Source organism: Prinia subflava, chromosome 2 (assembly GCF_021018805.1).
Source record: "Prinia subflava isolate CZ2003 ecotype Zambia chromosome 2, Cam_Psub_1.2, whole genome shotgun sequence".
NCBI lineage: Eukaryota > Metazoa > Chordata > Aves > Passeriformes > Cisticolidae > Prinia > Prinia subflava.
The window spans coordinates 53,266,147-53,378,086 of NC_086248.1; the positions used below are offsets into that span (position 1 = coordinate 53,266,147).

General features: G+C 41.0%; 2 protein-coding genes across 9 annotated transcripts; one reads left to right on the top strand and one right to left on the bottom strand.

Annotated features, from left to right (window-relative positions):
- The first annotated feature begins 20,551 nt into the window (after positions 1-20,551).
- On the top strand, positions 20,552-31,676 carry RNF146 (ring finger protein 146). Of its 7 annotated transcripts, XM_063389965.1 has the most exons (4): positions 21,027-21,236; positions 25,324-25,428; positions 26,184-26,340; positions 29,911-31,676. In XM_063389965.1, the coding sequence occupies exon 4, from the start codon at positions 29,912-29,914 to the stop codon at positions 30,968-30,970; it is 1,059 nt and encodes a 352-aa protein (XP_063246035.1). In that variant the 5' UTR covers positions 21,027-21,236; positions 25,324-25,428; positions 26,184-26,340; position 29,911; the 3' UTR covers positions 30,971-31,676. The 7 variants fall into 7 exon arrangements, with proteins under 7 accessions (XP_063246034.1, XP_063246036.1, XP_063246031.1 ...); XM_063389964.1 differs by lacking the exons at positions 21,027-21,236; positions 25,324-25,428 and adding an exon at positions 20,552-20,701; XM_063389961.1 differs by lacking the exons at positions 21,027-21,236; positions 25,324-25,428 and adding an exon at positions 20,574-20,907.
- A 4,618-nt stretch (positions 31,677-36,294) lies between these two features.
- On the bottom strand, positions 36,295-79,731 carry ECHDC1 (ethylmalonyl-CoA decarboxylase 1). Of its 2 annotated transcripts, none has more exons than XM_063389960.1 (6): positions 79,551-79,731; positions 70,808-71,023; positions 65,852-65,994; positions 60,984-61,036; positions 58,965-59,045; positions 36,295-36,984 (listed from the first exon to the last, which is right to left on the bottom strand). In XM_063389960.1, exons 2-6 carry the CDS (start codon positions 71,019-71,021, stop codon positions 36,579-36,581), a joined length of 897 nt encoding a protein of 298 aa, XP_063246030.1. In that variant the 5' UTR covers positions 71,022-71,023; positions 79,551-79,731; the 3' UTR covers positions 36,295-36,578. The 2 variants fall into 2 exon arrangements, with proteins under 2 accessions (XP_063246030.1, XP_063246029.1); XM_063389959.1 differs by lacking the exon at positions 79,551-79,731 and adding an exon at positions 78,978-79,465.
- Positions 79,732-111,940: the final 32,209 nt, after the last annotated feature.

Consider the following 111,940-nt stretch of genomic DNA (forward strand, 5'->3'; position numbering starts at 1 on the left):
GGTGTTGGTATTGCAACAGAAAGGGGAACCCAGTGCTTCAAATCCTCTCCTGCAGCTGCAGTCATTCATCTCTCTGCGGTGCTGGTGGGAAAACAAGGATGTTCAGCTTCTCGGAAAGAATTTACTGTTCAATGTACTTCCTGCAAGGATAGTTTTTGGCCAGATGAAGCATCCCTACTTGGATTCAGCAAACTAGGTCAGCAGCTGGACCACATGAATAGTTGCACTCAGGGAAGATTTGTCTGCAACTCTTAAAACTAACCAGTAAGATTGTGTATTTTCCCTGCCTTGATTAATATAGGAGCTAAATGACAAGGGGGTTAGATATGGAAGAATGAATTTTGATAGAAGCACAAACAAAATCTATAAAAATGAACAAGAGTGTTCAGAAAGGAATTCTAAAAAAAAAGGAAAAAGCAAAACTAGATGCTATTCTCAGAATGTCCCTAATCTCAGTTATTCTCTACTACAACACTTGGAGGAGTCAAAGGAATGCCATTTATCTGGCAAAGATAAACAGAAGACTGGAAAAGCTAGTAGTTCAAGTAGTTCAAGAATTACAGACTGAGGGAAAAGAAAGAGGAAGAAATGAAAAGAAGGTAATTTAGGATACAAATGTCAGCTCTGTTATACCTTGTCACAAAAACTTTTATTACAAATTCCCTCCTTACGCAACAGGCAGTGACAAGTCTGTCTAGCCAAGAGCAGAACTTAGAATGCTGTTACCTTTCAGCAAGGAATAAAAATGTAAACAGAATTTGGCCCATAGCAGTAATAATTTACAGCATTAGTACCTGAAAAAACATTCTACTTCTTTTCTGGAAATTAACAAGGAAGTTGCTGTCATGTTGCTTCCTCCCACACAGAAAAATGTTCAATAATTTGCTTATAGCCATGGTGAAGCACTAAGAAATATATCCAAGTCACTTGGGTAACTAAAATTTTCTCAAGTCCTAGCACAGAATGTAGACCACCCTGCTGGTAGGTGAGCTACCCAATTGGGACTTCCAAGAAACTGAAACAAAATATGGACTTTGTAGGCCAAGTGTATTGCAATAATGCCTTTTGCCCATCCAGTAATAAATGTGTAAAATTAGGAGTCAATGATCTTACATGCTAGTGAGAGCTAGTGAGAATTCAAAGGACCTTACTGGAGAAGATCTGATTAAGTAGTAGGGGTAGCTGTGACTCAACCTGTAACTTCTGAAACTTCTTCCCTGACAATTGCTTCCCATTTAAAATATATCTCAAAATCTTAAAAGTAGATTTTAAGTGATTCCCAGAGAATTATGAACAGCTTTTCTTAAAATGGGACCTAAATTGAATGGACATTAATTATAAGCCAAATTCATAGAGTGCTAATTATTAAAGAATATATCTGAAATAAAATACTAAAATGTCAGTTAAGGCCAGTAGATAAACACAAATCAAGTGCTATTTCTTGACACTTAAGCAGCTCAAGGAATTGTCATCAGTAACAAAGAGACAGAAAAAAGCAAACAACTGTTATGTCCCAGGCTTTAGATCTGTCTGATGAAGCTGTAGCTTGTTCTCTCACCTGAAGATCTGAATAAGGAAATCCAGTACTAAAGAGTTTAAGTGCTGAACCGCTGAACCCTTCACTGAATTTGTCCCAGCAGCTTTATTCGAGCCACCACAGCAGAGCTGTCAGGCTGACCAATGCACTAAATAAATGCCAGGTTTTGCTGTACCCTGTAGCAAAGTGGCAGCAGAAGAACCCATCAGCATAATGGGACCATCATAATCACCATCATCCCCCACAGTGAAAGTCCTGTGTCTCTACCAACAGTCTCTGGGTACTTGTGGTTGATGTGCTGACAGGAAAGCAGCACATGAATATTGTTATTAATTTGGAAGAATTCCTCTATAGCCCTCATGAGTCACTATAATTATTTTTTGTTTCTGTGGTTTCAGGCTCTGAAACTTGTTGAAGGCTGAACTTTCTGATGCAGCATGAATTTACTATGACACTTGTACTTAGTTGCTATGCATTGTTATTTGCAGAGACAGCACTGGGTTCAGTTCACATGGTTCACATGAAGTTGCACAAATTCAAACACAAACCTCTGCATAGAATGACATAACAGATGATCATGGGAGCTGCTCTTCAAAGCGACATTCTGCAGTCTTTCCTAAGTCCATCAGCAAGGGCTTGGTCACATTTTCAGGCTCAGATCTGCTACTTCACTGCTGTAATTTAGCACAAAGCTTACTCATTAAAGGCCTTGCGCTCTTAAAAGCAAGCTCATTCTTTAGCTACACATCCGCAAATAATTTTCTCATGTGGCCTCTTGTTAATGGGGGGTTGGATTTTTCCTAGTATTTTGCAATAATTTGGCATAACTTAAAGAGAAGTCGAATCAGCATATTTGTTCACCATTTTAATAATGCATCTGCCCCTTACATCTTCCTCTCCTAACTTTGCTGTGACACTCTTGGTGGGTTTAGGCCTGCCCTTTCAGATCTGGAATGCTAATCGCATTTAAAAAGCAAGAGTACCCATTGATTGATTTGACACATAAATTTCTGTGTTTTCATGTGCAAGGTCTCGTTGATAGTGTTCTATACAGTGTTTCAGAGTGCTAACAATGTCCATATAAAATAAAGTGAAACCAAACAGTCTTACTAGCAGACTCACCTGTAATCAAAGAATCTCAGCCTGGGGAAAGGAGGGTAGGGTAAGCAGTCTTCTCTTGGATGAAACTGGCAGCACAGCTTCTTCTGTAGTCACTACTGTGGAAGCAGAACAAATTCTGCAGGTACCACAAAAATATGAGCCAATGTAGCAAGGACAGGAGAGAATAAAGTTGTCAGCTGGTCTGCCACCTTTAAAATGGTGATGTGAACAAAATTAAACTAGTAACAGCAACTATATTTTCTTGTATAAAGGGAATAAAGCACTAGGATAAATGATCCCAGAATGAAACCAATGGGATTCAATTAATTTAGTTCTTGATGTGTGTATAGAAAGAAGCCAGAGATGAGACAAATTAATGCAGAGAAGGGAACAGAGTGCTGGTTGGCTGCAGATAAGCAAGAAGCTGAAAAACATGTTGTCACTATTATTTAATCTATGCATGAAGTAATCTCTACTCATTTATAGTCTACTCCAGTACACCTGTGTCTAAACAGATTAATAAAGTTCTACAGTTGTTCATGCAGACATTGTTCAGGGGGAGCCAGGACAGTAACTAATACCTTGCTCTAGAAAAACTCCAGTGTTTTCCCAGAGCATGATATTAAGGAACCTCTTTTGTCATTTTGAGGTAATTTTTGTGCACTGAGAAACAGGACTGCAGTTCCCTTCCTACCTTAGGCTATAGGACAAAATATCTGGTTTTATAAATGATTCAATCCTTACTATATCATCCATGTACCGTTTAAATACATAGCAGTTCATAAAGAAAGCTTCCAAGGAGAACGAAAATGTAGATAATATTTCTTATAGAAATCAACATAATCTGCTCAGGGCTGTGTTCCTTTTTCATAAGAAATGATGTATTGGTTTAGTCTGCTGTCAGAGTTGAACAATGGTAGAAACTGAAAAACATCTCACAGCAAAAGCACAATTCCAAATGGTAAAGGAGGTTATTTTTCACAGTGATGTTTTGTTCATAAAAGAAATCTCCAGTGAGTAAATTACAGCAGAATCTGTCCTGTAGCTACTCTAATAATTCTGTTCTGTGGAAACTAGGTTTACGGTTTCAGACAACAGGAGGGAACTAAAAATGAATAAACTATGTCCACAAGACACTGATGGATAACTGTGTATTCCTGCTAGTTATTGGAAAAGTAATATCCAAAGTAATAAATGAATGGTCATCCTTTTATCAGCCTTTTCCCCCCGCTGTTACTCCTAAACTAGCTGATAAAAAAACATCTGGTTTTGCAAACCAGAGACCAAATAATGATCAAGAATGTGTCAGTCTGTTTTTAAACCAGAGGGTTTCTTGAACAATGGCTGAAGAGCACAAGTCTGCCATGTTTGGTAATAATGTCTCCCATGTCAGAGGCCTATGTCCTGCTGTCACTCTGTTCTGTAATAATACCTGAGATACTACTGCTCTTCTAATGTGTCACTTCCATTGAAGAGTGACTTTGACCATTCACAGAGTGTGATGAGCTTCTATTTTTTCCAGATGCTTGTTACTTCTTTCTAAAACACTTTTCTACCCACCAGCCCCTGCCTTCTGTTCCATAGATGTGCCTTATGTAGGATAAGTAACCCAGTTCTGCCGAGAACAAGACTGTGTGGTTTGGATGTCTCATGTGCTTCTCTGTGTGACTGGAGTCAGGGATGAAAGGACTGGTAGAGACTGCATTTTGGATCAAACACCTCTAAAAGAGGGAGGATATTAGATGAGCCAAAATTATACTTTAAAACACCTTGAAAGCCTGTGGGAGATCATTCACACATTTTAGTCTCTTATAGTTATCTTTGAGATGAATCCCAAGGGTAGAGCCTGACCTCGTGGGCTACAGTTTTGGCTCATTTCGACACCTTTGGAATATATTGTGCTATTTCTGTATTATTCTCCTCACTACGGATGCTCAGCTCCCTTCCTAATGGGATTTGTAACAAATGAACAGTCTTCTTGAATGCTAATTAAGTTGTTTACATTATAGTTAATGAATAGTGAGGGCTGAGCCACCTGCTACTCTCCATCCTAACAAATCCTCTTTGGAATACCTTTTGGTGATAGCTTCCCAGACAATCTGGAGCGAGAGCACATATTCTACTCCTTACGAATCCTTTCACCTTGCTGGCATTATCTGAGCTCCAGTAGTGCATCAAATGATGTAATTAGCATCCCTCATCTGTGGTTTCTTTTCACAGCCTGTTTCCTACAACCTTACATTTGCTGTGCCAAATGCATTACTGAAGTCTAGACATATTGTACTTGCTGCTTAGAGGGAAAGAAAAAGAAAACCAAGTATCCTCGTGGCCATAGAAATCTTGCTTGAGATATCAAATTCTTGTTTTGCTTTATTTTCCTTTTTTGTACTAAAGGAAACACAAGGAAATTTCTTAAGAACATGCACCAAGAGACTTACATTTTCAAAATTAATCCCAGGGCAAAGAAAAGAATGATAATTAAAAGTAAGTATTAGAAAGTCAGCTGGGCACCTTAAGCTGAAATGCTGGTGCACCATTAGGGGGCCATCTCAATGTAAGATCTTAAGAATGAAGGTTTTAGAAAGACTTAGTTTTTATTCAGCTGAGACAGACTTGCTCAGGGATAAGTAAGAATTCTTTGCAATTTTCTCATGGGTCCTGCAGCATCCTAGGAGCAATTTCATACATTAGGAAATGCAGGTCCACTGCACTTTAGTGTCTGTCAGTGGGTGGTTAAGAAGCACAATATGCACATTGTACCTAGGCTGTAATTAAAGAGGTATAAGCTATTTTTCGATATAGAAAGCTTTGTCTTCTGACTACAAGAATAAATAATCCATCACTCAGGAATGCTGGATAGTCATAGTTTCAGGCCTATAAATCATACTTAGTATGTTTTGTGACCAGTTTTACTGAAACATTACTTCATAAAAAATCACAGTAGCAGCACCATGCATTGTATTATTTATTGCTACAAGGGGGAGCTGCAGAAGCATCCTCCTCATCGTTCAGCCATCTCCCCCTGTGGGAGAGCAATAACTGCCATGTTTTGAAGAACAGTTGACAATATCAAAAGGAATTTGGATGTTAATTTGAAAAGTGGACATTCTGTGCTTGCTATAAGGCAACAGGCAACGAAAAGTGCTAAGAGGATTACTTAGAGGATGCACTGACAGCACTGTGTATTGTTTTAAACAGCTTTTAAACTTTTAAAACTTTTTTACCTTGATTTTTTTAATACAGTGACATAGATCTGTAGTCACGGTGTTTTTGCACATGATTTGTGCAAGCAATAACAGTGACTTACAATTCTGTACAAAGTTGTCTGTATAAACACGTATTCTCTTGCACAAGCTCTGCTGAAGCTGGTCTGAAGGTGCCACAGTCTCTTGCCTCAGCTAAGCACAAGAACAAATCTCTCCGAAGGCTGTGGCCAAAGGCTGAGAAGGTTCCTGTAGAAAACCTGTGGGTTTCTGTAAAACAGCAAGATGAAAATCAAAGGGGAGGATACAGAGCACCACATGAAGGCAGGAGTATACAAATTCAGAGGGTAAGAAGAAAAGGCCCCTTAGGCAGCAGTGGTAATTCACAGCTGAATGTAAACAGTGTCATATCACAAAGAAAGTAAACATCATACTGGGACACACATGCAGAAATATAGCCTGTAATATATATGAAACAACACTTCTTTTCTACTCAGTATTGCCAGAAGTATCAGCTGAAGTACAATGTCCCCATAAGGTACCACAGTTGAAAAAAGAAGTGGTATAACTAGATATTGTTCAGGCAAAAGCACTGAGAATGATCAAAGCTTAAAAAATACAAGCTTCAGAAAAATGTTCCCAGATTTGCCTACCTACCTACGAAGCAGATAATAGTCATACAGCAGCACTGCCAAGGATGAGAGAGATATGGCCACAAATGGGAATCAGCTGAAGGAAACAGAAGTAAGTAATTACTTATCTGTACAAATTTCTCCCTTTCTGGATATACTAAACAATATAACTCACTGAGGGCATTTAGCAAAAGAGAAAACAAAACACAAGACTCCATCACTAAAACCAACATATCTCTTCCATCCCATCTTTAGCCAGTATCTAATTTTACCCTTTCTCAGGATGTGTGTGTTTGCATTCCTAGCTCCCTCATTCATTATTTTAGAAAAGAATAACACCTTTCCTACTCTTTTCCAAATAAAATTTACTCTCCTTGTTTCCCAGTGATTTAAAGAAACACTGGAGCATCCCAATTTGGAAGAAAAATGCAAAACATAAATGTTTTCATCTTCCTTAGAGAAACAAAACTTGTCCTATCATGCTGGAAAACTGGCAGTGAGCTGTCCTAGTGAATTTCCACCTTGATGGCCAGTTTCACCATAATTTGGGGAGGAAAATAAAAGTTTGTACAAAGCCAGCGTTCAACAGACAGATCCTGAGCTCCAGTCAGCAGACTTCCCAGACATCGAAATAGTCCTCCCACTCCAAGCATATCCTGAAAATGAGGATCCCATACAGGTATCCTCAGAAAGCAGAGCAAAGAGCTACCTAATGTAGCATTGATGTCTGTGTCTACCCAAGCAAATGATTTATTTCATGCTTATGCTGTAACATGCAAGTAAAACAAACACACGCAATGGGACAGGGAAAGTTCTGTACTCCAAATACCAGGATCCAGGACAGTGACATTCCACTGGACTAGTAGACAGCTGGGCTCACAGATGTGTCCCAGTTTGGAGCAACATCCGAGCAGAGAAGCGTTTCTACTATGTGACTGTTCCAATTGAGACCATGCATGCTAAGGCAACTAGGATCACATGGCCAGGAAGCAAAGGAACATCTACTAAAAGAAAACCTGTTCTGAGATCTCTTACATCGGCCTCAGTGGCTGAGCAGAGTTATATCTGCTCACCAGCGAAACTCAGATGTGCAGGGCAGAAAGTGATGTTGCTGCTGAACTGATCTGAGCACAAGGAAGGGTCTGTTTGAGGAAAGCAGTGGTTAAAGGAGTCCCTCCAAAGGCACTACAGGAGGCAGAAAAACAGAAGTGTAGAGGAATGAAGCTTCATGAACCACTGATGGGGTAGAAAATGTGGCCATAATATTAAGTCATTAAAACATATTTTACCTGGATCTTCTTAATTTCTAGCTCTGGATCATGTTTTTTCCTCAAAGTTTTCATTACAAAAAGAAAAAGCCTAGTCATCTGGCTTTTGTTTTGACCCTACACATGCAGGTATTCCAGACTGCACAGTTGGTTGCAGCCTTAAACCAGGAGATAGGATGTGAGTGGGTGAGTCACATTAAAACTATTCTCTTTCTTTTCTGACTCACTGCAGTTTTGTATTTCAAAATTTGAAGTCGCCTTTGCTCTGTCAGCCAGTTTAAATAACATAGCAAATTCTTTAGCTGCAATGTTCTCACTCATTTTCTACAGAAGTTTAGGCAATACTCAAGATCTACCTGGAGACTTTTTATTGACTTTTACTATTTGTCACTGTGTCCAGATGACCTGAATAATGTCTTCATTTTAAATTCAATGACTCATTAACAACACACATGAAACGTAAGGCTTATGAAGATCTTGGCCTTAACACCTGAAGTAATAAGGATGTGAACAAATACATACACACACGTCAGGATATTCTCAGCTGTAATTTAGAGAGCTTGTTTTGTGACACAAATCTTGAAACACCACCTTTGTCTTTTTTTACTCTATTTTCCACAATTCTATTAAGACAGAATGATCAAGACCAAGACTCCCAGCAATACCCAAAGGAAAGTGAAATGCAGCCCTGAAAAAGGGCATAAGAAGTGATTTCAGCCTATTTTTATTAGCTTTTAAAAAAAAAATCTGTGACCACTGTTTATAGTGAGAGGCCTCCTATATTCCTATATAATTTTCTGGTTTCCAGTAACTAACAGAGCCTAAGTTGCTTCCCAAGGTGTTTGAGGTACATCCTTATGAGACTTTGCCTTTCTTGGCAATGTCCTGCATAGCAGGTAGGTAATGAGAGAAGCATTTCAGTGACTCAGACCACGATGTGATGCCTCCATAACCAACAGAGAATCAGGCATGAAGCAATCTTCATGTGGGAAAAATCTGAACCACTGATTCAGGGGTTGCTAATTGGGGATCTGAGACTCAGAGGGGCCTAACACTATCATTTTCTTCATTCTTGTGTTGTGGACTCATAATAATAGGTTAATTATGGTTTTAATTTTGGAAATAGAGATCATTGTTCTTCAACACACAGGCCAGACATATAATGATTTCTTTGTTGCAAATCTGGCAGAACACAATACTTCTTGTTTATAACAGCAACTGGACAATTTATTTGTATGCAGGAGGTAGTTTGTTCCACTGGATACTCTTTAGCCCTTACTTTTCCATTGTTCAGAAATTACACAGTATACTACAGTTACAATTATACTACAATAAGCCTTCAATTATTGGGTAAACAAATTTAATCAAATAAGAGCATGGCTCATACATAGCTGCAATTACCTGTAAAGTTATGCATACTGGCAGACAACAGTACTGTCTTTCACTGCCTCATGAGAAATGACATACCTTAATTTAAATATGCTCAACTATCAGTGAGACTCCCATTGTTAAAGAATATTACAGTAATTATTCTATTATGGCATGACTCCACCTTACTACTCACAGATAGACAGTGGAAAGATGAAAACTTTGGTGCCCCTTGAATATGTTGTCTCTTTGCTGCCATTACACAGTGGGAATTTCTATGTATATCTCATATTTTTTAAAATATGAGATGAACACAAGTGCAAGCTCTTGGGATCCAATTCTTCATCATCTGCCATCAGGACAAAAAAGCCTTTGCAGCTTTGACCAGTGCAACAGCCCCTCTTTTGCTCACAGCTACCCTTAAAACCTTTGGCTTCTACCAACACATGGATGCTTGGTACAGGCAAGAATGATCCCCAGCAAGAAAGAGCAGCTTCCAGTGCCGGAGTCAGTGACCTGCCGGAGCACAACTCATTGGCCAAATCAGCTCTCTGCATGACCGCTCTGTTTCAGGGCTGAGGCAAAGGACAAGGTTCAAAATGAGATTATTATGATCAATTCTCACTGTTTCCATGGAGGTGTCTGCAAAGATTAAGTGTCTTAAATCCTATTTTTGTCAACATTAAATTGGTGAATACAGTAGTGGAGGCTGGAGGGGAATGCAGTTGTCCAAAGGTAGGTGTCCAGAGCCATTTTAAATTCCTTGTCAAGCACGTGCTGACTTCCAAACAGAACGTCAAAAAGGGCCCATCTCCTGTAAAGCTTGTGTCATATCCAAAATTATGCATGGCTGTCACCTGCCTTCTAAAGTCACTTTGGGGCAAACTGAGTTGATCCACTGGCTCTTCTGACTGTACTGCCCAGGAGCTCAGTGCAGATTCCTGAACATCTTGTGGATTACCATCTGAGATGCCCTGGGACAGCCTGCCTGGAGTTCAGATGCTACTGCAGACATGGGTATCCCAAAGGCTCTGTGTTTGATGTACCAGCCCCTCATGGGTGTCTCAGAAACTCTACAGCATCTCAAGAAGCCCAAGACACAGGTACATAGACACCTGAAGCTACCTACATTTCCACAAATTTAAATGGGTGGCAGATCTACAGACACTTAGAGAGAGAAGCTGAAGTATATTTTAAACTCATATTGAATCTCCCAGTATGACCTAGTTTTGACCTGCTTCTTTTGGTTTAAAGGTTTATACAAAGACAGATACGGGCACGCAGCTAAGAGCATCAGCTCTTAAGCTGTCATAACTGGACTGTTTGTCTATTCTAAACAAAGTTTACAATTTTAAATGAGTTTAAAATATGAGTCCTCCCTTCTTTGCCCTTTTCAGTCTACCATCACCCAAGGCTCCTCTCTAATTTGGGCTTTCATTTTTTCCTGAGAGATCTTGACTGCTACTGCATTTTAATTGGGTGATCAGTCAAAGAATGTTCCTTTATAAGTTCTTGTTCTGTGTAAAGCTGTAGGTTTTCTCCCAGTCTTATTTTAGTTACAAGAGCTTTCTATGCCATTATTGGAGATAATGAAAAAACAATGCCATAGAATCTGGGCTGCTGAAGAAGATTCAGCAGGTCTTCAGCTAACTGAAGAGGAACCATGAAAGATACTATGCGCCTCACTGAACAATGAAGCCTGATAATGTCAAAGACTAGAACTATAGAATCAGTAATCATATCACTGCTAACCTTTTCAGCAGAAATATCCAGCTTCAGCACATACCCAGCAATCCCTTACTGTCCACCACACCTGTCCAGATACCCTGAGTTCTGAATATTCCTCTGCAAATCTTGCAAAGCCTTCTGCTTCTCCTGCAGAGTTCTGTAATTTATCCCTCCTGCTGTTATTTTACAGCAAATTAGAAACTGAGGTGGGAGTAATGAGGTGTAGTAAGCTAGATGGTGCAAATAATTGCTCCATCAATGTAATTAGTTGATATCACATCAAGCTGAACCAAAACCACCAGCAAAAATTCACCTGAAACTACACAAAATATCAAAATATCTACTGTGCTGGGCCTAAGCATCACAGAAATTTGCCACACAACACAAAGCACAATGTATCCTCAAATGTATATGTGAGGATGCACATATTCATTAAAAACACATAGGTACCTTTCATACCATGGAAACTCAAATGAAAGTACAGATTCATTCATCATCTCCACTCAAACCAAGCATTATGCCTCCTGTAAAACGTACAGCCTCATCTTTGAAATCTATAGCATTGCAGAGTCTTTAATATAAATCACAATTAAGTTCATTCATTCATTCATTCATTCATATCTCGTCACCTTTTCTAGCCTTACTGCTCACTCTTTTAGCCATTACATTCTGCTTCAACTTTGTTTCACTATCCAACTGTGTTGGAATCTTGGATGAAATCACACAAATGAGTCTGTGGATGGTGTAAACCAGTGCCACTTCCCTGGAACTCAAGAAGTTAGTTATATCCTTTTACAACAGCAGTGAATTTAATTCAGGATCAGTGGAATAACATGGTTCCAGCATCCTGGTCAAAATGGGTAATGGGGGCAGCCTTGAGGCCCCAGGTAAATAAATGCCATAAATTCAGCCCTCATATAAATCCAGGAATTTATACTATTGGAAGATACAACCTACTCATCTTGCTGATCACATACTTGTGTACTTTAAAAGCTACACATTACTCATTGCTGATGTGAGTAGCTGAAAGTTTGATAACTGCACAGAATGGCACTGAGCTCTGCTGGCTGTGAGTGAGTCCCTGTGACACCAGGCAATGCGCACCTCAAGGCAGTGGTGCTCAGTGGTGCCACAAAATGGAGAAATGCAAAAGTGAGATTTTTCAGAGCTCATTTCAAAGTTACTGGAAATAGCATAGTCATTTCCTTTACCTGAATTTTAAAAAGCCTAACATAAATTCCCTGAAGAGAGAACAACAGGAAAAAGAAGTGATCATCATACAACTAAATGACTTAACTGAAATCAGTGAAAATAATTCTAGAGTTAAGTGCTACTCAGCAAGAAAAACAGCCAGAATTGAGCCCAAAGTGGCAACCCACTCAAAACCATGAAGAGTGGTGCACTGAGACTCTTCATCTGTTTCTAATATGAACCCCTCATGGGCTTTTATCAGCACTGCTGGAAGCCAAGAAGCAAAAACATTTTACTCCATTGCTCTTCCCCCCAGCTTTCAATGCTCTGCATAATTAGAATCCTTCTGGAAATGCAACTCATGTGAAGACCTCAAATGAAATAACAAAATGGCTGATCTATTTACCTTAGCCCTTTAACACACTCTTGAAAATTAATGATGCATTAATACATCAGAAGCTTTTCAGGATTATAAAGCAGACCCAAACCACAAACAAACTCCAAGCTAACATTACAGCTGTACCAAGAGACCTAATTCACAAAACAGGAAGCCCTGGAATAGCGCTTTTAAATTCCAGTGAGATCAGTAATTATGCACCAGTGCACACAAAGGCTCAGGTGAGTCATCTCCAGGGTAGCCCTACCACGAACTGAAGAAATGAATTTCATCTTGAGATTCTATCAACCAAAGAGAAGAAAAAATGCATCAAAGGAAAGCCAAGCAGTTATAAACTCAAGCATATAGAATGGATACAATAATTAATGGTATGCACAACAAATGATACTTAATTGCAGTTTGAAAACCTCTGGTTTACCCTGAGAGTCACTTACTGACACTTGGGAACCTGGAGAGGATTTTGGGGTCAGCAGAATACTACCACTTTGTAGTTTCCATCTTCAAAGGACTGTATCTAATGAATCCTGATAAGATCCCTGTGAAACAGGTCAGTATTATAGTTCATTTCATAGCTAGTTAAAATGACCACTCATCTGGCAAATTTGGGATCCCAAAGCTACTGGGATTGTTTTGTGAACTTTCCTTTCCTGCCTTCCACTTTCCTTCACCTGCTGTCTTCATTTGGGTTCAAAGAGAGAATATAGTGTTGCTGCAGCTAATTTTTGCCATCCCATGAAATCCACAGAACTGATATAAACTCAATCAGAACAACTAGGGCTGTTAGACCTAACCGAATGAGCAGGAAATGGCTGAAGTTAAGGGATTAAGCATACAGAAGGAAAGGGCTTTGCACTCTAGGCTGCAGAAAACACACCCCTCCTCTTTTGAGATTAAAAGTAATTTATCTTTTCTTGGACCACCTCTTCCTGATAAATGGGGCTATCAGGGCAGCCTGCTTATGCCATTTCTAAACCAGTCTGGCAGCAAATTAAACCAGAATGTAAATTTGTCACTCTCAGCCCCTCACAGAGGATCTACAGAGGGGTTAATTGCACTGTCATGTATTCAAACCATTCCTTTCTACAGGAGAAGGCATAAAACTTTCTGCATGTGCCCTGGGCCAACCCAAGCAGGTTGCAGGTAGCTGGCAGTTAAACACACACTGGTATTCATTTGGACAGTCCATCCAGACACATCTAATGAAACTACTTGCAAAATGTAAGGTGTGTAAGTACTGGTCTGGAGGCTATGTGGGCTATCAGAATTATTAAATTTTGACTGTATTATTTATTTTGCAAGCTATGCTGAATGTCTCTTTATCAGCTTATGGACACTATTCCCCCTTACTGAATTTGTTAATTAAACTCTAAGATATAACAAGCAGTACAACATTAATGCATGCATCAAATCCTCAATGAACTTCTGTCATCTCAGAGTTTCATGCCACTAAGAAATTTCTGTGCAATGCTGTCATACTGTCTCAAAACACTTTATTAAACAGATGCAAGAGTAAGTGATAGCATTTCTTCCATCTGCAACATCACCTTTGCATTATCTGTCTGTACAGCTCCTAGAGGAGCCGTAAATTATCAAAATTGCAATTAGAATAATTATTTAAGCATTGATTGAAATTACTTTCCTTCCAAGATTTTACCATAACAACTCCATCTTCTTCTTGTTCTTTATGGAGAAAAGTCTGATGAAGCCATAGAAAGAGACTCTCTCCTCGTTTGCAGCCTTGGTGCAGTGCTGGGGGATTCCACACCACACAATACAGCTCTGTTCCTCACTCCCTTCTGTCCAGAGGAACCTGCCACACACTGTGGAGAAGACCAACGGGAGCAAAGGCGCAGCAAGGTCAGGCTGCGAAGAACGGAGCCCTGCACTCTGGGTTCCTCTCCACAGCATTTCCTGCTGCTGGGAAATCTGGTGACACCATGAGAAATGGTTATGAAAGCTTCAGAGGATACTGCCCATCATAATGGGTCTCTCACCCAGAAAGCCACAGTCTAAGCATATGAGAGACCAAGGGAATGCAAAAAACACAAGCCATCAAATAGCAAAGCGCTGGACAACTTTCTTTCTGAAAACTGGACACTTTTCTTTTTCTAAAAAGCATTAGGAAATTTTTGGTTTCTATTTAACAGGAGAGATAAGATTTAACTCTGGAATTGTGTCTATAAATTTTGCTTATGACACCCTTTTCACACAAGTATAGCCCAGAGGACAGAGTCATCCAGTAAAATTTTAATCTTGAACTGATAATTTTCAAGTATGGTATCACGGACTACTACAGCAACTACATGGAAATAGCTCCATTTAAGCTGCTGAACTGTTAATCCAAATGGAACACCATAAAATGTTCTTGGTTCTTTTATAAAATTCCAGCAAACATTTGACACTAGCATATTTTAAATACATAATTACTACTGGAGATACTGTATTGATTCTGATAACGTAGCATTCAAAAATGTTACCTGAGAAAATAAAAATATGCCCTCTAGTGTAAAAGTAGGTCCTTGCATGGAAATTATATTGTTATAGCTAAAATTACAAACCTAAACTTCCATTGGTTCTGTCTCCATATGGACTTCTACACCTACTGAGTGCTCACCAGCAGGTAGCTCAGAGGATCTGATCCACAATGTTTGAAGACTTTGCTAACTTTCCAATAAAGCGTGGATGTTTTCAAGCATTTTAATGCAGAGTTCCCCTTTTCAAAAATGTAATTCTGAGTTTGAGGCCGAAGTACTGTGCAGTTTTCCGGAAAACATGAGCACAGAATCACTCTAAGTTTTGCCACTGCCTGCAAAAGAACCAGGGGTTTGGTACAACACAGAGCAGTTTTAGGTGTCAGGAACAGCTTTGCAGGCATTCCCTCTGTAAGCAAGGAGTCTGGTCAGTGCAACATCTGGATCAGGAGAGACTGCAGTACCTATACTCAATCAATTTTTTTTAAGAGTTCAGCTTCCCCACAGTTACCATATACCATCTAGTGATGCAAAAGGAAATTGCAGTTGCTCATTCACTATTTTTTAAAATGAAAAATGAAGATGACAACAACTTTTTTATGGTTTGCTTTCCTTACAATAAAATAAAATACAGTATGAGTGCACTACGTCCTCCTTGTGATTAACTGTTTTTCCGTATCTCAACAATCTTGTGACTCCAGCTAGTTTTCAAGATTTCATTTCTGAAGATGTATGATTATGCAAGAATTTCAGCTTCAATAAAGTTAAAATAAAGCCTGCCTTATGGCTACAGATGGATATTTTATGTACAGTTGTAAGTTCCTGTTAAGTCCTATAGATGTAAAACTTGGGGCCAAATTTAAAAGAAACCCAAAATCTAACCTTGTAAATTTTGTAAACATCATGATTTTGAAGATCCCAAACCACTTTTTTTTTTTTTTTAATTTTTTTTTAAATTATTTTTATTTTTTTCCTGAGTTTAGTTGCTCCCCTGTTGATGGGGAAGTTTTCAAAGAGAAAGAGATTCAAGTAATGATGAGACTAAGGCACAAGATTTGCTTTTGGGAAAAGAAGGTTTTAATCCTGCAAACTCTCCCCTGGAAAACTAAAAGATTTAAACACACTGTATTGTAATGCAATAACTGTTCTGTGGTGGGATTTTTCTGCTTGTCTGCATCACCATATGGATGACTTCAATTCCACAGTAACATATACTGTGATATGATTTTGACATCTGGGATAATGGAAAAAGTCAATGTTTACTTATTGGCAGAAGAAAATATTACCTTGTCTGCCAACTGGGGCAATAAAATAAATTTGTTTTGTATGCTGTGTGGAATTTTTTAATGCCACTAAATGAAAACAAAAGCATCAGGATCTCTCCTTGGAAGTTCACAGACAGAACGGGTACAGATACAGCAAAAGTAACAGATTGAGAGAATTGAGAAAAAGAACTTGCCCTGAGCTCCTCTTCTCCCACTCCTCCTCCTCAGCATCATTCAGCTTCCTGTTTTTAAAGCAAGATGGGATTGTTCTCATGACTAACCAGCACAATCCTTCCAAAGCTGTTAAATAACAGCATTTTTGGCAGAAGCTACTAAATATCTAGATTATGTAAGCAACATACAGATATTCCATGAAGTACAGTAGTTGCATTTCCATACACCAGTTCGGCCTTTAACTGACACTTTGTTCTGAATCTACAAATAGCAACTGGAAATCGGTTTAGCTACAGTGCAGCAGGACTGTAAATGCAGATTGCTGAAACAGGCATAAACCTCAGCAGTTTCTAGACAGTCAAAATGAAAAAACACTTTCAAATCCAAAGGGGCTTTGGACTTCCATCAATCAACTCACATTTCCTACATCATTGGCACAACTGCAATTGCATTTCAAGAGAGTTCAAGTGAATGTCATTTTGTCTCACTGACATCATCTTAAAACACTCGCAACACAAGGGATAAGCTTGTGTCTTGGACTGTGAGAAACTATAAATATCATTTGTAAAAAGAAATAATCCTGGAAAATTTGTGTATTTTAGTCTTTCATGACTGTACAACATTTCTTACTTCAAGGAAAATGGCACTGCAACATGAGGATCTCCTGCTTTAGGACAGCTTAGAGGAAAAGAAATGCAAGGAGTGATAAGCAACAGGGGGTTCAGAAAGGAATATGCCACTCAAGCAAAATCAAGATTGGTCCTTAGTACATTTACTCATTGTAGCTCAATTTTCAGCCTCTCTCTGGCTCCCTGCAAGGAACAGACAAATGCAATGCACTGCCAACTTTACACCTTCTCTGTCTTTACAGAGGGTTTGCTGAAGGCGCTGGAGTGTGGAATTGGATGATACCACACATCATCCACTCTATTGCCAACAGTGTTAACTTGCAGCAGTTTTGAGGTTCTCCACAACAACTTCCCAAGCTGCTTTGATATAAACTGACTCAAAACCACAGCAGAAGGAAACTGCTTTTCTCCCCTCCCATCTCAGCTGCACCAAGCACAGCAAGGATTGAGCTCTTGAGGAATATAGGACATTGGCACATCTGCAAAAGTTTATATGGTATCATATAGATTTGAAGAAGCAGAAAAATGCTTTATAAATAGAAACACTCACATATGGATTAATAGTTCTCCACCATCACAATGTCAGCAAAATATTAATGGTGGGACTGTAGACACTTAGCAGAGGAAGTGCTGTTTTTTAAGAATTAGTCTGGTGAATCTTTACTTTTAAACCACTGTATTAATTAATAATTTAGTGGCCAGCAAAAGACATAAATTTCACAGTGATGACACTGTAGACAACAATAAAAATACACAAGGAGAAACATAGCAACCAACAGAAATGTGAAGCAAGTAGATGTAGAAAAGGTACAATATCAGTGGCTTCAATTTTAACAGACAGGTACAAAGTAATAGGCATAAAGAAAGCCATCAGTGGAATGGATAGGTTGTGTCCATGCTAAAAACAGAAACACAAAAAAAAGATATTCAAATAATACCTGTTCTGACTGAAACAGGAGCTGGTAATAAGGATTGACAGCCATGTAGGGAACATCTTGTAAGGTATATTACTAGAACTGATCCCCTTATTGCAATCTATTCAACCAGATACCCCTTCATGCTCCTTATTCCCTTATTCTAGTAAGATGCAATGCATTTAATTCTTTGGTTACTATCTTTGGCACTGTCTGATATGCCTTTGATTGGCAAGCTTGCTCCATAACTCATGGAGTGTAAAATAAAATCTTTAATTCACAAGCACATTTTCTCAGTCCATTTGCAGCTGCAGTGAAACTCACACTCCTATCCATACACAGCCACAGACATCTTTTTCACTTAATAAAGTCTTCTCAAGGTGTTGCCTTTCTTACAAAGCTGCACACAGTCAGAGTAGCTTTGCCTGAACTCTTTAGATCCCTGAAGAGCACAAGCCTGCTTTCTTTTTTTAGGTCATATTCTAACAGAAATCGACAGGAATTTGGCCTCAATAGCTTCCACAGGATCAAGGTCTGGTTCAGTAAAGGATTAATGCTATTGTTGCTGAGCACACACTGCCAGTAAGAGATATTTCATTTTCCCTAACCTCTATTCTTTGACTCAGCCTCACACAGAAGTATGTAAAAAAAGCATGGGTTACCACGTAAATGCTTGTCCTTAAATGCTAACATGTCACATTTATTAAAATCAGTGCTAATTTTGGGTAGGCTTTTCTAGATTTTTAGAAAATAGTAAGTGATTTAACCAAATGCATTATTTTTGGTACTCCTGATTACAATTAGAATTTAGTATTTTCAGAGTTTTCATCTCTTATGTTTTCTGATGCTTGTGATTTCCATGGGTTTAAAAATCAAAAAGAGCAGCCAAACAGCAGCTTTAGTTCTAATATGCCCTTGGTTTGACAGTTTGCACCTTGAAACATTTAGTTTTTCATTTAGGTGCAATGAGTACCTGGGCACACAGCCCCTCTCCCCTATCTAAATACCATTCCAGCCTAAACGATGTGTGGATTATTGCTTCCTGTCCTGGTTCGTTAAAATATTAATACAGCAGGTGGCACAGGTCTCCTCCTCCTCAGCTACAGGAGCAGCTCAGCTTTGGGATAGTCTGACCCCCTGCAGACCTCTGGGTCTTGCTCGGGTCCATCTCCACCCATGGGTGCCCACCAAAGCAGCCAAACCTCCGCAGCCACCCAAGCACGGCCAGGCAATGCACAGCAGCATGAGGCACATGAGGCCTGACTGTCAAGCCACCTAAATTTTCAGGCAAAAAAAATGAGCTGCAGTTTCCCTGAGCTGCAGAATATGCTCCTGGAAAGGCAAGCAACTGTTTGTGCCTCCTGGTGAATCCATTATCTGGCTTCATCAGGGGGAACAAGGGCAACTCCAACCTGCCTTCACATTAACCAAGCATGACAGAGCTGTGCAAGTTCACCACCCGCAGAACTGCCACCAGGCACTTGAACAATGAATCCCAAGGAAGGGACTTTTTCTGGTCAGAAAGCTCTAGGGAATACACACACTGAGGTTCCCATCACTGCCAGACCTTTCATCTCTGGTGTATTTGGTTTGTGTGGCAAGGTTTTGGTAGTAGCAGGGGCTTGGGAAGGGGGCTACAGTGAGAAGCTCCCAGAAGGTTCCCATTTGTCTGATAGAGCCAATGCCAGAAAAGATGGAGCCACTGCTGGCCAAGGCTTGGCCTGTCAGTGACAGGTAGTGTCTGTGGGATAACAGATTTAAGGGGGAGAAAAAAAAACCCTGCACAACTTCAGTTGAAGAGTGGAATGAGGGTGAGAGCAACAACCCTATAGATCCCACGACCAATGCAGAAGGAGGAGGAGCTGCTCCAGGCATGGGAACAGAGATTCCCCTGCAGCCCCTGGTGCAGCCCCTGGTGAGGCAGCTGTGCCTCAGGGAGGTCCATGGGGGAGCAGAGATCCACCCCCAGCCCGTGCAGGACCCCGTGTCAGGGCAGGTGGGTGCCCACAGGAGGCTGTGAGCCCGTGGGAAGCCTGTGCTGGAACAGGCTCCTGGCAGGATCTGTGCTCCCATGGAGAGAGGAGCCCAGAGCAGAGCAGGGTTGCGGGCAGGACTTGTGACCTGTGGGGCACCCGCTGGAGCAGGCTGTTCCTGAAGGACTGTGCCCCAAAAATCAGGAGTGGCAAGCAAAAAATCAGCCTGGAAAGAAGGGAAGGAAAGGATGTTTTTAGATTTGGGTTTGTCATGATCCTGCTCTGATTTGACTGGTACCAAATTAATTTCTGCACGTTAAGATTCTTTTGCCCAGGCCGGCAATTGGTGAGTGATCTCGCCCCGTGCTGATCTCGATCCACGAGCCCCTCGTTATATTCCCCCTCCCCTGCCAAGCTGCGGAGGGAGCACCTGGGGCCCAGCCAGGGTCAGCCCGAGACGAGGCGGCATGACCCGGGCAGGGGGTCCGGGAAGGGGACCCCCAGCTGTGAAGCGGGACCCTCCCAAGCGCCTGGCAGGTTCCCCTGCAGGGCACCCGCCGGGGCCGCCGGGCACGGCCCCTTTCCCTCAGGGAGGGTACTGCCCGAGCCGCGCGCGGCCGCCATGACACCGCCGCGGGGCCGGGGCGGGGCCGCCCTGTGGCATCACGTGCGCGGCCCCGCCCCCACCGCGGCGGCGTCACAGTGGCGCGTTCGGCCGCCCCGGCCCGCGCGTGACGTCGGCGCGTCCCGCGGTCCCGGCGGCGGGGCCGGAGGGAGGGGCAGGTGGCGGGGGGCAGAGCGGAGCGGGGCCGAGCGGAGCTGAGCCGAGCGGCGCGGGCCGGCCCGGCGGGTGAGTCCCCGCGCCGCCGCGGGCGGGCCCGAGCCGGAGCGGTCGCGGGGAGACGGTGGAGGCGGTGGCATTGGCCACCAAAGGCCGCTCCGACAGCGCCCCCTGTGCGGCCGCCTGGGGCCGGAGCGGCGCCGCCTCCCCTCGCCCCTCCGCCGCCGGTGGTGTGCGGACCGAACTGGAGGGGTCGCCGCGGCCTCCTCGCGCGGGTGAGTGCCTTGGACTAGGGGTTGGCTGCGCTGGGCTGAGCCGAGCGAGGGGCAGGCGCCCGGCGGCAGAGCCCTGCCCGGTATTGTTTTGGCGTGGGGAGGGCGGGGGGTGTCGCCGCCGCCGCCCCGCCCGCGGGGTCACGTGCCGGGTGTCGGGGCCGCGGCGGCGCAGCCCGGCCGGGCGCCCTTCCCCAGGCACCCGCGGAGAGGCCGGGAGAGAGAGCCGGCACCTCCGGCGGAGCAGCCCGGTCTCTCCTGCCGGGCCAGGCCCCCTTCCGCGGAGCCGTGCCCCTGCAGGAGGCGGCGCCCCGACGCCGGTGCGGAGCGAGGTGCGCGCAGAGTGCCGGCCCGGGCCCGGACTTAGGCTGGACTCGATGGTCCCGGAGGTGTTTTCCAACCGAATTGATTCGGTGGTTCTGTGAGTCGAGGGTTTCGTTGTGCTGGGCAGTAAAATAGGTCAGGAGCATTAGCCGTGGCGGCGTCACGCGTGGCGGAATCCCGTGGCCGAGCGGGCGCAGCACTCTAAATCCCAGGGCGATGTGCAGCGCTTTAGTGTGTGCGGCTTCGCCCGTGCGGGTGCCCGCCCGGCCGGCGGCTGCCGCCCGCGGAGCGGAGCGGAGCACCCCGACAGAAGTAACGAAGTGTTCCTAATGGAAGCGCTTTTGTTTCTTTGTGCGTGCCGGCCTCGGCTCAAATGTTTGCATTGCATCCCTTGGGAATGTTGAAAGGGGACGTGAAATGTGAAAACGGGTCCCGCTTTTGGCGCGGTACATGTTACCGCCACTGAAAAATTGGTGTAAAATATTAACTAAATGCGAGGGGTTTGTACGAGCAAGACGATCGGAATGGTGAAATAGTTAAACTGAAACTGGGAGGGGGGGTTCATCTTAGTATAGCTTTTCAGTGATATGCCTGAGAAACGCCGTAGGTTTTGTCACTGGTGTGTAATATGTAGTTATATATTAGCAATTACAAGGAGGGGTATGGAGCAGAGCTTTATAACGTTTTGCTTCTGTCATGTTTGTAATGGTAAAAATCCAGTCCTTCTTGCTTTGTTAGCTGCTGCATCTGGACGGTGGGCTACTTAAAAATAGATTTTGAAGCATCTCTAAAAATGCGGTACCTAAAATTACAGTGTGTAATAGTATTGAAGACATGGTGAAACCTGAATCTTCATTTGGTAATTTTGAATGAATCTTAAATATTGAATATTTTTGCAAGAACTTGTTTTATAGTGTTGTGTGGTTAATACTGTAGTTGCTTTCCAAGTCTGTTGAAGAGCCAGCTGTTTAAATTGCTGTAATACAAAATCTGTAGTGAGTGAAAGAAAAAGTTTGTTCTTGTTTCCTTCAAAATATATTGCATCAATTTAGATGTAATTGAATTGTCATTTATTTAAAGAGCTGGAACTGCAGTATTTTTATAGTCTATTGAGCCTCTGGAAAAGTCCTCATATTGAAATTGATTTTTTTTCCTCTCTTCTGTGCATGTTAATCAAGTCTCTCTATATATATACACAGAGAGATGTCCCTGTACTTATTTGAGTTTCTGAAGCATTGGTAACTTAAGATGAACCAGTTTCTGCTTAATTTTTTGCACACTTTTGCTTTTGAGTGAAAAATTAACATTTTTCTTTGTTAAATAGATTGAAATAGGATATGTGCTCAAAATTCAAGATCAGTGCTTCACTTGTAGCATAGGGAACAACCTCATTTTCGATACATGTAGCATTTTAATACTGAAATGGCTGACTGTTCTGCACTTGACTATTCTTCAGTTCCAAGTGTGCATATAAATGTTGGGGGTTAACCAATATGCAGTAGCCAGTGATTAGGAATGACAGACAACTTGAAGCCTCATCACTATCATCAATTCCTGAGAATATTCTAAGTTTAAGAAACAGATACAAAAAAGTAAGCAAGCACAGGAAACAATGAGGTTATTTATCTGTTGTGCTATTCAGTGCCAGGGACAGTTTTAAACCTAAGACTCTGTACCTTGAGCTGGTATTGACAGTAGCAGACCGTCAGACCAGGAGAGTGATTTTTCCTAGTAAATAAAACAGCCACCTTCTTTCTTCCCACATTGTCTGGCTCATGGTTACTTGTGGGGAAGGGCAGAATTCATGGGATCTTCTTCCCCTCCTACCCCCCAGCTGAGTTACAAATTAGGGAGCTTGATGGAAAAAAAATCCAAGTATTTAATAACAGAAAAGCATTTAGTCTTGTGAATTAATACTGTAATTCTTCTGAGTTTTCAAGGGGGGAAATGATGAATTTGTGATTGCTGTTTTAAAATAATCTGTATGGAGTTGCAGTATTTCTAGACTTGTCATTTGAAGTAGAACTCATATAATAGTCTTTAGCTGGAGTTTGTTGAATTCACCAGTGTTGCACTTGTGTGTTTTTAAAAAGCTAAGATTTTACTAACAGAGGAAGCTTAAGACTGTAGGGAACTCTTCCATCAATATATAGGAGCTGGCTTACTAAATATGTATGCTTCTGGTTTGGTTGGGTTGGTTTTTTTGTTTGTTGTAATTGTTGGTGGTTTTTTCCCCAAAGGAATAAGGGTGGAAAAATTGTGCTGGACCTGATAATTCACCGGGTCTCATAATTTAACAGGCACACTTGACTGAACTAACAAGAAATGGTTTAATTCCATCTTGGCCTACTAAAAGCTTAACATTTTTCTTAAGGAGAACCTGAAGTCATTTTGAGAGATGGGTCTGGTAGGAAGTCCACCACTTCAAACTTTTAAAGCAGGGAAGAAGCGGACATAACTTCTCAATAAGCATCCTGAAACACTTTCAAGCAGACAAAGAGAACAGTTCTATGCTGGCTGAGCCTCAGTTTGGATGGGGATGGTCCTGATCAGTGACACTGTCCTTCTGTCTGTTGCATCTCTAAAGTTTCAACTTCAGTATGTGATAGGACGCAGGGGTTTAGGAAGGGATACCTACAGGTTGCAGATAGTGTGACTCCTCATACTACAGGAAAAAGTAAAATAATTGCTAAGTACAGAACACAGCCCTTACTCAGGTGACTTCAAAGGAGGAGTCTTCATCCAAGAAGGAGCACGTGTGTAACCACAAGTTTTTGTCAGTCCATCCAGTAGAATTTTCAAGACCGGCTTATTAAATAAGAAGCAATGTCATGAAATGTAGAGATTACATGATGTCAGTGTGTGAACTAGTTCTTTTCAAGAGCTTTGCAGCAGTTGTGAAGTTACCTTATCACAATCCTATAATTATGCCTTCCTTAGATTCTTCTAGATATAATTACATATCTTGAACATGTATGCATTTTTATTTCCTAGGAAATCTCTCAGAATTGACCCAGCCTTTTTCTGCCATCTTCACATAGCATTTGGTTTTATGATGTGCTACCTCTAGTAGTGGATTATGAGAGGCAGTAGATAAAAGACTTCAGATGATACCTATCGAAGTAACAGAAAGCCAGCTCCCAAGATGAAGGACTGAATACCACACCCAGAGCATCAAGCTTGTTGCAGCTGTCTCTTTGATCATAGAAAACATAGTATCTTGTCTCACTGGATTAGCAGAGCCACAATTTTTAACGCGATTGCTGTTCTTGGTTTCAGATTAATGTGTCAAGTAAAGAAAGCTGCTAGAACTGTAAGGGGAGAAAAGGTGTGGATAGGCTTGTTAATTTTTGCATTTTTCCTTCGGAGCTCATTCTAAAAATAGCTGTACAGAATGTTACATGGACCTAAGCTATAAAGAAAACAACATATTTGAGTAATGCTGCGTGCACTGAAGTCATCTGAACACTGATACTATTAATGACAAATGTTCGATCATTTGATGAAGGACTATAGCACAGAACACTATAATGCTCCATGTTCTTTCAGGGACTTATTACTTCATGACTTTACTCAACTCTTACGTGTCTGCTCTGCATTGTATTTATGCTAAAATGATTCTTTCCTTGAACAAATTGAAAACAAAGAGGTGACATTCTCAGGTCTGCTTCAAATCATTCCTATATATAATGTTTTGCAGCAACTGGAAACTGTAGTGCAAGATGTTTGAGAATCATCCAGAAAGCTATAGATCAGAAGGAAGAGGTGATTCTGTGGCTCATCAGTCTTTTTACAGAGGATTCACTGAAAGTGGTTCTCTTTGGTCAAGACTTTCCTGTTTAGGTTGTGAGAATGCAAGAGTGGCAGTTTCCCTTCCCTTTCTGAGTTTGCAATTCCTACTTCCCTGCTGTAGGAACTTTCTAGGTGTTTGTTAGGCACTTTGTGATTATTACATGTTTGTGAAATTACTTGGTTCAGATTCTGCTTGATGGCATACACCAAATATATTGCAACAGGCATTATCTGCTAGCCTGAAGAGGGGTCTATTACCTGTGAGGTGTGGAGGCTGAGTTGCATCCTTGTCCTCTTTTTTAGAGATCATATGCACTCTTTTCATTGTTAAACCCTGGAGCCCATCAGGACATTTTAAAGAAATAGAGGAAGGTCCTAATTAATTTTTGCCGTTGTTTGTTTACCTTGGTAAGTATCAAATGTAGGCCACAGAGTTTGTTTATTAGCTGGTAGGAGAACATACAAATGTAGATTTATAAAGAAGAAAGTGCAGAATGGTTCTGAGGTTCATTAAGTGGATGCAATGATCACTGTAAAAGAGGATGAGGATTCAAGGCTCTAAGCCTTGAAATATGAAGAGGCAAATTTCTGCTTAAAATATGGAGAAGACCTCGGGGAAATCAGTTGTTCATGTGCACTGCTTTTTCCTCAAGTATCTGATACTAGTCTGTCAGGACAGGCATGACACATGGCTAGATAGTCCTTTGGAATAGTATGGTACAGATAGTTTTATAAAAAGCTTTAGGAAGCCACTATAACTTTCTAAATTTACTATATATAAGGGATCATTTATTAGAGGTAAATTTGCATAAACATAACTTGCGCCCAACTTTGGTCTTGTTTCTCCTTTTGTGTTACTCCTTTTGTGAGGTCAGTGTATGGAAATGACCAATTAACTTAGTATAGTCAAAAATAATTGCCTTTTATAATGCTTAAAAAAACATGATTTGTTTAAGCCAGACATCAAAATAAAAACTGTGGATCAAAATTGATGGTTACAAAAAATGAAACAGAAGTCGAACGACAGTTTAATTGAAAGTAACATGCATCAAGTAAATAAAAGCATAGTAATTTCCTTTCTGTAACAGAACCATGGCATTGTACTTTGCTTGCTTGTGCCTCTGGACAAGATGGTAATGGTGGTATTATTTGCTTTCTGTTAGTTTGCAGAGAAGCTGAAACACTGTAGTGTACCACTGAGCAGGACAAGTCAGGAATGAGCCAGCCTTGGGAAGGAGGACCTGCCATCCTAGCTGGAGACATCTGAAGAGAGGACGTTTCAGTCTTGTGGCATGCTTCAGTAGAAATTATTCAGAAAAAGTAAGCTGTTGTTTTGTTAATCAACTTAAACATGTCAGCTCCTTGATAGACTCTAATTGCTTAGTAGCAGGTGGAATTTGACTGGAATTTGAAGTGGTTTTTTGTGAATTCACATTTTCTTCCATTAGAGTCCAAGAAGGCCTGGGGTCTTTCATGTAGTTGTTACTTATCACAATCTCTTCCATGCTTCATGTATTGATGAAGGCTCCATAGAACTTAACTGTGTTATTTAATATTAAAAGTAAAAAAATACAAGAGGGTGGATCTCGCAGATTTTGGACTGATTCTGTCTCAGTTGGTTTTAGGCTGGTTTTATCTTAAAATGCAAAGTTCAGCTTCTTATTGTTCCCTTATTTATACCTGAACTGAGGATCTAAATACTTAAAATAAAATTATTTTTAGAATTATTCCTTGAATTTAGTTAATTTTTAGTCAAGTAGTCAGTAGTATTATTTTTCCATGATGCCAGGAGTGTCTCAAAGGAAACCCAGTCCTCCAACAAATAGAGCTTTCTTATTTGATAAGAGTTCTGATATAAAGCCTATTTTGATTCGACCTTATTATAAAATATTACTTTTAATTTCAGGAAAAATACTGTGTGGTCAGTTTTGTTAAAATCGTAATACTATGAAGTTACAGTGGAAGTGCTTCCACAGCCATAATGTAGCAGAATAGCAGTCCGAGATGTTTGTCCTCAGTTCTGAAGGATTACCTCTTCAGTAAAAACCTATGTGTACGTCCTCCCATCAGCTTATAAACAAACTGAATTTTTTTAAATTAAAAAGGTAAATTAAAAAAAAAGATTAATTAGCATCATGATTTAAAAACAAAAAGTGAGACAGCATCAGTGTAGTTGATGTAAATCTTTGAGTGCATAATTGTCCTGCATTCTGAGCACATGCAACTGCAGTTGTGCTTATTGTATCAGGGTTTTATGTTCCTGGGTAGCACTTTCAGAGATAAGGGTTTGCTCCTCCAGCTCTATTCACTTTATAAGTAACATTTTCCTTAGAGTCATTAAAAATAAAATAGGAATTTCAAGAAAAAGCATTTACTCCTTTTCATATCCTGCATTATTATCTTGATCTAGTAAGGAATCAAAGATCCTTCAAATTAATGGATGACCTACTGAGCACAATTCAAATGTTACCATTTTTTGCTTTCAGTGAGCAGGTGAGAACTTTTAATTCTTCACTTAGTTTACCTCAGGGTAAACTCTCTTTAGTTTAGCTCACAGTATCACAATTTGGTTTGTCAAAATGCATTGCCTTTTTAATCCCTGCATTGCATTTTAATCACCTCCAAAATCTTAGTTATGATAGGTGACTTGTTTAGAAGTTACTTACCTACAGGGTGTTTTCATCTTTTCTTTGACTCTGAAAAGGGTAATTTTATAAAGGCTACTCAGGGAGAAGCATCCTTTTGTAAAATTATATCATGGAAGTAACAATCTCTTCTGTGCTTTTTGCACTGTACTGTCTCGTTGTGGGGGCACTTGAAAATTAAGATTCTTTACCTCAGCAGCCATGGTTAGCACAAAATAATTAATAAATGGATTTCTCTTTTAGCTCTTGTGTTGTGAAATGATAGTTGGGTTGTGTTTGTGGGTATTCTGAAATGTCAATAGACTTTCTTCTCCCCTTTTTCTAATAAGTTTCTTGGTATAAACCTCTACATTTGCTGTAAAAATCTGTTGCAAAATACAGGCTCAGAAGTGTGAGGCTTGAAAAAGCAACTTGTTCACAACATTGTTAGAATGGATCTCACAGATGTGTGCTGTGCAGTAAAATCACAGTTGCCAGCTGGTAGGTAATGCTGTGTCTATATCTGGCATGCTGATTTAAGAACTGTTATACAGATTGGTCATTAATCTCAGAAAAAGAAATTCAGATATGAAACTGAAACATAGGTGAATACAATTTTGTGCTACTTTAGGAAAACGTATTTGAGCTGTAGAGCTTTTAAAAGAATTATATGATAAAAAAAGGATTAAAGAGGTATTGGTCTTTCAAGAGGAAATTTTAGTGATAGAAGGGAACAGACTGCATAGAGAAAAACATTCTAAGTAAACAGCACATGACATATTATTGTAAAGATAAGTATAGATAATGGAGCACAATTTCTTTTTTAATCCCAGCATATATTTATAAAATTTTTTAAACAGTGGAAGCTTTTACAGTAATACTAGGCATTTTCTCTTGAGGTAACACATTTTGTTAGAAATGTGTATCCCATTAGAGCAGGCTGTCCAGGGAGCCTGTGCTATTTCCATCCTTGCAGGTTTCAAAAAGACTCAGATAGACAAAGCCACAGCTGGTCTAATCTAGTATTGGTGTTGGTGCCATGTGGAGCAGGAGACTGGACTAGGTGACCCCCCAAAGGTCCCTTTTGGCCCACATGCTTGTCGTAGTTTTGCATGAACTATTCCTAGCTGCCCGTACAACAAAGACTACTTTCATTGAAAGGCTATTTTGTTGAATATCAGTCTTGAAGTTTCTTGGGGATTTTAAATTTAAAAAGACACCTTTTTAGGCCCCATTCCCCAAAGCTCATTCTCCTCCCTCATTTGGTATCTGGTATTTGGTTTTGATTGTTACTAAATAAAAGGAAAATTACCATAAAACGACCATGAAAGATTGCCATGGCAAAAATGTAGTTGAGAAGGCATTTGCATATTTAGGCTAGAATTTTTCAACTACTTAAATCCTACATGATGCCAAAGTGATGCAGCTTTGCATTCCCCCCATTCTCTTAGAGTTACAAATTCATCTTTAATAACAGAAATAAGATATGGCCAGAGAAGGTAAAGGCAATGACTTCACAAGCCAGTCAAGTCAGAGTTGTGTGTCTTCTGCAATACTCTGCTGCTTCTGCTGGTCTGCAGCGATTCCTTTTGAGAGGCACTGGCACTTATCAGGGAGTTCATTTGATGTTTAAGAAAAAGGAATCCAATGTATCTTTTCAAAAGGCTGCCTCAGTTTTCAAATCTGGTTCTTTCTGCAGCCCTGGGGTTGTTCTGAGCTCTCTTTGAGGGTGGTATACTATCATGCATGGAAATTAAGAAACACAGTTGGGGAGTTCTTCAGCTGGGTGCTGCTGTCAGGCATATTTTTTATTGTGTAAACCTAGTCCAAGATACTGTTCAGGAAGTCCCTCAATCAAACAGATCTCTTTTCTGTAGTCTGAAGAGAGATTGTTTAAGTTCAATTTGCAGCCACATCGCCTCTTGAGGAAAGAACCATAATTTCTTTCCATTTCCTGAGGAGGCACTGAAGTAACTGGTTGGCTAAAGGTTCATTAATCAACTTTACTTCAGGGAATTAACAGAAGAAATTCCAAAATTTGTTTTCTAACTTGGTATATTAACATGTTAGTTAAACAGTTTAAAGGTTGGTGATCAGCAAAAGAAATCTTCCCAGTACTCAATGTAGTCTGTCACCTTAGGAAACAGTAACTTACCTTAATTTGAAGTAAACATCTCATTGTGTGGATGTTGAGGTGAAATGTGATGTGAGGTGCTAGTTTAAGTTGACATAATAAACTGATTTAAATTTCTTTGATCCTCTGCAGGATGGCTGGCTGTGGTGAAATAGATCATTCGATCAACATGCTTCCCACAAACAGGAAGACAAATGAGTCATGTACCAATGCAGCACCTTCCCTGCAAGTCCCTGAATGTGCTATCTGCCTGCAAACTTGTGTCCATCCAGTAAGTCTGCCCTGTAAACATGTTTTCTGCTATCTATGTGTTAAGGGAGCTTCTTGGCTTGGGAAACGATGTGCACTCTGCCGGCAGGAGATTCCTGAGGATTTTCTTGACAAGCCAACCTTATTGTCACCCGAAGAACTCAAGGCAGCGAGCAGAGGCAATGGAGAATATGCTTGGTACTATGAAGGTAGAAATGGCTGGTGGCAGTATGATGAACGTACCAGCAGAGAGCTGGAGGATGCCTTTTCCAAGGGTAAAAAGAGCACTGAAATGCTAATTGCTGGTTTTTTATACGTAGCAGACCTTGAAAATATGGTTCAGTATAGGAGAAATGAGCACGGACGTCGCAGAAAAATAAAACGGGACATAATAGATATACCAAAGAAGGGAGTGGCTGGGCTGAGGCTGGACTGTGACACCAACACTGTCAACCTGGCACGAGAAAGCTCCGCCGACGGTGCGGACAGCACACTGACTCCAGGGGCTGCAGCTGTGCAGCCTCTAGCAGCCATTTCTGTGAGGCCCCTACCAGCACTAGATGGTCAGCTCGGGAGCCCTTCAACTCCCTCACCTGATGCAAGCAATTCTCTAGAGAACTCTTTTGCCCACTTGCAAATAAATGGAGACAGTATGGCTGAAAGGAGTCACAGGGGAGAGGGAGAAGAAGACCACGAATCATCATCTTCTGGTAGGGTGCCAGCCCCCGACACCTCTGTTGAGGAGACCGAATCGGATGCCAGCAGCGACAGCGAGGATGTGTCTGCCCACCTTCAGCAACGCCCATCCTCTGCTCAGCAGAGACACTTGAATGCTGGTGCAAGCCAGGCAGGAGCAGATAGACCAGGGGCAGGGGGTGGGGTGGCAAACACAAGTGTAAGATCTAGAAGGCCAGATGGACAGTGCACAGTCACTGAAGTTTAAATCTAGAGCCATGCAAAAAAAAAAATACTCAGTTGTAATTTTCTGTAAATTTTCTGTCCGCATTGGCATTGCACTCAAACCTAGCAGCGTGTTTGGTGGGAGGGGTGAAGGGGAGAAAGCAGATTTGGCCTGTTTTAACTTAAGTCTCTTAACATGTCTCAGCTGGAATACTCTAACTATAAGAAACTGGGTTGTCCTGTAAATGGTTTGAAAGCTGTTTAGCAATGCCCAGTTTTCTTGAAAATGTCTTGTGTTTATTTTGTAGCATTTTCCCCTTGAAGATTCCCCTTTTTGGCCAATGTATAGCTACTGTACAACTTGAATTGTCTTCATTATCTGACTGTTGCGTTAAGTGTCTTACTACTTTCTGCATGGATTGATGTACGAAAAGAACTCTAAAGCTATGTGGAATCAGGCAAGGTTTTGGGTGTGAGCAGGATGCTTAATTTAATGTGAGAAAATAGATGTGAGTTTGGAGTTAAAATGTGTTTTTACTAGACAAGAGCACTCATTTACCTTCTTTCAATGGAAATGTAAAAATGCTTTTAACTTGTGTTGCAAATCCTTAACTTTACACTCTCCATGGCTTCTTCACTGGCTTTGCCATCTAGTCCTTGTAGTTTTTGTTTTTTGAGATCTTTCTTGATCTGTCTTGTTTTTGTTACAAAATTTATAATTTAATAAAACTACATTTTATCAGTAACAATCTCATATGTTTCCAGTTTAATTGAACTTCACTGTAGGAATTTCAGAGAAAAATATCATAAAACAGCTTTCTGTGTTTACCAAAAGTGAGGACCAGTTCTGAGTGGCATCCTGACGTTCTTGCATCCTTGACTGACAGTCTCTCAAACACAATGGTGTAGGAGTATCGTCTTTTACTGAAAAATCATGAGTTGCAAGCTGAATACTCACACAGACATCTGAAGAGCTGATTAACTCACTTCACTGTTGATGGCAGGCAGAAGTGTCACACATAGCTTTATTTTAACAGCAAAGATGTTGAAATAAAAGAGTGTAAGTTATCAAAGTTGACCCTATAACAAAGGACATGGATATTAAGGATTACAGTGCTGTTCATCTTTCATAGCAAAACTGGTGACAGCACAGAAAGGGTCATTTTGTGCTTGTATTAGCAGTATAGGAGCTGTATTTCTACTGACTTCTGAATGTTAGAAGCCAGATCTTGAGAAACACGGCTTGTCTTTTATCTCTCTGCCAGTTCTTTTCTTGCACATTTTTTCAGATTGAGAAACAACACCAGTTGATTCTGGACTGTCTTTAAAATAAAGCTAATTAAACTCCAATTGTTAGTACATCTCAGAATAGAATGGGACAATAGCTGAATACATAGGTACTACTGATCTTAAGACAAAGGCTGCTTTAAGCAAACAACCATTTGAAGGGAATGAAAAGGGCTGACTTTTAAAAACGTTAGATTTAAACTTCTATAATGTTCTTAGTGTAATGATGGATGACATGTCTGATCTTGGACAAAGCAGTGCCCCACCTCCTCTGCCTACAGGTGAGATCAGTGGGTCAGGAAAATGCAGACGAGATTGGGATGGGATAAGGAAGATTTCCTTCATTCTCAGCTAGGAATAGATGCTCTTGATCACAGATTTTTCACTATCATATTCCAGTCCCATAAGGAAATAATCCAATTACTTGGGCTTCAGGAAGGAAACTGGATGGAATGCTTTTTTCTCTTAGTTGCTAGCTGTCTTATTTCTCTGATTTGAGTTAGTATACAGTGGCTCTAACCAAAGTTTGCCTTTGTGCTGCAAAAGTCTTCACTAAGAACACTTCAGGTTTGTGCGCACACTTCATGTGAGAGTAAAGCAAGAAACAAAACAGAGGAACATAACTCACTATATGCTTAATTTTACAATTTGCAGCCCAAACTGTCAACAAATAATTCTATCAGTGATTATCCTTGGGGTTTTTGACCCTAGTAGAGTTCAGTTCAGCCCCTCACCCATGATGCTGCTTTTGGCTCCTGCTGGCTGACTGCAGCTGTGAAACACTAAAATTTGTTGAAGTCAGGCTGGTGAGAGCTTAATAGCCAACCATCAGAGTAGCACATGCACTCCCTAGATCAAGCTAGGGAAAAGTAGTAACTGATAATTCTCATCTTATATTTAAACCATTACTTTCAGTAGGAAATGTGTTCTCTGTCTATTTTAGCAAAACCACAGCCACACTGCATTATGTGGTTGACTGTAACTCCATGCACTAAGTGATTTTCAACTTGTACAGCATAGCCAGAGAAATGCACAGTGGAGCAAAAGGGAAAATGAAAAAGGAAATTTAAATACTATAAAATCTACAGCATCTCCTCATTTCCAGAACAGATAACCACAGATAAAAGAATCCTATTTCATGGCTAAAAAAATATAAATCAGATAGGGAACCAAGCATTCAGCAAGAACACCTTGCTTATCTAGATTGACCATCTGGTAAATATATTTCTGTCAGCATCAAATAAGATAGAAGTATTTGTACTGCTAAAAGTGATCTCCAGTATCCAACCTTTACAAGCTTGGTACAGGATTCACTCCCATTAAACCCTTGGGTTGTCCCAGTACACAGAGGAAAAATAAGACAGACATTTCACAATGTAATAGGAAACTTAGTTTGCTGAGGAGGAAGCTGGCAAATGAGCCCCTAGGAAGTACAAAAGCTGGCATGCTATTTAATTAGGAGACTGGGACTATCAATTTTGATGTTTCTAATTTATTTTGCGCATTTAGTGCTTGTTTGTTTTTAAGCCATTTCAGAAGGGGAAAAAAAACTGAGATGAAGCTTGACATCTTTAATAATTGTACAGAAAATACAAACATTTATCAACTACAAATACTTAAAAGTATTTGTCACTTTAAGATGATAAGAAATTATTCGTGAAAGAAAGCATTCAGCTTTCAAATGGGTAAAATGGGATTCCATTTCATCTCAGTCTGGAACTCTCATTCTAGCACTCATGGTAATTTAGCTAGGCTGGTTTTTGTATGAAGGACTCTTCTTACTTCTAGAAGAAAATAAACCAGCAAATATGGTATCAGATGACTCACAAAAACCTTGATCAAAACCTGTAATGATCTTCAGAATGTCCTGTACCTATGCTTGGTATATTTATGATACCAACAAAATGGGTTTCCATAACCTTCTCTGAAACTGTTCTGAGTGTGTCTTGGTATGTACTAGTTAATTATTTATCCTGTTTTCTTAAAAGCAAACATTGGCCTTTGATACAAATCAGAGAGGGTGGCTGGGGAAATACATTTGCTGAAATGAGAATTAAGCTCATTGTCTATAAATCAAAATGGAAAGAGATCCCCCACAGGTGTACTTACCATTCACTAACTGCCAGCATAGATCTGGTTCAAAATGGGAAAGAAACCAGATTCTGCCTTTGTCCTACAGTTTCTTCCCTATCATATTTCTATAATCCAGTACACAGAATACACTTAGAAGTGTAATACAGTAAAGAAAAAAAGATTCAAGGGTCTTACTCAGGTTCTAAGTAATTTTCACAGTAATTTTAAAAACAGTAACAGTATTAGTACTGGCACATTGATCCTTGCTAAAAGCAAAGACATAACCAGTTGCCCTTTGAAACATAAATTTTCTGACTCACAACAACTTTATGTGCTATTACTTCAAAAAGCTGGATGAATACAGACTGGAGTGTGCCTTGATGGTTCAGTGATGCTGCAGTCTGGAATCCCTCGCAAGTCTTAAGAAACTTCAGGAAAAGCAGAGCAGCTTCACTACTAAACAGTCAAGTGCTGCCTGATTATACTAAAGCTTTCACATTTGTGAAGTAACAGGTTTGAAGATCTTTAGGGCATGGGAAAGTATCCAGCTACACAGAAGTAACAAGTGGGCTACTGGATAAAAAGGAGCTGGGAGGAGAAAGGCACAAAAAACACACTACTTTCTTCTTCATGTTCTCATTTCTGTCTCTTCTCTAACCTGAAAGGAAAAATTGAACTTTATTTTGGGGGAAGAGAGATTCCAAATCTTCCATTAGTGTTTCAGATATTAAGGCAAAGGTGCAGGATCAACACAGTGGAGGCAAGCTCCTTATCTTCTCTGAGATGCCAACTCAAAACACATCCCTTTCCTCAGCATTCCCCTTGGCTGCTTCAGGCTATATTCATTGCTGTGAAAACCATACAGTAAAACATCCCCAGCAGATCACAGAAGCTCTCAAAACCTGCAGAATCTTAACAGGCAATCCATGCCTAATTCCCAGTATTGATTTGTCCCCAAGTCCTCAAACATACGTAGTTACCTCGCTGTCTAAAACTCAGGGCTCCTGCCACACTGTAGAAATTGTAACATGTATTTTCATCCAAGATACTGCTTTCTTTTCTTAAGGGAGCTTGTTCCATGACCTCAAGCTAGTTATGCCTGGTCAGAGCAAGAATGCATGGCAGTGGCACACAGCCCAGAGCTTCCTTCTTTACATGCCCCCACAGAGTGCTTAGGTCCTTGGCTCAGATCTCAGTCCCCGCTGGATTTAGAGACAAGTGCATCCTAACCAACAGTACAGGAAACTCTCAGTCACAGATATGTCTGTATGTTTCTGCTCTCACAGATGTTTATTTTTAAAGCAGGCATTCTGTGTCAGTTGCTAATTTCTAAAGGGAAAACTTTCCCCACTGAGTTATCCAATCACTTGCATAGTCCCTGGCATGAAGTGAAGACTGAGTTCCAAACCTTCTAGCCAGCCCAAATATACCCTACCAGTAAAAAATGCATTGAAGAAAGACATAGACATATCCACTCGCATCTTACCAGAATGCTGAAGTACATCACTGAGTCACCTAAGGACAAGCCATTTCAGGGCATGATGCATCATGGCCTTCCAAGATTTCAACTAGGTTCTGTGTAAAGAACCAGGGCAGCAGCTTTGCATAGGTATAGGATATGGGAATGTGCAGATGCATGTGTGGGTAGTTGATTCCTTGAGCAGTGAGAAGACACCAAAATACATTTAAAAACCTGAATCAGTGATAGTGAATGAGTGCTAGAAACTTCTCACTAACTCAAAGCTTCTCCTGTAAAAGCACCATTAAAATTGAAGGATACTTTCTCAGCAATTACACAAAGAGCTAACTAGAATGAAAAAAATAAAAACTATCATCCCACGAGTAATCATTTTTTCCAAGCTGTTTAAAGACACTGGTCTCATGCTGGGGAACTCATCTTTTGCAGCTTTAGATGCATCTGTTCCGTAAATTAATCAACCTCGGAACTTTCAAGTGATTGATTTTCATACTAGTTAAAAAAAAAAGCAAATGAAACACCAAATAACATAATCTTCATCCTCATTCCAAATGAATTATAGTCCTATTTTCAGTACAGTATTTACCTTTACATACTAATTTCACTAATCTCGATTCAGTGGGTGATTAGGACAGTAGAGAATCTCCCCGGGATTTCTCTGTGGTTGCACACCAAATATTCCTGCCTGACATAAATGGCAGGAATATTAATGCCATTTTAAATGGACAAGTCCTTAAACGATTCAGTTTAATGGCTGCTTTACTGAAAGCTTTGTTTGCAAAAAAGGTCAAGCCCATTTCCCACACATAAACCATCATTTATGTTTCGGTCTTCTAACCAATGCCTGCAAATTGGCAGGCCCACCCCATACAGTTCCAAAAATGTCCTTCTCTGTCCTTAGGGCAGCTTCCAGCGGGAGCTCTCTCCCTGCTGTCACCACCTTTTTCACAGCCCGAATCACAGCGGCCGGACCCTCTGTGTACTGTCCCAGCCAGGCCCGGGCCTCTGCCAAGGCTGCGCTTTGGTCTGAGGAGCGCAGCGTGTCCTGGGCGAGCCCCATGCTCAGCGCTCTCTCGGGGTCCACCCGCACAGCCCCGCCCAGCAGCTGCAGGGCTGCCCCGCTGCCCACCATCCGCACCAGCCGGGCAGCTCCTCCCCAGCCTGGCACCAGGCCCATGTGCTTGTGGACGAACCGAATTTCACTTCCAGGCGTCATCAACCTGTCAATGAAAAACACACAGAGGTCAATCCACGCACCGCCTTCTGTTTTCAGCTCCATGGCCCTTAATTTTCTATTTTCTCCTCTCCTCTGCTTCCAAAGGCTGATGCAACTTGACAGCGTGCTCATTACAGCTAGAGCTGGAGTATCTTAATTTTTACATCACATGGTGCCATAACTGCAGCTTTTGGCCCGTCTTAAAATTAGATACATATGCTGCTACAAGTAAAGATTCTTAGTGTTCATACCGATACCTCTAAGTCAGTTCTAAAAAGTGTTGAAAACACTGATCCGCAGGGGACATGTTACATTTATTCACAGTGCAGCATTGCCCTGCTAAGTCATGCCTAAACCAAGAGGGCATTGGGTAAATCGCACACAAACTAATGAACAAAACAATTCTCCAGAGGATGGATGTGGTCTTAAGTACTGACATAAACTGGGGAGGTTGTCAGCACCGTGGTGATTACAGCACGGGTGGGGGCTTTTTTATCCTGTATTTTAGAGATCCATGTGAGTTTGATTTCTAATTGCTCATTACAGAGAGACAAATCAGGATAGATGCTCAACTCATGGCTCACAACGCACAATAGAATTGCTTTCTATTTATGCTTGCAATGTGTAATAGAATTGCTCCCCTCGACAAGTAACATTCCTCTTTCCAAAGATGTCACATCTTTCTTTCTGTGCTGCTTTTCTACAGCTTCTCACCTCCTTTACCTAAGAACTCATCCTAGGAGCTAATTAAGCTATCTCCCCAGAGGAGCTCTGCTGCAGCAGATTGTTCTGTCTTCACACAGTGGTCACACTGACAAATGTTAGGATAGCGGAAAAAACCTCTAGAAATAGAACACAAACCTCTAGAAATAGAAACACATAGAAAAGAAACAGACCAGTACTTGCTCTTTCTCAAAGTGATGTTCAGCAGTGTGGTTGCTTGCTGCTGATTGTAAGGCAAAAGATGGGAATTACACTTGTGAAGTAATTTAGCTTCTACTTCAAGCACTAATTGGCTTTTTGAAGACAAATCTTCTAATACTGGGGCCTATACACAAGTCTGTTTCCTAGGCTTGCAGTTTTCCGTAGTGAAAATACCGACATGAGCAGCTTTGAAAGGGGAAATAAAAGGAAAATCTTTAAAAATGCAACTACTTCTAGGAACTCACTGTTCTCACATCTGATTAGTTATTGTTAATTGTAAGTGTTGCCTTATTCTTAACGAGAGCACTATCAGCATTCATGCCACACTGTACTGCATCAGAATTGAAGAGCTTACGCTTTATCCCAGATCCAGCACAATGCACAAAGCAACAGCTGACGGGCCAGATTGCATGAAAGCCTTTTTGTAGAGATAGCAGGGGAAGGTTGTGTGACAAAAGGAAGAAAGCAGAGCATTGCAGGGGAGGAAAGGCTTTAAGCTAACATTATCAAGTGCTTCCCAGACCCAGCAAATCCCAGGGAACTCAGGTCTCTTCTCTCAAAAGAATGATTCTGCAATATTCCAGAACTCTTTTACTGGCTCAGCTTACTCTGCAATTTGCTCATACCCAGTGTCTCACTGGAAAAGCAATAATGAAAACATTATTAAGGGTTTAATTCTAGCTGTGCCGAGTGAGGCACTAGAAAAGAAAGGGTCATAGACAGCCGGGCATCTGATGCTAAACAACCTGTAGGCAGTCTCACAGGACAGCCACCACAGGTCAGGGAGGCCACGCTGCACTTGTGTATTTGATCTGAGAGTGTTTCAGACAATGTTTAGTATGTGGCAAGGGCTCTGTTTCCCTGCAGAGTCTTCACCCTCCTCAGAGAAAATGGAACCAAACACAATGAAAGGAAAGTAAACCACTGGCAGCTTAACTCACAAGAGGGACTGCAAGGTTGCACCTTCCAGAACTTCACTGGGATTCGCCCCTTCCCACAATGCTCCTTTGAACAAGCTCCAAAGAAAATACTGAGATAAGTGGTAGTCATATTGCACTGCCTTCAGGCTTAAGAAAGGTATCTTTGGTTTTTCAGACTTTTCCACTATGAATCCTCTCCTGAAGTCACACCATTTCTTACAGAAACCACCCATCATACTCTCTATAAGATTTATCACTCATTTGCTGTCTCCATGCCCCAGGAAGCAATGGAGACCTGAGCTCATGTCTGAAGAAGTGGAACCAGCTGCCAAGCCAGCCTGGGATCAGCCTCTGAATACCACCAGCTGCAGCCTCGCATACATATTTCCCTTTTTATTGTATGAAAGAATTGAGTCTACCTTCTGAGACATGACAGATCTGATCTCCCATTAAAAGAATTTATGTAAGAAAAAGTACATCAAGCATTACTTAACATAAAGAGGCAGACAGGAAAAAACTGGAAAGACCAAAGTACTATTGCTGAGCTGCTTATACCTTATTCATCTAGTACTGGCCCTGCCTGAGACAGAGTAGTAGATGAACACAAAATTACCCCTGATTCCAACAGTATTTCTGTTCTTGTCTTTCATGGGTAAGGAATTAAAATCTGGGTCCCCTGTACCACAGGGGAAGGTCATATTGCTAGACTCCTACACATATGCCTTCCCTGCCTTAATAAAGAAAATCTGTTACATGACAGTACTGAAAAAATATTTATTCAATGTAATTAATGTACAAAATGACAGAAGACCTCATAGTAAGCAGGGGAACATCCTTCAGAAATGTGAAGGGTAGCAAAATCCTCACAATATAAATTGGAAATAAGAGGTTAAGGTAATATAAGCCTCAAAATGCAGCTGAAGCCTTGAGAACCTTTTATTTCTATGTTATGAACATTACAACCCCCCTAGGAAGAAAGCACAGTCACCATGGGCCACATCCAATTTTGTGTTAGTCATCTAAAGCAAACGAGCTACAGCAAATGTTCCTGCTGTACATTTTAAAATGTTCTCAGCTGCGCTAAATGTTACAAATCCTCCCCCTTTGATCTGAGGATTCTTCCATTCTGTGACATCTCATTGAACCCACAAACAACTGACTGTCACATTGCATCTCATCACATCACTGGCAATGCACGTGACAAGAAACCTTGTTTGTTATTAACATTGCAGCCTAACAAACCCCACCCTTATATGCAGTACACATGCTCCCCTATAAAGCAGCACTTGCTGTGAGCTAACAGCTATGCTTCCTTTTGCTTAAGTACTTCCCAGCTACCTGAAGCCAGAGCATATACCATAAAAGCTAAAAATGCAAACAAAAATATACTTTCTCAATTTTCATACCTGCTCATTATAAATACTAATGTTAATCAGCTTTTCCAATGGGTATAACCAGTTCCTTGGCAGAACAAAGATATATATTAAGATTTGTGCTGGCCCTTACCTCATAATTTCCTGGACTTTGAGGTTTGAATTATAGTCAGCATTTTGACAAGGCAAAGGCACTAATCAAGCTTACTAGGGAGGGACAGATACCACCCTCTATTTTATGCTTTTTAAAAGCTCCTACAACTATGCTTTTGAAAGCCATTATAGGGGGAAAAAAATCTAAAACATTATGTGTGTTGTCAGCAACCTGAATTTTGTTCCCGTTCCCTGTTTGACTCCCAGTGTCACATAAGGACACAGCTCCTGATTTCTGATCCTCTCCTTTTAGTTGGCGTGAGACTGGCACACCATGGAGGGAGGCAGCTGGCATCACACAGTGCTGCAGTACCTGGTTCCCAGCTATGGCTGTACCCAGACACGGCAGCCAGAACTGCAGGAGATGACTTTTATCTTCCCCACAAAAACTTTGGCATCCTGCTCTCAAACCACCAATATTAATATAAATGATAAACAGAGCTTACGTCTTTGGGTGACAGTAAGTTCCCTCACCAAATCCACTACCTTCTACAAATTTCAGTAACGCCTATCTGTGAGGTGACTGAAACAACACAAAGTGGAAACTTCTCCAAAGACAAGAGTCAAAGGCCTTGGGATACAATTAAAAGACATCCATGATTTTAGCAGGCTGTAAAGCAAGAGTTACAGAAATAATAATTAATCTTCAAGGAGAACTACATATTTTCAAGACAGAGATGCAGGACACCCGGATAGATAAAAAGCAATGTCTATGGTCAGCCACACACCCACTTGGGCACAGGGAGATGGGGAGTGTGGGTTATGGTCAGTTCATCACACGTTGTTTTGGCCTCTGCTCAGGGAGAAGAGTCCTTCCTCTGCTCCAGTGTGGGGCCTCTCACACAGAGACATTTCTCTGCAAACTTCTCCAGTGTGATTCACTCTTCCACAGCGTGCTGTCCTTCAAGAACAGCCTGTTCCAGTGTCGGTCCACAAGTCCTACCAGGAAATCTGCTCCAGTACGGGCTCCTCTCTCCACAGGTGTACAGCTCCCTGCAGGACCCTGCTCAAGCATGGGCCTCCCACAGGTTCACAGCCCTCTCTTGGGCATTCACCTGTTCTGGTGTGGGTCATCTCCAGGGGCTGCAGGTGGATCTTTGTATCTCCATGGTCCTCCATGGGCTGCAGGGGCACAGCTGCCTCACCATGGTCTGCAGGGAAATCTCAACTCTGGCGCCTGAAGCTCCTTCTGTCCTCGTCCTCCACTGACCTTGGTGTCTGCAGGGCTGTTACTCTGACATGTTCTCACCCTGCTCTTCTCTGGCCAGAATTACAACGGCACAGTACCTTTTCTCTCCTTTTCAGATGTGCTATCACAGAAGCATTATTATCATTCCTACTGGCTCAACCTTGGCCAGCAGCATGTCCATCTTGGAGCCAGCTGGCATTGGCTCTACCCAACATGGGGGAACCTTCTGGCAGCTTCTCACAGAAGTTATACCCACTGCTACCCCTGTACCTCCCCTGCTACCAAAACCTGGCCATACAAACCTGAAACACCACCCAAACCACAGTCACAACGATTGCAGGCACAGGAAAAGAGAGCTGTTAAAGAAAGGAAGTTTCTGGGAAAATGGTAACGGAAGGAAGGAAGGTTATCAAGAGTCAAATACTTGTTTTAACCAGCAAAGAACAGAAGAACAAAGTTGATGTACAATGCTGCCATATACCTTGCCCAACATGTATGCCTTTCTAACACACTCATCAATACAGCATCAGCTTAATTAACTCTTTTTAAATTAAGTAACAGCAGTGTTATGCTGACACATGGCCAAAAGAGCTTTTTAAAATACACACTGCTGGATAGTGCAAGTTCAAGAGTTTGTTGAGAGGTCAGGTATGACATTATCTGCAGATGGTGTTTATCATGCAAACTGAACTTCCTTTGCCAGGTCGACATGAAAATTTAATGACCTTGCTGGCAAGTGGACAAAAGCTCATGTGTTTCTGGTTTAGGATTTTGTTAACTTTTCTTGGTGAGTGCCACCAGGACAATTCGCAACAGCAGCAGCTCTCACAGGCATGCTGGACCTTAAGTGAGCAAGAAAACCAGTCCATTGTCCACTTCTTCCCCGTTTTCCAGTGGCAGCTTCTCAACACTAAAAATATAATCCCTGTCCCACCACTTCACAAGCAAACTGCACCTCATAATCTCGCTCCATTGTCCTCAGCATCACAGCCGACAGATAGAGCAGATCCCAGTATTGATGGTGAGTTCCTGAAGCAAGTGAATGGGACTCAGGCAGCAGAGTTACACAGGTACTATCTGTGATCTGATCTTACTTTTCTTGCTGAGGCATACAAAATCCAACAAAAATAAAGTGCTGCTCTTACACACAAAGTGCTGCTGAACATACGCGGTGATGGTATGTTTTTAGTCAACTAAACTGTTACAATACATTAAAACAAAGCAAGAGAGAGCTGCAATTGTTGAATTTGTAGCACCAGAGCAAGAAATAAAATACCTGTTCTTTTATCTGTTCAGCAAAAGCCTTGATTTTGGATTAAAAAGAAGTCCTTTATTTCAGGTTGGTTCAATGCACCACATAAATCAAGTAATCTTTTCTAGGCTGCATTCTAAGCTTCTTAAATAGGGACAAGAAAAGCAGCTTTAAAGTGAATGGCTGAAATGCAATAAATGTTCAGATAAGGCAGAAATGGATAGTTGGATGTGAAAGCAATTCCATAAGAGAGAAACATCACCTTTGCTGTAAACGCACCCAAATAATTCTGTAGCTTCAGCTCCTTGGCTTGGGCAAGGACACTAAGGGATCATGCCACAGGCAAGGGGCAGCTCTGAAAGCTGGACCATAAGGAGCAATTATCTGGGACTGCAAATGCTGTTAGCCTGAGGTTTGGGCAAAGATAATCTCTTAAGCAGTCAAGCACTGTGGAACTTCACACTACTTTGAACAGTTCATGTAGCACATACCAAGTGGTTTGGAATCCTCCAAGCTCACTGCCTGCTCCCCATTTTCTTTAGCATGGCATGTGGATTTGCAAGGTTTAACTTGTACCTCATGCTCAACCCACTTCCAGTATCTGTATTCTAAATCTCAGAGTCAGAAAGATATACCAGATATCATGCACTTTCCCACTAATATGTCTGATACCTGTTCTCCCCACCATGGAAAGACATATTAAAGCATGTGTGAGAAACTACAGAACTTCCTTAGCAATAAGATACAAATTCTTCAGGCAGAATGTTCCTTGGCAATTGCTGCAAAACTAATCCCTACCTTCTCCTGAATGTTTAACAACGAAAGTAATTCCTGAGTAAAACCTTGAAAACACAACCTGAATATGAACTACTGCCTTGATATTTTCACAAAGCCACAGAGAGCCTGAAATGACTAAAGGTAAGGCTGCAGTCTGTGCCTGCAGAGACCTGACCTGGAAACCTAAACACTAACAAGTTAATTACATGACAACATTGTGTTCTGGTAGTGACAATTTGTCTTGTGCAAGCCTTATTCAACATTCCAATACATAAGCCTTCCACAGTTATTACAGAAACTCATCTTAAAACAACAAATGTATGAACCAGTCATTTTTGCAGTAGAAATGAATTTTGAAGCAGCAAGGTACTGTGGGAAGAATATTCTGCAGAAGAAATATGCAGTACTATACCAAAATAATTTAGCCAGTCAGCGAAGTTGCTGATTAGCAGCTTCCAGTTCTTACTTCAGTTTTCATGACAGATGTTTTTAGAATTAGACCCTTAAGAATAAGATAGTCTCCTCTAAAAAGCAAACTGAGACTAATTAATCCCTCTCTGCCTATCCAGTGCAGTGTCTCGGCAGTCTTTTTCTCACTACATCATCAAACAACTACCTAGATACTCTGTAAGTAGATTATCTACACAAAATGGCTACAGATTTTTCTGAAAGCCATCTTACTACACCCTCTATCACCAAAAAACCCCACTCTAGTTCTCTAAAAATGTTAAGAAGTGGATTCATCCTGAGAAGATTTAGTCATCATTTCACTTATCTTTCAATCTCACTTGATTAATTGAATAGGCTTTAAAGAACTAAAAAGACACAGATTAAACATTTAATCAACAACTCTTTGCTAATTCTGTTTAGCAGATTTTTTGGACTGAAGCAATGCAGTGAACATTGGCAAGCCATAACTGTTATATGCTTTCCTAACACAGCTTGCTAGTATTAATTCCCTCTGTATCTCTCCCGTATCTTCTTTCTCACTGAGAGCTTCTCATGTTCCTGCCCTATGCAGAGAAATAATAAGGCAATTAGACATTGCTGCAGTTGCTACTTCAGACCCGTGACAGCACAAAGTGAGACTTCCAAAGTGAAAATACTGTAAAACAGATAAAAGTAAGGATTTGTGCTACATGCTTGAGGTGATGGTCTATGGCATAAAAGCAAATCCCCCCAAATGTTTGCTCTTTTTGAAAATCCTTTAGTCAGATATTTACTTGACACATGACTAAATGGTAACTACTACAGAACATGAAAATGAAGACAAAATAGTTTAAAGATAGTCTGGGGGAACTGCATGCCTTGTGCTTATCTTAGATACAGTTGCTAAAAGATGCTTTGCAATTCCAGGTTTCAATAGGCTAAAAGAAGACTGTGCACATTAATAATCTTACTGTTTATCATCTTTAATCTATAAACTTTTCTACAAGAAAGAAATGGAAAGAAGTAGGTCCAGCTCCTATTTTAACAAGGCCATCAGAAAGCCACCTCTTGCAAATCCTTTCAGTGATTTAAAAACACTCCACCAATTAAAATCACTAAACAGTATACCTTCTTTATTTGAGGTTTAAATAAATTAAAATTATACTCAAGAAGCAAAACAAAAGAAAAATATCCTACCAGGCCTCCCAAGCACAGAGTGTTCTAGTCACACTTTAAATCACAGTGTCAAAGGAGTAGGCTTGATGCCATCCTAAGAAATTTCACTAACACAAAAGCTTGCCATTCTCACAGCTCTTCTCAAATTGTTTTACAGAGACTATATGGACTTTTATTTATAGTTACTGAATTATTTTGTAATACTCTTAGTGGAACCATTTTAGCCCTACTCAACACAAAAGCTAAGAATCAAACTTTACACAAAGTAGCCGAGAAAAATCTTTCATGTCTCCCTAGCACATATTGCCTTTTCCCCCTATCTTTGCTGTCCTCCAGTCAGATTTTCCAATGCATTTTATGGAAGCCTAAGGATCAGGGTAAAAATCAGATCAAGTAAATAGACTCCTAATTACAGAAGTATTTTCTTAAATAAGAGTTAACATTCTTCTGAGTTGTCTGGGAAACCTGAGGGAACTTCCCCGAGGGGTGAAAAGGGACCTAAACAATGAGAATTGCATTCTTCAGAGGAAGCTTTTAAACAGTAATTTATAATATGACTATCATGGTTTCTCACATCACCCAGAATCAAGCGAAATACAGAAGAATGAATGACAAAGTCATATTTTCATCTAGAAGCCCAAAACATTTGGTTGATGCTAAAATTCTGAAAAGTGGAGTCCTGAATCTAAAAAATGGAATATTTAGCAAGCAACAAGGGTTAGAGGAAGAGTTGGAACACTGGGACATCAGTGCAGAAATTGCTAAATGGACATGAGCCATTTTAGGAGGAAGGTGGTCTCTAGGAATAAACAGGAACTTAAAGTGTGGATAACCACCACCTATTGCCCAAATATTGGGATATTCAATGTAAGAGGAGCCTCCAAAATCAACAAAGTCAACTCAAAGAGGCCGCAAGATTAATAATTCTAAAGTAAGCCATTCCAGGGAAGAAGCACAAAAATAACACTGTTACTAGAAAAAGATCCCTTGGATAACCAGAATTAAATTATAATAGGCAGACACAGAGAACTGCATGTTCCCCAAAAAAGAGCATCTCATCAGTTGCAAAGTCTGCACTGAGAAAAATCAAGAAAGGGCCTTTCAGCAGCATGAAGGAGCTCAGTAAGAGAGAAGACCTTCTGGGAGAGTGCCCTGGCAAGACCCAAATTAAAACTAGTCTAGACTTGATTGTCAGAACAACAAGAGAAGTGAAATAGGGTCTATTTCTTAAACACTTCCCTGATCTAAAGAGAGGGGCTGAAAAAGGGCCAGAAAGATCCTTAGTTTGAGAGAGGGATAATAAAAGGAAAGAAAGATGGGGAAAGACTGCTGCTAATACCTTGCAAGGGGAGTAGCACAGCCTCAATCAAGACAAGGTAGGTAAGGTCCCTGCCTAGGCTGGGTACGGGTATAAAGTCTCTAAAGATCTTACCACATCTTGATATCTAAATAAAGTAATGTATTTATACAAAAGCACATATCTGAAGGCACGAGAGTTCTGAGAGCGGCCTTATTCTACAACCAATTACAAACCTAGGCAAACAAAGTCTAAACAAGACAATAACTAAAGCATAGAAATCTTAACACACAGAGTTCTAATGAAACAGCAAACAAAGCACAGAATTCCTAACAAGCAGAACTAGTAAGACTATAAGTAAAGCACATATCTGACATTACAGCCTCTAGGTAAATCAGCCTCCCATCTGACACCAAGCAGGATTTTCCAACCATGAGGTCACAATAACAGAAAGGGAACACAAGATCACAGATCCCAGACAGGGGTCCCGGCCGCAGGGATCACAGTGGCAATGGAGGGGTCCCCAACTTGGCAAGAGTTCCCGAAAGCAGGGTCACAGGGACAAGGAAGGGTCCCGGGGTCCCAAACCCTTGCAGTTCCCGGTTTGTTGTGGTTGGGGGGGGAGGTGAATTCTTCTAGGGGGATGTGGGCAGTCTAATCAGTGATCAGCTTTTCTGCTGGCACCTGGGTTGGTCACTCGGAAGTTTGGACACGCCTCTGAGGACACAAAGAGTTAAAAGCAGGAGTCTGAGGGGCTCGGCCTCTTTTCAGATCCGGGTGTCAGCAGAGGGATGTCTCAGGTCTCCTTCCCCTGCCCGGCCACGAGGCTGGGTGGGGGAGGGGAAACACGTGGTCGGCTCAGGTAAGCCGGAGCCCCCCCGGGGGTGGGGAGAAGAGAAGGGACAGAACTGGAACTGAGCTGCCCTGTCTAAGATGGAGGGGTGGAAAACTGTGGAAGTGCCTTCTGTGTGTGCTCACCCTTCTCCTCCCCCCCCAAACTCCGGGAGAAGGTGCTCAGCCACGTGGGGGTTTGCGGATCCTGGGAGTGCCTCGCCTGCAGCACCCTGCTGAGAAGAAACTGTTAACCCTTGCTTGGCAGAAAGAAACTTTTCTTAGACATTGATTCTCATGACTGGTAGTTTTCGGAGAGAGGGAAGCGGCCTGGGACCGAGATGATAAAGCATGATTGGAAGGAACTCGATGGAAGAATGAGAGGAGTAGCCTTGGAGCTGGACTTTTCTTGCATAATGTCAGCCATAGACTGAACTTGAGTCTCTTTTGAACATAAACTGCATTTTTGGGTGGATGCAGCTGCCCCTTGCTTTTGCTACAGTGACTGGCACTTGAAGAATTGGAGCGAGCAGAGAAAAGAGGGGGAGGGTGAGGTGGTGCCCTCTGCCCTCAGGGCAGACCTGCTCTTGGAACCCCGGCCCCTGGGTGAAAAGGGGGAGAGCTCGGCATGCAGCATCCTTAAAAAAGCCCTGTATGTAGTTTTGGCCTATGAGACAGCGGTGAGAGCGCTGGACATAGGAAAAAGAGAGTGTCACCTTAGCAGACTTCTCCGGGCGGTGCTATAGGTGACATAGAAACACATAAGGGGTGGACCCGTGTTTTCTGAGGAACAGTCTGTGGTGCGAGAGAGACTCCTCTCTCCCTTGCTGAATTGAAGATTAGTTTGTTTTTGAGTGGTGATTGTTTGATCTAAAACCCAGGGGTTAGTCTGTGAAGAGTGATGGGTGGGGAGGTAGAAACTGGGAGAAGAAATGTTCTAAGAAGTTTTTATTTCTGTCTCTGTGTGTGTTTAAGAGTATTTCTGTCCCTGTTCTTATGTAATTAATAAAGTTTTGGTGGGGTTTTTTTTTGTTTCAAGATTTAAGCCTGCTCTGCTCTGTTCCTGATCACATCCCACAGAAGTTGTTAGAGAAAAAACATATATTCATGAGTGCACTAACATCTAGCCAGTGCTAACCCATGACACGGTTGCAGAGACATGAACCCTCGCAGACTCCCCAGCAGCCCCGAACAGAGTCCCGGGGCAAACGCCGCAGGGGAAAAGGGAAGGGACGGGATCGCAGGGGCCAGGAGAGATCCCTGGGGTCCCGAACCCTCGCAGGAGGAAGGGACGGGACCCCAGGGCCCAGATGCCAGGCTACCTTTAGATGATACCTTTAGAATCCCATTCGGCTCCCTGGCAAGGCTCCTTCCTCAGGCTGCAGGAGGTGGAGGTTGGATCGATAGATCGGATTGATCAATCAATCCCCCGACCAACTGACCCAGAGGCTTTTTATCCCAAATTGCAAAATGCATATTCATATCTTTTATCTACACACTAACCAATCTAGGTACAATTCTAAAGTTCATAAAACTACGAAAAACAGTATCAGAACCTACGCACATAACATATCTATTAACGCAAAACACTATCTTACTAGCATAAGGTTCTACCTTGTTGTACATAAAACTCATACTAAAAATTATAAACAGTACCCTACTCTATTTTTGTTATGTCTGTACTCTATCACTAGGCCTGAAGCTGTGTCCTTCTACACTGAACTAGGACTTAGGGCATGTAAAGCTTAAAGCTAAGGGTTAGATTTCTACTTTATGCATTTAAAGCTTTTATACATTCTAATTTTTCTAAAGGCTTTAATTCTATCTCTGTACTTTTCACTCTCTGTGGAGGATCCATGGAAACATGGACTCCGACAGGTCCCCCCAAAGTCTCCTGCCGGTGATGTCTGCTGTCACACCGGCTGCCCTCCACACAGATTTTCAATCTCATTCTGGACCAGAATCTCCCAGAAATCAGGTACAGATGGAGGCTCACACACCAGACCTTGATTAGGGAGTTTAAATCTCATTTTTTACCTCAGGGTTGACACTTTCTCACCCATGGCTTCACAGAAGCCAGAGAGAAAAAAGCATGCTATAAAAAGCTACATTTCTTCTAAAAGGGATAAATGAAGCTGGGTATTGGAAATTGCAGAAAGACATTTTCTGTAGCAGGAATGAAAAATTGATTTAGATGGCAGATCACAAGTCAAGAAATAAGGGCCCAAAAAAAGCATGACTGATTAAAACTCCAAGAGCAGTATTAAAAGAAGTAAGATGAGCCTTTTTATTTTGTTTTTCCCTTCCCAGTCATTTTTCAATAAACTGACAAGAAAGAAAATTATTTGGCCAAACCACAAAGTGAATCTGCCCCATTTTCCAGGACGATACTTCTTTAGGCTCCCATGCAATGCCCACAGGTTCCATCCCCACCACGGTGCTGGGGGTGGGCAGCACCAGGCAGGAGGGCTCGGTGGAGATGGGGATGGGGCTGCCCAGAGGGCGCATGCAGCCAGGCCGTGTGTGCTGCACACACACATTGCGTGGCCCCTTCTCATTCTGCCATGTGACATAAAAGCTGTGTGAGCCACACATCACTGCCTCATCCTATCTTATGCCTAAGCATCCAAGTGAGCTGAGTAGTTTCAGAAAACAGCCAAAAAAGAAAATTAAAAGGTCTTTCCTAGGTAAGAGAGACAAACATTTTACAATTATACAGTTAGCAATAAAGACTGTCCTGGCCACAGGTGCTGCCTTGGACCTGTTTAGCACCCTCTGTGCACATACTGGCGAGGAGCAGCATGGTTTTACAAAGGCTTATTGAACACACACAGCTCAGATCACAATTTAAGAACACACAGAATCAAGAGAATAAAGCAGATAGTTGCACTGGGGAGCTCTAATTCCCCTGAAGTGTGCAGTATAAACTCTAAAAATCGCATGAATCACCCAGAGCCATAAAGTTGGACTGATGTCCTGTGATTCAAGATGCAGTGACTGGATCCTCCTTACAACCTGCAGATGTACAACAGCAATCCATTGGCTACCCTACTTCTCCTCCCCTGCTAATGTCCAATATTTTACTAACACTCTCTTCTTCTAATTCCTAGCTATTACAGTATTTTAATTACTCTGCTGTCAGTGGGTCCCAGGCACCTCAGTTACCATACAATTATTTTCAGAGCAGTTTTCATCTTGTCACAGCACTTGGGCCTTACCCATGAAGCAGGTTTTAGTTATTCTTTACAGGCTGCTAAAGCCTCTGCATGAGTGAGTGAACACCAAAATAATGCTCACAAAAAAATTACTCATGCTGGAAATCTGAAATGTTACATGAGTCTTTCCTTCCCAAAAAAAAGAAATTAGAGTTATTTGAATTCTGTTCAAGCAAACATTTTCAACAACAGATATGCCTTTTAGACTAAAGCAAAAATTTCTGAAAGGAAAGATCCAGTGATATTTCACCAGATTCTCTGATGAAAAAGACCAGCTGGAGGCAAAGGTGTTTGCTTACAAATTTTTAGTCAAATTTAAATGATAAAAAAAAAAAAAAAAAGGTATAGTGGAGCTTGTTTTCAAAGAGGAAATATTGCATTTTTTAATTATATGCAAACTTTCATGCCACATATGCAAACCATGTTTATAACTTTGGCTTCCTACATCTTTATTTTCATCATGTATGTTTATCAAAACCATAGAAAACCAAACAAAATTCTCCCAGACCAAATTCAAAAGTCTCTTAAGGCAGGAACATTTCAATCACATTTTCTCCTCATCTCTACTGCTGATACACAAAGGGGAGGAGGGGCTTTCCAACAGTGGCTGACATTGGCATCTAAAATATCAAAAACACAAGGACCACCTCAGTCAGCTGAATTGCCTGAATTCAGCTGACTGGACAGGAACAGCATTTCTTCACATCAGCCCTGTGAGATGCAAGATCCAAACTGTACTAATTATTTATGATGGATTTGATGTATCAGGTTTCTGCAAGTCACAGCATGAAAAAACTTAAAATACAACATAACATCACACTAACAACCCTTCACAAGACACAGGGTAACAAGACACGCTTTGAAATTCAGCTGTCTTTGCACACAGTGCTACTGATGCTGCATTTGCACTTCCTACACAATTTCTGACTAAAGCAAAGAGAGATCATTTACTTAGTTGAAATCACTGGTGATTCAACTATAATGGAATGTTGCCACTTTGTCAGGATAACATATTAATTTCAAACAAAACCTGACTGTTTTGGCTTGGTTTTTAAAAAAAATTATCATGGTGACTGTGACCTAAGTTTTCCAGATATGATATGTGTCTTCAGAGATTTTTTGGGGAGGGAGGGGAAGAGAACAATGTTGTAACTCAAAAAGGTATAAATGAGATAGATAATTTAACACTAAAATTCTACATTGCAGCAGTAACCTGTTACTTCTTCTCTTTACTTTTTAATACATAGTATTAGTTATACTGATGGGGATCTCAAACCAACTTCAGATCACTGATGTCATGTTCAGACTACCTGGACAATAAGCAAGTACATTTTCAGCAAACTGTAACATCCCCCATAAATAAGCCTAAGGGTGTGACCAATTATCACCAAAAGTATAATTTCTCCTGCTATCTTTTCATTTACAATCATTGTTTCTTTCACCCATATGCAAATCCATGCTAACTTAAATAATTGGAGTTTCCTCAGTCTGCATATTTGCTTTTTGTTCATGAATATGAATCATCAGTACACAAAATAGGACTGGAACACCTAGTAACAGACCATGAATACAGCAGAAGTTCTTATACAAACAACTGTTTAAGCACAATAGGAATCTATTTAACACAAGAATTTACTATTTGATTTATTCTTACTGAAACTGCCAAGTCACAGCATGGTAATTAATTTCTTTCTGACTACAGAATCCAGGAAGTAGGAAGCTGAAGCCACTAAGGTTAACAAGTGCAAACAGTTTACAGACTTGTTTCATACTATTTTACATAAATCTGGAAGGAAGAGGAACACAGAGGTCCAGCCTTAGAGGCTCCAAATCTTCGCTAAGACCTTGGGTTGCTTTGGCTCAGAGACAAAATTAAACTCGGGGGCTGAAGAGGAAGACTGGAAGTTGCAATTTTGAAGGCAATGTTTACAGTGAAAGTAGGTTCAGATCCACACAACGCCTGCTTACATCTAGGGAAATTGAGTCATTTTGGGAACATCTGGTCATTTCAATGATGTGGACCTGATGTAACCCTGATGTGGAAGACCACCCTTCAGAGATCTACAGCGTTAACTATATTGCTACTTGGAGTGACAAAGAGAGGAAGAGTTCTTTTCACAGTCCTTCAATAGCACATGACAGGGCTAAAAAATGAAAGTGCTAACAGAGACTCAGGGAGACATTCTCTGGAAGCAGATCCAGTGCAAAGTTAGGAAGCTGAAAGCTGTGTCTTCAAGGGAAACTGAGGGTATTTAACATCTCCCTAGAGTCAAAAGGAGTAGATTTTATTCACACCCCCTACAGTTCTTTGTCATCTCCTAGAGACTTAGCTCCTCCTTTACACTGGCTCCAGCCAATACTATATTCCCTCACAAGTCACTCTAGTTAACTGTAAAAACAGGAAAACCCTAGGCTTTCTGTCGCTTTTCAGTGAGATAATTGATTCATACAGGTATCTTCACTGGTGCTTGGCAAATGAGTGGTAAGATATGAGCTGCGAATCTGCAGCAGGGACACCCTGCTCCCATATCCAAGGAAGCTGTTCAGGCACTCCATCCACATGAAGCCACAGTTAAGTATAACCTCACCTCAAAACCACCAGACTGGAATATATAAGTGCTTCTCAAACTTCATATTACCCAATTTGTGGAGCTATCTGATAATAAACATTATATATATATATATATATATATATATGTATAAAGTAATAGTGAAGATCAGAAATGATGCATCAAACTCAAACACCTCAAATACCAGTTTACACTGAGAATTAACCACTTCACAGATGCAAGCACAATGGAAAATTCCAGTGCATTTGTTCTCTTTTTCTCAAATTCTCTTTGAAACCTCAATACTTCTCTGTGATGGATTAACAGCTCAGTGTATCAGCAAGTATCAGAACGGGTCTAGACCTGTATTCCCTAGAATCTGCCTTATCTAAGTTTTCCATTATCTGGGCTATCTCTGTTTATTATTATCATGCAGCACATTTTATCAGGTGCAGACAGGATTGTTCAACAGAAAGGATGTAAGATTGCATGGTACAAGTGGTCTAAAACATAGACACATGCTGATAAGAAAAAATTCACTTACCCAGATAAGATGGTTTGGCCTCCCAAAGGCAAAAAAAAAACAAAACAAACTAAAAACCCCAGAATGAAGAAAATCCCTGCAAAAACACAACTTCAGAAAGAAAGCATCAACTCAAATTCATGCTTTGTTGATATTATTTGAATTTCCACTAAAATCAAACACTGGTAAATTTGAATTGTAGACTACATCTAAAAATCCTCAGCCTGAAAGACTGTAAAAACACAAAATTCAATCCCAGATGAAAACTGGTAAAAGACCCCCAATACCAGTGCATAAATTCAAGGCAAATAACACAAGCTCTTGAGCCCATTTCTAGCAGTGGTTACTTAACCAGATGTCAAATGTACCATGTCAAAAAAACAGAACAGCCTTCTTAAAGGCAGGCAGTATGAGACAAAATCATAACCAGAATCTTGTAGTAACAAACCCCCAAGGGCTCTAAGAACATGAAGTGATGTAGGACTGCATTGGAATTCTATAATTGTCAACTGATTTGCTGGACATTTTAAATACACATACACAAACACACATACACATATATTTATATGAGACCAAAATTCTATTTAGTTTAAAAAAGTGATCTATGCCACACAGCAAGCACTTGAAGATGTGAGAACATGGTGTCTCAACCTTAAGGAGAAGGGAGAACCCAAGATTCATAAATGCTCATGGTTGAAAGGAATGGCAGAAGTCAGAGAGGCTGCAAAAGCTTACAGAGTTTTATTATTAATTTACATGCTTGGCATGGACACTGTTATTCTAGTCCCTGACCTCCCAGTGTAAACACACAGCAGTGAGTTTTGGATAGGGGGTAGGGTAAAAGAGAAGAGAGAGAGTGATAAATTAAGGAGTGTGAGAGAGAAAGAAAGGAAGAAAGAGAATAAAAGAGAGACCCCCAGTTCTGGCTCCAGCATTGCCACAGCTGGAGCACCTAGGGTCCTGTGGTACACACACACCTAGGCTTATCTTTTTATAGATATGTTTACCCTGTCCTGGGGGTAAGCTTCTCATTTTCTATGCAAATTAGTTATCATGCACAGTCCTTTCTTCTAGATCTTTCTGGAAATGGGTTAGAGGCTTCAAGGGTCTTCGATGGTCTTAATCCCCCACTACAGTGCATGACTGCTTCTCAACCTCATTCCTGCACTTGCCCTGTACTGAGTTGTGCTTACCTCCAGGCACCAGAACAAGGACATCTGTCCCAGAAAAGTGCTGCTCTACCTTCATCTGGCCCACATCCTGTTCTTTCTCACAGTGAGTTATTACCAACAATCCTTATTTGGCTCCATGGCTATCCAGCTATCAATGTTTGAAACATACCCATTTTAGTCCCTTATCTTCTAGGCTTCTAAAGACAACTCACTCTCAGATTTGGCTACTGATTCTTCTCTGATAATGTGCAGCAATCTTACAGCTCACTTTGTGAGCCTGGACTCTGCAAGAACTCATGAATATGTGAACCCCATCCTGCTACATTCACATCAGGCCCTGCCCAATGAAAAATGCTACTATATACTGAGGCACCCATATTTCAATCAGCTGCATCTTGTGCACCTCAATGCTCTTCCTGATAAAATTAAAAGCCCAAATCCTTGTACAGGGTGAAAGATTTCCAAAGAAGCTCATGTGCTGTGCTCTGAGGTTCTGAAACCTATTTTTGAAAAAGTTTACTGTAGCATACTAAAGTCTTTATGGCTTCCTCCACTTCTCCTTTTTGAAAGGTGAAACAACTGTAAAGTTTGTCTTAGTGGAGCTACATCCATGCAGAGATTAGATAATCATCTGCTCCTTTGACTTCCCATAAGTTGCATTTAATGCACTAAATACAACTTGTAAAAGTAAACAAATGTAAATTATCACAGGAACACACACACAAAAAGGTATTTAACAACATTTAATTTCATTGTATCTCTTACTAAGTGTTTCATGGAGCATGTTTAACACTTTAAAATGTAACACTAAGTATTCCTACACTTTTACAGAAATATAGACACCACACCGCTAAAATGAAAGAAGGCCAATTTGATAAATGCAGTATTATTCACGTAAGCTAATAGTTAGCTCAGCACTTACAACAGTAACAAAACTGGCCCTTTGCAACTTAACTGTGAGCATCAACTACAGCTGAAGGAATTATAGTTCATTAATTTATTTTCTAAAGAAGAAAAGGAAATTATCTCTGTTTCTACCTATGAGCCTATTCTGAAATCAATGGTATGAGAAATGGGCAGTTTTCCATCTCTGCACTCTCATCCTCTGCCTCAAGACACCATTCTTTAAATTTGATTGACATGGCAGGGACATGCCTCTACTTGGACTGCAGCAGCATTAGAGAGGAAAAAGGAGGTAGGGGGAAAGAGCCTGTTTCCCAGAAGCACTTAGATGCAATGGAAGTCCACTTGCCAGGGGATGTAGGACCAAATATTCAAAGTTGTAGATGTGTGTAAAAGACCTACACAGACATTGCCCCAGCAAGATTTCTCAAAGGCACCAATGTGAAGCAGAAGACAAGGCAGCTCAGAATTCCAAGTTAGCTATTCTGCTTATTGGTTGCTACTGCACTGCAGTAACTGCACTCAGAGGTTATTGTGATCTGCTAATTGCACAAATGGATTCATTACCAACTGCCTCTTCCCCATATCTGTCAGCTTATTGCCCAACAATCCACTACCATTCCTGTTTTCCTGTCCAAAGTTCTCAAACAATCTTGCCAAATCTGCTCTCCTTACCTTTACACATTCTTGTAAGCACAAGACACACTTCAAGTACCAAAGCAGGTACTTCAATTATTTGTGAAATTCCATCTCTAAATCCAACATCACATTCACTTCTGCACCTCACTGAAATGGCTGCAGTGTCATGCAGAGCTGTAAAATACATTAACATTTGGCAGCAGAAATCACGAGCCACCTTCAAGGGCTCAACTGTGGCACACAGAAAAAAGTCAGTATTTCTTGAAAATATTACTAAAATGCTCAGCTGTCTGAGCAAGTTTCATACTTGTACCCTTCTACATTACTCAGTTTTGCAGTAATAATTTAGATAAATAATTATAGTGTCAGAACATTTATCGTTCCAATTTTCATATCAGAAAAAGTCTGAAAGGAAATTAATTACCTTGCCCTTATCTGAACTGATCTGATTTTTTTTTTCCACTAGCAACATGTTTTTGATCTTTATAAGGATGCTGCTCTTCTGGAGAGTCATACTGCAACAACACATAAAACAGCTAAGACTGAAGATGATGCTTTGAGAAGACCTCTTCCTCCAGATTAAGGGTGGACTGACCTAAGATACTTTCCCTTTTTATCATTGTCCTTATGTCAGAAAAAAATGTGCCAAAGTTCACACAACCCCCCACCAATCCAATTTAAAATGAGCCAGCTTAAAACAGAGTGAGACAATTAGCCACGAGAACCCTACAGGCAGAATGTACCAGTAATATCTTAAACCACCTCAGCTATTTTAAAATTGGATTTGTCCACACCTCTACTTCAGCAGAGATGTGCACCATGCTGCCAGACCACATCTCAGAGGAGGTACCTAGGTCACTTTGGTTCAAGTGAGTTGCTCAAACTGTATCAGTATAGTTAATGTAGTACAAAGTGGAAGAAATAAAAGTGATAAAATATTTCAGGTGAAAACCAAGCAGTTTGGTAAACAGAGACTGTGAAAAACAGAACCATATTTGCAAATCTAGACATAAAAGCAGCCACAAAAAATTCATTTTGTTTTTAAAAAATAAGATGTCCAAACAGTTTATTTAAGGAAGAGAATAAATCTCTGATTTCTGTCTCAAGTTCATCTTTTATCATCTAGTGACTGAGGACAGAATACCTATTCCACTAACATCTACTTACAGTCCTAAAAAACTGCCAGAATTTTGTCCTCAGTATTAGAATTCTCAAATTCAAGAGCAATAACAGCAAAGAGTATGTTTCTGTCTTGTTGCTGTTATTAATTAATTCCCATTTGCTGCTCCTGAATTGCTGTTATTTAGTTGCACTGGATGGGTGTGTAGAAAGTAATGGAAGATGGATCAACAGCTGTAGTTATTATGAAAATTATGGCAGTGCATGAGAGGAATTGCAGCTGCTCAATTCATGCAAATAAGAGCTACTTGACAATGCCTGTAATTACACAGCATGTCAAAACAGCATAGCTGGAGTGTAAGTAGAGACTACATATTTTAGAAAGCCAAAAGATTTCCATTTCATTATATTCCCATTCCCTAAACGCCTATTTAGAGATAACAAGAACCACTTTCTGTCGACAGGCTCACAGATAGAGAAAGGTCTGCTGAGTCTCCCAGGTGCATTCTCCTGCCAGCACTGCAGCTGTCAAACACAGAGCCTCTCTGCTGTTTCCCAGGCATTTGTAACACAGCCTGGACTCACATCACAGCTGGGCCTTCAGCTCACTGTGTGCTGAGCAGATAGAAAGAAAGATCCAGCCACGTCTACTTTCAAAGCAAAGGAAGATTGCTTCCAAGTGGCTCAGATAAAGCAGATACCATCTCCTCTATCCAAAGCCTCTTCCTGATACCTGGAACAGCACTGTAATATTCTAGTTTACTTTTGAGTGTACCTTCTTTCAGCTTCTTTGCAGCAATTCCTTTTCCACTTCAGGCAGTAAGGCCCTCTTCAAGAGCACATTTCCTTTTCTTAGATGAAAACTTCACTAAAAGCTCCTCATTTTCAGAGATGCTGCCCACTACTGTGCTTACCCTGTTATATCTGTAGGCTATTTGTACATTAACAATGGTTTATATAAAGTGACATTTTATTACTTTAGTGTCTTCCCATTCCTGTTCTGCCTGTTTAATTAAAACCCTCTTTGTTTGCCAGTTGTTTCATGCTAGCAAATCCCTGCACGGCAAAAAAAAAGGGATAAAACCTCATTTGTTTTCCTCTGCACCTCAAACTCTTGTTTCAACAGCTGTGCAGCACAAATTATGTTACAAATAATAAATCCAGAACAAGAAATACAAGAGCAAAAAGGAGTTTTATTTATTTATTTTTACTTATGACATTCACATAAAGAGACACAGGGAGATACACAGTTTTGCAGCCCTCCTACCTATCACTCAGGGGTGAGTTGGACCCACTTGGTGTGTAACACAGTCAGTTGCTAAATTTCCTTACTGCTCTTGTTTCACACAGTGATTCAAACCACATAACCTGGCAGAAACCACAACTTTTCCTGTGAAGTCTGATGACAAAATCTCATTGCAAATGCCTTGGCACCCAGGAACATGACACCTGGTAGAACTGGTACCTCAAGCTTCTCACATTTCAGTTGGACAATATTAAATCACTGACCCAACATAACAGCTACACAACTTGTTAGCCTTACCTGAAATCACATGCTGTGGTAAGTTCTGCTCCTCCTCCAAAAGCCTTTCCTTGAACTAGTGCAACACTGATCAAAGGCAACCTACACAAGAGACTTTAGTAAGCAAAATTCATGCTTTTAGCCTTTCAGAAATTACAAAACAATTCAACCAAGCCATTTCTACAATAAAAGTTGAGAAAAATATACTGCTCCAATTTATTCAAATAACTACATCTTTGTGGTCAATCAGCACAATACCAATTCCACTTATGTCAAAATTACTATTGCATAATTGATACAGAATCCCAAAATGAAACAGCAAGACAGATATTTTAAATGGAATCAAAATAAATATCATATACTGAAAAACACATGTTATGAAAAATCCCTGCTATAGAACATACCTAAAAAGACTACCTGCAAGGAGTGATAGGATAGCAACACAAGATTCTACTCTAAGCCAGTACACAACAGAAAGCAGCAGAAAGAGACACAAAGAACTGAAGGGCTGGGTTATCTAAAATTAATGAGATTTACCATGACAGCTTCAGCAGCTTCTTCAAACAGAGTGCTACTATCTCAGTCATCAACAAAACTTTTTTTGCAGACAAAACCTTTTGAGGAAAGCAGCAATCTGTTACCTTTGTTGGTGTTGTATTTAATCATGTTCAAGGTATTTAATCATGTTCAAGGTAATTCAAAGGACCGAGGGAAGGAAGAGTATGTTTCCCCACTGCTGATGTGAAATGAATACTAATGACCAGTGACTTAAGATAAGGCAAGTTCCCGTAGAAAGGAAGACAGCTGGTTAGTCACAGAATCTGCACACTCATACAGCTGTTTCGTCTTTTACTATGAAGAGACATTTTTTGAGCAGTTTACAAACCACATTCAGAAGTCAGCATCCTAGTCATAACCACATGTCTGGTTTTAGTTCTCCTTTACAGAGGCACCAACACTTTCTTACAGCCCAAGTTCACTTACAAGCTGCAGCACACATACAATACACAGCACAAGAGAACCCACTGGAAGAGGGCAGTCTCATTTTTCCTGTGGTTTATGAGAAACCAGAAGATGTAGGTCCAAGGTGGTTACATCCACACTCTAATCCCTTAGAGGCACCTCTTTCAGGATCACAGCCAGCCTCAGCTCTGAGGGAGACTAATCCCATGTACAACAGATGTCCCCAGACAGCAGTTCAGTGCTCCCCCTGAACCATGGCTTAAAGATACGCTAAGTCTACACACCTGAGGTGGGAGCTTAATCTTCACACATCTTCCTCCTCTTAGCTTTGCCCCATCAATTTTGATTATATGGAGACCAGCTTATGCAAATGGCTTCCAATCCCGAGGATTCCTTACAGTACTACTAATATAAGTCTCCAATCTCCTGGGTAACTTTACAGAAAAATGTTAATTCATAACATTTTCTCATATAGATTATTTAAAAACAAAGAATATTTGAAAACAAAGAGTATTCGTCTTCAAAGAGTTCTGAGCAGAAAACCACAGAGAAAATCCCACAAATGCATTTAATAGAAACATGACTTCTTAAGAGAAGCTAAGTCTGAAGAAAAGGTATGAAGGAAGAAGTACCAGATGGTAGAATTGACTATACTCCTTGTGTGAAGTGGGAAGATTAAATAAATATATCAAATAAATGTTACCTGTGTAGGCTGCATAACCTGTTCCTGTTTGTTATTTAAGACCTACTGACTTCCACCAAGCTAGAGAGGTCCAGTTTCAGAAAATTTGAAGGCCTAGATTTCCTTAACTCTGGGTATCTCTTAGCTCTACAGATAGAAGCCTAGGTTTTTTTCTCCTGTTCCAATCTCTGGAAAGTCTAATACTTGCAAAATGTTAACATCTAATTTAAATCCATAAATACCTACCTGATTAACATGTGTGAATACAAGGTCTGGGATTCAAAATTACATACATAAAACTATGTATTTAACTTTAAACATCACGTTAAAGAATTAGCCAAAATACATTCTGATACTTATAATTACTTCATAAACGAGTAAACAAAATATATTACCTCATAAGTCTGGTTAAGGTGTTCTGCATAAACATGCACATATTCATCCCATCCTACAATGAATAGGAAATTAAAAATGTTAAGTGATCTTAATGTGAAGCAATTAAACACACAGAGGACTAGAAAGGAGTAAGTATTCTTTATATTTACTTCATCTGGGTTTTGTCTCTTTGGTTCATGTTGCCCAAATTCTAGCCCAACCCCACTATGCATAAATAGAAAACCTAATATAAATCAGGTTAAAAAAAATCAGAATTCAATTGACTTATATAAATTTCAGTTATAATTAAGCCACTGTTAAAGTAATTGCAATACTGAATTTCTATGTTGTGAAATTTTAGTGTTTCCTCTTAATTTTCTCTTCCCACTTCAAGTTGAACACCTGTAAATCTGAGTTCTTAAATTCTGTACAAAGCCATAGTGTGCTACATACTTTTTACTGGTCCAAATCCATAAAGTTTTAGACAAGATACAATTTACCAATTTAATCTTTTATTGGCTGGGCCAAAAGCATTTCAGCTAAAAAAAACCCCAAAATACCAGACCACAAAACACTGAAACAAATAAAAAACCAAACCAGAAAGAAGATTCTTCTCATCTCTCATCCTTTATTTTTTATATCTCCTTGCAATCAACAGTGAAAAGGACAGAAGTGTTTCCTTCTAATCCAATACAAGAACTAAAGGGCTCCAAATAAAATACGTTCAAAACAAATATATCTTCCTACAATGTGTCGTTAAAATGTGGAACACTCGGCAGCAGGGCATTACACCCTCTACACAAATTCAAGAACAACTACATAAACTCGCAACATGAAGAGCAACCAAAGGTTATTACATGGAAGGCAACACCTCTAGCTCTACAAGCCTTAGTCACAAGTTGCTGGGGGCTAAGAAAATATTTCGAGACAAAATCATTATCTATCTTGTTATCATCCTCTTTCTCAGACATCAAGAATTGATCAGGAATTTGACAAATAACTGGGCTAAGTGACCCAGAACCATCATGTTCACATGCATACTGAATTGAACTACACATTCATTTATCCCAGATAAAAGAAAAGACTTATGTTTGGACACCGTAAAAATAAAAAACCAGTAGGTAAAAATTTCAGCACATCTTTCAAATAATAAAGAAAAAATCCAAACAAACCAAACCCAACATCTCTTTACCAGAATTTACTAATTTCTAAAACACAGTTTTGCAGAAGTTGGAAAGTTAGAGAACCTGCCTGAATTAAAAGCCTCTGACTCATACCTCAGGGAAAGAAAAGATATGCATTAAGCCTGTAGTACATCTTTGGAATAGGACCTTGAAATAACAGTAGGCCAATTTCAGGTGATTTATTGTCCATTTAGTCATGTATTCCCAAGAGCTGCTCTGCCCAAAGACAACCAGCTTTACGATGTTCAGGCACAGATCTCTGGCAGATGCAAGTGCTGTGACAATTGCTACACAAGGACCAGCATTTAGTTTTACTACACTAAAGGACTGCCTAAAAATTTTAGCACATTGATTTATAAAAGAGGCTTTTAGTTATCACTGTAGCCATCTCCTACACCCCCTAAGAACAGTAGCAGAATTTCCATTCCAAATTAGAGAACATTCAAACCCTTCATGATAGCTGCCTTAGTGGCTAAGTTCAAAGCCCACACAAACATATTGATACCAGTTCCCAGACACAGACTTGCACAATTCCCATATTACAGGTCAAGATCAAGCTGCATAAAAGCTCTTCAGAGAACATGATTTTTCACTTCATCACAGCAGAATCCTTGCATTCAAACTGGCCTTCTCAATTCATGACAAAATCCAAAACGGTAATTAAAGATTTATTCCAGAACAGACAAACTTGAAAAACACCTTTATTTCTGAGCAGACTAAAAGAAAAGTTTTCATTCTCTCAGGTGGTAGAGAGATTACTGCATAGCTCAGGGAAAAATGCCTGCAGAAAACACTCCAAGAAAAAAAAAAGAAAAGAGAAAAAAAAAAAAAAAAAAAAAAAAAAAAAGAAAAAAAAAAAAGAAAAAGCAATTGCTTGAGTCCTGGCAAATAAACCCTTCAAATCTTCCTGACAAGAAAAATGAGGCTTCTATTCAGATAAAATATTCTGACTAAGAAGTGTTTGCTACAGTCTAGTAGAATAATTATATTTGCAGCTCTAATACTGTCCTTGAAGTAAGAAGATGTCTAACTAGCAGAAAGGGAAGTAAAATGCAGTAAAATACACTACATATGGAAGAAAAGGATTAATAGCTTGGAATGGGCCTAGGAGAGGGAGGGAAGAAGAAAGTCACCTTCATAAAGTAGAAAACTAACGCTGGCTCTTATTACTGCAAGAGCTTCAAATCCATTTTCACTACAGATGGAACAATATTTCTATATAATCTCTAACTGCTCCAAAGTCCTCCCTCCACAGCTTATGCTTGGAAACCTTTGTCCTAGGGCTTCTAGACAGGGACCAAGGAAAGAAAAATTCTCCTTTGTTCTTCTTTCTCTGAGCTATTTCAAGAGCTATTCTTGCTTTCCAAGTAGGCAACTTTTCAAATCTCACTCCAGAATTAGGTTCTTGCTCTGGGAATAGCTTACAAAGCCTTACAAAGACATCAGGAAAAGTTTTGTGGGTTTTTTTTTTTTTTAATTTAAATTCCACTATTCATTTACCTTCTGTGATTTGGTTATGTAATGTTAGCACTCAGAAAAGAAAAACAGGCAGGGGACCTAGATTTGTTTCAGTTAGGAACAACTGAACACGGGAGAAGGTGAACAAAGGAAGAGGAAAAGAATGAAGTGGAAGAGGAGGACAAAGAGCCACTAGGGGGCACGAAAATTCTTCAGCATTCTTGGCCATTATTCTGCCTATTCTGGGCCACAGGGAAAAGCAAACTGTACCGAAAATTATGTAAAATACGGTCCTTCCTCAAACAATTGGTTGGATAAAATAAAAGTGTTTTCAGCAATTACTAGAAGATCTGGGCTAAAGCAGCCTTAAAAATACATATATAAAGGACAGCTCAGTTGTTTGAGGATGTTGCTAATAACAACAAGGTCGTGGGTTCAATCCATACACTTAAAGGTTGGTCTTGATCATTCCTGTAGGTCCCTTCCAACTCAGAATATTCTGTGATACTGTGAAAGACATACCAGTTCAGGCATGAAGCTATTCACTTTTGGAGGTTTTTTTTTGCCTTGGTGATGCCTGTGGACAGAAAACTTAACCTGAAACCAGACAAAATACTCTCATCTGCATGAAGTTAGAGAGGAGTTCTGTAGGACTGAAGAACAGCAAATGCTATTCCATATCCTAGTAAAGCTTTATTAAATAAAGACTATTAAATCCCCTCCCACCTAACAGATGGTTTAGGATCCATTATAAAGAGTCTCTCAGTAAAAGATACATAGCTTGAACTCTCCAAAGTAAATAGAAAAGCAACTACGTTTAACTATTCTTGGAGCATTTCTGGTGACTCTTAGGCTTTAATTTCAATACTAGCTGAGATCTATGAGATCTAGATTCTGTGCAGAGAATTCTTAACAAAGTTATAACTAACACATAAACATTTCATTCTGCCCAGTATATCTGTTATCAAACCTAACCCTTGCAAGAGCCCTCTCTGCCACTGCAGTGGCTCCAAGTAATTTGTATAAGCATACAGAGAGAATAAGAATGCAGAAATCTGAAGGAAAGCCTAGACTGCAAATAAGAAAATACCTGACCTTGCTAGGCTTCAGCTCCTTTACTATTGGTATAATGCTCAAAGAAGTTGAGTATTGCAGATTAAATTTTTTTAAAAAATCAATTTACAAAAAAATCATACATACATCTATATTTTTTTAATTACAAGTGCTTATAAAATATCCAGATGAAAACTTCCCCCAAATCCATTTATATCTATAAAGTATGACATTTCCAAATTAAAAAAAGCATCTCTCTTGCGGTGTTCCAGAAGGGAAACAAAGTGTCCTATACACTTTGAAAACTGGACTGTCCTATTTATTTCACCAGGCCACAAATAAAATCTAAGACATTGTGGGGCTTATGATAGGGGTTTAGCTTCACCAACAGAAAAAAAAAATCCTCACTAAAGATAAATATCAGATTAACCCAGCTTTGTGTTCATGTTCCTACTGGAAGGGTCAATTAAAAGTTTCATTAACTTGGTTAAATCCTGAAACTTGCAGAAAAAAGCACCAGGATTGGCACTTAGCACAACTGCAAACCAGGTGTAACAGCAGCACAGGAAGACCCTTTATCCTGGCAGCTGGCAAAGCCCTATTTCACATGTTGCCAAGTCCCCATATTAATCCACAGAAAGAAATGTAGCACATGTGAAAGCTGTTCAAATGGGTGGCATGAGCAAAAAATTGCTATCAAACCCCAACCTCTTCAACTCCATAGTTACACACAAGACTCAAGTACAGCACAAGAATTGCATTTGTTCTCCCATTTCATGAAGATCCAAACAGAGTTTTGGTAAAATAGAAACCTTTCTGTAATAGCAGCCATGCTACTTAAATTTCTTTTTTTTAACCTTTAGAATATGTGAAATTATTACTTTTATCTGTTTCTAAAGGTCAAACTACAGAAGCACAGCTTATCTGACATGTAAATTCACCATATACTGTGAGAAACTGAAATGACATTTTTAAAACAAAAGGCTAAAAAGAACACAGAGTGTAGGAATTTAGAGTTATGAATCACTTACAATAACACTTAAATCACAGCTTGAAGGAGCTGACAGCATTTTTTTGATCATTCAAGCTCCATTTTGTGACTTGCACGTAAAACTGCAGAAGAAGCGTAGTGCAACACCTCTGTCTCAAAAACCTAATTTTTCTTCAAAACCTTAGTATGTATTAATACTTGCCTGGGAGTTGGATATTTCTTTGACAGCATTCAAATCAGATCCTGAGCAAAAAGTGTTTCCTGCACCATGGATTATAAGACCTTTGCCATCCTTCCAGTTTTCCAGTTCAGCTACCCTCTCCTGGAGTTCTATCATCATAGTACCTGATACAAGAGGGGAGAAACAAAATTTTTAACAGGAAATTATTATCACCATCATGTTTCTTGTTACATTTTCCACCAGCAAAACCAAGTTGGAGTAAGTGATGGGCTTAAAATCACAAGGGACAGTATCATCTTAAATCCTGCACACAATCACTGACATACATTCGTTCTCCAAGAATGCGCTTCCTAAAATTCTGACGGATATTCTGTATGAAGGATATTTGTGTTACACTCAAAAAAGCCCCAAAACAAAACAACAAAACAAAACAAACCACAAAGAAAAACCCTCTACTTGATTTCTTTCTGCTTGCAACTGCATATATTCAGGACAGATGAATTTATATGCATCCATCCAGATCTGTCCAACTAGTAATTTTGAAGTTAATGACACTCCTCCCTGCCCAAACAATTGGCAGAGAATCAAGTCCAAGATGTACTCAAGGCACACTCAGTCAACATTAACAAAGGTTCCTTACTAAAAAGACTGTCTTTATAAAGTATATCATCCTAGAGTACTAGCTTTTTATTTCTTGTTTAAACACCCAGTTCATCATAAAACATCATAAACATCATATTTGTTTAAGTACCCTTCCTGACATGGGACTCTACAAACTCCTGCTTCTAGAGCTCATCCTTGACAGCAGCATCTTCCACAGCAATGGAGCATACCTGCATAAATTTAAAGCTCTTCCTCTCTGAATGCCTATGACTCTGTCCAGTTATATACTTAAGAGAAAACATTTACTGAAATTAATTTCAGAAAGCAGGGTACATACAGGCTGATGATACCTCCAGCTTTACTCTCTGAAAAGAATTTAGATGGACAGGCCTACATTCTTCAGATAGGAATGTGCTTTCGATTAATACTCTCAAGGACTCTCTCCTTTGCCAACAGTGTTGCTTTTTAGCTCTATGCCCTGCATGCACAGGACTCATCCTCTTCTGAAATTTCCCATTAGCAATCAAGCCATGTGACATTTATGTTTTCTTCTTGTTTTTTTTTTTTTCCTTACAGTTCATTAGGAAGTAAGTTTCCCAGTATCACATCAGGAGTAAACACTCAGTCAAGCACTTACCCCACCCCTTAGGCTTGGTCTCAGCCACTGAAATAACACAGTTTGACCCTGTTTCTGGTGGTCAACAATTAAGTGGACATTACATATTATATACCAGAATAGCACTGGGTTGGGGTTTTTTAACCAACTGTCAAGTCCATAGTATGATCCTCTAAAAAATCCCAAGAGTTCTGCTAGTTGCTTTCCCTTCTGTATTTATAATTTGGTCATGCTTTTTGTATGTGGCACATTACATCTGCTTTCACTAAATTTCACCCTGTTGATCTTGAGTTCTTTGTAGCAGCTAATCAAGATCACTTCAAATGCTTCTCCTCTACTCCAAAAAATATTCTTACAAGCTCTCCTAATTGGGGTCACATGACAATTTCAGCAGTTCATCTTCTGTTTCATCATCCAAGCCAAGAATGAAAATACTGAGCAGAACCAGACCTGGATGTGATTTTTGTGGGTCTTTACTTGAAATGCTTTTCCAGCCTTATGGCACACTCAACAACTTTTCTGCAAATGCTGCTGTTCAAACAGGTGTGCATTAACCCTGTGGATTTCACTTACTGCATATCAGCCTTCTTTAGTCTTCTTAACAGAAAGGTATTTGGGTTGGCATCCAAGCTTTGCTAGAGTCAAACACAGCAGAACCACTGGTTCTTTTAAAGCAAAGCAGTGAGGTATTGAAGAGTTTTTCCCACAGAGCACTCCAAACCAAGACTCCAGTTAACTGAAAAAATGCAGGATCTATATGAGCCTGTTACATGCAATAGCAGGGGACAAGAGGCACTGGCCAGAGCCTGTCCTCTCCTCCTGCGAGTGGCTCTTTTCCATTCCTGACAACACTAAACTATTACTTTACCAAGAGATATGGTTCCTGATGTTTGATATAATGAAGAGGGCACAACACTAAAACAAATCCTCATTCTGCTAATCTTAGTCTTTCAGTATGTGATACCACTAAATTCATGCTCTTTACAGAATTAATAATAATAATTTGTTTGCATCTTAACTATAATCTGAGAACAAATGTTTTCAAGTAAATTCTAAAAAATAAAAACCATCATAATTATTTTCTAATTCCTATAGGCTGGCTTTCTACTCTTTTAAAGTACATTCAAGTTTAGTTCAGTGAGAGGCTGGGTTGCTGAAATTGGTTCTACCAGGCTTAAACTGACATTATTAGCATTTGTTTCCAAAGAGACCATTTCAAACAGGTGGGTATCAGATTCCAATAAGGAACAGAAAAAAAAAAAGGCATAACAATCTCCATATCGCCCATTAGCAATTTGCCAACAATTTTGTTCTGGTTTTGATTTCGTGAGTTGCTCAATTTTAGAATAAATGTAATTCCTTTGAGATAAAAAACTGCTGTGTAAAGTAAATGCCTGGAAAACAGAATTTCTCTCAAAAGTTTAATAATGTTTCGCAGCTTTCTAGAGGGAGCATGCATAGATATATAAATTCACATCTGCCATTATTCAGAAGCTCTGAGACCCAGAATCAACAGAATTTGATGGGGAGGTAGCTGTATCCACAGGCTCTGGCTGATGAAGTCAATCAGGTTCTGCTGAGGCAATTCAGGGGTAGCACACCTCATCCTGCCCCTTGAAGAGCACTATTTGATACACAACTGAAGGCAAAGGATTAAGTTCCTGGTAGTTTCTCAGCAACTGCATTTTACAGACAGTAATGTTAAAAATGAAATTAAGATCAGTATAAATTAAGCTGCCGTACTATTCGTTGCAGCAGTGAAGGGCCCAGCCTGATTTTACTTCTACTCTCCCTCCCATAAAAGCAGAAGTCTCTAGCAGAGGTGTACAGCACAAAGAAGCAGCATCTCTTGAACGGACAGCAAGACTTTCCAGAGCAAATTTTTGGAGCTATTGCCTTGCAAAATGGAGTACACATCTCTACAGGGCTCTACACACTGCTGTAAAACAGAACTGCCTGATCCCATGGCTCATTTGTTATATGCTAATGAGGATCCACAACAAAGAAAGCTATTCATTTCCCCAGTGGGTTTTGTAGCTCTTCTTAGCTAGTGGAGCATCTAATTGACATACACTAATAAGTTATTTTCACAGCAGGCCTGTAAGGAGAGAAGAGATTATTTTATAGACAACTAACTGAGCCAGAGAGAAAATGCTAATTTGGGGTGCTTGACTCCAGATGTGTGATATGATTTCAGCACGCTAACATTACACAGAACATTGTATAGACAAATAACAGCTATCAGTTGCCTAAATGGCAGCTACACCTGCTCAGCACTGCCACCAATCACTTCTCAGCCCATCCTACCAAGCACATAGAAAATACATATTTGTAAATTTCTATGAAAGTCTGGTTTTAGTAATTTGACTATTACTCCTGATCTTCAAAGAGCAGAAAAACCCAATCTGCTCTCTCCTTTTGCTGTTAGAGCTCATTTCTCATGCCCCTTTCAACTTCCACAACACATAAGCTAAAAGCAGACAGTCTACAAGGTGTAGATTGCACAGTTCTGTTTTGAGTCAAAACCAGAAACCAATCTGTAGAAGAAGGAGAAACAACAATGTAACTGTGATTGTATAACAGCACATATGCTGACAGGGAGGCATGCAGAAGGACAATCCCTATGCTAACATCATTTAGCTACAACTTCTTAAGTTAGGAAATGATTTTATACATGAGTTTTTTAAGCGAAACAAAAGAGAATGCAGAAATATTTAGGTGCATTACTACCAGTTCTGCTGCACTCGTAGGTTCCTTTCAGCTAACAATCACTAGTGGAAGGAGTAGATTGACATTCTGCGTGTAAAGGGCATACTTTGCTAGTGTGTTGCAAAATGTTTGCTCACAGCAAAGGAACAGTGAGAACTGGGCAGGAAGACAAAACTGCAACAAAGAAATTTGCATGATGACACAAATGTATCCACTTCAAAATATTAACAGATAAAACCATTGTTATGCACAGCTCCAGCACATTCACACCCCGAACCCGTGCCACTCATATCTGAAGAGAGTGGCATAAATTGGAATAATCTAGATTATTAAGAAGAGACAGCAAATATACTCAGTTTGGAGAACAAAAACCTCTCATAATATAAGATAAATAAAACGGGGCACTTGGTTTTGACAGCTAAGTATTCTCCAGTGTAAAAGCATATTAAATAGATCACTGACCTGCAACAGCTGAGAATACCCAGCTCATCTGTTCTTTAATTAATCAGTTACTGATATTTAAGACATAAGGCAAATGAAGAAGAAATGAAAGCCAGTTTGGGTGAATGGAAAAGACCAAACTAGAGAAGATTCAGGTACAGGGAAGACTTTAGGTAAAGAATCAAAACGTAAACTCAGTCCTTCTTTCTACATCACCTACAAAAGACAGGTGGCATCTTCTCATGCCCACAAAAATGCCTGCCATATTTCAGGAGCAGTGATGACAAAATGAGAGGAGATGCAAGAAAGAGCTCAGTGGCAGAATTGTGCTAACACTTAAACAACACAGGGAGAAGCACATTCTGCAAGACAGTCCCTGTGCCACTGAGAATTTCTTAGATTTTTATGACATTTATAGCACAGTTACTACACAAAACACCAGACACAGCTGGTGTTGCTGCACAGCTGAATAAAACTTACACATTTATTCTTTTAAGTAAGGCATGGTAAGGCAGAGTGTTTCACTTTCTTTAGGCAAAATATCAAAACAGGTAACCAAACAAGAGAAAAACCAAAACCAACCAGCAATCCCATCAACTAATTAATACCTGTAAAGGCATTCATTAGCTTTGGGTTATTCAAAGTAAGTATTCCAATGCCATTGTCTTCTTTGGAAAGGTTGATGGATCCACCAGAAAACTGCTGAAGTTTCTTTTTTATCAGTTCTTCCTCATACCCATGAGCAGCATTATACAGTGACCTCTGTTGTAGTATCCTTTTCTTTGTAGTCTGAAGTAAGTTCTTCCACAGAGCAAGGGCCATTTCTGGAAATACACGGAGTAAGGGGAAAAATAATCAGGAAATTTCCTTTGAAATCCACTGCAGTCCTCTGAGAAAGAGGGGAGTATGACAGCAGAAACTAATATAAAGGTGATGTAATCATAACAGTTGACAGAAATTACTGCAAATTATATTTGCAAAGTTCTTGGTTTGAATCTATCCCCACTAATTAAACAGAAGGAGTTTTATGGAGTGATTTTAGCAGCTAACCCAGATACTGGCACCTTTTAAAATATATCCTTGTAAAATTTACCAAAAGAGTATTTGTGTGCAGAATATAAAAGAGGCTCAAGGACTACAGCAAGACTCTTACGTATTCCACTAGACCAATTTACTCTGTATTAATCTTCCAAACCCTTCCTCAGCCTTCCCTCTAAAAAAATACCAAGACCCTCAAACACCAGACCTATAATGGAGCAAAAATCCTGTCAAGTCCCACAGCCTGCAAGATCTGGATGTCCTGCTTTTCTGTAAGCAACTATTAGAGCAAGACCTTCCCAAGAGAAATACTTGAGGAACTTAAAAATTAAGAACTGAAGATCATTCTTATATCCAAGTCTGTTTCCCATCACCTAATTCCATTAACACAGTTATCACACCCCACCTTAAAACTAATTAGTCTGCCTAGCCCCTGACTGCTATGTGCTTTTCCCAGTCATCCCAGTAGCACTTTGAGTTGACCTCATTTGGGCACAGAATCTGTGCAGTGCTCCAAAGAATGAAAACTGTGCAACATTATTATGTATTGAGCACCATACTTCCTTTATACAGGTAATACCTGTAAACTATTTCTGTGTACCAGTATACCCATGGCTTATTCCTCTGCTATTTCTACTCTACAGTGTATGACTGTAGATCAGGAAATAACAAGAAAGTAATTATCATTTATTACACTTGATCTGCATCTCTGCCTTAATTTATTTGCCTTAGAAAGGGGTCTACTGGAAAAAGTGGTTTACAAGTGACCTGAAAGAAACTGAGTAAAGCCTGAACTGGAAACAGTTGATCTGGAAATAAAGTCATTTTAGAAACCAATCAGGACATGGAAAAAAATGCTTGTTATTTTGCAATTTAATAGAGTAGTCCTACCTTTGCCTCAACCTAATTTTTATTGGGCCTGTCCATTCAGAAGATGCTCATTGGTAGATGCTCATTTTTTTGATAACTGGGAAAAGACCTTCTTTGGTTCTGAATCATATTTGGCAGAAACAAGATACTTACAGAAGTGGCAGGCAGCTGTTGGAAAGTTTTTCTAAGGTGAACTCGGAACACAAGCACATTCACTGAGAGAGAATTTGGTGACAGCTATATTGTATGCTCTGTTCAGGGTATCCTACAGTTTACAGAATCAGCATTTTGAAAACCTTTGTTATTTACACATGATCAAGTAAATGCACACTAAAAACCACACACAATTAGCTCCTAATGAAACAAGTGAACAGCCCTGTCAGGTGAACACTTATCTTGTCAGTACCATCCCACACTAAACTTGAAAATGCTTCTGTTGGTGCAGGATAGTCCTCATCCACAGGGAGGAGGAGTCTGCAGAGCAACCACACTATGGGATGTGAAGGAACATGCAGCAATACCAGGCAACTGTGAAGAGTCATCTATGCCAGTGGATTCATACCCATCCTGCCAAATGGCACCCACCAATACAACAGGATATCACAAGCTCAACACAAAGAAACTGGTAAGGCCTACACAAATCTTTGCATTATAAAATCATCCACACAAGAAATTGTAAAGGGATGATTTTTTAATATCTGTTGACAAACAAGGCATTAATCTGTCATGATGAACTTTTCCAAAGTGTAAACCAGTAAAACTAATTACAAAACTTAATCAAGTCTAATTGAAGATTCATTACTTCATAAAAAACATTTCCTGACTGCTGCTACACCCAAACACTCTCCATCTATGCACATTCTAATAGTCTGCAACACTTCAGCTTCCACTTTGCAGAGCTTTTAAAATTTTATTTAAAGAGTGAAAATGGGTTTCTAAAGCTCATTTCTCCTAATTGATTCTTTTTATATTCAGGCTCTCAAGAGAGAGAGACAGCCTTCCCTTTTCTCTAAACCTCAGTAGTCATTCCTCAGCATATATTAATGCAATAAAACTTTCCATCCAGCTACTAGTTTTTGCTCAGCAGAGAACAAACAAGAAATACATGGACAGTACAGCCCCTCCTTGTAAAGTATACCTTGAACAATCAGCTCCTAATTTTTAATGACTACAAGGTGTTCCAAATTCTCATATAAAAACAGACTAGCTGGAATTCTCTAGGAAGCACCAATGACTGGCTTGAAAGCAAAGAGGAGGGGGAAAAAGAGGCTGTTCTGCTAACTTGACGACTTAAACTTCTTTCATGACTTTTATACACTACTGAATTTCTGATGACAAGAAATATACTGAGCAAAACAGACTTAAGATATGGAAATTTTATTCCAATGAAAAAAGAGTCTGTAATTTTCAACTGCGTGGTTATATGCATTAACAGTTCTTTAATATTATCACTATGGTGATAAAGAACAGCATCAAGTGTGGGATTAGAAAACAAATTGGACACCACTGCCTGCTGATCATGACTCATTATTAATGACTCATGCAAGGTATAATCTTTGAATTATTTTCTTTACAACCATCTCCTACAGTACTGGTAAGTGCCCAACACTATTTTTTAATAAAAATAAGATTATTTTAACAGTTTAGTCTGAGTGAGCTAAACCCTCAGGAAAGGCATAATAGGAAGAGCTGGAGCTCTCTCATTCTAAAGGGATTTTTGCTGATATCTGACAAACAACATGCAAAATTTCAATCAGTATAGAGCACTCATAATCCACTGCATGGCTGAGATTGATTATTTCTGTATTTCACAAGAAAGCAGTGAAAGACAGATGTTGCAATAACACTTATGATATTGTAGGACCAGCCAAGAGATATTTACTAACACCAAAATCTTCAGATTTTCAGTTTAATATAATCACATATATTTATACACACTTACAGGAATTGAGTCTTACTCTAATTTTAAGAAGGGAACATGCTATACCCATTAGCATCTGCAGCAAAGATAGTTTATGCACAGTTCCTACAATGAAAAACAAAAACCCACCAAACCTGTCGGAGTCTAGAACATCCCTCTGGCCACCCTGGAGGGTTTGGAGACCAGACAGGGGAGTCTGGGATCTGTACAAGGGGGTCAACCAGCCTCACACAGAGCCCAGGAGGACACTACCTCTGATCCCTGGCCATGGGAGTGGATGCCCACATTGTATGAAGAATCACAAGCTGAGAGAATTCAAAATAAGTAGTATTTAGTTTATCATAGAATGTAAATGTAGAATCTAGGATTTTTAGTATATGGGGTTGAAGAGACAAGATGGAGGAATTGGGGAGTGGCCCCTGTGCTCCTTGTTTTTGCTCTCGTCCCCCATTTTCTGCTGAGTTGGATTTTAGAGCTTGGTTTAGAGTAGAACAGACATGTTAGCATAGGTAGTAGGTATTGGTACAATTTTGTAAATAAAAAGTACATTGTGGACAGTGGTTGGGTCAGGGGTACTGTACATAAGGTGTGGGGCTCTCTGATCCGCCCAGTCTGCCGCGTGTCCTGCTCTGCTGGGGATGCCTCCCAGAGCTGAGAAAGAACTAAGATAAGGTACCCTGCCAGGGAGCCCTGGCAGAGCTGAGAAAGGACTGAGATAATGAAGAATAAACAACCTTGGAAATGTGCACTGGCGGACTCAGCTTGTCATCTCTACCTCTGGTGTGAAACACTTAGGGCAAAGAGAAGACAAAAAACCTTAGTACCTTGGGGAACAGCAACCCCAAGGAGAATCTCAGGAAAAGATAACCCTGAGACAAACCTGATAGTATAGGATAAGAATAAATGGTCAATTAGCATCTTTCATATGTTTTAAGTGCTACAGCTTTATATATCACTGGTGACAACTAAGAGAGAAGCCAACAGTATGGATATCAATAGTTGTTCATTCCACAGTTATTATACCTCTTACATAAAACAGCAGTTTAAATCCCATTTGGCACTCAAGTGATTTTGTAACACCCTTGCCTGTGGGGTAGCAGACTGTGGGTTCATATAAACACATCAAGTGCCAGCACTTCAGTACAAAGGACTGACACACATTATGCAAGAGCAGTACATGTATCTACATGCAGCCACTCACAATCTATGTATTTTTGTGCATGCAGATTATCAGAGATATTATCAGATTATCAGAATATTATTATTATTATTCTGACAGCCTCTGATAACTCTGCCAAGGTAAAATTCAGACCTCACAATGTTAATAAAACATAGTAATAATAGAGACACCAACATCAATACTCCCTACCTGAGTAGATTCTTTGGGAAACGTGTAAGTCTTGAACAAGGGTATCTGCCCTTGCCATTTACCACTGCTCTGTTGCAACCCAAATGTGTCTTGTAACACACGATGTATCAAACAGCAACCTCCAGCAATGCTGCCAGCTGCAATTGTCACTGAACATAAAGGTATTTGGCCAAAGAGGTAAGGGCTGCAACTTTCTAGATGAAAGGGTAGAAGAACTACGACAAACCAGAGAAGAACTAAATCTTAGGAGCTTGTATGCTCAAACAAGAAATACTGCACTACATAGCAAGTTAGATCAGCAAGTTAAAACACATAAACAACAAAAACTCCAGTTCAGAAATGGTGCCTGAATTATTGATACAAGTCAGGGAAAAAGAAAATGGGGAAAAAAGATGCAGGGATGTGTCTTCAATACATCAGAGAAATAAGCACACCTTTTCACCTGGGACAGGATGTGACAGGTGTGATGTGCAGATATAGATACTGGAAAAAAAATTAGCTGAATTTCTGGGTATAGATTAAGGTATACTTAGATTAAGCACAACAGAAATAAAAGGATTCAACAAACAAAATCCACAAAATAAATCTCAGGGAGGAGAAAATATTCAAATGGCATTTAAAAAGCCAATTAGAAAGGCACTTTTGTGACACTACCAAAGGCATCAAGGGCACTTGGTCAAGAAGAAGACAATGACTTGATAAAGACCTATGGCAGCTGCAATTTCAGCGACATGCACAGAAGTGCAAGAACAGGGAAGAAGAGTTAGAAGATGTGAACCGAGGATGATGATGACTCACAACTCAACCCTGTGTGAGTGGCTTGCCAGTCACTTCAGAAGGCATCCACCTGTACTAGGGAGCAGTGACCGTGACTGGCAGATGCCTCACCTTGTTCCTGCAGTGGCAAATCAATGGAAGTGGTGGCCCAGTACTGAGGGTTGGCACAACTGACCCTAGAGCATGAAAGCAGATGAAAAGGCAGAGTGATGAAGAAACAAAGCATGAAAATAGATCATTTGTAGGGAGAAAAAAAAAACAACAGGGAAAGCTGAAAATTAGTGAAAAAAACCCCCAACAACCCTTGGATAGTGGGCTGGTGTGTGATTATTGGGAATAAAAAAAAGAAAATTAATTCTGATGCTGGACAAGGAGAAGAGATTCAAAAACAAAAGGCCAGCTTGGTCTCACTGAAGAAGAGTCACTAGACCCTGCCTTCAGACACAAGAAAGTTGTAGTAGGGAGGATGTATACAGGATTCCTCTGTTGCCAGCCGCTTGTCACCACCCCTCACCTGAGGGTTACAGAGCCCTCCACCTACCTCATCCACTTATCCATCTCTACTTTCCTTCCATGATGCGTGGCTTAGGTTAACTTAAGCACCCTGTCCAACAGGTTCTCCCACTCTAATAATTACCAGATGAAGCAAGCTGAGGGCAGGCATGTCTCCAGCTGGCTTTGTCACTGCCGAAAGCAAGCAGTGAGCAGATCATAAGCAGGCTAAGGGATCAGCAGAAGAAAACCTACTGACAAAACATAATATGCAAATACAGAAACTAAACAAACCAGGGAGCTGAGGAGATTCTGCCTCCCCAGCTAGGGGACTGACCCCTCATGCCTTTCTCAAACTGTCATGGTTTTTAAATTTGCTGAGCCCTGTTCAAAATTTTAGTACATTGTCTCTGGCACCTCTACTATAAACAAATAAGATGGGATGAAAAGTTCCTCCAGTTCAGCAAGTTACTTTAAAAGCCTTATGATTCCTCTAAAAACAGGCTTTAAAAGTAGCTGGTATTTTAAAGGACATTTTTTAGCCTCTATATTACTGTTGAGAGAACAAAATATTTGGGCCTCCTACTTTCTAGATATCAGCACTGGAAACAAACTTTTTCCATCCAGAAACTGAGAGAACAAGAAGTGAGAACATGTCCAAATTAACTGACTGAAATGGCATTAAATAATATACATGGGAACTAAAAATTTACTGGGGGAAAGAAAAACCTTTTATCACTGTAAGAAAAATAAACCCTTGTCTGTAGTTTCAGTTTTAAGCTGGCTGACCATTTACACCTCATTTCTGCTTTTATCTCTGTTTTTTTTTTTTTTTTTCCTTGTTGTTTTCATTGTTTCTGAGCAGCCCAATTCTGGGCATAGCAAGCTATGGCTTTCCAAACTATTTGTTCTTTGTTTAGTTTTGTATTTTTTAAACATCCCTGTAGGCTAGAGTTTAGACGTGAATTGTCTTTCTGTCCCTAAACAATTCATTCTCTTTTAATCACATTTTAATTATTTTGAAGAATAGTAAACAAATCACAAAGAAACATACTGAAGTCCACAGTAAAAGGATGCAAAACAGCTGACAAAGGAAGCCTTTCTATAAATACAGATGATGCCACCTAAAAACATTTGATTTTGGTCCCCGGTGAGTAAAAGATTTTGAGTTTCATGGCAGAGGGCAAGAATCTGTTATCTTCTGCAAAAAGCACTCAAGCACTTTATTTTTTAATGCTTTGATCTGAAGCGGTTCTCTTCACACGTCATCAAAGGAGCTTTTCCAACAGTGACAGAAAACCCTTTTAAGTTCACTGCCCACTAGGTGTGTTTTACAGACCCTTTTACCTTAAGAAGAGCAGATGCACGACTTCACATGAATGGAAACAACCACAACCAACCCAACATTTGTCTTTCAGTCAACAAATCCTGAATCATAAAAGCATGAATTCAATTCTAGCTGTAACTGCAAATACTGATACTTTCCCAATGGTTGCCTTGAAAAATGTAACTTTTGTAGTCAAGAAGTAGTCTTGACTACAAAAGTTAACTCCACTTAACTCACTGTTCCTTACTATTCTCTCCTTACCACCACCACCCATAAACGCTCCTGCCGACAGCAGCACCAAAAACCATGTACCGAGGTCTGAACTGGCCTCGCAGCCACGATTCTCCTGTCCCCCTGTCACAGCACTGGGAACTGGCAGTACCACACCAGGAGTGCCTGTCACCTGCTTCCTTGGCTCCACACACCGAATTTCGGGAAGCAATGGCAACCTTCCTGCACCGCATCACCCTGGGAAGAATGCGAAGACTCAAGGGACCGAGGGGTGGAAGCTACTTCATCCCCAGAAGACATTTCCTGCTGTTAACCTGCGATGCCAAAATCTCAGCTAGAGTGCTGTTACATGTGGTCTGACCTAGAGAATCTTTTCTGACACTTTTTTTTTTTTTTTTTTTTTTTTTTTTAAAGACTTATGTTAGCTCAACCTGAAGGCAGGGCTCAGTGCCGAGCAGGGCCGAGGTGGGCGGTGACCGGCTGCTCCCAAAGCGAGACTCGAGGTGTCAGGCTGAGCAGGAGCACCGCCGACCTCTCAGCACCCATGAGGCCGCCTCGCCTGTGCCGCGGGCGCCCCGAGGCCTCGCAGGGAGCGGGACGCCCCGCGCCTGCCCCTCCCCCGGCCGCTGCCGGCGCCCCGCGCCGCCTCGGCAGCCCCGTTCCCCCGCAGAGGGCCCTTCTCCCCCCAAGGGCCGCGGGCAGCCCGGGCAGCGGAGCCCCATGGCCGGGCACTGACCCGGGCCCGGCACTGACCTGAGCAGCGGAGGCGGGCGGTGCTGCGGGGAAAGGGCCCCGCCGGGAACCGCTGCCGCGGCCTCGGGGCCGGGCCCGCAGCCGCCTGCCCCGGCGCGGCGGTGTCGGGGCAGCCCCGAGCCGGCCCAAGGGGATTAAAAGCCTCTTGAGGCCCTGGGAGCTGGGGCTGCCTTAGGGCCGGCAGGAAAGGTCTGCGTACATCCATAGAGAGATGACCCCAAACACATAGAAGTCAGCCTGAATTGAGGCAGTTTTAAAGCAAACATTCTTGTCAGCTCCAAGGTTGCTAAATAGCACATTAGCAGGTCGTCATTATTATTGTTTTCTGCACCCATCGCCTCCATCTCTAAAAAGCAAACCCCGTGTTTCTATCCAAGTGAGGGTAATTAGAGATCCTCGTTTCTCCGCTGGCTCAGGACAGGGTCTCGCCTCAGGTGGCTCAGGTTAGGATAGGAATCGCTGCCGGGAGGATGCAGCCTGCAGCAGGCAGGAGAGATGATAGCTCCCTGTCCGCGTCGCCCCAAGGACAGACTTGGGCTCCCCATTTTCACATCCATCTCTGTGTCCATTTACCTGTCAGCCCAAGTGGGAGCTCTTTCCCGCTGTGCTGTTCGTGGCCGCTGTGCCTGTCCTGCTCCAGGTGCCGTTCACCTGCACCCGGCTCTTGCAGCTGGGCCAAAGTGCTGAGCAAGACGCAGACTACCCTGGCATCGAAATGTCATTGTGTAAACTTGAGGCTGGCATAGAATGGCACTGGCACACACAGTCCTGCCCGCGGTGTCGCCAGCAGCCAGACCAAGGGAAAGCAATGGTTTCAATGAAGATCACTTAGTGCTTTGCATGTTGAAAGCAATATGCAAATATGAGCCAGTCTTTCTTTCTGTGTCTTTGTTGAGACACATACGTAAGATGACTCAGTTTTAAGTATTTGCAGCGTGACTGAAAAATGTATCTGGAAATACATCTTCTCCACCTTTATTAAAGCTCTTTTTCAATCCAACTGTCAATACAAATGTTCCAAAGTTGGCCTAGTTAATTAAAAATTATGATTGAATATGTAGGGGATTTCAATTAATCATTTATGTGGAAAAACAAAAGCTTTTCATGCTGAACAGATACTTTCAACTTTGTATTGTTCAGAAAATCGACGATGTGAAATGGTCTAGTTCCAGGCAGTGCTATCTTTATACAATAGAAGGATACATTTCCTTTTTACAACACTCTCTGCAACAAGCAGGCTTGCCTCTTATTTTTCCTTGGTGAACCTCTTGGGTTCACAAAGAATTTTTCCAGTCGGATTGAGCCCTGCAGTTATGTCTGGAAAACCTCAGGAAAGATATCTGTGAGTGAAGCTGCTCCCACCAGGTGCTGCTCCAAGGGCTTGTCCTCTTTGGGAGCGGAGCGATGCCCAGGCACGTCTCCGCTCGGTGGGAAGCAGAGGAGGGCCACGGCGGCTGGAAGCTCGTGGTTTTCCAGGTAGCACATTGCCACCTAGCAGCGCTCGGTGGAAGCAGCACAAACCCGAGCGGCAGATCCGTAAACCGGTTTGCCTCATTTGATTGCCTTGCGTCATGCAGGACATGATAAAAAGACTAGGATGCACTCAGAGAGAAGAATGAGGACTGTAGGAAAACGAGCAGGTGAATGAGATCATCTTTGAAAACAGACATTAAAGCCCAGACGGGATGTAACTTTCAGTAGGATGGTGACTGGTCCCCTGGATGTTTCACTGTACAATAAAAGAGAAAAAGAGAAAAAAATGTACAATCCTGCAAAGTCAATTATTCATATTCTTGCAAATAATTTCAGTGATTTCAATAACACTTTCTCCTTGCATTACTGAAGTAGTACTGACCTAGGAGACTCAGGTCACCACCTGACTTATGTAGAATGTGCCCATTCCCTGCCACTGACCCAGAAGCTGGTGACGATGTACTGGCTAAAAGAGCAATGCTTCTCTTTTGGTTTCAAGGCTGCCAGACTAAAATATTGAATTCCAATAGATACAGAGCTCCCGGGTGCTATTTTTACGAACTCCTTTCAGAGCAATGGAACAAATAGACTACAGATCTGGGCTTAGATCTCAGGAATTATTGGATACTAACCAACACATAACCCCACAGTTAGTTCATAAACAGTCCCTTGCCTGTAATTTTTAGGAGGCAAATACCATCAGCTCTGTGTTGAAGTGTGGTAGGCTAAAGGATGGTGTAACATATACTCCAAAAACTAGACCCACAGAAAAATGTGGACATGTGTGTTCTATTCCTAAATATCTGAAATATTTCTAAAATTTAGATTTCTGGATCCAAAATCATGATATTCAGTTTCTCCTTATAGCCTCATCCTGAAGACTCCCAAATCCCATTGGTGCCTGACAGCAGTGATTCATGGTAAGAGACAATTTATATCAGGTTAGCTAACAAGACTACCACCCCAGCTGTCTCTCCTGTCCTCACTGCAGATATCTGAAATACTCCAGAGCTGCTGCAGCTTTCTAAATGTAGCCCCACATGTAACTACGTTACATTTGGGTTGATTTTGTTAGGCAGGGGCTGGCTGGGAACAGGGCAGTCACCCTGAGTACCTCAGAACTGCAACCGTATCAGTACTTGTGTTTCAGCCCGTCCTCCACTTCATGCACCAAAGTTGCCAGTGTGTTATTTCTCACACAATATTTGGTCACTGGATATGTCTGCAAAGGGCTCAGCTTTTCCCAGGTACCCATCCTATCACAATGTGTTGATTTTATGTTCTCTGTCCATGTTGTTTAAGGATCTCCTCCTGCAGAGCTGACTCTGAGCTCCAGAAAGGCATGGCTGGAAGGTGAGGTAAAGAAACACCTGCCTTGGTAGCACAGCATGGGACATGTCACCCATGTTCTCTTCTGCCAAAGCAAACCAGCTCATTTCTCTGGGGAAGGTGCTCTGATCAGGAGGCTGTGGTGTATCCCTGGGAAGCTGAGGGAAAGGAGCCCTGGCCCTCTTGCCAAAAGTTGTTTCTCTTGACATAGCATAATGAAATATTCATCAGGCCAGAGAGCAGGAGAGAGGTTCAGCATGGCCACAGCTTGGTGCTTGCTCACACTCTCAGTGACCCAGCAAATACTGGGTATTTAAAAATGAACAGCTTCTTAAGTTAGTGTATGACTCTACAGACTTGAAGGTCTTTTCCAGCCTAAACCATTCCATGTTTCCGTGCCATATAAAGCAACTTGAACTGGACTTGGCCTCAGTCCAGTCAAAAGGGCATGAGGTCCCTGCCACATGCTCTCACCTTTCACTTCACCAACACTGTCATTTGATTAGACACTACTTTTCTGACAGAAAATATGCAGAGTACAAAAACTTGCTTGTGTGTGGTGTACTGTCCTACACAAGAAAAGGTCTGATTTCACAAGACAAAATGCCAACCCACTTCCACTGGGAGGTGGTGGTCTCATACTTCCTTCTTCCTGGGAGTGAGTGCCAAGGGTGAGCCAGCTGAGCTCACTGAACTGTCAGGAAACTGTTTTAGCACAGCAACTAAGTTTCTCTTTTGATTCCAGAGCTAAGGAACTGAACCAGCTTTGCTGCTGGTGGAGCCTGCAGGGCTCAAGGCAGGGGAAAGAAGTGGAGGAAACTGGAGGAGGAAGACCATCCTGATTTAGCAGCACTGCCTTATCAAATGGGCTCAGTTGTATTATTAGTTCTGACCCTCCCAATGGCACTTGGGGCTTTGGCAGTTTGTGGAGAGGAAGTGGGTTAGAAATACATGGCCCAGAGCAAAGCTGAGAGGTGCATGAGTTAGTCCCCCTCTTTTGAAGGGGCAGCCAGCCACTGGGATGGACTAATTGGAAAAGTGGAAAACTCCACCCTAAATCTCTTTGAAGATCTGGTTTTCCTTCATTTCCTTAGGTCTCTGTTGCTACTCCGTTCTATAAAACTTTCAGGGAAAAAAAAAAAAAAGCATCTCTTTGTCCAAGAGCATTTGAATCACATCAAAGTAGGCCAGGTGATAATTGCACACCACATTGTAGTGCTGCTTAAATGTCAGATGTTAATTAAAGCCTTTCCTGAAAATAGGGCATTAATTAGGGCAAATGTAGCCATTCTTTATGGATACTAACCAGTGAGTAAAAGCATTATTTCAATACTGGTATTGAAGCTGTTAATTTTTATTTGTCCGAGGTATGTTTGTTATTGAAAGAAAAACAACTGAAAAAAATTATAACTCCTTGAACTTATTGTTCTTTCTTTTAAGAACAGTTTTAAATAAATATTTTTGGCACAAGAATATTCACGCACACACAGACTGCAATAGGAACGTTTCAGTATTAGGTCCAGATGTCTCTAGCAGTTGTATAACCTTGGTAGGAATGCTTAAATGCTGTGGATATTAAATACAGCTCTGACCTGCAAAAACAGCCTGTTGTAGCACTTCACTTTCTGTTCTTAAGAAAATGGCACCATCTGCACGAATAATGGTATACCAAAATGTTTCCTAAGTCAGGGCCAAAAAGTAAGGCCCTGTGTTTCCTTTGAAACTTTTCTAACAACTGTGAATTATTGGGGAGAATCATAATATTGATAAAGGATATAACTGTTCAAGGTTTAAGATATATATCCAAGTTTCGCAGCTTAACCATCTTGCTGTTTGTCTCTTTGGCCTTGATTCAGCAAAGCAATTAAGCCCCTAAATAGCACCATTGATTTCAATGACACATAAGCAGTTGGTTGAATCAGGTCCACTCTGCCTGCCAAACCACATTCTTTCTTGCCTCCAAGTGCATTAGAGCTTTTGGAGGAGCAGTTCCAGTTATCAGTAGCTGTAATATGAAATCATGTTCTACATTGGCACTTCTGTGCCTAGATACCTCTGCAGGAGGTCCACCTGTGAGAAACTGTGCAGAGGTCTGGCTGAAGATTTCAGCCTTTAGCATTGCTACATTTCCACCAAGCACATGGCTGAGAATACTGCTGCAGGCACCATCCATTGCAACATCTTCATCCTCACAGCAGCTACATCTCTGCAGCTATAGCAGAGACAAACCCTTGATTCAGGACTGACCTCTGCAAGTCTGGCCATTGGAAAGCATCCCCTGTGTCTGCCGTGCCAGAGAAGCAGCTGTTGTGCATGGACACCATGAGATGGTGGGGCAAAGTCCTGCAGCCATTTCGGGCACTGGGGCATGGCTGGGTGATACACTACCAGATCCCCAGCTCCAGCTCCTATGGTTGCTGGTCACAGAAACACTAAATTGATGTTTGTTTTGTTTAATACATTGTTCTAATGCCCCTTTTCACATGAAGAGATAGTGATTCCAGGTAAAAGGAAAATGCTGTGATGCAATGTGAGGATTTTTGCTAAATGAGAAGAACTGGAATATTTTTAGGTACCTCTCTAAGACAGCATTATTCCCTGTTCTCTTCTTCCATTTTGTTTCTATGTAGTCTTTCCTGGTTTTCACTCATGATATTTTTCTAGTTCACACTTTACAGAGAAAGAGGAAATTGTGAGAATTAAGTGGTGGCAGGAGGCGCAGACCATTCCTCTTTAAAAGCAGAGATGGTTTTACTTTTCTGAAGTACATGTTACATAAGTGTATCAATTCCGCAGCTGAAATATTTCAAAAGATGGATAATGGGGTTGTCAGCTGGGCTGGGGGAGAGTTGCCTGCTGAATCCTATGACTCTGGGTTCACCAGGGCTACTGGGCTTTATATGGGAAAGTTGACCAGCTTAGAGCTCATCAGGTAGTAGCTAACATTAAATAGAAGCACAAAGCACGTGAAAATACTGTAATGGTAAAAGGAGTTATTAAAAAAAGGAACTTCTGAGTGTTACCAGAGATTTCATGGTATTAAATCTGGGTATTTTAATAACATTAAAGAACAGTTGATAGCTGTGATCATGTCTCTGCGGTAGTTAATTAGGCTAAATTAGTTTATATCTACATGTCAGTGTTTCTTAACTATTGTAAAAGCTGGATTTGTATATATTTCTTTGTTTTCCCAGAAAAAAAAATTAATGTCTGCTATTCTTAAAGCCTTTAAACATTAACCAGATCCTGCACTTTTCCTCATTGAAAACATAATCCTGTAAAGATCTAAGGTTCTAACTCATTGCTCTTTTATACAGTTTCAAAATTTACTGCTTTTGTGGTTTAGTTCAGAGCTAAAAGCAAATGCAGAGAGATTTGGAAGTGAAATAAACATCTAGAGATTTTTGCTGTGTACTGCTGTTTCCTGTCCTGGCCCATTTAGCCCTGTCAACACAAGGTAACAGGACAAGCACCATACAAACCCATCAGTTAAGTGTTTGGGGTTTTTTAAAATAAATAAATATAGCCTGAAGTAACACTTAACGTAAATAACAGTGGAATATTGGTATCTTTGAGTAACCCTATTGTTCCTGCTATGTTTGCTTTAGCAGTGCAGTTAAATCTTATTTTATTCAATTTGATCTAGATAGGAGTATGTTGCCAGCTGGCCTGAAGAAGCAGGGGTGCAAAATCCTTGGATTATCCAAGGTAACCAGGGGACGGCAGTCTGGAGTCAGCACAAGTGTAAATTTACTCTGTGTCCCTGAGGCAGGGCTGCTCATGCTTGCATTGGCTGTGCATAATGTGGCTGTACTGTCAGACAGCTTTATTTTAGGATTGCTGTGGAATATATCTGAAAATATGGCCAGCCTATCCTGACAAGAAATAGTATAAAGAAATGAACGCTTTGTCGATTTTTATCATCTCTCTTAGATCCTTTTAATACATGTGAATAAAATAGGATTTGAAATATTAACAAAAAGCCTGAATCATTACAGAATTCCTTTCTGCTTTCTGGAGCTTCAACAACATGTACTCCCCGGCAACACACAAGAAAACAAAGGGTACAAGCTTTTTACTGCTGAATTAAATTAATTAATCACAGTTCGTAATTTATTCAATGCATACAATTTTTCTATTCCTATAAAGCTGCTGGTGAAGTACCATGTCATCATTTCCAGAAGTGCTTAGGATTTCTGGTGGTCTTCTCTTTAAAATTGTTAGCATCGATCAGCTCGAAGGGCAGCTGGCAAGTGTGTGTGTGTGTGCATGTATATGTGTGTATTAAAAGGGAGCTTCCTGCCTTTCTCTTTACCTTCCCTTGCCCTTTGCAGAATGAGGAATGGATGACTAGGCAGACATTCTCTATAGTGTGTTGTCTAACACGAGGTATTGACATGATTGTTCATTGAATGTGATCAGACATTTGTAGCCATGTGGTGTGCTGTGTAGTATTCCATTTGCTGCTTCTCATCCAAGCAGGAAGAGATGGGTAGGAAGCATAATCTCATATTAAAAGCAAACAAACAAAACCCAAAACCAAAAAGACCCACCGCAAACAAAAATAGCAGAAATTGATCTTCCTATAGACTTGGCACAAAGGTGCTGCACGATGTGAGAAGCTTCACCTGAAGCCCTGTGGTTAAAAGGTGGTTAAAATCCTGCCTGGGTCCCTGGCACCCAACCCATCTGCAGCTCTTTGGGAGTCTCAGAACAGCTACTGTGCTCCAAGTGTCATTGAGGAAGGATTAGGGAACAGAGAAAAAGTGAATCAGGAAATTTGTCTGGATACAGTGCATGAGACAGGCTCTGTCTGTCATCTGCTGGGTCACAGCAAGGTCCCCGTTAAGTGGCATTAATACTCACATATTTTATGCCACTCCACAGCACTTTGGTCTCTTCCTGTGTTGCTCTCTGGTGCATCTCAGCTGTTCGTCAAACAGCTACAATAACAAATCCTTTACCAAATAGAAGAGAGGCTGAAATACCATCTTTGAGAGGAAGGTGGAAAAAGAAAGCCATCAAAAATGCAGTGGTGTCTGGCTGCTCCCATCTCTCGGTGGTCTCCAGAGCAGCTGACTGGTGGGTCCCTGCAGTAGCACCTGGCTCCAGCCACTGCCCTGACACAGAACCAGGACTGGCTGCTGGCTGAGCCACTGCTTCTCACAAATGTTTCTCAGAAGAGATAAAGGCTTTTTTTCCATGTTGCAACTAAAAATTGGTCCTGTTGTAACTTGGAAAGCCTTTGTCAATACAAGATAATGTGAATAAGCTTTCCATGCTAGAAAATAGAATAGCCTGGGAACATTTATTTCAAGAGACCTTTTTTCAGGACTCTTCTTTTATCAAACATGAAAAATAAAAAGTAGAAAATACTAGAAGTGATTCTCCAAATTTTTTTTCTGTATTAGCTGCCATGTGAGCTCATTCCTCTTCCTATTGTGCCCTTCCAACACATAACAACCTGGGACTTTTCAAGCCCTTGATAGACTACTGTGGCTCATATTGCTTTTGGAGTGGAATCAATACTAGTTCAAACAGTGCAAAAATTCCATTAATTTACTAATCATAATGTATATTTAGGACTGCATGGAGGGAAAGGATGATGGACTACAGCAAGACCAACATTCATTACCCCCTCCATGCTCTGGAGACTCAGTACTGGGACTGACTGGACATTTTTTTGAACAAGAAAAGACAGGAGATGTAATTTCCTATGGCTTTGTGCCTGCCTGGTGTCTCATCTAACTCCTTTCCAACAGCACAACATTCCTCATTGGCCACCCCAAGGCAGAGACAGCAAACTCCAACATAAATGCTGGCTGGCTCCTGGTGCAGTGGGTGACTAGGGCTGGAAAGATGGAGTAATAGTTATTTTGCTTAAATATCCCTGGAAAGGGAGTTCATTCAAGTCCACTCAGCTGATTTATCTGGAACTTGCAGGAATCTGAACACCTTTGAGGCCTGGAGACCCCGTCAGACTCGGCTGACATAAAACAAAGGGTTCAGAAAATGTAAGAGAAGTGACTGTTATGCAGTCAGCATAATTTCAGGATAAAAACCATAGTAAAAAATGGGATATTCACATATACATTGTGCTTCTTTGTCTGGGTTCTTCAGGTCTGAAGAATTTGAATCACATTTATAAGAGTGCTAAGGGAGTAAATAGAATCTGAAAAATTAAAAATGGATAATCTTACACAATTATTTGACTTATGTTTGGAAATTTAAACTGACAAAATTTCTTGTATATAAAAAAATTTCTTCTTTCTCTGTTCTCCGGTATATCAAAGTCTTTTCTGACATTTTATTTGCACTGTCCTGTGCTCTGAGATCCCTTCCCAGGCACACTCAGTGTGATACATGGAGACTTGTAGCTCACAGCAGTTCACATCAAGGAAATCCCCCACTTTTTCCTACACAGACAGCATTTTGGTAAATATAGCTGTCCTCTGACACCACGCTTACACACTTAAGGCCTGCTCTGCATCAAAGGACTGCATGCATCCCTGTCACCTTGCAAGCAGGATGAGCTCAGAGAAGAAACTTTTTGCTGGAACAGGTTCATCTGCCCAAGATATTCAGGACTCTTTGGCACACTTTCCAGGATGTTGTAGCTTATATGATACAGGTAGTTTAAGGACTTTAGCCGTCTTTTCTGGCTCTCCCAGAAAAACAATGACAATGTGGTAGCCTACAACCCAGGAACAGTGTAATTTTCATCCCCATGTAGTAATAATATTTATTTCTTTCATGGGGGCTGCTCCTCTCTTCTTGCCTTATTAAGTCAAAGCAGGAAGGAACAAGGAGCAAGGCATTAATAACAGTGGCAAGTTTATACAGTGAAAGCAGAAGGGAAGTGTCAGGAGAGAAACAAAAAAGAAGATGAGGGGAAGAGGACAGATGAGGTGTTGTGCACAGATTTCTTTCTTGGTCTCACCAAGACTAGAGACAGTCAAATCTATTTGCAAAGGTGGTATTGTCTGGTCAACACTTATGGCATGAAACAAAAGGATCCCTTGCTGTGACCACACTTTTTGTGGCCTCAGCTGCAGGACTTGTGCTGATAGGTAGACACTGTCTATGTCATATATCAATGCCCCTGTGTTATCCTGTCTGTGACAGATGTATGACAGAGGTCATAATCCATTCACCGAGGTTTGGGTGTGAAAACCAAGATTAATTGCTCTAGCATATAACGTTTCATAGTGACCCAGCTGGAAAAGAAAGAAAGACAGACAGAGAGATGTGTATGCCAACAAATTATATTGGCCCAGTTTGACCTCACCATGCTCTTTGAAATATTGGTGTATTTTGATAATCTTGAGGTTCCTACTCTACACAGCCTTGCCTCAGCATAAAACAAGAATGGCAGCTTTAGCAGCACGACCTTAGCCTGAAACTCTCTTGAGTTAAGGGTGGGTGCTGAGAGTAGACACAGAATTACTGTTCAGACACATCCTTTAGTCTCACATTCAGGTGCTGCACTGCTTTTCTAGGGGAAAATGCAATGAGGAGCTGTTCTTAGTCCCAGGAACTTGAAAGTCATAGAAACAGTGTGATTGACAGGAACACCCATTTGCCCCAGAGCAGAGGTAAAATTGCCCTTTCTTTCCCAGCAAGAGCCTCTGCAGCCATGGCAGACTGGGTGTGAGCTTCCAGCATGACCCACAGCTCATGAGGGCCAGAAACAGAGCCTGCAAGTTCTGGTCCTCCTGCTGTCATCTGGGGCTACCATGACCTGGGTCTGGGATAATCATGGGTTCTGCTTTCAAAGAAATAATGGAGGAGCTTCTAGTCATCTTAGCTTTTCTTTCAGATAAAACAATATTATTAATCATTATTAGTAGTTATATGCAATCCCAAAGTAATTGAGTGATACTTCAGCAAAACAAAGCAGAAATACGGTATTTCTACAGTAATAAGGTGGTTTAAATTCCCTGTAGGGTCAGACAAATGAGGAAACCCAGTTTTTTGAGCAGGACGGAGGAACATAGGACATCATAGCTGGCACTGTGTTGATGTTTGTGATACAGCTTCATGGAAGACAACACATCAATCAATATGCATTTTAGTGTGGCCTTGTATTCCCAGGACAGACTTTACTTCAAGAAGTAAATAGCATGGGGCCTTGTACCTGAAGCTTGCCTTAGGGTGGAGGCTTTTGGAGTTGCAGCTTCTTGATAGGAAGCGACCTCAGCTCCTCATTTACTGCTGCCTTCACCTGTCAGTGAGGGGTGGCCACCCTTCCTGCAGCAGAGGTGCCAGAGCAGTTGCACCGACAGGCAGGTCCCTAGGGACAGCTGGTGCTGAGCAGGCAAGGCAGGCAGCCCATGCCAGCAGCAGGTGCCTGCACCACGGGAGTCACACGGAAGCCAGGCTGAGGCTTGTGCATCACCTATGCCTTGGCTCAGTTCTGCTGTCCTCATGCTTGCACCAGCTTCCTTCGTGCCAGCAGAGAAAAAGTCATGATGTGAACTAACATGAACCAGTTAATATCATGTGAGAAATCCTCCATGTTTTTAGCTGAGAAAATAGAGAGCACTTTTTTAAGCACAGCAGCGAAGTGGGGAATTAACCGTGGGGATAAATGCCAAGAGAACCAGTGGGGTTTTTATCTCTTCAGGTACATTTGATTCAACTATCTCCCAATCAAGTTCTCAAATATCTACACTCAGTGTGGAGATACGTAAGTGAAATGCATGTTTTGTTTTGTCAGGTGGTCAGACGAGATCATTCTCTCAGCCCTGGGCTCGGAGTTTCTAGATCAGTGTCCAGTACCAAGTGCCTTCTTGAGTAGGCTGTGTTATAGAAGGATAAAGCCAAGTATTTTAAAGCATATCACTGTGAGCAAGGAATGTGTGATGCTATGTACTAAACTTCAGTCAGTGGTGTCCCAAACTGCAAACTATAACTGCCCTACCAAGCCTATATACAGCTGTAGCTGCCAGAATAGGACCTGCCAGCTGTATCTCTGTAACCCAATAATCCAGTATCACCCCCCAGCTGGCCTGCTGCCAGTCACTCCATCACAGGCAGGCAACGGAAGCTACATCATCATAACTATGAAAAGGCATGCACACAGTCATCAGATAGAAGCAGATATGTCTCCATTTTACTGGAGGTATGATATTCCAACACAGGTTCCATGAAATATATTTTCATATGCCTCACAGGAGACTATTTCCCATTCCAGTTGTGGGAAGTAATCAGCTGCCTGCTGGCCATGAACTGCTTTTCCAAGGTATTATATAGACAAGGTGATCAACTTTGATTAATAGCACAGGGAAACTGGTGCTGTGTAACCCTGACAAAGTTGGCTTTTATGAGGGATTTGCCAAATGACCATGGTTTGAGCAGCTGCTTCCACCACCCCGAACTGCACTACCTCAGCCCAGCCTTGGCTTTTACCCTTAGTGAATCACCTCCTCATTATGCCTGAGTTGACCACAGAAGGTGACCAAAAATGCCAGTTTTCTAACATTTTTGTGTAGAACCCATGTGTCTGTCATTTTAGCTGAGATTTTCCAAGCTGCAGTGTTGGGGCCAGTTCCTCTGTGTCCTCAGCTGTATTCAGTAAATGATCTGAGACTTCCACCAACACACAGCAGCTACAAAATGCATTTCAGGCGTATGGACACCGTCTATCTGTGGTGCTGCAGAACAGCAGACCAAGGAATCTGACCAACGTGGTAGTCAAATACATGGAAACCTGTGTGGGAACAAATAGGATAGTGTAAGAAGGCTTGATTATGGGTTTTTTGGGAAATTTAAGGAAAAAATATCCTGCAGTGGTCAAAACAGATGATATTTTGAAATTGCTCATAATGAAATTCAGTTATTGCTCTGCAGATCTATGCCAAGGAATGCTCTACTCTCTTCCATACAGTTACCAGGGAAATTAAATAGGAGGTTGTTGCTATTTTAAGACTCAGAATGAAAAATAAAAGTGCCAGTTTACTGCAGCATGAATTTGCAGGGATTCTCCAGGCCAGGCTTTTGAAGCAGACTGAAAAGTGGGGAGGGGGTGTTGTTGTTGTTTAGTGGGGGTTTGGGGTGTTTTGTTGTTGCTGATGTTGGGTTTTGTTGGGTTTTTTTGGGGGGGGTGTTTTTGGTTTGGGTTTGTGTTTTGGTGTGGGGTTTTTTGTTGGTTTTTGGTTTATTGTTGTTGTTTTTATCCTCTTTTTTTTTTTTTTTTTTTTTTTTTTTTTTTTTTTTTTTTTTTTCAAAAGTAGAGTTAGACCTGATTTTCTGATGAGGAAAAATTGTAGTGCAAATGTGTGCCCCTTACCTCATCTGCAGTATGAAGTGAAAGAAAAGTGTGCAGATACTATTCAGCTCTGCCTTAGTCAAAGGTGTTGCAAAGACTTTAGTGGCAGGAGTACTTTTCTGCTGTTAAATTACTCGATGCCCCATTTGTAACACATAGTAGTTACTCTGACAGCTACACACTTGATACAGTGATGTCTCCAAGAGAGGTTTACAGCAGCTCACAAGGCTCAAAGATGTGCTGGGGCCGGAGAATCAGAGCTTCAAACAGGAATTTCTGTGACATGAACCAAGAGCATTCCCCTCCTTTCTTTCCAGAAAGTCTGTGTTCTTTTTCATTACATACCTAAAAAGTGCTCAAGTCTTGCTCAAAAGCAAGGTATTGGGCAGGGATCTGACATTAGACAATGAGGATAAATGTGGAGAAGCAGAGCTATTTGCTATACAGATTTATTGTTCCCAGTCCCTACAGGTAAAGCAGTGGTGAGCAAAACCCTTCCCTAAGTTGTATTTTGATAACTTCATGAAATGAATGTCATTCATGAATGAATGACATATCCTGAAATGCAGTTTCTCTGAAACTCGCTCTCTGCTCTGCAATGGCACATTGAGAGCACACTGTGCCATTGCTGCTCCAAGTCACTCACAGGAATGAGTGATCTCCTGTGGTGAACCAGATCTCCATTGCTTTCACAGCATACCAAATGCCAGAAGTCCTCGGTGGGTTCTGTTTAAATGAATGTTCAGGGACAAGGGTGAGAGGAGCAGGTTTTTTTTCAGGCACTGCTGAGGAGTGACTTCTCTGCAGGGACATGCTACCTTGGCTGACTCCAGCGATGGCTGGGGTAGCACAGAGTTAAATGGTGTCACTGGGAGGGCAGGAGCCTCTTGGGAACACAACAGGCTCTCACCAAGGCCACGCATTGCAGGGCAGCTGGTGTAGCTGGGCACCACTGTACCTGGAGGTGCAGCACTGCTGTGCCCTGAACTCATGTCAAAAGTGACACAAGTCATCTTCAAATTCTGCCTCAGATTTCTGCCGTGCTCCTCTCTCTCCCTGCCTGTAGCTACAAATGTAACACAAGGGCTTGTGCCTGGCAGCTTTGCAAAATATTTAACATAAACATATCAAATTGTAATTCTTGCTAGAAATGCCACAAGGGGGAAGAATTGGGTTATTTACAGGGCAACATTTACTTAAAACATTTGGTTTGTTCAGTAGAGTTAAGATTGAGATTGCTCTTCAAACCCTTTGTTAGGAGAGGCAGGGAAGGAAAGAGGAGAAGGGGTAGCATGAAACTAATCCCTAAAACCCAAGGAAAACTCAGTCAAAAAACTAGTTTTGTGTCTAGATGGAGCATACTAAAGCTTTGCATTGCGTTTGTTAAAATAAAAAATCCACCCCATGCCAAATCAATCCCTTTCAAAAGGGCTCTTAAGCAAAGTATTTTTCATTAAGATTTCCATTAATCTGTTCAGCAATAAGTTTAACAGACTGCCCAGCTCTACACTCGACAGTCCTTCCTCTGGCTTTAATAATAAACCTCTGAAGTTAGCCATAGTAATGTTGTGCCATGGCAGCACAGCTAATCAAAGTGCCTGCAGGTGCACTGGGTTTAATTCTTGTTTAAGAAGGTTTTTTTCCTTATCATTCTAGTGACATCTAAGCGCCTTGATGGAAAATGGAAATCCGTCATCCGTGTCAGTTCCATTTCAAGGCAGCAGTGCTTGCTTTGCCAGCAGCGCTGTGCCTTGTGCTAACGCTGTGCTGCAGAGCACATCCACATCACAGTGTGGTGCTGGGTTTGTACAGAAAGGAAGCAGAGACCAAAACAACCTGCTTCAGATTAGCACACCCACTCTGCAAGCACAAAGCTATAAGTGCTAGTAATGTTTGTGTGGGTATGTGAGCACTGTTGTGCTCATGGGTTGACAGAATGAAGACATGCTTCCATGACAGCATCATTTGGATGCTCTTGGATATCTGAGCAGTACAGGGAGACAGTGTAATGAAATACAGAGTGCAAATTGCCTTGGAATAACCTTGGATGTTCCCAAATTTTTGCCTGAGTGGTTTGTAAAAAAGAGAAGTACTGAATTCCAGTATTCCTAGGAAATGAATAAACTGTGGCAGCCGGATCGGGAAGGCAAACATAACATTTTCTGTCCTCAGGAAGTAACAAAAATTGACTTCATAGTGCTAGACATAACGAGGGGTGTTTGTCATAAGTTAAAAATCTATTAACTCCAGCTGTTCCCCTAGTCCTGGAAGCTTCATTTTTCAATGAAGAAATATTTTTTCTTACAGGAATATTCCAGAAAACAGACTTCACTTTCAGTGACAGTTGTGGAAAGTCAAATTGGATGGAACATAACTTTCCAAGTTACTAGACAAGCTTTCTGATGAGCCCTTAAAATAAATAGCTAAATGAGAATTTGGCCTAATTTTTGCAATTAGAAAATTAACAAATGAGATTTTCCTCTTCTTTTGAACAGAAGTTCAGCCTCCATTTCAAAAGCTACCTTCTGGTTTGTCAAGGAGAACTTCTCTCATCAATGCATCATGCTGAAATATGCAGGAGACAAACCAACCTTTGGCATGAAACATACTAACCTTAGGGTGTCTATGGAGTAAAATATTTACTTATCTAACCAAGAAAGTATCTCACTAACCAGAACAGATGGAACATTACAGGATTTGGTTTTTCCATCTTCCAGTCTGGATCTGCTTCCTCTTTATCTCTCAAGGAAGTCTTCTGGTTAAGTGTTTTTCCTCCATGCAGGCATTAAAGATACTTTGAGTCCCCTTTGAAGAGGAAGAGTTGCCTTATTGGTAGAAGGCATATTAGGGCTCTGGATATCTAGTTCTGCTGTTTATTCCATATGGACATTGCAATAAACCTGTGTGATAGTGAAGACCAGAAATTAAATACAAACCGTGCACCCAACCAATCAAGACAGAATTCTATTTACTGTTGGAAAAATATCCCACATAGAGCCTGTTTGGGTGGAAATTAAATGATTTCATAGTTTCTGGAGTTCCTCATTTCTATTTATATCTATGTCTCTCCCCCCCCCCAAAAAAAAAAAAAAAAAAAATTGTAGTGGGATTTTTATGACGGAGTTGGAGCCAGCCAGCCATCAGAAAAAATCATGTCACTCCTGAGAGCAAGCACAGCAAGAAACAGTGTGAGGGGGAATGGCTTCTGTGCCCAGCTCTAATAATGCCAGAACATGGATGAGTTTAGCAAAGGAACACAGTAATAGAAACTCACCCGTATTTATTACAGGGAAAAAAAAAAAAAGGAAAAAAAAGAAAAAAAAATCAAATTCACAGAGCAGTTTGGTTGCTAGCAGTTATTCACATATTGTGAGTAAATAATTGTGTCAACAGGAAGGAAGACAAGGGAAGTCACAGTTAAATCTCATTTTCACATTGTTCTTTTAAGAAATGTAAACCCAGAATAATTTCTTTAGGACTGTTATTATTTCTTAAGGACCTGATATTTCCTGAAATATTCCTGAGATTTCCATCTACCTAGCATTTATTCAAAGAATCCACAACTACAAATTTGATCCATGACTTCCCAGCAGTGTAAGTCTCACAACAAATTAAAATGCAATGTTTCACAAGTTTTATCATCTTCTAATGGTGGTGCAACCAAAGGATTACATGTTTTCAGCTACAGTGCTGAATTTAGGTACCACATTATCTGTATTAAAGGGTAAGTTAGATGCATTGATTTGCATGGTAAAGCTATTAAAAATGGAAGAGGGTTTTTCCCCATCAGTTTCTGTAGTTACAGTTAGTCTGTACCTTTCTTGTAAAGCTAATCCTTGTCACAAGTTGCAGTAATAAGCAGCACTTTTCACAAATACATTTTTCTGATGTCATGGATTTGGATTTAGTGATCCTGCTTTGGAATATGTTACTATAACTGAATTCAATTTAAGAAACTAATTAAAATTACTATTTTAAACTGCAGCCAGTGCTCTGTCAAAAAAGCACAACAATTTTGCAATCAGTACATGCACAAAATGTTCCAGAAAATAATATAGTATTTTTTATTAAAAGGGTTCAAGTAGGATTTTAAAACATCCAAATATGAATTGCAGCTTGGATCTTGACAGCTTTCCTCTAGGAGTCACAGGAAAAAAAGAAGCAACAAAAGTTCACTGGCCTTCTGTCAGTATCTCATGGTCTACTTGAGAAAATCCCAAATCTGGAAGTATTTAAACAAGACACGGAAGAAGATTCAAATAATGATAGGCCATCTAACCTGATGTCACATTCAATGTAGTATGTGTGAGTGGTGTCAAGACCATGTGCTGTCAAGTCCTGAAAAATATTTCGTATAAGACAACCCTGATTTCACCCACTGAAGAGTTTAGTTCATAAAAGTAGCTTGCACATACAGAATTTTAGTATCATGGATTCATTGGGTCAGAAATGGCCTTTAAGTTTATCAAGTCCAGCTGTTAACCCAGCACTGCCTAGTTCAGAACAAAGCTATCTCCCTAAGTGTCACATAAAAGGAGGAAATGTTTTGGGTTGGAATACTGGGTTAAAGATCATCTGATTCCAATCGCCCTGCCATGGGCAGGGATGCCACCCACCAGACAAAGTTTCTCCAAGCCACATCCAACCTGGCACTCCAAAGATGGGCCATCCACAACTTCTCTGGGAAACCTGTGCCAGTGCCTCACCACCCTCAAAGCAAAGATTTTCTTCCTAATATCTAACCTAACTCTAACCCCAGTTTGAAGCTGTTCCCCCTTGTCCTATCACTAGGGGATAGTCCTTGTAGATAGTCTCTCTCCATCTCTCTTGTAGACCTCCTTTAGGTACTGGAAGCTGCTATAAGGTCTCCCCAGAGCCTTCTCTTCTCCAGGCTGAATAACCCAAACTGCTCCAGCTCTCTGACTATCTTTGTGGCCCTCTTCTGGGCTTGTTCCAGTGTAGCATTTTAGGTAAAACCTTACAATAGAAAGGCCTTGTAAAACATGGTTCAGGCCTTGTTATTCTGGCTAAATGAACAGGTTAAGTTCCCACGAGAAAGAATCATAAGAATGAGAATCAGTTTGCATAACAATCTATTCTTGTAAGAAGGCAGTTTGACCTGTAAAAACAAGTCTATCCTGTGAAAATCTGTGAAGAAAGAGTGTAAACTATCTAGAAAACGAAAAGTTTGATAGACATGTACACTAACCATTACTAACCAATGAACTGAGTTTCAATGGATTGCTGGCCAGTTATATTCATACACGGTGCCTTCTGATAGTCCTATGAATACGTGAATAAAGACTCGGTTATTCTGCAGGAAGAAATAGTGTCCTGGCTGTGAAAAATGTGAAATGATTAATTCATGTTCTTATGGTAAATTGGAAAACTATAAATTTGTATCAGGTAAAAGTCTATGTTTTAGGAGACCTTGCAGCAGATGGTGAAACTGACAACCCTGAAAAAGCAGGCGCCTCCATTCAGAAAGGAACAAAGGACTTTTCCAGGAAAGCCTGCAGCCTTCTCCAGTACCAGGAGGAGACCTATCGAGATAAGCTGGCACCAGGAACTCACACCTTGGCTGTCGCCTTCACAGATCATCAAGCGACATCATCCATATCTTGATCATTCATCAACCATAAGGACGTATAGAAACTGGACATTAACATTTGAACTGAGAAAGGAACTCTCTTCTGCTTGGTCGGGGAAACTCCCGAATTTGTATAGCTAGTCGGGAAACAATGGGAAATACACGGGGAAATATTGCCAGGGGCTAAATAAAATGTATAAAAACCAAGCCCCGAACCGGGCTAATTTGTGAACCATTGGGGGAGATAGCAGGCTGCCAGAGCCTGTATCTCACGGTTCACCCTTGGCATTTCCCGGGAAAACTCTGTCAAGTATCTCCGCTGTTGGTGGGTTTTCGAAATTCTGTGATTTGATGTTTATTAATAAACCAAATTATTATTTTAACTGGAATATCGTATTGACATATGAGACAGCATTTATAACATGGCTGTCTCCATTGTGACATTCCACCAGGTCCACCTCCTTCTTATGTTGAGACCCCCAGAACTGCAGGCAGTACTCCAGGTGGACTCTCACAAGAGTAGGGTAGAGGGAGAGAATCACCTCCTTCGAGCTGCTGGGCATGATGCATTTGATGAGACAAGATGAAAGAAATACAGAAGATCGTGCTAAGATTTGTAACCATAATGATCTTGACCTCTTGGTAAACTGGAACTATTCATTGAAAATAGCTTCAACACAAACCTGCAAAGTTCCTCACTAAGGAAGAGATACAAGCAAGGCACTATGCTAGGGAACAAACAAACAACCAGCAAGCAAGCAAACAAAATGATCTGAAGAGTTCAATCACGACAAAAAATTGTCATGGTTTCATGGTGACACTTCATGAGAAAATACACAAGGTTTGAATTATCTCTAATTGTGTAGATATAGTGCTGCAGTAACAGCAGCTGGAAAATGAATCCGAAGTAATTAATGTGAGAAATCAGCTATATACCTATAACCTGCCTTCGTGTGTGTGTGTATGTGCATGTACTAACATAAACCCCTCAGTCCAGAACACACTGAATGGTAAGACAGATTCTCCATCTCTGTAGTCTTTAGTTTCTTACAGAAGCCTGATGTAAACACTTTTGCATCAGAAATGAATTGTTGCACTCACTACAGGAATAGTGTATGAGGTGTGATGGCCTGTTGTTTTACAGGAAGTCAGATTTGAATATCTAATAATTCCTTTAAATCACTGAAGCAACAAATCAGTCCTGTAAGCAGGAGTATCAGCAACCATCATTCAAAAACTGATCCCAAGCTAAATATTCAGTCATCATAAACTGATACCCCAAAATTATTCTCTGGAAACATCATGATATAGGAAATGGCAGTCACATATTTAGAGACCCTCTATTCCTCTCTTCCCAGAGAGAGATTAAGTCATGGATCTATCATTAATTTTTTGTCTGAGTGTCTTTCTTCCTGTGGCTGATGAAATAGCTTAGGTAGTGTGTACTGTGTTAGGGACTGCCTGCTGCTTGGCAGAAGGCTGCACAAGCTTTTTAGAAGAGTTAATTTCTTATAGGTTTTATTTGCACATATTGATTCAATAAAAAAATAACATGTGAAAATCACAAATGCAGTTTGTCAAATCTAAAGAGGTTTTCCATTTAAATGGCCAAGGAGCAGAGATGTGGAGAAAGGCAAAAGATAAAAATCAAAGGAGATAGGCTATAAATTGCATTGTCCTCAGTGTGTTACTAAACAATCTTATCAGGGTTCTTCCTGCCTATTGCCTTAATGTCTTGCAACAGCAACAGTAATCCTTAAGAATATAAATCTTTATTATATCTATAATATCTATATATCAGAGATGATGAACCCAAAAATGCCCAAAATGTAAGCACTAGGAAATCACAGGTGCAGAAGAAGACCAGAATATTTCTTCATGTAAGCATCATGATTGCAACTGCTGCAGCTGGCATCATCTAAAAATCCAGGCCATCATGCACTCTGATATCTGCTTGTCTTTAAATATTGCCTCAGCAAATTTAAAAAAAAACTGCTTAGGTTTGGCAGTGCTAGAGGGGTCTGGTTTGATGGGAGTACCCAGAGTATGATATCACCATTTTAAAGAAAACTTTCACAGAGTAGGAAGTTAATGAAGCCCAGGGCTAAAGCTGGATTTCATAGGCAGATAGTAAAACCCAGCAACCAGGAGATGGAGCAAGTTCAGAGCCAGTTTCCTCCTGCTCCTGTTTTCCTGATTGCTGGCTGTAATAGAAATGCCAGTGAGGAAACTGATCCAGACATTCAAGGCACAAAAGAGCGATTTGGACTGTGATGCAGCACAGGTATATAGTAAAACTGTCAAACTCCAATGAGCTATTCCCCCTTCGCTGGGTCTCACTTATTTTATATTTTATTTTGCAGAACACACAAGTTCACTATCATTTTTACAAACTTTTTATGTCAGAAAGCCTCTCTCCTTTGAGGCCATTTTATTCAGTCAATGTAAATGTCAGCTGCCAGTTGTAGGTATTATTATGTGTATGCAGCTGTCAAGGAGTGAGGGGTCTGTCTTAGCTCTCAGGAAAGGTCAGCTAAGCCTTTCAAAAAGGGCTGTCAAAGCCAAAGCGTCTTTCAAAATCCATTCTGTAGAAACAGTGCAAGAAAGCACATGATTTAAAGCCAACGTAGGGGTGAAGTGGCTGGTTTCTTTTTCCGATGTCAAAATGTCCATTAGTGACTACTAGTGGTGCAAGAACTGAAGGCAGCCAGAGAATGGACAGAGCTTACTCCAGTAATTACATCAGGCCCCATTTTGTTTTCTTTGGGAATTGCATTTTTTAGCCTTCTGTTTGACCTAACTTAGATCTGAGTAAATTTCTTCCTCTTATGAACATTCCCACATACCCTTATTTCACATCATCCCTGAGCTGCCAGGACATGGAGCAGCTCTCACCCCATGACCTGGATTAGAACAGAGGAAGATCAGGATGCACAGCATACATCTGAGAGTGAGGGGTAGATTTTGTCCTGGCAAGCTTGGCAAAGGGATATGGCATGTATGATTGAGAACAATAAGATCCAAGGCAGATTATGGCACTTAGGTGTGGAGAGTCTGACCAGAAATTTTATAAGTGCGAAAAGGAGATCTCCACAGAGGTTTGGCTCAAATCCCAAAACACTTAAGTGTCTAATTCCTGAGGATATCAATAGCATTTAAATAGTTAAATGTTCTGCCTATTATATAAAAGAAGCAGAAGAAAATTACCTTAGCTCTTCTATAGGAATTTCTCATGCAGTTCTGTGAAAATCTCCCCAAAGGGGATAAAGTTAAAGAAGGAAAGGCAAATTCCAGATGAATGCCATGAAAAAACTTCTAGGTATCCAGAAGTACTCTCTCAAGAACATCCCAGCCTGGAAATGCTCTGTTTCAAGCATACTGAGTTCCAGACTAATAATTCCATCTTCCATTTTTTTTCTTCACCCAATCAAAACAACAAATCAGGAAATCTTCACATCTCCCTGAAGACATCTAGAAGAGATAAGAGACCCCTTTACTATTGCTGCTACATGTAGCTACGTACAATAGTTCAAGAAAACAAATGAGCACGGCTTTATGAACTCTGTCCATATCAGTATTTACTGTGCTGACTCCTCCTTAGCCAGATCTCCATTATTAAAGAAGTGGGCTCTGTCCCCATCAGGATACAAGTGAAACCATATAGGAAGAATGAGTCCCTCCCTCCTGCTCTCAGTTTTCTGATCTAAGGGAAATGCTGAGCCAGACAGAATGCAGAACCTTGTCCATTTCAGCATAGCTACCATGTCTATTTTTAATTTATTGGTGTGCTCAGCTGTTCTTTTTCCCCTTAGCCCATGCCATGCTGGGATCTCAGTTTCTCAGTCCTGCCTACAAAATTCAGACAGAAAATACTAAGACAGAGATGGGCTAATTGAAAAGTAATTTTGTATGAATTTAAGGCAAGTGTTGCTATGGGACAAAGTCTTAAGGAACGATGAGATGTGCTTAACTTGGAGATCGAAGAGTTCGTTTTCACTGCTGTTTCACTGTTTGTTTCACTGTTTCTGATTCTGACATAAAAGGTCCTCAGGAGCAGAAGTATGTGAAAAAAGACAAAAGACCACTGCTAGAACTCATTTTGGATGAGATTATCATATCTTGGAAAGTACATGGCTTATTTACCCATGAAGATGTTGATACAGATTTTGTCTTTGTTAATGTATATTGAAAGCTTGGAAGACTTGCCAGAAGTTGTGCTCAAGAAGGAGACAGAAATGCTGATTCTTTGGTTCCTCAACCCTTTGCCCTCAGCTGTGCCACCTCTGGCCATCCCATCAGGCTGGACGTCTTCCTGCTGGAAGCAGAAACTGGTCACCATGGTTCCTCATCTTCTGTCTGGAAAGGGGACACCTGCAAGGGCTTGAGAGAGCTGCTTAGAATTTTCCATGTTTTCCTGCAACATGTTGGACAATTCCACCACCTACCTAAGCCAGTTTTCACCTCCTCACCCATAAAATGGGATGAGGAGCATTTTTGCATCTCATACCCTGCCTCTTTTAAAGTCATCCTTGTGTAGGATGTACTTTAGCTTAAGGGTTCATCCAAATAGCAAGCCTTATCTTGTCCCCCTACCATCCCTGTTTTGGATACTTATCCCCAAAGAATTTTATCTGGAATTTAGTGGTCCTCTGCTTTACTTATTCCCTGGGAACAGAGAGCATCCTTATCTGCTCTGTTCCTCTCCTTTTTTTTTTTTCATTCCCTCATTCTCCCTTTCAATGATCTTGGGCACTTACTCCCCAGTCACAGCACGTGCCTTCTCTCAAAACTGTGGTTTCATGACCGTTAGTACCAGACCTGAAGACTACCTGTCCAAGAAGGACAAATGAGATCAAACAATCTCACTCCTGCCAAATTAGCCCAAGCCCATAGCAATGGTTTCTGGCAGCCTGAAGCTTTCACATGAGCTTCATATGAGGGAGAACAGGCAGTACCTGATGTGAAGTTAAAACAGCTGATAAAAGTGGAACCTATCAATGTCCTTTGAATGAATGCAAGATGGAGATTTTTTAACTGTCAGATTGGTTTCAGGGAGCTGGGAGATCTTTTGATCCAGAGGTAGAATCCCAAACTTTCTTAGTCTTAAAGCTTTTCTGCATGTAAACTCATCAGCTCCTCCCTTTTCTTCTCCCTGCCTCTTCTCACTGGTGGGTTGCACACTTTCCCACATCCCTACCTGGCAATGCTGGTGTGGGTGTGAGAACGGGTGATGAAGAAAAGCAGTGCAGGGCAGAGAGCAATGGAAAGGCTTTCACTGAAAGTGCAACATCTGAAATTTTATTTAGCTGTTGCTCCCCCTATAATTAGGAAATAAATAAAAAGGATCAGGACAGTGAATCCAATGGCACTGGTCAAAGCAAGCGCTGTACTGGTTCATGGAGGTGAGTGTGTAAAAGCCTTTGCCAGCCCTGGGGCACTGCTTTTGTAACTCAAAGGAAATACAAAATTGCACAACCCTACAGCTCTGATACATTGTAAAGATGGACATTTAGAATTTTGTGTATATATATATATATATATATATTTTAGGGGAGAGAGTTGTTACCAAGAGAAAATTTTCATATAGATTAGTTCTGTGGACAATTTTGTAAGCTTATTTAACAAGGGAAATTAATCCATTCAAGATGCCCGCTCAGCCCTTTCTCACAAATAAAATAAAGCATCCTATCACATTTTGACAGTAGGAAACTATATTTGTGTTGCAAGGTGGTCTGTCTGAGACAAGTTAAATTTTTAGCTATTCCCATGTCTTTCAGATGTTCTGATACACTTACCACAGTGAAAATACTGCAGACCACCCTTTTATGATAATCCAAGAGAACACGCTGCCACTTCACCCGGTTCTGTGTGTTCTCTCCCCATTTTCCTGACCTTGAAAGTTGCTTTGCAATTTTTTTTTTGCAAAGAGCCCAAAAGCCAGCGAAAATGTGGGATGCCTTGGTAGAGGCTCTGCAGCGTGTGGGGGTGTGTGTGCTTGTACAGAGAATATCCTGAGCAGGCAGTTTTTATGTCCTTCTGGCTCTGCTTGTGCTCTGACAGCACTGATGGCGTAAATGCAGTAAATAAGTCTGAACAAAGGTCTTGTCTACAGTTTGTGCAGGACTTTTCTACAGCAGGGACCCTTCTGGCCATCATTTTCTGCAGAGACCAAACCAACACGGACAGGACTGCCATGGAGTAGGATCTTTGGTGCAAAGGCCAGGTAGACATGAAAGAAAAAGCTGTGGGGATAAAGGGAAAAACAATTCTCCATGATAATAACAGGTAAGACAAGAAGGAAGTGTTTTAAAAGAAGTTCAATATCATATGTCCTGTTTAGTCTTTGGAGAACAGTCTTCCAATATCAGGGATAACGAGGCATGGGAAGGGAGCTCTCTGAGGCAGCTCAAGTCTGGCTGATCTTGCCTCAATATTTGAGATTCTTCCTGAAGCTCCTCCCATCTCTATTTCCTATCATTTTATGAGCTATTGCAGAATGCAGATAGTTTTCTTGATATTAAACTAGCCTGAACAGTGAAGCTGTCCTCTGTTTCAGGCCTTGTGCCATACAATTAGAATTTTTATTTTATTCAACCTCAGAGCACCTGAGAATTTCCCAGGCTGTTCCATGTGCAAATAGTTTTTGTGTCATTCACTTATGCCTGTACTTCCCAGGAAATTCCTGGGAATTTCATGTCATGTATTAACCAACAAGCAAAAATCCACAGAAAGTATAGCTAAGATCTATGTCACCTTTTTATAGCCATACAGCTCATACAAGGTATTCAGGTAATAAGAGAAACAATGACAGCTCTAGAGCACACTCTGGCAAAGCCACAAACATATAAAGTCACAGGCTTCTTTTGAAAGAGAAGCTGAGCTAGTCCAGTGCTTTCCAAGTTACTCTGTGTTGTGATGTGTTCAGACCAAGCATTTCCCACAAGAGAGGAAGACCTTTTTTTCTCACTTTCCTTAGCTTGTTTTTCCTTTTGTGAACCCCTCAGGAGTGATGTACACAGTTAACCCTAGATGCTGCCATGGGAGACATCTAATTCAGATTACATTTATGAACTAATTGGAGATATCAGGATGCAGAAGGAGAAGAAATGGACTTGCAGTTTCCATGGCAATTCCCTAGTCTATTAAGAATAATCAATATAACTATAGTAACGAATAGCAACTTGTTAGCACAAAGCAGGGAAGCAGGGAGCAGGTCCATGCTGTCGCCAATATATCAGTGTGCTTTTCTTGAGATACTGAAATGGAAACAGCAAAACAGAAGACTGCATTTGACCTGATTTTTAATTTTTTAAAATGTTTCTGCATCCAGAAACATTCCTGACATGAGCAGAAATTGCTTGTTATCAGCATTTCTGAAAAACAAGTTCCTAACAAGCATGTGCATGAGCAGAGTATCAGGACATGGGCCGTGACAAAAAAACAGCCTGGTCGTACACAGGGTTTACAGTCTGTTTCAGTCACTACATCTCCATTTCTAATGAGATGCCAGAGCTCAGACTGTTTTCCAAGAACACTTACATCAGTAAGGAAAGGCCTATAAAACTAGATTAATATCACAGGAAGTTTGTTTTATGACATTATAACCTTGACAGTTATGAAGTAAACAAAGCTGTTTTCACATCTGTAAGCAGAGATTTTTAAGAGCTAAACATGATGAGAATTTTTACTCTTAGTATTTGTACTGCTTTTTTTTTGTTCCATAGAGGTTATTAGATCCATGCTCTGTTTTAATGTTGTTAAGTGACTTTCATTACATCCTCATGGAACAAATGCCATTTATTCTTGCTGGATATCCAAAAGTGCTTGCTGTTTGGCTCATCTGATCTTTACAGAATTTTATTTTCTTGCTGTCTTTAAAGAAGTCACTGCTGTGGGCAAATGCCTCCCCAGGCAGTTCCACAGGCAGGTTTTTACCACCCCTCTAGTACATTTGCAGGGCTACCACAACCTCACTGGATACTGGCATATATACCTCTTTGAACATGACAGCAAAACGTCATGCAGTACACATGCAATAAACAAGATATTTAAAATGCTGGGAGAGAGTACCTAGTTGCTGTATTTGCTAATGCTTTTTAAAGATTTCAACATATTTTAGACCAGATAAATTCCTTAGGAGGAGAGCTCCAGTGTGTGGTGTCAGCCTGTGCCATTTGCTGAACTCATTCAGCACCAGCCTCTGCTCTGGGGTGCTAAAACACAGCAGCTTTTGTTAGGGATGTGCATTCCCAAGGGCAGTAACAGAAAGGCACTGGCACGGCTGGGGTGGCTTTCCATACAGATGAGAGTAGCAGACAGGGAAGGGTTTGTCCAGCCTGCGATCAGCCACACTCACTGCCTGTCCTTGGCACACATTTAAGGGCAGACACCCTCCCGGTGGTGGGGTGGGGGGATGGAGAGGGTGGGTTGCAGAGTATGGGGTGGAAGCACACGTGGCACCGACTGATGCCAGTGGCAGAGCCCCTGCAGTCCATCAGGCTCCCTTGCCTCTGCACTGCAGCCATTGCTGTGCCCTCCTGCCACTCGCCTTCTCCCCTCTGGGCTCCAGCTGAGAGCCTCCAGGGATAGCAGCTGCAGCAGTGAGCCAAAAAACCCACCAAAAGTGTCACGCGCGTCTCTTTTCTGTGTGCAGCCTTTCCTTCCCTGTGTGAGGAATGGGACAAGCTGTGAGCTGAAAAGCTGGAACTCAAACACTCAGCTGAGGAGCATGTAGAGAGATTAAAAACAGCGTCACATCATCAGGTGAAGCTCATGTCAGCAACACACCTGAGGGAGAAACTTCCCCCGGTGTCAGCCTTGCTCTCAGCACTTCTTGCATGCAAGAAAGTCTCTGCTCCGTGAATTTGGCACTATTAGTGGATGCAGAGTTGGCTGCTTCAGGGGCTGAATTCCCTTGTCTTGGTTCAGCCTGTGAAGCAGGAGAAGCCAAGCCAGTGGGAAGTGGCTGGAAACCAACCCCTTTCCAGCTGGCCCATGCCTGGCAGGGACCTCTGGTCACTCAGGCAGGGTGTGGAGACATTGCTCCCATCCCAGGAGGGCATCTCCTCCTCCCCTCAGCTCCCACTCTGGAAGTGCAGCCTGTTCACCAGCACTACAATACCAGGCTGGCTAAATCCACTGGAGAAACTGCACCTTGGCTCCCTACTGCTACCCAGTGATGTACAGCACACGCATGCATCAACAGCATCCAAGCAATACTCCATCCATCAGCAGGCAGTGCTGCAAACACAGCTTGGTTAATTCCTTATCACACTTACTACACTCATCCTCCACAGTGACAGTTAATAAACAAAAAATACTAGAGTGATCCTTTAAAAATAGTTCTGCTATTAGAGCATGTGGTTGTAATTACTGCCTTTATGGATAAGTCTATTCTTTTTCTTTCCTTCCATCTCTGTGTAATAGGAAATGTGCCAGTTTTCAAGCATTCTGCTTCATTACTGTTGGAAGGAAGTTTCCAAAATTCAGAGTTTGTTTAACACAGGTTCCTGATTTCATCCTGAGAGCCACCCTCAAAAGCTGGGATGGATCTGAAGTTTCTAAAAGTCCTGGGCAGTTCCTTGCTACACTTTCCTTCTTTATATATCTCTATTACACTAATGTACTGCACAGGGGTTTTTTTCCCTTTTTCTTTTTCTGGTTCTTCTTGTGCAAAGCCCAGAGTCTCTTCACCTTCTCCTCATTAAGTTTTCTCTTTTGCCCACAACTTTTCTGTCAGTCCTCATGCTGTCTCCACCGCTGGTGTGTTCCCCAGATAACTCTGTCACCCCAGACAATTCCTTTCCTTTCTCAGCACCCCTCCTGGGTGTTTGAAATCATCCTCTCTTTTTATTTCCCTTCTTCTGTCACCCTTTCCGTGGTTTCCCATCTTTTCCCCTTCCTATCCTCTTCTTTACCGTGTCCCCCAGCTCTCCATCCCTCTGCTCAGTTGCCCTCCCACTTTATGTCCTTTCATCTTCTTGGGTCCTTTCCTCCTGGAAGTCCCCCTCTCACTCCCCACTGCCTCCACACAGCAATTTCAGCCCTCTCATGTGCCTTCTTTGGTTGCTTCCAGAGCTGGGGTCCCCATCCAGCAGTGCTCCATCACTCTCCCCCTGCCTTAGCTCATGCTTTGATGGGGCTGGCACCAGAGTGCCACAGGATGTGAGAGCCATGAGGTCTGGGTGCCTTCCTGGGGGGCTGCTGCTCTGCTGGAGTGTTGGCTCTCACTTTCCACCCTGACAGAGGGAATTGTCAAAGCCAACAGACACAAGCAGCACAGGCTCCGGATCTACTGGGAGAGGTTTGTTTGCAATGGAAGTAATCCTGGTGGATTAAGGGAAGCTGCCTCTTCCAAAAAACACACAACACTTCAATATTAGATGGGGAGAAGTGGCCAAAGTAACATGATCCATGAAATACCTTTGAACTTTTAAGGTTTTGGCACAGTGGCAATGGCCACAATGTTGTTTTCAGCCACCAAACCAGTCCCTCTTGCATGGCTAAAACCACTCCTAGAGGTAACCACAGAGCCCTGCCTCCTACCAAAGAATTTCAGAGTGCAATGTGATTAATTAACAAATTATCAGAACACTGAGGACAGGTATATGTTTTCATTATTCTGTCACACACAAGGATTCCAATCAGTCATAATATGTAGTTCCTGTGCCCCTCACTGCCTTCATCACCATTTTACAAGAAAGATAGTCTAGCATGTTGGAGTGAGGCTTGATAATCCAGGAGAGGGGAACTCTGGGCAGCCACAGGAGAACACAGAAAATTAAAAAAAATGCATTTTTTGTAGCAGTGTTTTTGGTTTAGAGATTTGGGGATTATTATTATTATTATTATTATTATTATTATTATTGGAAGCCTGAAGACTGACAAAACCTGAAAATGCAAATGTGTGTATTTAGTATATTTTTATGTTCCAGAACTCAACTATTTTTTAGGGAAAATCTGATCTGATACAGTAGAAAGCTTGCATCTGCCACCTTTGGTGAAACCACATTGTCACATGGCTGTCACATGCACAGACATGTGCAGACACTGTTGGAGTGCTCTGCTCAGATAATGCAGTCAGTACATCCCATGAAGTGAATTCCTAACATTTATGTTTTTCTAGAAAAGAGTAGGGAAAATTGAATGTAAATGGAAAATATTGGAAGAGTAAATGTACATGCTTCTAAATTTCCAATATTATTTTCTTTATTGACATAATTTATTATCAAAGACTGTTGGCTCAAGCTGGTTTGAATTTCTGGGAAGTTTTCTGGCCTCTGACTGACCATTACTGGCAATCTCAAGTCTGTACACATACTGACATTCCAAGTGTGAGCACAGGTTTGCTGCAGTTCAAAAGAGCTTCAAGAAACTGGGCAACCAGTCAGGGCCAAGGCAGTAGCCCAAATGAATGGACATGCAGGGAGAGGAGCATGGAGCACTTAGAAACAGTGAAGGGAGTAATAGGAAATGACACATCCCTGGTAGACAAAAACACAGTGGAAAGAAACAAAGTGTAGTATAATGAGAAGATGATTAGGCATGTACAAATGAAAAAGAAAACCAGAATATTGAAGCTTGAAGAGAAGAAATAATACACAAATGCAAATACAAGTACTAACCACAGGGATGCCTAGAGCAGAAATTAGGTACTTCTCACAAACATGCTTGTTGTGTTAGAACAAATTGCTGCCTTTTATATGAGAAGGAGAGAGAGGGCTGCTTCCCCCTCCTACCACAAGGTGCTTATGGCAGGGATTAGACATCAGGAAATCAGCTTCTGGAAGATCTGTCTTTGAGAGTGCATGAGTAGTGACAGTATTGACCATCTACTACAAGACTGCATGAGAAGCATGATTGCAAAACAGAGATGTGGTGGGCACTTCTCCTGACTCAACGGGAGCAGACACCAGCTGCCATTAGCAAAACCTCATGAAAACAAGAGGAGTAACCAGTGAAGGCTGCACAGCATGTTGTGGTGCTGCAGTCTGCCGAGTCACAAGCTTTGGATGAGCATATGAGCTACAGACAAATATATGTTGACAGCAAAAACCAAAGAAAAAGGATGATGGGTCTTCTTGGGAGGAATAGAAACTGGGCAAAGAGCTCGCTGGTGTGGCAGGCCACAAGACAAACGCTTATTTCTATTTCAGTCTTAAAGAACAGTCCAGAAAAACAGTCTCCTTGAAACAAACCCTTGAATGCTGGTCTAAGTCTGATCCTTATGAATCAGTCTGGGATTTCACGTGCACAGATCTAATTTCACACTGTCACCAAAAGGAACAAGACTGGCCCTGGTGCACATGTCCAAAGCCTCCCTTGCACTGTCACCAGCAGAAGTGGACCTGTGGCAAACTGAGTCAGGGGAGTGTCTCAGGCTGAGCATGAGTCATTATTTTTCCTTTGGATTGGTTTTCAGCTGCACTTTTCCCCAGATCCTGCCTGCTAAACGGGGACACAAGCATTAGCCCTAGGAATGTGTGGCTGGGAGTAAAGTCCCCTTTGGCAGGAGCACAAGCTGCAGTCTGAATCAGCAGCACCATCTGACACTGGTGGCATCGTGAGGCCGAGGCACCTTGGGGTGTGTGTGCCTGGGCTGAGCTGGGCTGTGTATGTGTGACCATGCCCGTGGGTGGGTCCTTTCTCACAGACACAGCAGAGCTGTCCTCACAAGCATGAAAACTGACACACGTGAGACTTTTGTCCTGACTTGGCAAAGTTTCCCCATCTTGCTGCCATTTGTGCATTTTTTTTCCTTTCAGTGGTCCGGCCCTGGAGACCACCCTGAGCTTTCACGGGATATGTTTGGCAGCTACACTGTTTTGCATGCCAGCTGGATTATATTTTATATATCAGCAGCTGTGCCTGGAGCAGTGCCTGATCTTTTGGCTTCCTTTTGTGGTGATCTCCTCTTTCGTTCAACGCCTGTGTACTCTGATGTCCATCAGCCTGTCGTGTGCCAGGGAAGCAGCAGCACGACAGAAATTCCCCAAGGATTTTTATTTTTCCTTTCCACATGAAGTCAGGCACAAGGAGGTCCTTGAGGAATACTTTATGAACAATTCAACACTTGTTGGACAATGCCCTCCATGTCAAGCAGGGGGCCAACACTGGTACAGAACCACATGTTCTCCTGAGGCCCACAGGAATCTGATATGAGGTAATCCATCATGCTCTACCCATTCCTTCACCCTCTGCTGCACTTCACCCTGTGCATGGGGAACAATATGCATTCTTTCCTCTAGATATATAATTTGCTTACTTACAGTCTGGAGACACCTGAGACACTTTAACAACTAGAAGCTCATAGGGGACCACTGCCACTAAAAGCGTGGGATGAAAGTTTTGCAGGGAAGAGGCAGGAGCACGGCCACACTGCTCCACTGTCTGTTCACAGGCACCATTGCAGGGAACTGAGGCCAACAAACATGTCACTGAGAAATGCATCTGCCTTTGGCACATTTTACCCAAAGCAGAATGTGTGAAACACTTCGAACTGGACATAATTCTGTTTCAATTTGACTGGTGTTTTTACTGCCCATTTTGCTCAAAAGGACAGCCAGGCCTAAAATTTCCAAGTTAATATATCATAGCAATAGAATTTCCTGTTGTGTCATACCATGAAGGACAAATGAAAGATCCAGTCTTGCAAAAAACATTGAGTACATTCAGAAGACTCTCAAACAGCCCTCAGTGGCTATTTATAACAGGTGCACCTTGCTTTGTGGTGCTTTGAGGTCTGGGGTCTGCTTTAGCCGAAGGATGCACAATCTGGAGCAAGCTGTATTTGTCCATAGCTAGTAAACAGCAGCATTTATTGTAAGTCTTCATCCACTGCTATGTGTTACCCACTCTAAAACACTACTCACTTTCTCTGCCAGAAAACTACACAATTAGTACCAGCAATCACCAATAGCACTCCCAATAAGTTACACTTCTAAAACAATTTCCACTGAAATAGAGACTCTTCCAGGGTGAATTGTTCCAATACACCATGGATGTGCTCAGCTGCAAGCAGAGGAAAAAAAGAAAGACTATATTGGAATTCATAAGGATTGTCATGTTTCCAGTAACAAGCTGCGCTTTTTTCCTGCTTTTTCAGTTGAATGTTCCCTTTGCCTTTTTTTTTACCTTTTTTACCTTTTCCATCATTTGGCTCCAGTTTAGGGAACTAGTTGGGCACATATTTAACTTCAAGCAGTTAATCATGTGCTTATGTGCTTTGCCTTATTGGGACTCTGGTTGTTAACTACCTGCTTCCTATCAGGAAGGAGGGATTTCTATAACAGCAACCTCACC

Coding starts and splice junctions, on each gene's coding strand:
- RNF146 (XM_063389964.1), top strand. CDS start 29,912: ATGGCTGGCTGTGGTGAAATAGATCATTCGATCAACATGCTTCCCACA.
- ECHDC1 (XM_063389959.1), bottom strand. CDS start 79,182: ATGGATGTACGCAGACCTTTCCTGCCGGCCCTAAGGCAGCCCCAGCTC. Junction 71,024..78,977: donor CGCCCGCCTCCGCTGCTCAG/GTCAGTGCCGGG, acceptor GTGTATTTCCAG/AAATGGCCCTTGCTCTGTGG. Junction 59,046..60,983: donor ACCTTAACCAGACTTATGAG/GTAATATATTTT, acceptor TCTCTTGTGTAG/GTTGCCTTTGATCAGTGTTG.